General features: G+C 35.6%; 1 long non-coding RNA gene across 1 annotated transcript; it reads left to right on the top strand.

Moving 5' to 3' along the window:
* Positions 1 to 74,897: 74,897 nt before the first annotated feature.
* LOC144427332 (uncharacterized) lies at positions 74,898 to 76,591 on the top strand. Its single transcript, XR_013477891.1, has 2 exons — positions 74,898 to 75,202; positions 75,474 to 76,591. It is a non-coding gene; the product is annotated as an uncharacterized LOC144427332 (long non-coding RNA).
* Positions 76,592 to 144,179: the final 67,588 nt, after the last annotated feature.

Raw genomic sequence — 144,179 nt, forward strand, 5'->3', positions numbered from 1 at the left:
AAAACTTTCTTTATCGGCTTCCCGAAATTTACAAAATAGACTAATTAGAATGCTGAACTCACATCTTTTATTATACTTTTTCTCTCTGTTTATCTTGTTGATCTTCTTCGTCATAAGAGATTTGGTGTCTTTTTCAGACTCCACATTTGTCGGAAATGCGGGTAGGTGAGCTGTGCTTTCAGTGTATCGCTTGTTTTTAGATTCTAGAATAAAAAAAAAAGGTTATATTATGTTTGTTCCACTCATTACTTATCGATTTTCATCGGTAAGTATGTTGATAGGTATTTGTCTGTCTGTCTGTCTGTTAGATGCACGCGATATCTCACGAAAGCGGGATTAAATCTGCTCCAGATTTTGCATGTGCATTCATCATATCTCGGACCTGGAGCCTATTGATTTTGGGCGAATTGTGTCGTATAATTAGCGAGTTATTAATCAGAATTAATTATTGATGGGACACAAGGAGTCACTATGGAGTAAGAGCGCTGTTTCGGGAATCCCCTAACTTTCGATCGATAAGTCTTCGATCTCTGACCCATATTCTCGTTATGATGTCATAAAGAATAAATTCACAAGCAGGTGAAGATAGATAAAAAATAAAAAAAAGTTGAAACAGAGAGATAGCGATAGTAGGATTACTTGTTTGATAAATGACCGTATAATCAGAATTTTCACGCTTGCAAAATATCTGCAGCAAGACCAAATAGCTTATGATAATTTACCTCGAAAAACTTTTGTGTTCGCTTGCTTCAAGAGAGTTTGTATAAACAATATCACAAAAAGTATCTATTTGAAAAGAGGGTCATTAGGTGAGCTAGCAAATAGTTCAAGTCGATAATTCGTACGAAAGAAGTCTAAGCAAAGAAATTTGCTGAATATTTATTATAATGGGATGTATTAACAACGTTCTAGTACTTTATAACAAATGCAAAATATCAATATCAATTACAAATTGAGACAGCGTAAATTGACACAAGAAGGTATTCAAGAATATAATTTAAATAACAAGATAAGTTTGATGACCTTCTGTGTACTGTGTGCTAACCTTATAACGAATATTAAAAAAGCTTTTATAAGCCTATGGCCCATAATTCATGAATAATCTACATCTATTGACCGGAGTTAACTGATCAGTGTTTGAAAATATCCTAATTTTTAGTTCTTGAGTCTGTAGGACTTACCAAAACACAAAGAGCGTACAAAGTTCTTGTAGTAAATCAAGAAATGACTTGAATACCAATTTTTGAAACTCACCATAACTTCGAAATGTCAGGATTTGTGTTACAAAATTCTCAAATTATAGGCTGCCCTATACTTGATCTTATGACTGTTGAAGACATGGGGAAAAAAACAGAACCGCAGTTTCGTAATGTGTACTTAAAAATGATTGAATGGAAATATGTAGATGAAAAATGATATATAAATGATTAAGTTTATTGTTTCAGGAGATAACTCTCCCGATTCCTATTCAAGTATCATCTTGTTGATTGTTTATCAACAAATTACATCGATTCTAATTTTAATGCCATTGAGACAGAATCTCAAGGTACGAGATTATGGGAATAAATCATTTAGGTTTGGCACATAATTTATTTCTTGGGCTTGTTTTCTAAGGTCTACAACCACTGATTTGGGTTTGAGTTGATCAGCCATTACATTAGGCAGCAACAGTCACTGACTGACTCTGATGATTTGACTGCTCTCTTCGACATGGATTCTCTGAATCTGACTAACGCCACTCGTTCAATATTACTGTTATCACTTCTAGTGACGCATTTTTAATGGAATTGAATTTAAAAAAAATACCTTTGACTAATAATACTGGGATGTTGTTCGAGGTGCAATAGTCTATCACTGAGACCTTGCAAGGTTGCCTGGAATGATATTGATTTTAATGTAGAAACGCAATCCAATACGAAAGTTTACCATACATTTACTGTGAGTTGGCGAGAATAATTTCGTATTGGGTAGTGGAATGGCCCAGCTCAAATAGGATTTCTATGAATGGTTATAGCAGCTAGCCATTGTCAAATATTTTTTTGGGAATGTATCGAACTTTTATACAATATAATGCTATATTGAATTCTTATCTTAATACCATTGTTCTACGATGTTCATAGTATACTTATATTGGGTTAGTCGTGATCTGAAATAATAAATAATATGTTTTCTTATCATGTTGGAAAAAAAATATCTTATTAAATCTGTTCATTTTTTTTTCTATTTTGTTATATGCTTGGCACAATATTTGCTGTCTACAAACTCGAAGTACGTTGAGTAACGGATAGGTTTTGGGAGAGAAATATATTTTCAAGTTTGCGATAGAAGCCTCGACTACTGTTTTTGTTAGCGTTTAATGTAGGCTGGCCTCGTAGCCCTTGGTTCGAACAAAAACAACTTCCCAGGATTAAATTATCTCTGCACAGTAGCGCGATTGAGTGGAAACTACCATATAACCGTAATGCAATTGGAATCAATCAAAATAATTCAAATATGCACTAGTTTAAACGGAATAATAACTTCGTACATAAGTTCGTCACTAAGTCGTAACATAATATATAATAAAGGAAATCAATGGTGACAAGATTTGCAATAAATACGAATAAAAATTCCTGATTTCAAAATAGTCTCAAATAAAACATATCTAAGATATTGCACTTGAAGGATATATATGCTAACCTGCAGATATGAGTTTGTATTCAAGTATTGAGTGATTCTAAAACAAACGAAACATTCCTATCGTTGTGTGAAAGCAATAAATTTCTCCCTTATCAGCGTACAGGAAGTTACGGCCTAAATAATAAAGCTAAACTCACATTTTTTCTTGTAAGTTTGTTCTCTGTAGTGTATATCTTCTTGGACTTCTTCTCCTCCTTGTAGGAATCCAGGTTCTTGGACTTCACACTTGTGAGGTAATGCGTAGACGAGCGGTCGCTAGTTTGGATATCGCTTATTATCTTGAATAAAAATAAAATTTATTCGTTCCGACTTGTTCATTATGTCGTCATACAGAACCGATAGTGTAGCGAATTCAGGTGATTGAAAACGATAATAAATGAGAGGGAAGATTAGTCGATTTTACTAACCATTCAAATATATTTTTTCAAAGTCTAATATTCACAGCTTACTACCCTATATTGGGGCTGTCGCTGGAGGTGTATTGTAGCTAGATCTAGATATTTTGTTCACAATCTAGTAAAATTTGGAATCTAAAATCTAGATCTCACATGGCAAATTACGGCCCGCGCGCCATAGCAGCATACGACATACATTCTGTCAGCTGTCATATAACACCACTAACCAAAGAAGCGTTATTGGCAGGACAAAAAGTGAGTTACGAAGCATTCATCTTGTAAAGTCAAAAATTGGGAAAATACGTGAATAGATTATATAGTCAGGCTAAAACGGAGCCAAGCCTCATACTTAAAAAATGGTACAGCTTTCTTCGACTTCATATACGTATCCGAGAATCTAGCTAAACGGTGGCTCTTTCGTGTGTATCGCTAGGTATTTTGAATGGAATAAAACACAGATTATATGTTTTATTTCACTCCAATGCCAATATATTAGCAGTTGCAGTTTGATATATAAAATAAAAAAACCTAAACAGAGAGAAAGGGAATATAATTGTACTCGCAGATAGTATATTCTACCCTTACCAAAATGTCAGTACTTCTACGGAAAAATCGGAGTCTGCATTTGCATTTGGCGGATTGTCTTCGTGATCGAAGCCTGTGGAAACATACCGTGGACTGGGGAAGCACGATAGCAGTGCAGATCATATGCTGTTGGCTACCTCTAGATAAAACTATGGAGACTATTGGAAGTGGAAGTTAAGAGCGTATAAAACATGCTGAACAATTTTCCGTTGTCTCCCTAAACAGAGAATATTCAAAAATGCTTCTAAAATTTCACCGATTATTTTGTACGCATACAATGGCGTATAGGTCAGGGGCCATGATGAGATCGAGGAGTCCGATAATGCTGGAAAATCGCGCAAAGAAAGAGTCTGAGCTATGGCTGAAGAAGTTCAGGAACAGATTGGAATTTGCGACCAGTGTCAGGTTGCAATCGATCACGATCGACAAATCCTAGTCAATGCTGGGCGATTTGTCTTCGGACGGTGGATCATGATGGGAAGTCACTGGAACATTTCAACGAGCTTGTGCGCCTCAAGGAGAGTGGGGATGCATCTACAATTGCAGCTATTGCATCCATCGTCGAAACCACGGCGATTGCCATGGGCGCTGACTGAGCATCCGTGATGAGCGGAAATTATCGCGCACCTGCGGTGCAAATACAGCAGCGTTTCTCAAACTGTATGCCGGGGCACACTAGTGTGGCGCAAGATATTATCAGTTCTGCCGCGGATCTTTTCCCAATTTTAGAAAAAGAGCTATTGGTTATACACCAAGGCATGCATACAACGGGCAATCCTGTAAAACTTGAGTATTAGAATGGTAATATTACTGCATTTGCATACGATTGAATAAGGGCAATTGTCACGTTGTAATTGCACTGTTTTGTCATAATGTATTTGTAAACAAGCTGTCCAACTTCCACCATGTTGACGTGCGCAGTAATTTAGGCTAACAGAAAAACAAGTTTGGACGAGTTTTGGCTATCTGCTTATAACTCAATCATAACTCTATACAATCATATATCTCTATAACTCAATTCCATCATCGGTGCAAAATCCATCAAAAATTATCTTGTCATTTGCATCTCCATGGCTCTGTGCACAGTGACATGGGCACTCTGCTGTGACTTTAATTAAAAGCAAAAATAGACAGCGGCAGAACCTCGTTTCAATTGTTTCTCAAAACAGGCAGGAATTAACGGTCTTGCAAATAGAAAGGTGCCAAGACCAAGAAACACCTGAATGCCCCTCACGAAACACCAGTGTTCCGCGAAACATCGCTTGACAATGGCTGAGGTATGTTATCGATGAAGACGTTTGACGTATTACGCAGCCAACGTGGGCGTATCTGACGGAACAAAGTGGTATTTTGATAGTTTAGCAATCAATCTCGATAATTGCAAAATTGAAAGCGCGCGGATCAGACTATTTGGTTCAGTCAGGCTTAGTATTTGGTGTAAGTCAGCGTTTTGGTGTTCAGTATTGGTTGTAGTATTCTTGAGTGAGAGGAAAGTATACAATATGTATGTATAAAAGTTTTAACTTATTCTAAATTGCGAATAAAACACAATTCTCGACTCGACAGGTTGGGACTGTATAATAAGCAAATTAGCATAGTAGGCTAACACTGCAGATTTGCTACTTTAGTCATACAAGCTGAATTAAAGTTACTTTGGAGTATACTTCGCATGGCTGTATTGCGTGAAGAATCAGAACATAGGGTATGTATATACTTATATTATGTATGATTTCAACCTGTATATACTTTTATGCCAATATGTTATGTGCTGATTATGTTTATTGTTTTAGCAGATAACCTTCCCAATGAACAAGTTCTAAGGCGAATTCTATGTCACATCAAGCTGAGGCACAGACAAGAAGCCGGGTCATTTTGTTTGTGATTAACAATAATAAATCGTTTAGTTTATCATTCCTTGCATATTAGGCGGGTTGTCAAAAGTCTCCGATAAACCGATGAAACGGATGAAAAGCTTTCTTTATCAGCTTCCCGAAAGGTTCAAAGAAGACTAATTAGAAAGCTGAACTCACATATCTCATTATCCTTTTCCTCTCTGTTTATCTTGTTGATCTTCTCTATGATAGGAGTTTTATATCTTGTTCAGACCTCACATTCGTCGAAATAGGGTGGATGGAGCTGTCCTTTCAGTGTATCGCTTGTTTTCTAGATTCTGGAATGTTATATTATGTTATATTATGTTTTGTCTCACTCATTATGATGTCATAAAGCATATATTCACAAGAAGATGAAGAATTAAAAATAATCTAAGCAGAGAGATATCGATGGTACGATTACTCGCGTTATATATGTGCCTGTAGAATCGGAAATTTTCACGCTCGCAAAATATCTGCAGCAAGACCAAATAGCTAGTGATCATTTACCATGAAAATCTCAATGTTCGCCAGCTTGTGGCGAGTTTGTATAAAGAATATAACAAAAAGTATCTATTTGAAGAAGGGGCCATTAGGTGATCTAACAAGTTGTTCAAGTCGATCATCCTTACCACAGAAGTCTAATTGAAGACATTTGCTGAATATTTAAGATAATAGAATGCATTAAGGACATTCTAATACTTTATTGGAAATGCAAAACTCCACAGTTCAATATCAATTAAAAATTGAGACAACGTAAATTGACACAAAAAGATAATTCAAGAATATAATCTAATCTCTGTGAGGCATAGAAACTGATGCAATTAAAAAACAAATCATATTTATTTACCAAGACAAGTTTAACCTTCTGTGTACTGTGTGATTACCTTATAACAAATAATTAAAAAAACTTTTATCATAACTGTTTATCAACAAATTACACCGATTTTATTTTTATTCCAATGGGACAGAATCTCAAGGTACGAGATTATGGGATAAATGGAATTGAATTTAAAAAAATACCTTTGACTAATAATACTGGGATGTTGTTCGAGGTGCAATAGTCTATCACTGAGACCTTGCAAGGTTGCCTGGAATGATATTGATTTTAATGTAGAAACGCAATCCAATACGAAAGTTCACCATACATTTACTGTGAGTTGGCGAGAATAACTTCGTATTGGGTAGTGGAATGGCCCAGCTCAAATAGGATTTCTATGAATTGTCAAATGTTTTTTTAGAAATCTTTTGAACTTTTATATAATAAAATGCTATATTGAATTCTTATCTTAATAAAGTTGTTCTACGATGTTCATAATATACTTATATTGGGTTAGCGGTGATCTGAAATATTATTTATTGAGTTTTCTTATCATTTTTGGCAAACATTTTTTTTTTATCAAATCTATTCATTTATTTCTTTTTTGTTATAGGCTTGGCTCAATATTTGCTGTCTACAAACTCGAAGTACGTTGAGGAACGGATAGGTTTTGGTAGAGAAATTTATTTTCAAGTTTGCGATTGAAGCCTCGACTACTGTTTTTGTTAGAGTTTAATGTAGGCTGGCCTCGTAGCCCTTGGTTCGAACAAAAACAACTTCCCAGGATTAAATTATTTTCGCACAGTAACGCATTTGAGTGGATACTACCATATAACCGTAATGTGTTTGTAATGGTGACCGTACATTTGAACCCATGTACATTTGAACCCATGCGTATATCCACGGGTTCAATCTATATGCGGGTGCTAATACCCATGGGTTAGGGTTAGTATGGGTTTAACTATCCGTGAAACAAAAAAAATTCCATAGGTGCAATAGCATACAGGTGCAATTGTCATGGGTTCAAATGTACGTGGGTTCAAATGTAATGGAACCGTTTGGAATAAATCAAAATAATTCAAATATGCACTAGTTTAAACGAATTAATAACTTCGTACATAAGTTCGTCGCTAAGTCGTAACATGATATAAATATATGAGAAAGAAAATCAATGGTGACAATTTGCAATAAAATACGAATGAAAATTCCTGATTTCAAAATAGTCTGAAACAAAACATATCTAAGATATTGCACTTGAAAGATATATATACTAACCTACAGATAGGACCTTGTGATCAAGTATTGAGTGATTCTAAAACAAACGAAACTTTACTATCGTTGTGTGGAAGCATTAAATTTTTCCCTCATCAGCGTACATGAAGTTACGGTCTAAATAAAAAATCTAAACTCACATCTTTTCTTGTAAGTTTGTTCTCTACATAGTGTATATCTTGCTGGCCTCCTTCTCCTCCTTGTAGGAATTTAGGTTATTGGACTTCACACTTGTGACGTGATGCGGTAAACGAATGGTCGCTAGTTTGGATATTGCTTGTTATCTTGAATGAAAATAACAAAATTTATTCGTTCCGTTCTGTTCATTATGTCGCCATACAGAACCAATAGTATAGCAAATTCAGTTGATTGAAAACGATGATAAATGAGAGTGAAGATTAGTCGATTTTATTAACCATTCAAATATATTTTTTCAAAGTCAAATTTCATTATCAAAATTCCATCGCCGAAACCCCGGCGGTTGCCATAGGCACTGACGGATATATATATGCTTTAACGGAAATTAACGGTCATGCAAATAGGAAAGCGTTAACCCCACGAAATACACGAACGCATGGCGCGGAACATCAGTGTTACGCGAAATATCGGTTGATAATCACTGACATATGGTATTTGCGATGACGTTTGACGTTTTCACGCAGACAATGTGGGCGTATCTGGCGAATCTTGGAGAAGCGCAAGAAAGAAAGTATTCTTGTGAGACTCTCATGGTTGCATCTACCTGAACGGAAATTTACTGGTCTGGCAAATAGAAAGGCATCAAGACCAAGAAACACCTGAATGCCTATCACGGAACACCAGTGCTCTGCGGAACATCGATTAACAATCGCTGACATATATTATTTATGAAGATATTTGACGTGTTAGGCAGCCAATGTGGTCGTATCTGACGGAACAAAGTGGTATGTCCATAGTTTTGCAATCAATCTCGATAATTGCTAAATTGGAAGCGCGCTGATCAGACGACTTGGTTCAGTCTGGCTTAGTATTTGTTGTAAATCAGTGTTTTTGTGTCCCATGATCGTAGTATTCGTGAGTTAGCAGAAAGAAATAACAGTATGTATTAAAAATAACAACATAAACGTTCTCAATTGCGAATGAAAAACAAGTTTTGGCTGCAGGTTGAGACTGTATAATAAGCAAATTAGCATAGTAGGCTAACACTGCAGGTTTGCTAATTTAGTCATACAAGCTGAATTAAAGTTACTTTGGAGTATACTTCGCTAATTGTAGTGCGTGAAGACTCAGAACATATACGGTATCTATATACTTTATACATTGTATGATTTTAATCTGTATATGATTATATGCCAATATGTTGCTTATTATGTTTATTGTTTTAGCAGATAACTCTCCAGATTCAATTTGATGTATCATCTTGTTGTCGTATTTTCAAAAAATTGCAATGGTTCTATGTTGAATTGTATTGGGACATCCAAGCTGAGACACAGACAAGAACCCGGGCCATTTTGCTTGTAATTAATAATAATAAATCGTTCAGTTTAGTAGCCCTTGCATATTGAACGCGTTGTCAAATGTCTCCGATAAATCGATAAAAAACTTTCTTTATCGGCTTCCCGAGTTACAAAATAGACTAATTAGAATGCTGAACTCACATCTTTTATTATACTTTTTCTCTCTGTTTATCTTGTTGATCTTCTTCGTCATAAGAAATTTGGTGTCTTTTTCAGACTCCACATTTGTCGGAAATGCGGGTAGGTGAGCTGTGCTTTCAGTGTATCACTTGTTTTTAGATTCTAGAATAAAAAAAAAGGTTATATTATGTTTGTTCCACTCATTACTTATCGATTTTAATCGGTAAGTATGTTGATAGGTATTTGTCTGTCTGTCTGTCTGTCTGTCTGTTAGATGCACGCGATATCTCACGAAAGCGAGATTAAATCTGCTCCAGATTTTGCATGTGCATTCATCATAGCTCGGACCAGAAGCCTATTGATTTCGGGCGAATTATGTCGTATAATTAGCGAGTTATTAATCAGAATTAATTAGTGATGGGACACAAGGTGTCACTATGGAGTAAGAGCGCTGTTTTGGGGGATTCCCTAACTTCCGATCGATAAGTCTTCGGTCTCTGACCGATATTCTCGTTATGATGTCATAAAGAATAAATTCACAAGCAGGTGAAGATAGGTAAAAAATGAAAAAAATTGAAACAGAGAGATAGCGATAGTAGGATTACTCGTTTGATAAATGACCGTATAATCAGAATTTTCACGCTCGCAAAATATCTGCAGCAAGACCAAATAGCTTATGATAATTTACCTCGAAAAACTTTTGTGTTCGCTTGCTTCAAAAGAGTTTGTATAAACAATATCCAGAAAGTATCTATTTAAAGAGAGGGTCATTAGGTGAGCTAGCAAATAGTTCAAGTCGATATTTCGTACGAAAGAAGTCTAAGCAAAGAAATTTGCTGAATATTTATTATAATGGGATGTATTAACAACGTTCTAGTACTTTATAACAAATGCAAAATATCAATATCAATTATATATTGAGACAGCGTAAATTGACACAAGAATATAATTTAAATAAGGTATTCAAGAATATAATTTAAATATTTAAATAACAAGATAAGTTTGATGACCTTCTCTGTACTGTGTGCTAACCTTATAACGAATATTAAAAAAGCTTTTATAAGCCTATGGCCCATAATTTATGAATAATCTACATCAATTGACCGGAGTTAACTGATTAGTGTTTGAAAATATCCTAATTTTTAGTTCTTGAGTCTGTAGGACTTTGATAAATGACCGTATAATCAGAATTTTCACGCTTGCAAAATATCTGCAGCAAGACCAAATAGCTTATGATAATTTACCTCGAAAAACTTTTGTGTTCGCTTGCTTCAAAAGAGTTTGTATAAACAATATCCAGAAAGTATCTATTTAAAGAGAGGGTCATTAGGTGAGCTAGCAAATAGTTCAAGTCGATATTTCGTACGAAAGAAGTCTAAGCAAAGAAATTTGCTGAATATTTATTATAATGGGATGTATTAACAACGTTCTAGTACTTTATAACAAATGCAAAATATCAATATCAATTGAGACAGCGTAAATTGACACAAGAATATAATTTAAATAAGGTATTCAAGAATATAATTTAAATATTTAAATAACAAGATAAGTTTGATGACCTTCTCTGTACTGTGTGCTAACCTTATAACGAACATTAAAAAAGCTTTTATAAGCCTATGGCCCATAATTTATGAATAATCTACATCAATTGACCGGAGTTAACTGATCAGTGTTTGAAAATATCCTAATTTTTAGTTCTTGAGTCTGTAGGACTTACCAAAACAAGAAGAGCGTACAAAGTTCTTGTAGTAAATCGAGAAGTGACTTGAATACCAATTTTTGAAACTCACCATAACTTCGAAATGACATGATTTGTGTTACAAAACTCTCAAATTATAGGCTGCCCTATACTTGATCCTATGACTATCGAAGACATTGTGAAAATCAGAATCGAAGTTCCGTAATGTGTACTTAAAAATGATTGAACGGAAATATATAAATGAAAATTGATATATAAATGATTAAGTTTATTGTTTCAGGAGATAACCCTCTCGATTCCTATTCAAGTATCATCGTGTTGACTGTTTATCAAGAAATTATACCGATTCTAATTTTAATGCTATTGGGACAGAAACTCATGGTACAAAATTCTGGGAATAAATCGTTTTGATTTGGGACATGACTTATTTCGTGGACGTGTTTTCAAAGGTCTACAACCACTGATTTGCGATTGAGTTGATCAGCCATTACATTAGGCAACAACAGTCACTGACTCTGATGATTTGACTGCTCTCTTCGACATGGATTCTATGAATCTGACTAACGCCCCTCGTTCCATAATACTGTTATTCCTTTTAGTGAAATTGAATAAAAATAAATACGTTTGACTAATAGTGGGATGTTGTTCCAGGTGCAATAGTCTATCACTAAGACCTTGCAAGGTTGCTTGGAATGACTTTGATTTTAATCTAGAAACGCAATCCAATATGAAACTTTATCATACATTTGCTGTAAATTGGTGAGAATAATTTCGTATTGGATAGTGGAATGGCCCAGCTCAATAGGATTTCTATGAATGGTTATAGCAGTTAGCCATTGTGAAATATTTTTTTGGTAATGTATCGAACTTTTATATAATATAATGCTATATTGAATTCTTATCTTAATACAATTGTTCTACGATGTTCATAGTATACTTATATTGGGTTAGTCGTGATCTGAAATAATAAATAATATGTTTTCTTATCATTTTTGGAGAAAAAAAAATCTTATTAAAAATCCGTTCATTTTTTTTCTGTTTTGTTATAAGCTTAGCACATTATTTGCTGTCTACAAACTCGAAGTACGTTGAGAAACGGATAGGTTTTGGGAGAGAAATATATTTTCAAGTTTGCGATAGAAGCCTCGACTACTGTTTTTGTTAGCGTTCAATGTAGGCTGGCCTCGTAGCCTTTGGTTCGAACGAAAACAACTTCCCAGGATTAAATTATCTCTGCACAGTAATGCGATTGAGTGGATAGTACCATATAACCGTAAGGTGTTTGGAATAAATCAAAATAATTCAAATATGCATTAGTTTAAACGAATTAATAATTTCGTCGCTAAGTCGTAACATAATATAATTATATGATAAAGGAAATCAATGGTGACATCTTGCAATAAAATACGAATAAAAATTCCTGATTTCAAAATAGTCTCAAATAAAACATATCTAAGATATTGCACTTGAAGGATATATATGCTAACCTGCAGATATGAGTTTGTATTCAAGTATTGAGCGATTCTAAAACAAACGAAACATTACTATCGTTGTGTGAAAGCAATAAATTTCTCCCTTATCAGCGTACAGGAAGTTACGGCCTAAATAAAAAAGCTAAACTCACATCTTTTATTGTAAGTTTGTTCTCTGTAGTGTATATCTTCTTGGACTTCTTCTCCTCCTTGTAGGGATCCATGTTTTTGGACTTCACACTTGTGAGGTAATGCGTAGACGAGCGGTCGCTAGTTTGGATTAGAGATGTACCGATGTATCGGTATCGGGTATCGGTAATATCGGCCATTTTTTCGGTATCGGCTATGTATCGGTATCGGTTAGATTAAGGCCGATATTTCCGATATATTTATCTTTTTGATATGGCCCAGAATGTTTTAAAAGATTAGTTGGAATACTACTTTTTAATTTATTTTTTGTCTGGATAGATCGTGAGCTATGAGCCATACATGTCCCCACCTCCGCGAGAGCATAGGATTGTTTTTAGCTATTTATCAGCCAAACTAGCCCAACTAATTTGGCTATTTTCGTTGTCAAATTTTTATATTGACACTTTTAATATTACATAGTAATAACGAAGAAATATATCAACACAGCATATAACAAAGCCAACTGGGAGCCCATTTTTAAATCATACAGTGGAATTGGGGTTCTTATTAACGGCACATAGACTTTTGGCACGGGTATAAATTCTGACTGTTTGTCGTACGAGTACGAGTGTCATTTAGTCTGTCGACATTGATAAACTAAATTCCGACACAATAATTCCTCTACGCAGGTATTATTTTTAATTTTGTTTAACTACACAATTTCTTTATAGATATATAGACATGACCGCCTAGTCCTAGACTGTCTCAAAATATATGATAGCAATTGTAAAATATTATAAAATAGTGAAGTAAAAAAACATCCTCGACGGTTATAAGTAGGCCTTCTTTTTGTCGGTGCTGATTGATATTCTTTCAGGTTGGCTTTGACTTATTGCGTCGACGATTACGATTAGCCACGAAATAAAATATTTGTAAAATGCTTGAACGTAGGACGGCGGCGCAAGAATGTGTGGGTGCTATTCGTTATTCTTTTAAACACGAATAACGATATTCGAAGGTCGCGATATTAACATTAAATTCAAATTGGACATCCCGGCTTATGAGTTTTCTAATTGAACACCGAGAATATTAGCGTTACTGTATAATTTATCTTAATCAATTAAAGCAAACACCAAACATTAGTTTCATATTATGTGATATATCTTTTTTTCGATCTGAAATGATGTGTACTGAGAACAACGCTCAAAGACCATTGTTTTAACCCGTCTGCCGTACACAACACCCTTAATTAAGTAATAATTACATAGTATCGGTATCGGAATATCGGCCTTTCTGTAGTATCGGCGTATCGGTATCGGCGTTTTTAGCTGGTATCGGATCGGTATCGGTATCGGCGACAAAAGTGGTATCGGTACATCTCTAGTTTGGATATCGCTGTTTATCTTGAATGAAACTAAAATTTATTCGTTCCGACTTCTTCATTATGTCGTCATACAGAACCGATAGTGTAGCGAATTCAGGTGATTGAAAACGATAATAAATGAGAGGGAAGTTAGTCGATTTTACTAACCATTCAAATATATTTTTTCAAAGTCTAATATTCACAACTTACTACCCTACATTGGGGCTGTCGCTGGAGGTGTATTGTAGCTAGATCTAGATATTTTGTTCACAATCTAGTAAAATTTGGAATCTAAAATCTAGATCTCACATGGCAAATTACGGCCCGCGCGCCATAGCAACATACGACATACATTCTGTCAGCTGTCATACAACACCACTAACCAAAGAAGCGTTATTGGCAGGACAAAAAGTGAGTTACGAAGCATTCATCTTGTAAAGTCAAAAATTGGGAAAATACGTGAATAGATTATATAGTCAGGCTAAAACGGAGCCAAGCCTCATACTTAAAAATAGTACAGCTTTCTTCGACTTCATATACGTATCCGAGAATCTAGCTAAACGGTGGCTCTTTCGTGTGTATCGCTAGGTATTTGGAATGGAATAAAACACAGATAATATGTTTTATTTCACTCCAATGCCAATATATTAGCAGTTGCATATATAAAATTTAAAAAAACTAAACAGAGAGAAAGGGAATATAATTGTACTCGCAGATAGTATATTCTACCCTTACAAAAATGTCAGTACTTCTACGGAAAAACCGGAGTCTGCATTTGCATTTGGCGGATTGTCTTCGTGATCGAAGCCTGTGGAAACTAACCGTGGACTGGAGAAGCACGATAGCAGTGCAGATCATATGCTTGCTGTTGGCTACCTCTAGATAAAACTATGGAGACTATAGGAAGTGGAAGTTAAAGGCGTATAAAAGATGCTGAACAATTTTCCGTTGTCTCCCTAAACAGAGAATATTCAAAAATGCTTCTAAAATTTCACCGATTATTTTGTACGCATACAATGGCGTATAGGTCAGGGGCCATGATGAGATCGAAGAGTCCGATAATGCTGAAAAATCGCGCAAGGCTGAAGAAGTTCAGGAACAGATTGGAATTTGCGTCCAGTGTCAGGTTGCAATTGATCACGATCGACAAATCCTAGTCAATGCTGGGCGATTTGTCTTCGGACGGTGGATCATGATGGGAAGTCGCTGGAACATTTCAACGAGCTCGTGCGCCTCAAGGAGGGTGGGGATGCATCTACAATTGCAGCTATTGCATCCATCGTCGAAACCACGGCGATTGCCATAGGCGCTGACTGAGCATCCGTGATGAGCGGAAATTATCGCGCACCTGCGGTGCAAATACAGCAGCGTTTCTCAAACTGTATGCCGGGGCACACTAGTGTGGCGCAAGATATTAACAGTTCTGCCGCGGATCTTTTTCAAATTTTAGAAAAAGAGCTATTGGTTATACACCAAGGCATGCATACAACGGGCAATCCTGTAAAACTTGAGTATTAGACTGGTAATATTACTGCATTTGCATACGATTGAATAAGGGCAATTGTCACGTCGTAATTGCACTGTTTTGTCATAATGTATTTGTAAACAAGCTGTCCAACTTCCACCATGTTGACGTGCGCAATAAGTTAGGCTAACAGAAAATCAAGTTTGGACGAGTTTTGGCTATCTGCTTATAACTCAATCATAACTACATACAATCATATATCTCTATTCTCTATAACTCAATTCCATCATCGGTGCAAAATCCATCAAAAATTATCTTGTCATTTGCATCTCCATGGCTCTGTGCACAGTGACATGGGCACTCTGCTGTGACTTTAATTAAAAGCAAAAATAGACAGCGGCAGAACCTCGTTTCAATTGTTTCTCAAAACAGGCGGGAATTAACGGTCTTGCAAATAGAAAAGTGCCAGGACCAAGAAACACCTGAATGCCCCTTACGAAACACCAGTGTTCCGCGGAACATCGCTTGACAATGGCTGAGGTATGTTATCGATGAAGACGTTTGACGTATTACGCAGCCAATGTGGGCGTATCTGACGGAACAAAGTGGTATTTTGATAGTTTAGCAATCAATCTCGATAATTGCAAAATTGAAAGCGCGCGGATCAGACTATTTGGTTCAGTCTGGCTTAGTATTTGGTGGAAGTCGGTGTTTTGGTGTTCAGTATTGGTTGTAGTATTCTTGAGTGAGAGTAAAGTATACAATATATATGTATGTATAAAAGTTATAACTTATTCTCAATTGCGAATAAAACACAATTCTCGACTGCAGGTTGGGACTGTATAATAAGCAAATTAGCATAGTGGGCTAACACTGCAGATTTGCTACTTTAGTCATACAAGCTGAATTAAAGTTACTTTGGAGTATACTTCGCATGGCTGTATTGCGTGAAGAATCAGAACATACGGTATGCATATACTTATATTATGTATGATTTCAATCTGTATATACTTTTATGTCAATATGTTATGTGCTGATTATGTTTATTGTTTTAGCAGATAACCTTCCCAATGAACCAGTTCTAAGGCGAATTCTATGTCACATCAAGCTGAGGCACAGACAAGAAGCCGGGTCTTTTTGTTTGTGATTAACAATAATAAATCGTTTAGTTTATTATTCCTTGCATATTAGGCGGGTTGTCAAAAGTCTCCGATAAACCGATGAAACGGATGAAAAGCTTTCTTTATCAGCTTCCCGAAAGGTTCAAAGAAGACTTATTAGAAAGCTGAACTCAGATATTTTATTATCCTTTTCCTCTCTGTTTATCTTGTTGATCTTCTCTATCATAAGAGTTTTATATCTTGTTTAGACTCCACATTCGTCGAAATAGGGTAGATGGAGCTGTCCTTTCAGTGTATCGCTTGTTTTCTAGATTCTGGAATAGAAAGAACACATGTTATATTATGTTTTGTCTCACTCATTATGATGTCATAAAGCATATATTCACAAGAAGATGAGGAATTAAAAATAATCTAAGCAGAGAGATATCGATGGTACGATTACTCGCGTTATATATGTGCCTGCAGAATCGGAAATTTTCACGCTCGCAAAATATCTGCAGCAAGACCAAATAGCTAGTGATAATTTACCACGAAAATCTCAATGTTCGCCAGCTTGTGGCGAGTTTGTATAAAGAATATAACAAAAAGTATCTATTTGAAGAAGGGGCCATTAGGTGATCTAACAAGTTGTTCAAGTCCATCATCCTTACCACAGAAGTCTAATTGAAGACATTTGCTGAATATTTAAGATAATAGAATGCATTAAGGACATTCTAATACTTTATTGGAAATGCAAAACTCCACAGTTCAATATCAATTAAAAATTGAGACAACGTAAATTGACACAAAAAGATAATTCAAGAATATAATATAATCTCTGTGAGGCATAGAAACTGATGCAATATGAAAGCAAGTCATATTTATTTACCAAGATAAATTTAACCTTCTGTGTACTGTGTGATACCCTTATTGAAAGTCACCATAACTTCGAAATGACATGATTTGTGTTACAAAATTATTAAATTATAGGTTGCCCTATACTTGATCCTATGACTGTTGAAGACATTGGGAAAAAACAGAACCGCAGTTTCGTGATGTGTACTTAAATATGATTGAATGGAAATATGTAAATGAAAAATGATATATAAATGATTAAGTTTATAGTTTCAGGAGATAACTCTCCCGATTCCTATTCAAGTATCATCTTGTTGACTGTTTATCAACAAATTACACCGATTCTAATTTTAATGCCATTGGGACAGAATCTCAAGGTACGAGATTATGGGAATAAATCGTTTAGGTTTGGCACATAATTTATTTCTTGGGCTTGTTTTCTAAGGTCTACAACCACTGATTTGGGTTTGAGTTGATCAGTCATTACATTAGGCAGCAACAGTCACTGACTGACTCTGATGATTTGACTGCTCTCTTCGACATGGATTCTCTGAATCTGACTAACGCCACTCGTTCAATAATACTGTTATCCCTGCTTAGTGACGCATTTTTAATGGAATTGAATTTAAAAAAATACCTTTGACTAATAATACTGGGATGTTGTTCGAGGTGCAATAGTCTATCACTGAGACCTTGCAAGGTTGCCTGGAATGATATTGATTTTAATGTAGAAACGCAATCCAATACGAAAGTTTACTGTACATTTACTGTGAGTTGGCGAGAATAACTTCGTATTGGGTAGTGGAATGGCCCAGCTTAAATAGGATTTCTATGAATTGTCAAATGTTTTTTTAGAAATCTTTTGAACTTTTATATAATAAAATGCTATATTGAATCCTTATCTTAATAAAGTTCTACGATGTTCATAATATACTTATATTGGGTTAGCGGTGATCTGAAATATTATTTATTGAGTTTTCTTATCATTTTTGGCAAACATTTTTTTTTTTATCAAATCTATTCATTATTTTCTATTTTGTTATAGGCTTGACGTTTTCACGCAGACAATGTGGGCGTATCAAGCGAATCTTGGAGAAGCGCAAGAAGGAAAGTATTCTTGTGAGACTCTCATGGTTGCATCTACCTGAACGGAAATTTACTGGTCTGGCAAATAGAAAGGCATTAAGACCAAGAAACACCTGAATGCCCATCACGGAACACCAGTGCTCCGCGGAACATCGCTTAACAATCGCTGACATATATTATTTATGAAGATATTTGACGTGTTAGGCAGCCAATGTGGTCGTATCTGACGGAACAAAGTGGTATGTCCATAGTTTTGCAATCAATCTCGATAATTGCTAAATTGGAAGCGCGTTGATCAGACGACTTGGTTCAGTCTGGCATAGTATTTGTTGTAAATCAGTGTTTTTGTGTCCAATGATCGTAGTATTCGTGAGTTAGCAGAAAGAAATAACAGTATGTATTAAAAATATAACTTGAGGTCAACATAAACGTTCTCAATTGCGAATGAAAAACAAGTTTTGGCTGCAGGTTGAGACTGTATAATAAGCAAATTAGCATAGTAGGCTAACACTGCAGGTTTGCTAATTTAGTCATACAAGCTGAATTAAAGTTACTTTGGAGTATACTTCGCTAATTGTAGTGCGTAAAGACTCAGAACATATACGGTATATATATACTTTATATATTGCATAATTTTAATCTGTATATGATTTTATGCCAATATGTTGCTTATTATGTTTATTGTTTTAGCAGATAACTCGCCAGATTCAATTTGGTGTATCATCTTGTTGTCCTATTTTCAAAAAATTGCAACGGTTCTATGTTGAATTGTAATGGGATAACCTTATAACAAATATTCAAAAAAAACTTTTATAAGCCTATGGCCCATAATTCAAGAATAATCCACATCAATTGGCGGGAGTCAACTGATCAGTGTTTGAAAATATCCAAATTTTTAGTTCTTGAGTCTGTAGGACTTACTTCTAGGATCTAGATAGGATTCTAATTTTAATGCCATTGGGACAGAATCTCAAGGTACGAGATTATGGGAATAAATCGTTTAGGTTTGGCACATAATTTATTTCTTGGGCTTGTTTTCTAAGGTCTACAACCACTGATTTGGGTTTGAGTTGATCAGCCATTACATTAGGCAGCAACAGTCACTGACTGACTCTGATGATTTGACTGCTCTCTTCGACATGGATTCTCTGAATCTGACTAACGCCACTCGTTCAATAATACTGTTATCCCTGCTTAGTGACGCATTTTTAATGGAATTGAATTTAAAAAAATACCTTTGACTAATAATACTGGGATGTTGTTCGAGGTGCAATAGTCTATCACTGAGACCTTGCAAGGTTGCCTGGAATGATATTGATTTTAATGTAGAAACGCAATCCAATACGAAAGTTTACCATACATTTATCGTGAGTTGGCGAGAATAACTTCGTATTGGGTAGTGGAATGGCCCAGCTAAATAGGATTTCTATGAATTGTCAAATGTTTTTTTAGAAATCTTTTGAACTTTTATATAATAAAATGCTATATTGAATCCTTATCTTAATAAAGTTGTTCTACGATGTTCATAATATACTTATATTGGGTTAGCGGTGATCTGAAATATTATTTATTTAGTTTTCTTATCATTTTTGGCAAACATTTTTTTTTTATCAAATCTATTCATTATTTTCTATTTTGTTATAGGCTTGACGTTTTCACGCAGACAATGTGGGCGTATCTAGCGAATCTTGGAGAAGCGCAAGAAGGAAAGTATTCTTGTGAGACTCTCATGGTTGCATCTACCTGAACGGAAAGTTACTGGTCTGGCAAATAGAAAGGCATCAAGACCAAGAAACACATGAATGCCCATCACGGAACACCAGTGCTCCGCGGAACATCGCTTAACAATCGCTGACATATATTATTTATGAAGATATTTGACGTGTTAGGCAGCCAATGTGGTCGTATCTGACGGAACAAAGTGGTATGTCCATAGTTTTGCAATCAATCTCGATAATTGCTAAATTGGAAGCGCGCTGATCAGACGACTTGGTTCAGTCTGGCTTAGTATTTGTTGTAAATCAGTGTTTTTGTGTCCAATGATCGTAGTATTCGTGAGTTAGCAGAAAGAAATAACAGTATGTATTAAAAATCTAACTTGAGGTCAACATAAACGTTCTTAATTGCGAATGAAAAACAAGTTTTGGCTGCAGGTTGAGACTGTATAATAAGCAAATTAGCACAGTAGGCTAACACTGCAGGTTTGCTAATTCAGTCATACAAGCTGAATTAAAGTTACTTTGGAGTATACTTCGCTAATTGTAGTGCGTGAAGACTCAGAACATATACGGTATCTATATACTTTATACATTGTATGATTCTAATCTGTATATGATTTTATGCCAATATGTTGCTTATTATGTTTATTGTTTTAGCAGATAACTCTCCAGATTCAATTTGGTGTATCATCTTGTTGTCCTATTTTCAAAAAATTGCAACGGTTCTATGTTGAATTGTATTGGGACATCCGAGCTGAGACACAGACAAGAAGCCGGGCCATTTTGCTTGTAATTAATAATAAAAAAATGTTTAGTTTAGTAGCCCTTGCATATTGAACGCGTTGTCAAATGTCTCCGATAAACCGATAAAAAACTTTCTTTATCGGCTTCCCGAAAGTTACTAAATAGACTAATTAGAATGCTGAACTCACATCTTTTATTATACTTTTTCTCTCTGTTTATCTTGTTGATCTTCTTCATCATAAGAGATTTGGTGTCTTTTTCAGACTCCACATTTGTCGGAAATGCGGGTAGGTGAGCTGTGCTTTCAGTGTATCACTTGTTTTTAGATTCTAGAATAAAAAAAAGGTTATATTTGGTTTGTTCCACTTATTACTTATCGATTTTAATCGGTAAGTATGTTGATAGGTATTTGTCTGTCTGTTAGATGCACGCGATATCTCACGAAAGCGAGAATAAATCTGCTCCAGATTTTGCATGTGCATTCATCATATCTCGGACCAGAAGCCTATTGATTTTGGGCGAATTATGTCGTATAATTAGCGAGTTATTAATCAGAATTAATTAGTGATGGGACACAAGGTGTCACTATGGAGTAAGAGCGCTGCTTTGGGGGATCCCCTAACTTTCGATCGATAACTCTTCGGTCTCTGACCGATATTCTCGTTATGATGTCATAAAGAATAAATTCACAAACAGGTGAAGATAGATTAAAAATTTAAAAAAAATTGAAACAGAGAGATAGCGATAGTAGGATTACTCGTTTGATAAATGACCGCATAATCAGAATTTTCACGCTCGCAAAATATCTGCAGCAAGACCAAATAGCTTATGATAATTTACCTCGAAAAACTTTTGTGTTCGCTTTCTTCAAGAGAAGCTAGCAAATAGTTCAAGTCGATAATTCGTACGAAAGAAGTCTAAGCAAAGAAATTTGCTGAATATTTATTATAATGGGATGTATTAACAACGTTCTAGTACTTTATAACAAATGCAAAATATCAATTATAAATTGAGACAGCGTAAATTGACACAAGAAGGTATTCAAGAATATAATTTAAATATTTAAATAACAAGATAAGTTTGATGACCTTCTGTGTACTGTGTGCTAACTTTATAACGAATATTAAAAAAGCTTTTATAAGCCTATAGCCCATAATTCATGAATAATCTACATCAATTGGCGGGAGTTAACTGATCAGTGTTTGAAAATATCCTAATTTTTAGTTCTTGAGTCTGTAGGACTTACCAAAACACGAAGAGCGTACAAAGTTCTTGTAGTAAATCGAGAAGTGACTTGAATACCAATTTTTGAAACTCACCATAACTTCGAAATGACATGATTTGTGTTACAAAATTCTCAAATTATAGGCTGCCCTATACTTGATCCTATGACTATCGAAGATATTGTGAAAATCAGAACCGAAGTTCCGTAATGTGTACTTAAAAATGATTGAACGGAAATATATAAATGAAAAAGGATATATAAATGATTAAGTTTATTGTTTCAGGAGATAACCCTCTCGATTCCTATTCAAGTATCAACGTGTTGACTGTTTATCAAGAAATTATACCGATTCTAATTTTAATGCTATTGGGACAGAAACTCGTGGTACGAAATTCTGGGAATAAATCGTTTTGATTTGGGACATGACTTATTTCGTGGACGTGTTTTCAAAGGTCTACAACCACTGATTTGCGATTGAGTTGATCAGCCATTACATTAGGCAACAACAGTCACTGACTCTGATGATTTGACTGCTTTCTTCGACATGGATTCTATGAATCTGACTAACGCCACTCGTTCCCTAATACTGTTAATCATTTTAGTGAAATTGAATGAAAACAAAATACGTTGGACTAATAGTGTGATGTTGTTCCAGGTGCAATAGTCTATCACTAAGACCTGGAATAATTTTGATTTTAATCCAGAAACGTAATCCAATATGAAACTTTATCATACATTTGCTGTGAGTTGGTGAGAATAATTTCGTATTGGGTAGTGGAATGGCCCAGCTCAAATAGGATTTCTATGAATGGCTATAGCATTTAGCCATTGTCAAATATTTTTTTGGTAATGTATCTAACTTTTATATAATATAATGCTATATTGAATTCTTATCTTAATACAATTGTTCTACGATGTTCATAGTATACTCGTACTTATATTGGGTTAGTCGTGATCTGAAATAATAAAGAATATGTTTTCTTATCATTTTTGGAAAAAAAAATCTTATTAAATCTGTTCATTTTTTTTTCTATTTTCTTATAAGCTTGGCACATTATTTGCTGTCTACAAATTCGAAGTACGTTGAGTAACGGATAGGTTTTGGGAGAGAAATATATTTTCAAGTTTGCGATAGAAGCCTCGACTACTGTTTTTGTTAGAGTTTAATGTAGGCTGGCCTCGTACCCTTTGGTTCGAACAAAAACAACTTCCCAGGATTAAATTATTTTCGCACAGTAACGCGATTGAGTGGATACTACCATGTAACCGTAATGTGTTTGGAATCAATCAAAATAATTCAAATATGCACTCGTTTAAACGAAATAATACCTCCGTACATAAGTTCGTCGCTAAGTCGTAACATAATATATAATAAAGGAAATCAATGGTGACAAGATTTGCAATAAATACGAATAAAAATTCCTGATTTCAAAATAGTCTGAAATAAAACATATCTAAGATATTGCACTTGAAGGATATATATGCTAACCTGCAGATATGAGTTTGTATTCAAGTATTGAGTGATTCTAAAACAAACGAAACATTACTATCGTTGTGTGAAAGCAATAAATTTCTCCCTTATCAGCGTACAGGGAGTTACGGCCTAAATAAAAAAGCTAAACTCACATCTTTTATTGTAAGTTTGTTCTCTGTAGTGTAATATCTTCTTGGATATTCGGCGACGAGCGGTCGCTAGTTTGGATATCGCTGTTTATCTTGAATGAAATTAAAATTTATTCGTTCCGACTTGTTCATTATGTCGTCATACAGAACCGATAGTGTAGCGAATTCAGGTGATTGAAAACGATAATAAATGAGAGGGAAGATTAGTCGATTTTACCAACCATTCAAATATATTTTTTCAAAGTCTAATATTCACAGCTTACTATCCTACATTGGGGCTGTCGCTGGAGGTGTATTGTAGCTAGATCTAGATATTTTGTTCACAATCTAGTAAAATTTGGAATCTAAAATCTAGATCTCACATGGCAAATTACGGCCAGCGCGCCATAGCAACATACGACATACATTCTGTCAGCTGTCATACAACACCACTAACCAAAGAAGCGTTATTGGCAGGACAAAAAGTGAGTTACGAAGCATTCATCTTGTAAAGTCAAAAATTGGGAAAATACGTGAATAGATTATATAGTCAGGCTAAAACGGAGCCAAGTACTTAAAAATGGTACAGCTTTCTTCGACTTCATATACGTATCCGAGAATCTAGCTAAACGGTGGCTCTTTCGTGTGTATCGCTAGGTATTTGGAATGGAATAAAACACAGATTATATATTTTATTTCACTCCAATGCCGTTATATTAGCAGTTGCAGTTTGATATATAAAATATAAAAAAAAAAACAGAGAGAAAGGGAATATAATTGTACTCGCAGATAGTATATTCTACCCTTACCAAAATTTCAGTACTTCTACGGGAAAATCGGAGTCTGCATTTGCATTTGGCGGATTGTTTTCGTGATCGAAGCCTGTGGAAACTAACCGTGGACTGGGGAAGCACGATAGCAGTGCAGATCATATGCTGTTGGCCACCTCTAGATAAAACTATGGAGACTATAGGAAGTGGAAGTTAAAGGCGTATAAAACATGCTGAACAATTTTCCGTTGTCTCCCTAAACAGAGAATATTCAAAAATGCTTCTAAAATTTCACCGATTATTTTGTACGCATACAATGGCGTATAGGTCAGGGGTCATGATGAGATCGAAGAGTCCGATAATGCCGAAAAATCGCGCAAGGAAAGAGTCTGAGCTATGGCTGAAGAAGTTCAGGAACAGATTGGAATTTGCGTCCAGTGTCAGGTTGCAATCGATCACGATCGACAAATCCTAGTCAATGTTGGGCGATTTGTCTTCGGACGGTGGATCATGATGGGAAGTCGCTGGAACATTTCAACGAGCTCGTGCGCCTCAAGGAGAGTGGGGATGCATCTACAATTGCAGCTATTGCATCCATCGTCGAAACCACGGCGATTGCCATAGGCGCTGACTGAGCATCCGTGATGAGCGGAAATTATCGCGCACCTGCGGTGCAAATACAGCAGCGTTTCTCAAACTGTATGCCGGGGCACACTAGTGTGGCGCAAGATATTATCAGTTCTGCCGCGGATCTTTTTAAAATTTTAGAAAAAGAGCTATTGGTTATACACCAAAGCATGCATACAACGGGCAATCCTGTAAAACTTGAGTATTAGACTGGTAATATTACTGCATTTGCATATGATTGAATAAGGGCGATTGTCACGTCTTAATTGCACTGTTATGTCATAATGTATTTGTAAACAAGCTGTCCAACTTCCACCATGTTGACGTGCGCAATAATTTAGGCTAACAGAAAAACAAGTTTGGACGAGTTTTGGCTATCTGCTTATAACTCAATCATAACTCTATACAATCATATATCTCTATAACTCAATTCCATCATCGGTGCAAAATCCATCAAAAAATTATCTTGTCATTTGCATCTCCATGGCTCTGTGCACAGTGACATGGGCACTCTGCTGTGACTTTAATTAAAAGCGAAAATAGACAGCGGCAGAACCTCGTTTCAATTGTTTCTCAAAACAGGCAGGAATTAACGGTCTGGCAAATAGAAAGGTGCCAGGACCAAGAAACACCTGAATGCCCCTCGCAAAACACCAGTGTTCCGCGGAACATCGCTTGATAATGGCTGAGGTATGTTATCGATGAAGACGTTTGACGTATTACGCAGCCAATGTGGGCGTATCTGACGGAACAAAGTGGTATTTTGATAGTTTAGCAATCAATCTCGATAATTGCAAAATTGAAAGCGCGCGGATCAGACTATTTGGTTTAGTCTGGCTTAGTATTCGGTGTAAGTCAGTGTTTTGGTGTTCAGTATTGGTTGTAGTATTCTTGAGTGAGAGTAAAGTATACAATATGTATGTATAAAAGTTATAACTTATTCTCAATTGCGAATAAAACACAATTCTCGACTGCAGGTTGGGATTGGGACTGTATAATAAGCAAATTAGCATAGTAGGCTAACACTGCAGATTTGCTACTTGAGTCATACAAGCTGAATTAGAGTTACTTTGAAGTATACTTCGCATGGCTGTATTGCGTGAAGATTCAGAACATACGGTATGTATATACTTATATTATGTATGATTACAATCTGTATATACTTTTATGTCAATATGTTATGTGCTGAATGCTGATTATGTTTATTGTTTTAGCAGATAACCTTCCCAATGAACCAGTTCTAGAGCGAATTCTATGTCACATCAAGCTGAGGCACAAACAAGAAGCCGGGTCATTTTGTTTGTGATTAACAATAATAAATCGTTTAGTTTATTATTCCTTGCATATTAGGCGGGTTGTCAAAAGTCTCCGATGAAACGGATGAAAAGCTTTCTTTATCAGCTTCCCGAAAGGTTCAAAGAAGACTAATTAGAAAGCTGAACTCACATATTTTATTATCTTTTTCCTCTCTGTTTATATTGTTGATCTTCTCTATCATAAGAGTTTTATATCTTGTTCAGACTCCACATTCGTCGAAAAATAGGGTAGATGGAGCTGTCCTTTCAGTGTATCGCTTGTTTTCTAGATTCTGGAATAAAAAGAACACATGTTATATTATGTTTTGTCTCACTCATTATGATGTCATAAAGCATATATTCACAAGAAGATGAAGAATTAAAAATAATCTAAGCAGAGAGATATCGATGGTACGATTACTCGCGTTATATATGTGCCTGTAGAATCGGAAATTTTCACGCTCGCAAAATATCTGCAGCAAGACCAAATAGCTAGTGACAAATTACCACGAAAATCTCAATGTTCGCCAGCTTGTGGCGAGTTTGTATAAAGAATATAACAAAGAGTATCTATTTGAAGAAGGTGCCATTAGGTGATCTAACAAGTTGTTCAAGTCGATCATCCTTACCACAGAAGTCTAATTGAAGACATTTGCTGAATATTTAAGATAATAGGATGCATTTTAATACTTTATTGGAAATGCAAAGCTCCACAGTTCGATATCAATTAAAAATTGAAACAACGTAAATTGACACAAAAAGATAATTCAAGAATATAATCTAATCTCTGTGAGGCATAGAAACTGATGCAATTAAAAACCAAATCATATTTATTTACCAAGATAAGTTTAACAAAATAATAAGATATAATGAGATATAATAAAATGCTATATTGAATTCTTATCTTAATAAAGTTGTTCTACGATGTTCATAATATACTTATACTGGGTTAGCGGTGATCTGAAATAATATTTATTGAGTTTTCTTATCATTTTTGCAAACATTTTTTTTTTTATCAAATCTATTCATTATTTTCTATTTTGTTATAGGCTTGGCACATTATTTGCTGTCTACAAACTCGAAGTACGTTGAGGAACGGATAGGTTTTGGGAGAGAAATATATTTTCAAGTTTGCGATAGAAGCCTCGACTACTGTTTTTGTTAGAGTTTAATGTAGACTGGCCACGTAGCCTTTGGTTCGAACAAAAACAACTTCCCAGGATTAAATTATTTTCGCACAGTAACGCGATTGAGTATATACTATCATATAACCGTAATGTGTTTGGAATAAATCACAATAATTCAAATATGCACTAGTTTAAACGAATTAATAACTTCGTACATAAGTTCGTCGCTAAGTCGTAACATAATATAAATATATGATAAAGAAAATCAATGGTGACAATTTGCAATAAAATACGAATGAAAATTCCTGATTTCAAAATAGTCTGAAACAAAATATATCTAAGATATTGCACTTGAAAGATATATATACTAACCTACAGATATGACCTTGTGATCGAGTATTGAGTGATTCTAAAACAAACGAAACTTTACTATCGTTGTGTGGAAGCATTAAATTTCTCCCTCATCAGCGTACAGGAAGTTACGGTCTAAATAAAAAAGCTAAACTCACATCTTTTCTTGTAAGTTTGTTCTCTGCATAGTGTATATCTTGCTGGCCTCCTTCTCCTCCTTGTAGGAATTTAGGTTATTGGACTTCACACTTGTGACGTGATGCGGTAAACGAGCGGTCGCTAGTTTGGATATTGCTTGTTATCTTGAATGAAAATAACAAAATTTATTCGTTCTGTTTTGTTCATTATGTCGCCATACAGAACCAATAGTATAGCAAATTGATTGAAAACGATGATAAATGAGAGGGAAGATTAGTCGATTTTACTAACCATTCAAATATATTTTTTCAAAGTCAAATTTCATTGTCAAAATTCATCGCCGAAACCCCGGCGGTTGCCATAGGCGCTGACGGAGCACCGGTAATGAACGGATATTAACGCGGACCCGCAATGCAAATACAGGGAAAGCATCCTCTCGTGTTGCACGCAACTTTGTGATGCCCACGGATTTATTTTAGTTATGGTACATTACATCAAAACGGTCACTGCCGGTCAGTACGTAATCGCTAAGACGATTCAAAAAATTTTTTAGTGGAAACCACGGAGATATCTTTTATATATTGCGCAAAACGAAAGTACCCTGGTGGGCCTCTCATGACTACATATATGCTTTAACGGCAATTAACGGTCATGTAAATAGGAAAGCGTTAACCCCACGAAATATACGAACGCATTGCGCGGAACATCAGTGTTACTCGAAATATCGGTTGATAATCACTGACATAATATGTTATTTGCGATGACGTTTGACGTTTTCACGCAGACAATGTGGGCGTATCTAGCAAATCTTGGAGAAGCGCAAGAAGGAAAGTATTCTTGTGAGACTCTCATGGTTGCATCTACCTGAACGAAAATTTACTGGTCTGGCAAATAGAAAGGCATCAAGACCAAGAAACACCTGAATGCCTATCACGGAACACCAGTGCTCCGCGGAACATCGCTTAACAATCGCTGACATATATTATTTATGAAGATATTTGACGTGTTAGGCAGCCAATGTGGTCGTATCTGACGGAACAAAGTGGTATGTCCATAGTTTTGCAATCAATCTCGATAATTGCTAAATTGGAAGCGCGCTGATCAGACGACTTGGTTCAGTCTGGCTTAGTATTTGTTGTAAATCAGTGTTTTTGTGTTCAATGATTGTAGTATTCGTGAGTTAGCAGAAAGAAATAACAGTATGTATTAAAAATCTAACTTGAGGTCAACATAAACGTTCTCAATTGCGAATGAAAAACAAGTTTTGGCTGCAGGTTGAGACTGTATAATAAGCAAATTAGCATAGTAGGCTAACACTGCAGGTTTGCCAATTTAGTCATACAAGCTGAATTAAAGTTACTTTGGAATATACTTCGCTGGAGACTCAGAACATATGCGGTATCTATATACTGTATATATTGTATGATTTCAATCTGTAAATGATTTTATGCCAATATGTTGCTTATTATGTTTATTGTTTTAGCAGATAACTCTCCAGATTCAATTTGATGTATCATCTTGTTGTCGTATTTTCAAAAAATTGCAACGGTCCTATGTTGAATTGTATTGGGACATCCGAGTTGAGACACAGACAAGAAGCCGGGCCATTTTGCTTGTAATTAATAATAATAAATCGTTTAGTTTAGTAGCCCTTGCATATTGAACGCGTTGTCAAATGTCTCCGATAAACCGATAAAAAACTTTCTTTATCGGCTTCCCGAAATTTACAAAATAGACTAATTAGAATGCTGAACTCACATCTTTTATTATACTTTTTCTCTCTGTTTATCTTGTTGATCTTCTTCATCATAAGAGATTTGGTGTCTTTTTCAGACTCCACATTTGTCGGAAATGCGGGTAGGTGAGCTGTGCTTTCAGTGTATCGCTTGTTTTTAGATTCTAGAATAAATAAAAAAAGGTTATATTATGTTTGTTCCACTCATTACTTATCGATTTTCATCGGTAAGTATGTTGATAGGTATTTGTCTGTCTGTCAGTCTGTCTGTCTGTCTGTTAGATGCACGCGATATCTCACGAAAGCGGGATTAAATCCGCTCCAGATTTTGCATGTGCATTCATCATATCTCGGACCTGGAGCCTATTGATTTTGGGCGAATTGTGTCGTATAATTAGCGAGTTATTAATCAGAATTAATTATTGATGGGACACAAGGAGTCACTATGGAGTAAGAGCGCTGTTTCGGGGGATCCCCTAACTTTCGATCGATAAATCTTCGATCTCTGACCCATATTCTCGTTATGATGTCATAAAGAATAAATTCACAAGCAGGTGAAGATAGATAAAAAATAAAAAAAGTTGAAACAGAGAGATAGCGATAGTAGGATTACTTGTTTGATAAATGACCGTATAATCAGAATTTTCACGCTTGCAAAATATCTGCAGCAAGACCAAATAGCTTATGATAATTTACCTCGAAAAACTTTTGTGTTCGCTTGCTTCAAGAGAGTTTGTATAAACAATATCACAAAAAGGATCTATTTGAAGAGAGAGTCATTAGGTGAGCTAGCAAATAGTTCAAGTCGATAATTCGTACGAAAGAAGTCTAAGCAAAGAAATTTGCTGAATATTTATTATCATGGGATGTATTAACAACGTTCTAGTAATTTATAACAAATGCAAAATATCAATATCAATTACAAATTGAGACAGCGTAAATTGACACAAGAAGGTATTCAAGAATATAATTTAAATATTTAAATAACAAGATAAGTTTGATGACCTTTTGTGTACTGTGTGCTAACCTTATAACGAATATTAAAAAAGCTTTTATAAGCCTATGGCCCATAATTCATGAATAATCTACATCAATTGACCGGAGTTAACTGATCAGTGTTTGAAAATATCCTAATTTTTAGTTCTTGAGTCTGTAGGACTTACCAAAACACAAAGAGCGTACAAAGTTCTTGTAGTAAATCAAGAAATGACTTGAATACCAATTTTTGAAACTCACCATAACTTCGAAATGTCAGGATTTGTGTTACAAAATTCTCAAATTATAGGCTGCCCTATACTTGATCTTATGACTGTTGAAGACATGGGGAAAAAAACAGAACCGCAGTTTCGTAATGTGTACTTAAAAATGATTGAATGGAAATATGTAAATGAAAAATGATATATAAATGATTAAGTTTATTGTTTCAGGAGATAACTCTCCCGATTCCTATTCAAGTATCATCTTGTTGATTGTTTATCAACAAATTACACCGATTCTAATTTTAATGCCATTGAGACAGAATCTCAAGGTACGAGATTATGGGAATAAATCATTTAGGTTTGGCACATAATTTATTTCTTGGGCTTGTTTTCTAAGGTCTACAACCACTGATTTGGGTTTGAGTTGATCAGCCATTACATTAGGCAGCAACAGTCACTGACTGACTCTGATGATTTGACTGCTCTCTTCGACATGGATTCTCTGAATCTGACTAACGCCACTCGTTCAATAATACTGTTATCCCTTCTAGTGACGCATTTTTAATGGAATTGAATTTAAAAAAAATACCTTTGACTAATAATACTGGGATGTTGTTCGAGGTGCAATAGTCTATCACTGAGACCTTGCAAGGTTGCCTGGAATGATATTGATTTTAATGTAGAAACGCAATCCAATACGAAAGTTTACCATACATTTACTGTGAGTTGGCGAGAATAATTTCGTATTGGGTAGTGGAATGGCCCAGCTCAAATAGGATTTCTATGAATGGTTATAGCAGCCAGCCATTGTCAAATATTTTTTTGGGAATGTATCGAACTTTTATATAATATAATGCTATATTGAATTCTTATCTTAATACCATTGTTCTACGATGTTCATAGTATACTTATATTGGGTTAGTCGTGATCTGAAATAATAAATAATATGTTTTCTTATCATGTTGGAAAAAAAATATCTTATTAAATCTGTTCATTTTTTTTTCTATTTTGTTATTTGCTTGGCACAATATTTGCTGTCTACAAACTCGAAGTACGTTGAGTAACGGATAGGTTTTGGGAGAGAAATATATTTTCAAGTTTGCGATAGAAGCCTCGACTACTGTTTTTGTTAGCGTTTAATGTAGGCTGGCCTCGTAGCCTTTGGTTCGAACAAAAACAACTTCCCAGGATTAAATTATCTCTGCACAGTAGCGCGATTGAGTGGATACTACCATATAACCGTAATGCAATTGGAATCAATCAAAATAATTCAAATATGCACTAGTTTAAACGGAATAATAACTTCGTACATAAGTTCGTCACTAAGTCGTAACATAATATATAATAAAGGAAATCAATGGTGACAAGATTTGCAATAAATACGAATAAAAATTCCTGATTTCAAAATAGTCTCAAATAAAACATATCTAAGATATTGCACTTGAAGGATATATATGCTAACCTGCAGATATGAGTTTGTATTCAAGTATTGAGTGATTCTAAAACAAACGAAACATTCCTATTGTTGTGTGAAAGCAATAAATTTCTCCCTTATCAGCGTACAGGAAGTTACGGTCTAAATAAAAAAGCTAAACTCACATTTTTTCTTGTAAGTTTGTTCTCTGTAGTGTATATCTTCTTGGACTTCTTCTCCTCCTTGTAGGAATCCAGGTTCTTGGTCTTCACACTTGTGAGGTAATGCGTAGACGAGCGGTCGCTAGTTTGGATATCGCTGTTTATCTTGAATGAAAATAAAATTTATTCGTTCCGACTTGTTCATTATGTCGTCATACAGAACCGATAGTGTAGCGAATTCAGGTGATTGAAAACGATAATAAATGAGAGGGAAGTTAGTCGATTTTACTAACCATTCAAATATATTTTTTCAAAGTCTAATATTCACAGCTTACTACCCTACATTGGGGCTGTCGCTGGAGGTGTATTGTAGCTAGATCTAGATATTTTGTTCACAATCTAGTAAAATTTGGAATCTAAAATCTAGAACTCACATGGCAAATTACGGCCCGCGCGCCATAGCAGCATACGACATACATTCTGTCAGCTGTCATATAACACCACTAACCAAAGAAGCGTTATTGGCAGGACAAAAAGTGAGTTACGAAGCATTCATCTTGTAAAGTCAAAAATTGGGAAAATACGTGAATAGATTATATAGTCAGGCTAAAACGGAGCCAAGCCTCATACTTAAAAAATGGTACAGCTTTCTTCGACTTCATATACGTATCCGAGAATCTAGCTAAACGGTGGCTCTTTCGTGTGTATCGCTAGGTATTTTGAATGGAATAAAACACAGATTATATGTTTTATTTCACTCCAATGCCAATATATTAGCAGTTGCAGTTTGATATATAAAATAAAAAAACCTAAACAGAGAGAAAGGGAATATAATTGTACTCGCAGATAGTATATTCTACCCTTACCAAAATGTCAGTACTTCTACGGAAAAATCGGAGTCTGCATTTGCATTTGGCGGATTGTCTTCGTGATCGAAGCCTGTGGAAACTAACCGTGGACTGGGGAAGCACGATAGCAGTGCAGATCATATGCTGTTGGCTACCTCTAGATAAAACTATGGAGACTATTGGAAGTGGAAGTTAATAGCGTAGAAAACATGCTGAACAATTTTCCGTTGTCTCCCTAAACAGAGAATATTCAAAAATGTTTCTAAAATTTCACCGATTATTTTGTACGCATACAATGGCGTATAGGTCAGGGGCCATGATGAGATCGAAGAGTCCGATAATGCTGAAAAATCGCGCAAGGAAAGAGTCTGAGCTATGGCTGAAGAAGTTCAGGAACAGATTGGCATTTGCGACCAATGTCAGGTTGCAATCGATCACGATCGACAAATCCTAGTCAATGCTGGGCGATTTGTCTTCGGACGGTGGATCATGATGGGAAGTCGCTGGAACATTTCAACGAGCTTGTGCGCCTCAAGGAGAGTGGGGATGCATCTACAATTGCAGCTATTGCATCCATCGTCGAAACCACGGCGATTGCCATAGGCGCTGACTGAGCATCCGTGATGAGCGGAAATTATCGCGCACCTGCGGTGCAAATACAGCAGCGTTTCTCAAACTGTATGCCGGGGCACACTAGTGTGGCGCAAGATATTATCAGTTCTGCCGCGGATCTTTTCCCAATTTTAGAAAAAGAGCTATTGGTTATACACCAAAGCATGCATACAACGGGCAATCCTGTAAAACTTGAGTATTAGACTGGTAATATTACTGCATTTGCATACGATTGAATAAGGGCGATTGTCACGTTGTAATTGCACTGTTTTGTCATAATGTATTTGTAAACAAGCTGTCCAACTTCCACCATGTTGACGTGCGCAATAATTTAGGCTAACAGAAAAACAAGTTTGGACGAGTTTTGGCTATCTGCTTATAACTCAATCATAACTCTATACAATCATATATCTCTATAACTCAATTCCATCATCGGTGCAAAATCCATCAAAAATTATCTTGTCATTTGCATCTCCATGGCTCTGTGCACAGTGACATGGACACTCTGCTGTGACTTTAATTAAAAGCAAAAATAGACAGCGGCAGAACCTCGTTTCAATTGTTTCTCAAAACAGGCAGGAATTAACGGTCTTGCAAATAGAAAGGTGCCAAGACCAAGAAACACCTGAATGCCCCTCACGAAACACCAGTGTTCCGCGGAACATCGCTTGACAATGGCTGAGGTATGTTATCGATGAAGACGTTTGACGTATTACGCAGCCAACGTGGGCGTATCTGACGGAACAAAGTGGTATTTTGATAGTTTAGCAATCAATCTCGATAATTGCAAAATTGAAAGCGCGCGGATCAGACTATTTGGTTCAGTCTGGCTTAGTATTTGGTGTAAGTCAGTGTTTTGGTGTTCAGTATTGGTTGTAGTATTCTTGAGTGAGAGGAAAGTATACAATATGTATGTATAAAAGTTATAACTTATTCTAAATTGCGAATAAAACACAATTCTCGACTCGACTCTCGACAGGTTGGGACTGTATAATAAGCAAATTAGCATAGTAGGCTAACACTGCAGATTTGCTACTTTAGTCATACAAGCTGAATTAAAGTTACTTTGGAGTATACTTCGCATGGCTGTATTGCGTGAAGAATCAGAACATAGGGTATGTATATACTTATATTATGTATGATTTCAACCTGTATATACTTCTATGCCAATATGTTATGTGCTGATTATGTTTATTGTTTTAGCAGATAACCTTCCCAATGAACAAGTTCTAAGGCGAATTCTATGTCACATCAAGCTGAGGCACAGACAAGAAGCCGGGTCATTTTGTTTGTGATTAACAATAATAAATCGTTTAGTTTATCATTCCTTGCATATTAGGCGGGTTGTCAAAAGTCTCCGATAAACCGATGAAACGGATGAAAAGCTTTCTTTATCAGCTTCCCGAAAGGTTCAAAGGAGACTAATTAGAAAGCTGAACTCACATATCTTATTATCCTTTTCCTCTCTGTTTATCTTGTTGATCTTCTCTATGATAAGAGTTTTATATCTTGTTCAGACCTCACATTCGTCGAAATAGGGTGGATGGAGCTGTCCTTTCAGTGTATTGCTTGTTTTCTAGATTCTGGAATGTTATATTATGTTATATTTTGTTTTGTCTCACTCATTATGATGTCATAAAGCATATATTCACAAGAAGATGAAGAATTAAAAATAATCTAAGCAGAGAGATATCGATGGTACGATTACTCGCGTTATATATGTGCCTGTAGAATCGGAAATTTTCACGCTCGCAAAATATCTGCAGCAAGACCAAATAGTGATAATTTACCACGAAAATCTCAATGTTCGCCAGCTTGTGGCGAGTTTGTATAAAGAATATAACAAAAAGTATCTATTTGAAGAAGGGGCCATTAGGTGATATAACAGGTTGTTCAAGTCGATCAACCTTACCACAGAAGTCTAATTGAAGACATTTGCTGAATATTTAAGATAATAGAATGCATTAAGGACATTCTAATACTTTATTGGAAATGCAAAACTCCACAGTTCAATATCAATTAAAAATTGAGACAACGTAAATTGACACAAAAAGATAATTTAAGAATATAATCTAATCTCTGTGAGGATAGAAACTGATGCAATTAAAAAACAAATCATATTTATTTACCAAGATAAGTTTAACCTTCTGTGTACTGCGTGATAACCTTATAACAAATAATTAAAAAAACTTTTATCAAAACTGTTTATCAACAAATTACACCGATTCTAATTTTAATGCCATTGGGACAGAATCTCAAGGTACGAGATTATGGGATTAATGGAATTGAATTTAAAAAAATACCTTTGACTAATAATACTGGGATGTTGTTCGAGGTGCAATAGTCTATCACTGAGACCTTGCAAGGTTGCCTGAAATGATATTGATTTTAATGTAGAAACGCAATCCAATACGAAAGTTTACCATACATTTACTGTGAGTTGGCGAGAATAACTTCGTATTGGGTAGTGGAATGGCCCAGCTCAAATAGGATTTCTATGAATTGTCAAATGTTTTTTTAGAAATCTTTTGAACTTTTATATAATAAAATGCTATATTGAATTCTTATCTTAATAAAGTTGTTCTACGATGTTCATAATATACTTATATTGGGTTAGCGGTGATCTGAAATATTATTTATTGAGTTTTGTTATCATTTTTGGCAAACATTTTTTTTTATCAAATCTATTCATTTATTTCTATTTTGTTATAGGCTTGGCACAATATTTGCTGTCTACAAACTCGAAGTACGTTGAGGAACGGATAGGTTTTGGTAGAGAAATATATTTTCAAGTTTGCGATAGAAGCCTCGACTACTGTTTTTGTTAGAGTTTAATGTAGGCTGGCCTCGTAGCCTTTGGTTCGAACAAAAACAACTTCCCAGGATTAAATTATTTTCGCACAGTAACGCGATTGAGTATATACTACTATATAACCGTAATGTGTTTGGAATAAATCAAAATAATTCAAATATGCACTAGTTTAAACGAATTAATAACTTCGTACATAAGTTCGTCGCTAAGTCGTAACATAATATGAATATATGATAAAGGAAATCAATGGTGACAATTTGCAATAAAATACGAATGAAAATTCCTGATTTCAAAATAGTCTGAAACAAAACATATCTAAGATATTGCACTTGAAAGATATATATACTAACCTACAGATATGACCTTGTGATCAAGTATTGAGTGATTCTAAAACAAACGAAACTTTACTATCGTTGTGCGGAAGCATTAAATTTCTCCCTCATCAGCGTACAGGAAGTTACGGTCTAAATAAAAAAGCTAAACTCACATCTTTTCTTGTAAGTTTGTTCTCTGCATAGTGTATATTTTGCTGGCCTCCTTCTCCTCCTTGTAGGAATTTAGGTTATTGGACTTCACACATGTGACGTGATGCGGTAAACGAGCGGTTGCTAGTTTGAATATTGCTTGTTATCTTGAATGAAAATAACAAAATTTATTCGTTCTGTTTCGTTCATTTATGTCGCCATACAGAACCAATAGTATAGCAAATTCAGTTGATTGAAAACGATGATAAATGAAAGGGAAGATTAGTCGATTTTACTAACCATTCAAATATATTTTTTCAAAGTCAAATTTCATTATCAAAATTCCATCGCCGAAACCCCGGCGGTTGCCATAGGCGCTGACGGAGCACCGGTAATGAACGGATATTAACGCGGACCCGCAATGCAAATACAGGGAAAGCATCCTCTCGTGTTGCACGCAACTTTGTGATGCCCACGGACTTATTTTAGTTATGGTACATTACATCAAAACGGTCACTGCCGGCCAGTACGTAATCGCTAAGACGCTTCAAACAAATTTTTAGTGGAAACAACGGAGATATCTTTTATATATTGCGCAAAACGAAAGTACCATGGTGGGCCTCTCATGACTACATATATGCTTTAACGGAAATTAACGGTCATGCAAATAGGAAAGCGTTAACCCCACGAAATACACGAACGCATGGTGCGGAACATCAGTGTTACGCGAAATATCGGTTGATAATCACTGACATATGTTATTTGCGATGACGTTTGGCGTTTTCACGCAGACAATGTGGGCGTATCTAGCGAATCTTGGAGAAGCGCAAGAAAGAAAGTATTCTTGTGAGACTCTCATGGTTGCATCTACCTGAACGGAAATTTACTGGTCTGGCAAATAGAAAGGCATCAAGGCCAAGAAACACCTGAATGCCTATCACGGAACACCAGTGCTCCGCGGAACATCGCTTAACAATCGCTGACATATATTATTTATGAAGATATTTGACGTGTTAAGCAGCCAATGTGGTCGTATCTGACGGAACAAAGTGGTATGTCCATAGTTTTGCAATCAATCTCGATAATTGCTAAATTGGAAGCGCGCTGATCAGACGACTTGGTTCAGTCTGGCTTAGTATTTGTTGTAAATCAGTGTTTTTGTGTCCAATGATCGTAGTATTCGTGAGTTAGCAGAAAGAAATAACAGTATGTATTAAAAATACCAACATGAACGTTTTCAATTGCGAATGAAAAACAAGTTTTGGCTGCAGGTTGAGACTGTATAATAAGCAAATTAGCATAGTAGGCTAACACTGCAGGTTTGCTAATTTAGTCATACAAGCTGAATTAAAGTTACTTTGGAGTATACTAATTGTAGTGCGTGAAGACTCAGAACATATACGGTATCTATATACTGTATATATTGTATGATTTTAATCTGTAAATGATTTTATGCCAATATGTTGCTTATTATGTTTATTGTTTTAGCAGATTACTCTCCAGATTCAATTTGGTGTATCATCTTGTTGTCGTATTTTCAAAAAATTGCAACGGTTCTATGTTGAATTGTATTGGGACATCCGAGCTGAGACACAGACAAGAAGCCGGGCCATTTTGCTTGTAATTAATAATAATAAATCGTTTAGTTTAGTAGCCCTTGCATATTGAACGCGTTGTCAAATGTCTCCGATAAACCGATAAAAAACTTTCTTTATCGGCTTCCCGAAAGATACAAAATAGACTAATTAGAATGCTGAACTCACATCTTTTATTATACTTTTTCTCTCTGTTTATCTTGTTGATCTTCTTCGTCATAAGAGATTTGGTGTCTTTTTCAGACTCCACATTTGTCGGAAATGCGTGTAGGTGAGCTGTGCTTTCAGTGTATCGCTTGTTTTTAGATTCTAGAATATAAAAAAAGGTTATATTATGTTTGTTCCACTCATTACTTATCGATTTTAATCGGTAAGTATGTTGATAGGTATTTGTCTGTCTGTCTGTCGGTTAGATGCACGCGATATCTCACGAAAGCGAGATTAAATCTGCTCCAGATTTTGCATGTGCATTCATCATAGCTCGGACCAGAAGCCTATTTATTTTGGGCGAATTATGTCGTATAATTAGCGAGTTATTAATCAGAATTAATTAGTGATGGGACACAAGGAGTCACTATGGAGTAAGAGCGCTGTTTTGGGGATCCTCTAACTTTCGATCGATAAGTCTTCGATCTCTGACCGATATTCTCGTTATGATGTCATAAAGAATAAATTCACAAGCAGGTGAAGATAGATAAAAAATAAAAAAAATTGAAACAGAGAGATAGCGATAGTAGGATTACTCGTTTGATAAGTGACCGTATAATCAGAATTTTCACGCTCGCAAAATATCTGCAGCAAGACCAAATAGCTTATGATAATTTACCTCGAAAAACTTTTGTGTTCGCTTGCTTCAAGAGAGTTTGTATAAACAATATCACAAAAAGGATCTATTTGAAGAGAGAGTCATTAGGTGAGCTAGCAAATAGTTCAAGTCGATAATTCATACGAAAGAAGTCTAAGCAAAGAAATTTGCTGAATATTTATTATAATGGGATGTATTAACAACGTTCTAGTACTATATAACAAATGCAAAATATCAATATCAATTATAAATTGAGACAGCGTAAATTGACACAAGAAGGTATTCAAGAATATAATTTAAATAACAAGATAAGTTTGATGACCTTCCGTGTACTGTGTGCTAACCTTATGACGAATATTAAAAAAGCTTTTATAAGCCTATGGCCCATAATTCATGAATAATCTACATCAATTGACCGGAGTTAACTGATCAGTGTTTGAAAATATCCTAATTTTTAGTTCTTGAGTCTGTAGGAGTTACCAAAACACGAAGCGCGTACAAAGTTCTTGTAGTAAATCGAGAAGTGACTTGAATACCAATTTTTGAAACTCACCATAACTTCGAAATGACATGATTTGTGTTACAAAATTCTCAAATTATAGGCTGCCCTATACTTGATCCTATGACTATCGAAGACATTGTGAAAATCAGAACCGAAGTTCCGTAATGTGTACTTAAAAATGATTGAACGGAAATATATAAATGAAAAATGATATATAAATGATTAAGTTTATTGTTTCAGAAGATAACCCTCTCGATTCCTATTCAAGTATCATCGTGTTGACTGTTTACCAAGAAATTATACCGATTCTAATGTTAATGCTATTGGGACAGAAACTCGTGGTACGAAATTCTGGGAATAAATCGTTTTGATTTGGGACATGACTTATTTCGTGGACGTGTTTTCAAAGGTCTACAACCACTGATTTGCGATTGAGTTGATCAGCCATTACATTAGGCAACAACAGTCACTGACTCTGATGATTTGACTGCTATCTTCCACATGGATTCTATGAATCTGACTAACGCCACTCGTTCCATGATACTGTTAATCCTTTTAGTGAAATTGAATGAAAAAAAAATACGTTTGACTAATAGTGGGATGTTGTTCCAGGTGCAATAGTCTATCACTAAGACCTAGCAAGGTTGCTTGGAATGATTTTGATTTTAATCTAGAAACGCAATCCAATATGAAACTTTATCATACATTTGCTGTGAGTGGGTGAGAATAATTTCGTATTGGTAGAGGAATGGCCCAGCTCAAATAGAATTTCTATGAAATCTTTTGAACTTTTATATAATAAAATGCTATATTGAATTCTTATCTTAATAAAGTTGTTATACGATGTTCATAATATACTTATATTGGGTTAGCGGTGATCTGAAATAATAAATAATATGTTTTCTTATCATTTTTGGAAAAAAAACGTATTAAATCTGTTCATTTTATTTTTCTAATTTGTTATAAGCTTGACACAATATTTGCTGTCTACAAACTCGAAGTACGTTGAGTAACGCATAGGTTTTGGGAGAGTAATATATTTTCAAGTTTGCGATAGAAGCCTCGACTACTGTTTTTGTTAGCGTTTAAGTAGGCTGGCCTCGTAGCCTTTGGTTCGAACAAAAACAACTTCCCAGGATTAAATTATCTCTGCACAGTAGCGCGATTGAGTGGATACTACCATATAACCGTAATGTGTTTGGAATCAATCAAAATAATTCAAATATGCACTAGTTTAAACGGAATAATAACTTCGTACATAAGTTCGTCACTAAGTCGTAACATAATATATAATAAAGGAAATCAATGGTGACAAGATTTGCAATAAATACGAATAAAAATTCCTGATTTCAAAATAGTCTGAAATAAAACATATCCAAGATATTGCACTTGAAGGATATATATGCTAACCTGCAGATATGAGTTTGTATTCAAGTATTGAGTGATTCTAAAACAAACGAAACATTACTATCGTTGTGTGAAAGCAATAAATTTCTCCCTTATCAGCGTACAGGAAGTTACGGCCTAAATAAAAAAGCTCAACTCACATCTTTTATTGTAAGTTTGTTCTCTGTAGTGTAATATCTTCTTGGATATTCAGCGACGAGCGGTCGCTAGTTTGGATATCGCTGTTTATCTTGAATGAAAATAAAATTTATTCGTTCCGACTTGTTCATTATGTCGTCATACAGAACCGATAGTGTAGCGAATTCAGGTGATTGAAAACGATAATATATGAGAGGGAGGATTAGTCGATTTTACTAACCATTCAAATATATTTTTTCAAAGTCTAATATTCACAGCTTACTACCCTACATTGGGGCTGTCGCTGGAGGTGTATTATAGCTAGATCTAGATATTTTGTTCACAATCTAGTAAAATTTGGAATCTAAAATCTAGATCTCACATGGCAAATTACGGCCCGCGCGTCATAGCAACATACGACATACATTCTGTCAGTTGTCATACAACACCACTAACCAAAGAAGCATTATTGGCAGGACAAAAAGTGAGTTACGAAGCATTCATCTTGTAAAGTCAAAAATTGGGAAAATACGTAAATAGGTTATATAGTCAGGCTAAAACGGAGCCAAGCCTCATACTTAAAAAATGGTACAGCTTTCTTCGACTTCATATACGTATCCGAGAATCTAGCTAAACGGTGGCTCTTTCGTGTGTATCGCTAGATATTTGGAATGGAATAAAACACAGATTATATGTTTTATTTCACTCCAATGCCAATATATTAGCAGTTGCAGTTGGATATATAAAATTTAAAAAACTAAACAGAGAGAAAGGGAATATAATTGTACTCGCAGATAGTATATTCTACCCTTACCAAAATGTCAGTACTTCTACGGAAAAATCGGAGTCTGCATTTGCATTTGGCGGATTGTCTTCGTGATCGAAGCCTGTGGAAACTAACCGTGGACTGGAGAAGCACGATAGCAGTGCAGATCATATGCTGTTGGCTACCTCTAGATTAAACTATGGAGACTATTGGAAGTGGAAGTTAAAGGCGTGTAAAACATGCTGAACAATTTTCCGTTGTCTCCCTAAACAGAGAATATTCAAAAATGCTTCTAAAATTTCACCGATTATTTTGTACGCATACAATGGCATATAGGTCAGGGGTCATGATGAGATCGAAGAGTCCGATAATGCTGAAAAATCGCGCAAGGAAAGAGTCTGAGCTATGGCTGAAGAAGTTCAGGAACAGATTGGAATTTGCGTCCAGTGTCAGGTTGCAATCGATCACGATCGACAAATCCTAGTCAATGCTGGGCGATTTGTCTTCGGACGGTGGATCATGATGGGAAGTCGCTGGAAAATTTCAACGAGCTCGTGCGACTCAAGGAGAGTGGGGATGCATCTACAATTGCAGCTATTGCATCCATCGTCGAAACCACGGCGATTGCCATAGGCGCTGACTGAGCATCCGTGATGAGCGGAAATTATCGCGCACCTGCGGTGCAAATACAGCAGCGTTTCTCAAACTGTATGCCGGGGCACACTGGTGTGGCGCAAGATATTTTCAGTTCTGCCGCGGATCTTTTTCAAATTTTAGAAAAAGAGCTATTGGTTATACACCAAGGCATGCATACAACGGGCAATCCTGTAAAACTTGAGCATTAGACTGGTAATATTACTGCATTTGCATGTGATTGAATAAGGGCGATTGTCACGTCGTAATTGCACTGTTATGTCATAATGTATTTGTAAACAAGCTGTCCAACTTCCACCATGTTGACGTGCGCAATAATTTAGGCCAACAGAAAAACAAGTTTGGACGAGTTTTGGCTATCTGCTTATAACTCAATCATAACTCTATACAATCATATATCTCTATAACTCAATTCCATCATAGGTGCAAAATCCATCAAAAATTATCTTGTCATTTGCATCTCCATGGCTCTGTGCACAGTGACATGGGCACTCTGCTGTGACTTTAATTAAAAGCAAAAATAGACAGCGGCAGAACCTCGTTTCAATTGTTTCTCAAAACAGGCAGGAATTAACGGTCTTGCAAATAGAAAGGTGCCAGGACCAAGAAACACCTGAATGCCCCTCACGAAACACCAGTGTTCCGCGGAACATCGCTTGACAATGACTGAGGTATGTTATCGATGAAGACGTTTGACGTATTACGCAGCCAATGTGGGCGTATCTGACGGAACAAAGTGGTATTTTGATAGTTTATCAATCAATCTCGATGATTGCAAAATTGAAAGCGCGCGGATCAGACTATTTGGTTCAGTCTGGCTTAGTATTTGGTGTAAGTCAGTGTTTTGGTGTTCAGTACTGGTTGTAGTATTCTTGAGTGAGAGGAAAGTATACAATATGTATGTATAAAAGTTATAACTTATTCTCAATTGCGAATAAAACACAATTCTCGACTGCAGGTTGGGACTGTATAATAAGCAAATTAGCATAGTAGGCTAACACTGCAGATTTGCTACTTTAGTCATACAAGCTGAATTAAAGTTACCTTGGAGTATACTTCGCATGGCTGTATTGCGTGAAGGATCAGAACATACGGTATGTATATACTTATATTATGTATGATTTCAACCTGTATATACTTTTATGTCAATATGTTATGTGCTGATTATGTTTATTGTTTTAGCAGATAACCTTCCCAATGAACCAGTTCTAAGGCGAATTCTATGTCACATCAAGCTGAGGCACAGACAAGAAGCCGGGTCTTTTTGTTTGTGATTAACAATAATAAATCGTTTAGTTTATTATTCCTTGCATATTAGGCGGGTTGTCAAAAGTCTCCGATAAACCGATGAAACGGATGAAAAGCTTCCTTTATCAGCTTCCCGAAAGGTTCAAAGAAGACTAATTAGAAAGCTGAACTCAGATATTTTATTATCCTTTTCCTCTCTGTTTATCTTGTTGATCTTCTCTATCATAGGAGTTTTATATCTTGTTCAGACTCCACATTCGTCGAAATAGGGTGGATGGAGCTGTCCTTTCAGTGTATCGCTTGTTTTCTAGATTCTGGAATAAAAAGAACACATGTTATATCATGTTTGGTCTCACTCATTATGATGTCATAAAGCATATATTCACAAGAAGATGAAGAATTAAAAATAATGTAAGCAGAGAGATATCGATGGTACGATTACTCGCGTTGTATATGTGCCTGTAGAATCGGAAATTTTCACGCTCGCAACATATCTGCAGCAAGACCAAATAGCTAGTGATAATTTACCACGAAAATCTCAATGTTCGCCAGCTTGTGGCGAGTTTGTATAAAGAATTTAACAAAAAGTATCTATTTGAAGAAGGGGCCATTAGGTGATCTAACAAGTTGTTCAAGTCGATCATCCTTACCACAGAAGTCTAATTGAAGATATTTGCTGAATATTTAAGATAATAGAATGCATTATGGACATTCTAATACTTTATTGGAAATGCAAAACTCCACAGTTCAATATCAACGTAAATTGACACAAAAAGATAATTCAAGAATATAATCTAATCTCTGTGAGACATAGAAACTGATAAAATTAAAAAGCAAATCATATTTATTTACCAAGATAAGTTTAACCTTCTGTGTACTGTGTGATTACCTTAAAACAAATATTTAAAAAAACTTTTATAAGCCTATGGCCCATAATTCTTGAATAATCTACATCAATTGGCGGGAGTCAACTGATCAGTGTTTGAAAATATCCTAATTTTTAGTTCTTGAGTCTGTAGGACTTACCAAAACACGAAGATCGTACAGAGTTCTTGTAGTAAATCGAGAAGTGACTCGAATACCAATTATTGAAACTCCCCATAACTTCGAAATGACATGATTTGTGTTACGAACTTATTAAATTATAGGTTGCCCTATACATGATCCTATGACTGTTGAAGACATTGGGAAAAAACAGAACCGCAGTTTCGTAATGGGTACTTAAAAATGATTGAATGGAAATATGTAAATGAAAAATGATATAAAGGATTAAGTTTATTGTTTCAGGAGATAACTCTCCCGATTCCTATTCAAGTATCATCTTGTTGACTGTTTATCAACAAATTACACCGATTCTAATTTTAATGCCATTGAGACAGAATCTCAAGGTACGAGATTATGGGAATAAATCATTTAGGTTTGGCACATAATTTATTTCTTGGGCTTGTTTTCTAAGGTCTACAACCACTGATTTGGGTTTGAGTTGATCAGCCATTACATTAGGCAGCAACAGTCACTGACTGACTCTGATGATTTGACTGCTCTCTTCGACATGGATTCTCTGGATCTGACTAACGCCACTCGTTCAATAATACTGTTATCCCTTCTAGTGACGCATTTTTAATGGAATTAAATTTAAAAAAAAATACCTTTGACTAATAATACTGGGATGTTGTTCGAGGTGCAATAGTCTATCACTGAGACCTTGCAAGGTTGCCTGGAATGATATTGATTTTAATGTAGAAACGCAATCCAATACGAAAGTTTACCATACATTTACTGTGAGTTGGCGAGAATAATTTCGTATTGGGTAGTGGAATGGCCCAGCTCAAATAGGATTTCTATGAATGGTTATAGCAGCTAGCCATTGTCAAATATTTTTTTGGGAATGTATCGAACTTTTATATAATATAATGCTATATTGAATTCTTATCTTAATACCATTGTTCTACGATGTTCATAGTATACTTATATTGGGTTAGTCGTGATCTGAAATAATAAATAATATGTTTTCTTATCATGTTGGAAAAAAAATATCTTTTTAAATCTGTTCATTTTTTTTTCTATTTTGTTATATGCTTGGCACAATATTTGCTGTCTACAAACTCGAAGTACGTTGAGTAACGGATAGGTTTTGGGAGAGAAATATATTTTCAAGTTTGCGATAGAAGCCTCGACTACTGTTTTTGTTAGCGTTTAATGTAGGCTGGCCTCGTAGCCTTTGGTTCGAACAAAAACAACTTCCCAGGATTAAATTATCTCTGCACAGTAGCGCGATTGAGTGGATACTACCATATAACCGTAATGTAATTGGAATCAATCAAAATAATTCAAATATGCACTAGTTTAAACGGAATAATAACTTCGTACATAAGTTCGTCACTAAGTCGTAACATAATATATAATAAAGGAAATCAATGGTGACAAGATTTGCAATAAATACGAATAAAAATTCCTGATTTCAAAATAGTCTCAAATAAAACATATCTAAGATATTGCACTTGAAGGATATATATGCTAACCTGCAGATATGAGTTTGTATTCAAGTATTGAGTGATTCTAAAACAAACGAAACATTCCTATCGTTGTGTGAAAGCAATAAATTTCTCCCTTATCAGCGTACAGGAAGTTACGGCCTAAATAAAAAAGCTAAACTCACATTTTTTCTTGTAAGTTTGTTCTCTGTAGTGTATATCTTCTTGGACTTCTTCTCCTCCTTGTAGGAATCCAGGTTCTTGGACTTCACACTTGTGAGGTAATGCGTAGACGAGCGGTCGCTAGTTTGGATATCGCTTATTATCTTGAATAAAAATAAAATTTATTCGTTCCGACTTGTTCATTATGTCGGCATACAGAACCGATAGTGTAGCGAATTCAGGTGATTGAAAACGATAATAAATGAGAGGGAAGATTAGTCGATTTTACTAACCATTCAAATATATTTTTTCAAAGTCTAATATTCACAGCTTACTACCCTATATTGGGGCTGTCGCTGGAGGTGTATTGTAGCTAGATCTAGATATTTTGTTCACAATCTAGTAAAATTTGGAATCTAAAATCTAGATCTCACATGGCAAATTACGGCCCGCGCGCCATAGCAGCATACGACATACATTCTGTCAGCTGTCATATAACACCACTAACCAAAGAAGCGTTATTGGCAGGACAAAAAGTGAGTTACGAAGCATTCATCTTGTAAAGTCAAAAATTGGGAAAATACGTGAATAGATTATATAGTCAGGCTAAAACGGAGCCAAGCCTCATACTTAAAAAATGGTACAGCTTTCTTCGACTTCATATACGTATCCGAGAATCTAGCTAAACAGTGGCTCTTTCGTGTGTATCGCTAGGTATTTTGAATGGAATAAAACACAGATTATATGTTTTATTTCACTCCAATGCCAATATATTAGCAGTTGCAGTTTGATATATAAAATAAAAAAACCTAAACAGAGAGAAGGGGATATAATTGTACTCGCAGATAGTATATTCTACCCTTACCAAAATGTCAGTACTTCTACGGAAAAATCGGAGTCTGCATTTGCATTTGGCGGATTGTCTTCGTGATCGAAGCCTGTGGAAACATACCGTGGACTGGGGAAGCACGATAGCAGTGCAGATCATATGCTGTTGGCTACCTCTAGATAAAACTATGGAGACTATTGGAAGTGGAAGTTAAGAGCGTATAAAACATGCTGAACAATTTTCCGTTGTCTCCCTAAACAGAGAATATTCAAAAATGCTTTCAAAATTTCACCGATTATTTTGTACGCATACAATGGCGTATAGGTCAGGGGCCATGATGAGATCGAGGAGTCCGATAATGCTGAAAAATCGCGCAAGGAAAGAGTCTGAGCTATGGCTGAAGAAGTTCAGGAACAGATTGGAATTTGCGACCAGTGCCAGGTTGCAATCGATCACGATCGACAAATCCTAGTCAATGCTGGGCGATTTGTCTTCGGACGGTGGATCATGATGGGAAGTCGCTGGAAAATTTCAACGAGCTTGTGCGCCTCAAGGAGAGTGGGGATGCATCTACAATTGCAGCTATTGCATCCATCGTCGAAACCACGGCGATTGCCATAGGCGCTGACTGAGCATCCGTGATGAGCGGAAATTATCGCGCACCTGCGGTGCAAATACAGCAGCGTTTCTCAAACTGTATGCCGGGGCACACTAGTGTGGCGCATGATATTATCAGTTCTGCCGCGGATCTTTTTCAAATTTTAAAAAAAGAGCTATTGGTTATACACCAAGGCATGCATACAACGGGCAATCCTGTAAAACTTGAGTATTAGAATGGTAATATTACTGCATTTGCATACGATTGAATAAGGGCAATTGTCACGTTGTAATTGTCACTGTTTTGTCATAATGTATTTGTAAACAAGCTGTCCAACTTCCACCATGTTGACGTGCGCAGTAATTTAGGCTAACAGAAAAACAAGTTTGGACGAGTTTTGGCTATCTGCTTATAACTCAATCATAACTCTATACAATCATATATCTCTATAACTCAATTCCATCATCGGTGCAAAATCCATCAAAAATTATCTTGTCATTTGCATCTCCATGGCTCTGTGCACAGTGACATGGGCACTCTGCTGTGACTTTAATTAAAAGCAAAAATAGACAGCGGCAGAACCTCGTTTCAATTGTTTCTCAAAACAGGCAGGAATTAACGTTCTTGCAAATAGAAAGGTGCCAAGACCAAGAAACACCTGAATGCCCCTCACGAAACACCAGTGTTCCGCGGAACAAGGCTTGACAATGGCTGAGGTATGTTATCGATGAAGACGTTTGACGTATTACGCAGCCAACGTGGGCGTATCTGACGGAACAAAGTGGTATTTTGATAGTTTAGCAATCAATCTCGATAATTGCAAAATTGAAAGCGCGCGGATCAGACTATTTGGTTCAGTCTGGCTTAGTATTTGGTGTAAGTCAGTGTTTTGGTGTTCAGTATTGGTTGTAGTATTCTTGAGTGAGAAGAAAGCATACAATATGTATGTATAAAAGTTTTAACTTATTCTAAATTGCGAATAAAACACAATTCTCGACTCGACTCTCGACAGGTTGGGACTGTATAATAAGCAAATTAGCATAGTAGGCTAACACTGCAGATTTGCTACTTTAGTCATACAAGCTGAATTAAAGTTACTTTGGAGTATACTTCGCATGGCTGTATTGCGTGAAGAATCAGAACATAGGGTATGTATATACTTATATTATGTATGATTTCAACCTGTATATACTTTTATGCCAATATGTTATGTGCTGATTATGTTTATTGTTTTAGCAGATAACCTTCCCAATGAACAAGTTCTAAGGCGAATTATATGTCACATCAAGCTGAGGCACAGACAAGAAGCCGGGTCATTTTGTTTGTGATTAACAATAATAAATCGTTTAGTTTATCATTCCTTGCATATTAGGCGGGTTGTCAAAAGTCTCCGATAAACCAATGAAACGGATGAAAAGCTTTCTTTATCAGCTTCCCGAAAAGTTCAAAGAAGACTAATTAGAAAGCTGAACTCACATATCTTATTATCCTTTTCCTCTCTGTTTATCTTGTTGATCTTCTCTATGATAAGAGTTTTATATCTTGTTCAGACCTCACATTCGTCGAAATAGGGTGGATGGAGCTGTCCTTTCAGTGTATCGCTTGTTTTCTAGATTCTGGAATGTTATAATATGCTTTGTCTCACTCATTATGATGTCATAAAGCATATATTCACAAGAAGATGAAGAATTAAAAATAATCTAAGCAGAGAGATATCGATGGTACGATTACTCGCGTTATATATGTGCCTGTAGAATCGGAAATTTTCACGCTCGCAAAATATCTGCAGCAAGACCAAATAGCTAGTGATAATTTACCACGAAAATCTCAATGTTCGCCAGCTTGTGGCGAGTTTGTATAAAGAATATAACAAAAAGTATCTATTTGAAGAAGGGGCCATTAGGTGATCTAACAAGTTGTTCAAGTCGATCATCCTTACCACAGAAGTCTAATTGAAGACATTTGCTGAATATTTAAGATAATAGAATGCATTAAGGACATTCTAATACTTTATTGGAAATGCAAAACTCCACAGTTCAATATCAATTAAAAATTGAGACAACGTAAATTGACACAAAAAGATAATTCAAGAATATAATCTAATCTCTGTGAGGCATAGAAACTGATGCAATTAAAAAACAAATCATATTTATTTACCAAGATAAGTTTAACCTTCTGTGTACTGTGTGATTACCTTATAACAAATAATTAAAAAAACTTTTATCAAAACTGTTTATCAACAAATTACACCGATTCTATTTTTATTCCAATGGGACAGAATCTCAAGGTACGAGATTATGGGATTAATGGAATTGAATTTAAAAAAATACCTTTGACTAATAATACTGGGATGTTGTTCGAGGTGCAATATTCTATCACTGAGACCTTGCAAGGTTGCCTGGAAGGATATTGATTTTAATGTAGAAACGCAATCCAATACGAAAGTTTACCATACATTTACTGTGAGTTGGAATGGTTATAGCAGTTAGCCATTGTGAAATATTTTTTTGGTAATGTATCGAACTTTTATATAATATAATGCTATATTGAATTCTTATCTTAATACAATTGTTCTACGATGTTCATAGTATACTTATATTGGGTTAGTCGTGATCTGAAATAATAAATGATATGTTTTCTTCTCATTTTTGGAGAAAAAAAAATCTTATTAAAAATCCGTTCATTTTTTTTCTGTTTTGTTATAAGCTTAGCACATTATTTGCTGTCTACAAACTCGAAGTACGTTGAGAAACGGATAGGTTTTGGGAGAGAAATATATTTTCAAGTTTGCGATAGAAGCCTCGACTACTGTTTTTGTTAGCGTTCAATGTAGGCTGGCCTCGTAGCCTTTGGTTCGAACGAAAATAACTTCCCAGGATTAAATTATCTCTGCACAGTAATGCGATTGAGTGGATAGTACCATATAACCGGAAGGTGTTTGGAATAAATCAAAATAATTCAAATATGCACTAGTTTAAACGAATTAATAATTTCGTCGCTAAGTCGTAACATAATATAATTATATGATAAAGGAAATCAATGGTGACAATTTGCAATAAAATACGAATAAAAATTCCTGATTTCGAAATAGTCTGAAATAAAACATATCTAAGATATTGCACTTGAAGGATATATATGCTAACCTGCAGATATGAGTTTGTATTCAAGTATTGAGCGATTCTAAAACAAACGAAACATTACTATCGTTGTGTGAAAGCAATAAATTTCTCCCTTATCAGCGTACAGGAAGTTACGGCCTAAATAAAAAAGCTAAACTCACATCTTTTATTGTAAGTTTGTTCTCTGTAGTGTATATCTTCTTGGACTTCTTCTCCTCCTTGTAGGGATCCATGTTTTTGGACTTCACACTTGTGAGGTAATGCGTAGACGAGCGGTCGCTAGTTTGGATTAGAGATGTACCGATGTATCGGGTATCGGTAATATCGGCCATTTTTTCGGTATCGGCTATGTATCGGTATCGGTTAGATTAAGGCCGATATTTCCGATATATTTATCTTTTTGATATGGCCGAGAATGTTTTAAAAGATTAGTTGGAATACTACTTTTTAATTTATTTTTTGTCTGGATAGATCGAGAGCTATGAGCCATACATGTCCCCACCTCCGCGAGCGCATAGGATTGTTTTTAGCTATTTATCAGCCAAACTAGCCCAACTAATTTGGCTATTTTCGTTGTCAAATTTTTATATTGACATTTTTAATATTACATAGTAATAACGAAGAAATATATCAACACAGCATATAACAAAACCAACTGGGAGCCCATTTTTAAATCATACAGTGGAATTGGGGTTCTTATTAACGGCACATAGACTTTTGGCACGGGTATAAATTCTGACTGTTTGTCGTACGAGTACGAGTGTCATTTAGTCTGTCGACATTGATAAACTAATTTCCGACACAATAATTCCTCTACGCAGGTATTATTTTTAATTTTGTTTAACTACACAATTTCTTTATAGATATATAGACATGACCGCCTAGTCCTAGACTGTCTCAAAATATATGATAGCAATTGTAAAATATTATAAACTAGTGAAGTAAAAAAACATCCTCGACGGTTATAAGTAGGCCTTCTTTTTGTCGGTGCTGATTGATATTCTTTCAGGTTGGCTTTGACTTATTGCGTCGACGATTACGATTAGCCACGAAATAAAATATTTGTAAAATGCTTGAACGTAGGACGGCGGCGCAAGAATGTGTGGGTGCTATTCGTTATTCATTTAAACACGAATAACGATATTCGAAGGTCGCGATATTAACATTAAATTCAAATTGGACATCCCGGCTTATGAGTTTTCTAATTGAACACCGAGAATATTAGCGTTACTGTATAATTTATCTTAATCAATTAAAGCAAACACCAAACATTAGTTTCATATTATGTGATATATCTTTTTTTTCGATCTGAAAAGATGTGTACTGAGAACAACGCTCAAAGACCATTGTTTTAACCCGTCTGCCGTACACAACACCCTTAATTAAGTAATAATTACATAGTATCGGTATCGGAATATCGATAATATCGGCCTTTCTGTAGTATCGGCGTATCGGTATCGGCGTTTTTAGCTGGTATCGGATCGGTATCGGCGACAAAAGTGGTATCGGTACATCTCTAGTTTGGATATCGCTGTTTATCTTGAATGAAACTAAAATTTATTCGTTCCGACTTCTTCATTATGTCGTCATACAGAACCGATAGTGTAGCGAATTCAGGTGATTGAAAACGATAATAAATGAGAGGGAAGTTAGTCGATTTTACTAACCATTCAAATATATTTTTTCAAAGTCTAATATTCACAACTTACTACCCTACATTGGGGCTGTCGCTGGAGGTGTATTGTAGCTAGATCTAGATATTTTGTTCACAATCTAGTAAAATTTGGAATCTAAAATCTAGATCTCACATGGCAAATTACGGCCCGCGCGCCATAGCAACATACGACATACATTCTGTCAGCTGTCATACAACACCACTAACCAAAGAAGCGTTATTGGCAGGACAAAAAGTGAGTTACGAAGCATTCATCTTGTAAAGTCAAAAATTGGGAAAATACGTGAATAGATTATATAGTCAGGCTAAAACGGAGCCAAGCCTCATACTTAAAAATGGTACAGCTTTCTTCGACTTCATATACGTATCCGAGAATCTAGCTAAACGGTGGCTCTTTCGTGTGTATCGATAGTTATTTGGAATGGAATAAAACACAGATTATATGTTTTATTTCACTCCAATGCCAATATATTAGCAGTTGCATATATAAAATTAAAAAAAACTAAACAGAGAGAAAGGGAATATAATTGTACTCGCAGATAGTTTATTCTACCCTTACAAAAATGTCAGTACTTCTACGGAAAAACCGGAGTCTGCATTTGCATTTGGCGGATTGTCTTCGTGATCGAAGCCTGTGGAAACTAACCGTGGACTGGAGAAGCACGATAGCAGTGCAGATCATATGCTTGCTGTTGGCTACCTCTAGATAAAACTATGGAGACTATAGGAAGTGGAAGTTAAAGGCGTATAAAAGATGCTGAACAATTTTCCGTTGTCTCCCTAAACAGAGAATATTCAAAAATGCTTCTAAAATTTCACCGATTATTTTGTACGCATACAATGGCGTATAGGTCAGGGGCCATGATGAGATCGAAGGATCCGATAATGCTGAAAAATCGCGCAAGGCTGAAGAAGTTCAGGAACAGATTGGAATTTGCGTCCAGTGTCAGGTTGCAATTGATCACGATCGACAAATCCTAGTCAATGCTGGGCGATTTGTCTTCGGACGGTGGATCATGATGGGAAGTCGCTGGAACATTTCAACGAGCTCGTGCGCCTCAAGGAGGGTGGGGATGCATCTACAATTGCAGCTATTGCATCCATCGTCGAAACCACGGCGATTGCCATAGGCGCTGACTGAGCATCCGTGATGAGCGGAAATTATCGCGCACCTGCGGTGCAAATACAGCAGCGTTTCTCAAACTGTATGCCGGGGCACACTAGTATGGCGCAAGATATTAACAGTTCTGCCGCGGATCTTTTTCAAATTTTAGAAAAAGAGCTATTGGTTATACACCAAGGCATGCATACAACGGGCAATCCTGTAAAACTTGAGTATTAGACTGGTAATATTACTGCATTTGCATACGATTGAATAAGGGCAATTGTCACGTCGTAATTGCACTGTTTTGTCATAATGTATTTGTAAACAAGCTGTCCAACTTCCACCATGTTGACGTGCGCAATAAGTTAGGCTAACAGAAAATCAAGTTTGGACGAGTTTTGGCTATCTGCTTATAACTCAATCATAACTACATACAATCATATATCTCTATTCTCTATAACTCAATTCCATCATCGGTGCAAAATCCATCAAAAATTATCTTGTCATTTGCATCTCCATGGCTCTGTGCACAGTGACATGGGCACTCTGCTGTGACTTTAATTAAAAGCAAAAATAGACAGCGGCAGAACCTCGTTTCAATTGTTTCTCAAAACAGGCGGGAATTAACGGTCTTGCAAATAGAAAGGTGCCAGGACCAAGAAACACCTGAATGCCCCTTACGAAACACCAGTGTTCCGCGGAACATCGCTTGACAATGGCTGAGGTATGTTATCGATGAAGACGTTTGACGTATTACGCAGCCAATGTGGGCGTATCTGACGGAACAAAGTGGTATTTTGATAGTTTAGCAATCAATCTCGATAATTGCAAAATTGAAAGCGCGCGGATCAGACTATTTGGTTCAGTCTGGCTTAGTATTTGGTGGAAGTCGGTGTTTTGGTGTTCATTATTGGTTGTAGTATTCTTGAGTGAGAGTAAAGTATACAATATGTATGTATAAAAGTTATAACTTATTCTCAATTGCGAATAAAACACAATTCTCGACTGCAGGTTGGGACTGTATAATAAGCAAATTAGCATAGTAGGCTAACACTGCAGATTTGCTACTTTAGTCATACAAGCTGAATTAAAGTTACTTTGGAGTATACTTCGCATGGCTGTATTGCGTGAAGAATCAGAACATACGGTATGCATATACTTATATTATGTATGATTTCAATCTGTATATACTTTTATGTCAATATGTTATGTGCTGATTATGTTTATTGTTTTAGCAGATAACCTTCCCAATGAACCAGTTCTAAGGCGAATTCTATGTCACATCAAGCTGAGGCACAGACAAGAAGCCGGGTCTTTTTGTTTGTGATTAACAATAATAAATCGTTTAGTTTATTATTCCTTGCATATTAGGCGGGTTGTCAAAAGTCTCCGATAAACCGATGAAACGGATGAAAAGCTTTCTTTATCAGCTTCCCGAAAGGTTCAAAGAAGACTTATTAGAAAGCTGAACTCAGATATTTTATTATCCTTTTCCTCTCTGTTTATCTTGTTGATCTTCTCTATCATAAGAGTTTTATATCTTGTTCAGACTCCACATTCGTCGAAATAGGGTAGATGGAGCTGTCCTTTCAGTGTATCGCTTGTTTTCTAGATTCTGGAATAAAAAGAACACATGTTATATTATGTTTTGTCTCACTCATTATGATGTCATAAAGCATATATTCACAAGAAGATGAAGAATTAAAAATAATCTAAGCAGAGAGATATCGATGGTACGATTACTCGCGTTATATATGTGCCTGCAGAATCGGAAATTTTCACGCTCGCAAAATATCTGCAGCAAGACCAAATAGCTAGTGATAATTTACCACGAAAATCTCAATGTTCGCCAGCTTGTGGCGAGTTTGTATAAAGAATATAACAAAAAGTATCTATTTGAAGAAGGGGCCATTAGGTGATCTAACAAGTTGTTCAAGTCGATCATCCTTACCACAGAAGTCTAATTGAAGACATTTGCTGAATATTTAAGATAATAGAATGCATTAAGGACATTCTAATACTTTATTGGAAATGCAAAACTCCACAGTTCAATATCAATTAAAAATTGAGACAACGTAAATTGACACAAAAAGATAATTCAAGAATATAATATAATCTCTGATAGGCATAGAAACTGATGCAATATGAAAGCAAATCATATTTATTTACCAAGATAAATTTAACCTTCTGTGTACTGTGTGATACCCTTATTGAAAGTCACCATAACTTCGAAATGACATGATTTGTGTTACAAACTTATTAAATTATAGGTTGCCCTATACTTGATCCTATGACTGTTGAAGACATTGGGAAAAAACAGAACCGCAGTTTCGTGATGTGTACTTAAATATGATTGAATGGAAATATGTAAATGAAAAATGATATATAAATGATTAAGTTTATAGTTTCAGGAGATAACTCTCCCGATTCCTATTCAAGTATCATCTTGTTGACTGTTTATCAACAAATTACACCGATTCTAATTTTAATGCCATTGGGACAGAATCTCAAGGTACAAGATTATGGGAATAAATCATTTAGGTTTCGCACATAATTTATTTCTTGGGCTTGTTTTCTAAGGTCTACAACCACTGATTCGGGTTTGAGTTGATCAGCCATTACATTAGGCAGCAACAGTCACTGAGTGATTCTGATGATTTGACTGCTCTCTTCGACATGGATTCTCTGAATCTGACTAACGCCACTCGTTCAATAATACTGTTATCCCTGCTTAGTGACGCATTTTTAATGGAATTGAATTTAAAAAAATACCTTTGACTAATAATACTGGGATGTTGTTCGAGGTGCAATAGTCTATCACTGAGACCTTGCAAGGTTGCCTGGAATGATATTGATTTTAATGTAGAAACGCAATCCAATACGAAAGTTTACCGTACATTTACTGTGAGTTGGCGAGAATAACTTCGTATTGGGTAGTGGAATGGCCCAGCTCAAATAGGATTTCTATGAATTGTCAAATGTTTTTTTAGAAATCTTTTGAACTTTTATATAATAAAATGCTATATTGAATCCTTATCTTAATAAAGTTGTTCTACGATGTTCATATTATACTTATATTATTGGGTTAGCGGTGATCTGAAATATTATTTATTGAGTTTTCTTATCATTTTTGGCAAACATTTTTTTTTTTATCAAATCTATTCATTATTTTCTATTTTGTTATAGGCTTGACGTTTTCACGCAGACAATGTGGGCGTATCAAGCGAATCTTGGAGAAGCGCAAGAAGGAAAGTATTCTTGTGAGACTCTCATGGTTGCATCTACCTGAACGGAAATTTACTGGTCTGGCAAATAGAAAGTCATCAAGACCAAGAAACACATGAATGCCCATCACGGAACACCAGTGCTCCGCGGAACATCGCTTAACAATCGCTGACATATATTATTTATGAGGTATTTGACGTGTTAGGCAGCCAATGTGGTCGTATCTGACGGAACAAAGTGGTATGTCCATAGTTTTGCAATCAATCTCGATAATTGATAAATTGGAAGCGCGCTGATCAGACGACTTGGTTCAGTCTGGCTTAGTATTTGTTGTAAATCAGTGTCTTTGTGTCCAATGATTGTAGTATTCGTGAGTTAGCAGAAAGAAATAACAGTATGTATTAAAAATATAACTTGAGGTCAACATAAACGTTCTCAATTGCGAATGAAAAACAAGTTTTGGCTGCAGGTTGAGACTGTATAATAAGCAAATTAGCATAGTAGGCTAACACTGCAGGTTTGCTAATTTAGTCATACAAGCTGAATTAAAGTTACTTTGGAATATACTTCGCTGAAGACTCAGAACATATACAGTATCTATAAACTGTATATATATATATTGTATGATTTCAATCTGTAAATAATTTTATGCCAATATGTTGCTTATTATGTTTATTGTTTTAGCAGATAACTCTCCAGATTCAATTTGGTGGATCATCTTGTTGTCGTATTTTCAAAAAATTGCAACGGTTTCTTTGTTGAATTGTATTGGGACATCCGAGCTGAGACACAGACAAGAAGCCGGGCCATTTTGCTTGTAATTAATAATAATAAATCGTTTAGTTTAGTAGCACTTGCATATTGAACGCGTTGTCAAATGTCTCCGATAAACCGATAAAAAACTTTCTTTATTTATGCTGTCTACAAACTCGAAGTACGTTGAGGAACGGATAGGTTTTGGGAGAGAAATATATTTTCAAGTTTGCGATAGAAGCCTCGACTACTGTTTTTGTTAGAGTTTAATGTAGGCTGGCCTCGTAGCCTTTGGTTCGAACAAAAACAACTACCCAGGATTAAATTATTTTCGCACAGTAACGCGATCGATTATATACTATCATATAACCGTAATGTGTTTGGAATAGATCAAAATAATTCAAATATGCACTAGTTTAAACGAATTAATAACTTCGTACATAAGTTCGTCGCTAAGTCGTAACATAATATAAATATATGATAAAGGAAATCAATGGTGACAATTTGCAATAAAATACGAATTTTTTATTTTTTTGTTTTATTTTTATTTTTTATTTTTTATTTTTTTATTTTTTTTTTTTTTTTTATTGTTTTAGCAGATAACTCTCCAGATTCAATTTTGTGTATCATCTTGTTGTCGTATTTTCAAAAAATTGCAACGGTTTCTTTGTTGAATTGTATTGGGACATCCGAGCTGAGACACAGACAAGAAGCCGGGCCATTTTGCTTGTAATTAATAATAAAAAAATGTTTAGTTTAGTAGCCCTTGCATATTGAACGCGTTGTCAAATGTCTCCGATAAACCGATAAAAAACTTTCTTTATCGGCTTCCCGAAAGTTACTAAATAGACTAATTAGAATGCTGAACTCACATCTTTTATTATACTTTTTCTCTCTGTTCATCTTGTTGATCTTCTTCGTCATAAGAGATTTGGTGTCTTTTTCGGACTCCACATTTGTCGGAAATGCGGGTAGGTGAGCTGTGCTTTCAGTGTATCGCTTGTTTTTAGATTCTAGAATAAAAAAAAAGGTTATATTATGTTTGTTCCACTCATTACTTATCGATTTTAATCGGTAAGTATGTTGATAGGTATTTGTCTGTCTGTCTGTCTGTCTGTCTGTTAGATGCACGCGATATCTCACGAAAGCGAGATTAAATCTGCTCCAGATTTTGCATGTGCATTCATCATATCTCGAACCAGAAGCCTATTGATTTTGGGCGAATTATGTCGTATAATTAGCGAGTTATTAATCAGAATTAATTAGTGATGGGACACAAGGTGTCACTATGGAGTGAGAGCGCTGTTTTGGGGGATCCCCTAACTTTCGATCAATAAGTCTTCGATCTCTGACCGATATTCTCGTTGTGATGTCATAAAGAATAAATTCACAAGCAGGTGAAAATAGATAAAAAATAAAAAAAATTGAAACAGAGAGATAGCGATAGTAGGATTACTTGTTTGATAAATGACCGTATAATCAGAATTTTCACGCTCGCAAAATATCTGCAGCAAGACCAAATAGCTTATGATAATTTACCTCGAAAAACTTTTGTGTTCGCTTGCTTCAAGAGAGTTTGTATAAACAATATCACAAAAAGTATCTATTTGAAGAGAGGGTCATTAGGTGAGCTAGCAAATAGTTCAAGTCGATATTTCGTACGAAAGAAGTCTAAGCAAAGAAATTTGCTGAATATTTATTATAATGGGATGTATTAACAACGTTCTAGTACTTTATAACAAATGCAAAATATCAATATCAATTATAAATTGAGACAGCGTAAATTGACACAAGAAGGTATTCAACAATATAATTTAAATATTTAAATAACAAGATAAGTTTGATGACCTTCTGTGTACTGTGTGCTAACCTTATGACGAATATTAAAAAAGCTTTTATGAGCCTATGGCCCATAATTCATGAATAATCTACATCAATTGACCGGAGTTAACTGATCAGTGTTTGAAAATATCCTAATTTTTAGTTCTTGAGTCTGTAGGACTTACCAAAACACGAAGAGCGTACAAAGTTCTTGTAGTAAATCGAGAAGTGACTTGAATACCAATTTTTGAAACTCACCATAACTTCGAAATGACATGATTTGTGTTACAAAATTCTCAAATTATAGGCTGCCCTATACTTGATCCTATGACTATCGAAGACATTGTGAAAATCAGAACCGAAGTTCCGTAATGTGTACTTAAAAATGATTGAACGGAAATATATAAATGAAAAATGATATATAAATGATTAAGTTTATTGTTTCAGGAGATAATCCTCTCGATTCCTATTCAAGTATCATCGTGCTGACTGTTTATCAAGAAATTATACCGATTCTAATTTCATGCTATTGGGACAGAAACTCATGGTACGAAATTCTGGGAATAAATCGTTTTGATTTGGGACATGACTTATTTCGCGGACGTGTTTTCAAAGGTCTACAACCACTGATTTGCGATTGAGTTGATCAGCCATTACATTAGGCAGCAACAGTCACTGACTGACTCTGATGATTTGACTGCTCTCTTCGACATGGATTCTATGAATCTGACTAACGCCACTCGTTCCATAATACTGTTAATCCTTTTAGTGAAATTGAATAATAAAAAAATACGTTTGACTAATAGTGGGATGTTGTTCCAGGTGCAATAGTCTATCACTAAGACCTAGCAAGGTTGCTTGGAATGATTTTGATTTTAATCTAGAAACGCAATCCAATATGAAACTTTATCATACATTTGCTGTGAGTGGGTGAGAATAATTTCGTATTGGGTAGTGGAATGGCCCAGCTCAATAGGATTTGTATGAATGGTTATAGCAGTTAGCCATTGTCAAATATTTTTTTGGTAATGTATCGAACTTTTATATGATATAATGCTATATTGAATTCTTATCTTAATACAATTGTTCTACGATGTTCATAGTATACTTATATTGGGTTAGTCGTGATCTGAAATAATAAATAAATGTTTTCTTATCATTTTTGGAAAAAAAAATCTTATTAAATCTGTTCATTTTTTTTCTATTTTGTTATATGCTTGGCACATTATTTGCTGTGTACAAACTCGAAGTACGTTGAGTAACGAATAGGTTTTGGGAGAGAAATATATTTTCAAGTTTGCGATAGAAGCCTCGACTACTGTTTTTGTTAGCATTTAATGTAGGCTGGCCTCGTAGCCTTTGGTTCGAACAAAAACAACTTCCCAGGATTAAATTATATCTGCACAGTAACGCGATTGAGTGGATACTACCATATAACCGTAATGTGTCTGGAATCCATCCAGATAATTCACATATGCACTAGTTTAAACGGAATAATAATTTTGTACATAAGTTCGTCGCTAAGTCGTAACATAATATATAATAAAGGAAATCAATGGCGACAAGATTTGCAATAAATACGAATAAAAATTCCTGATTTCAAATAGTCTGAAACAAAACATATCTAAGATATTGCACTTGAAGGATATATATGCTAACCTGCAGATATGAGTTTATATTCAAGTATTGAGTAATTCTAAAACAAACGAAACATAACTCTCGTTGTGTGAAAGCAATAAATTTCTCCCTTATCAGCGTACAGGAAGTTACGGCCTAAATAAAAAAGCTAAACTCACATCTTTTATTGTAAGTTTGTTCTCTGTAGTGTAATATCTTCTTGGATATTCAGCGACGAGCGGTCGCTAGGTTGGATATCGCTGTTTAACCTGAATGAAAATAAAATTTATTCGTTCCGACTTGTTCATTATGTCGTCATACAGAACCGATAGTGTAGCGAATTCAGGTGATTGAAAACGATAATAAATGAGAGGGAAGTTTAGTCGATTTTACTAACCATTCAAATATATTTTTTCAAAGTCTAATATTCACAGCTTACTACCCTACATTGGGGCTGTCGCTGGAGGTGTATTATAGCTAGATCTAGATATTTTGTTTACAATCTAGTAAAATTTGGAATCTAAAATCTAGATCTCACATGGCAAATTACGGCCCGCGCGCCATAGCAACATACGACATACATTCTGTCAGCTGTCATACAACACCACTAACCAAAGAAGCATTATTGGCAGGACAAAAAGTGAGTTACGAAGCATTCATCTTGTAAAGTCAAAAATTGGGAAAATACGTGAATAGATTATATAGTCAGGCTAAAACGGAGCCAAGCCTCATAGTTAAAAAATGGTACAGCTTTCTTCGACTTCATATACGTATCCGAGAATCTAGCTAAACGGTGGCTCTTTCGTGTGTATCGCTAGGTATTTGGAATAGAATAAAACACAGATTATATGTTTTATTTCTTTCCAAAGCCAATATATTAGCAGTTGCAGTTGGATATATAAAATTTAAAAAAACTAAACAGGGAAAAAGGGAATATAATTGTACTCGCAGAAAGTATATTCTACCCTTACCAAAATGTCAGTACTTCTACGGAAAAATGGGAGTCTGCATTTGCATTTGGCGGATAGTCTTCGTGATCGAAGCCTGTGGAAACTAACCGTGGACTGTAGAAGCACGATAGCAGTGCAGATCATATGCTGTTGGCTACCTCTAGATAAAACTATGGAGACTATAGGAGGTGGAAGTTAAAGGCGTATAAAACATGCTGAACAATTTTCCGTTGTCTCCCTAAACAGAGAATATTCAAAAATGCTTCTAAAATTTCACCGATTATTTTGTACGCATACAATGGCGTATAGGTCAGGGGCCATGATGAGATCGAAGAGTTCGATAATGCTAAAAAATCGCGCAAGGAAAGAGTCTGAGCTATGGCTGAAGAGGTTCAGGAACAGATTGGAATTTGCGTCCAGTGTCAGATTGCAATCGATCACGATCGACAAATCCTAGTCAATGCTGGGCGATTTGTCTTCGGACGGTGGATCGTGAAGGGAAGTCGCTGGAACATTTCAACGAGCTCGTGCGCCTCAAGGAGAGTGGGGATGCATCTACAATTGCAGCTATTGCATCCATCGTCGAAACCACGGCGATTGCCATAGGCGCTGACTGAGCATCCGTGATGAGCGGAAATTATCGCGCACCTGCGGTGCAAATACAGCAGCGTTTCTCAAACTGTATGCCGGGGCACACTAGTGTGGCGCAAGATATTATCAGTTCTGCCGCGGATCTTTTCCCAATTTTAGAAAAAGAGCTATTGGTTATACACCAAGGCATGCATACAACGGGCAATCCTGTAAAACTTGAGTATTAGACTGGTAATATTACTGCATTTGCATACGATTGAATAAGGGCGATTGTCACGTCGTAATTGCACTGTTTTGTCATAATGTATTTGTAAACAAGCTGTCCAACTTCCACCATGTTGACGTGCGCAGTAATTTAGGCTAACAGCAAAACAAGTTTGGACGAGTTTTGGCTATCTGCTTATAACTCAATCATAACTCTATACAATCATATATCTCTATAACTCAATTCCATCATCGGTGCAAAATCCATCAAAAATTATCTTGTCATTTGCATCTCCATGGCTCTGGTCACAGTGACATGGGCACTCTGCTGTGACTTTAATTAAAAGCAAAAATAGACAGCGGCAGAACCTCGTTTCAATTGTTTCTCAAAACAGGCAGGAATTAACGGTCTTGCAAATAGAAAGGTGCCAAGACCAAGAAACACCTGAATGCCCCTCACGAAACACCAGTGTTCCGCGGAACATCGCTTGACAATGACTGAGGTATGTTATCGATGAAGACGTTTGACGTATTACGCAGCCAATATGGGCGTATCTGACGGAACAAAGTGGTATTTTGATAGGGTGACCATAAGTCCTCCTTTTGGAGGATTTGTCCTACTTTTTCGTTAAAAAATTTATGTCCTCCGAGGACGCTCTGAAACGTCAAAATGTCCTCCTTTTTCAAGGGATTAAATATTTAAAATTCTGTTATGATATAATCTACCGTTTTCTATGTGTTAAGAAAATTTTAAACCAAGTAGAGACTTGTAATTATCATTAGACATACGATAAGCAATAAATTGCGTTGTGATAGCATATCATACGGGGTTACTCTACTAGGAGTCTAGATTAAATGCATACGCTAATTGTTATACATACTCGTTTATGACGTAAAAAGTGGATTGTTCTGCAATTATGTTTTACGTCATTTCACCTTATATTTTGCAATAGTAAAATTTTGATTTCGGCAATGAATTACATCAGTAACTTCAGTAAATTTTGCAAAACAGAAAAGCCTTTTTTACCCAGGAACCAAAGCAAGAGTATCCATGATTTAGAAAAGGTCGAACTGATAGCGAAATGGAGTGCATTACTTGCGGCTACGCTACGGTACTTGCTACTGGCGAATGAAGACAAGCTCAGCTTACAGTTGCACGTTGAACATTTGCAGTCGTTTCTTGCTGTGTTTAATGAACAAATAAAGGATAGTGATGATTCATGGGCTTTCATTATTAAAATCAAAGCTTGTCTTAATGCTGTTAAATTTACGATTGAAGAAAGAAACAAATATTCATACAATCCCAAATCTGAATTGCGTAGGCCTCAAGCCATTTTTACGATATAGATTGCAAAAAATTACGCGGCAGTGTTGACAAAGATTAAAGGAAAAGCCAAATACTCATGATCTAAGGACAAATAAATTGATTCTTCTGTAGATGTTTTTTCATTTTCGTCACTTCTATATTTAATTCTGGAGTATTTAGTAGATGTATAATCTTAGGCACAGGTGAAATAAGGTTCTACTAATGTTAAGGTATCGATGGTTCTACTAAACGATGTGTCCTCCTTTTAGGATTTAGAAATATGGTCACCCTAATTTTGATAGTTCAGCAATCAATCTCGATAATTGCAAAATTGAAAGCGCGCGGATCAGACTATTTGGTTCAGTCTGGCTTAGTATTTGGTGTAAGTCAGTGTTTTGGTGTTCAGTATTGGTTGTAGTATTCTTGAGTGAGAGGAAAGTATACAATATGTATGTATAAAAGTTATAACTTATTCTCAATTGCGAATAAAACACAATTCTCGACTGCAGGTTGGGATTTGTTGTAAATCAGTGTTTTTGTGTCCAATGATTGTAGTATTCGTGAGTTAGCAGAAAGAAATAACAGTATATATGTATTAAAAATATAACTTGAGGTCAACATAAACGATCTCAATTGCGAATAAAAAACAAGTTTTGGCTGCAGGTTGAGACTGTATAATAAGCAAATTAGCATACTAGGCTAACACTGCAGGTTTGCTAATTTAGTCATACAAGCTGAATTAAAATTACTTTGGAGTATACTTCGCTAATTGTAGTGCGTGAAGACTCAGAACATATACGGTATCTATATACTTTATATATTGTATGATTTTAATCTGTATATGATTTTATGCCAATATGTTGCTTATTATTTTTATTGTTTTAGCAGATAACTCTCTAGATTCAATTTGGTGTATCATCTTGTTGTCGTATTTTCAAAAAATTGCAATGGTTCTATGTTGAATTGTATTGGGGCATCCAAGCTGAGATACAGACAAGAAGCCGGGCCATTTTGCTTGTAATTAATAATAATAAATCGTTTAGTTTAGTAGCCCTTGCATATTGAACGCGTTGTCAAATGTCTCCGATAAACCGATAAAAAACTTTCTTTATCGGCTTCCCGAAAGTTACAAAATAGACTAATTAGAATGCTGAACTCACATCTTTTATTATACTTTTTTTCTCTGTTTATCTTGTTGATCTTCTTCATCATAAGAGATTTGGTGTCTTTTTCAGACTCCACATTTGTCGGAAATGCGGGTAGGTGAGCTGTGCTTTCAGTGTATCGCTTGTTTTTAGATTCTAGAATAAAAAAAAATAAAGGTTGTATTATGTCTGTTCCACTCGTTACTTATCTATTTTAATCTAAAAATAGGTATTTGTCTGTCTGTCTGTTAGATGCACGCGATATCTCACGAGAGCGAGAATAAATCTGCTCCAGATTTTGCATGTGCATTCATCATATCTCGGACCAGAAGCCTATTGATTTGGGGCGAATAGACCTTAGTCATTTGAAACCCATTCTACGCGCAAAAATAAAAGTGATGTAAAATTTTTTTTTTAACATCAGCTCTTATGGGAAATGTGATCACCAGAGCAGAAATTTGCATTTTTTGGGATTTTCTAGATATGTTTCATCGTATACGTGTGTAGTTTTAAGGATAGACTATATTTTACATTATTTTTGATATTTTTATCATGATAAACATGGTCAAGATATTTGATAATCGTTCATTAAAATTTTAATGATCGCGGTGTTTCCGATGACGTCATTCTCACTAGACCATGAGATTCTGCCAACTCGCCGTGCTCTGTGGGATATGCGCTGCAAATGGGGCGCTAATGTCGCTTTGGGTACGGTACCGGTACTGGAAGCGTTTAACATTGACAATCTATAACCCATACCATTTCTATCACGTTTGTTTACTGGTTTATACCTGTACCGCTAGCAATCATTTACTGAATGCATGCTGGCGTGTTATTTAAACTACCGGTGCCGTACCAAGGTTGCAAGAGGTGAAAACTAAATTATTTAGTAAATACTGAAATAGGCCTACGAACAAAAATGTTGGCCAGCCTCCCAATAGGCAGGATAAGTTGTACGGTACCGGTATACAAAAAAGATGAATATCTCCAACCTATAATGGTACAATACCGGTCTCCTAACTAGGTTAAAAAACATGACTGAATACGATAGAGAGATTTATTTCATCAACCAGAATACAAGCATTGAATCAATAAAAATTATATACAAAACACACAGTTATTCGGTCTAGACTGGGGAGCAATACGACCATCACAGTCAGCTCGCCCCAGCTCGCTATTAGGCCGCGAGCCGAGGACATTTATCTTTCAGTTTCGTAGCGCACATCAGGTAACTACCTGAAAATGATTTTAAAATGTTCCTTAGAAATTTAGTAACAAATATTGCCTTGTTCCCACTTCCAAAAGTTGCACGTTTTACAGAAAAGACGCTTTTACTACAATAAATATGTGTTACCATCTGTCCTATTTTCTCTGCTCTTCCGGTATCATGGGCCAATGAACGCAGACTTCTGCACGACGTAACAGTCAAGTTAGTCAGCTGTAGGTGGATCCCCAGTGGTCGGATGAATATCAGATGTACTACAACTGCTCGCTTTTGCGTTGAGTAGCCTTTCCTGGCTTTCCATAGTTTTTTTCAGTTACCGGTAATATTAGTTCAGTTATTCTAAGGAGGTGTTGAAAAGTATGGGCAAGATATTAAACACTTGTATATCCTTACCATAAATAGCAATATTAGTTGAGCACTAGCTCATAAGACGTTGTTAAATAGGTACGGAGCGGTAACACCAAAGTTACCCTAGCAGACATCTCTCAGCAGACATCTCTCTCGTTTTTGAACGCGCCGATCACCGTTGCCAGAACTCAGATTTCAATTGAGCGATGCGAGAGTTTACGAAAAAGGCATCGATGCAAAATCAGCTGATGCTTTATGTGTTGCCAGATTAACCATAAAAACTGTGAATAATTGCCGAAAAATCACAGTTCTTCCCCAAATATAAGTGTCTCACAAATATATCCGCTTAGTATAAGAAATATAAGTATAAGTGCTTATAATGGGAAGTAAACACAACGAGTTTGACAAAGATTGGATAGGTGGAAGAGTTACTTATTATCGTTTAAACCTGTCCCAGTCGTCAATTTTTGATAAAATTGGTAAAAAGACCTACTTTGCCCCAAAAAGATGTGTCTTACAATCATGACCCTTTCCATTTATACATAAACAGTAGTAGTACATTTAATAAAGTGTTTATACAACGAGTTTCAAAAAGTTTGTATGGGGGGAAGATATTTTTATTCTCGTTTAAACATGACCCGCTTGACAATTTATGATAGAAATGGCAAAAAGACCTCTTTTGCTCCAAAAAATGAGTGTCTTGCAATTACGGGCCCCACATTTACAAAAGACCAGTAGTAGTACATATAATAAAGTGTTAATACAGCGAGTTTGAAAAAGTTTGTATGGGGGGAAAATATTTTTATAATGGCTTAAACATGGCCCGATAATCACTTTTTGATAGAAATGGCAAAATGACCTATTTTGCCCCAAAAAATGAGTGTCTTGCAGTTATGGGCCCCTCATTTACACAAGACCAGTAGTAGTACATATAATAAAGTGTTAATACAGCGAGTTTGAAAAAGTTTGTATGGGGGGATAATATTTTTATAATCGTATAAACATGGCCCGATAGTAAATTTTTGATAAAAAAAATGGCAAAAAGACCTACTTTGCCCCAAAAAATGAGTGTCTTGCAGTTATGGGCCCCACATTTACAAAACACCAGTAGTAGTACATATATTAAAGTGTTAATACAGCGAGTTTGAAAAAGTTTGTATGGGGGGAAGATATTTTTATTATCGCATAAATATGGTCCGATAGTCAATTTATAAGAAAAATGGCAAAAAGACCTCTTTTGTCCCAAAAAATGAGTGCCTTGCAGTTATAGGCCCCACATTTACAAAACACCAGTAGTAGTACATATAATAAAGTGTTAATACAGCGAGTTTGAAAAAGTTTGTATGGGGGGAAGATATTTTTATAATCGCTTAAACATGGCCCGATAGTCAATTTTTGATAGAAATGGCAAAAAGACCTAGTTTCCCCATAAAATGAGTGTCTTGCAATTACGGGCCCCTCATTTACACAAGACCAGTAGTAGTACATATAATAAAGTGCTAATACAGCGAGTTTGAAAAAGTTTGTATGGGGGGATAATATTTTTATAATGGCCCAAACATGGCCCGATAGTCAATTTTTGATAGAAATGGCAAAAAGACCTCTTTTGCCCCCAAAAATGAGTGTCTTGCAGTTATGGGCCCCTCATTTACACAAGACCAGTAGTAGTACATATAATAAAGTGCTAATACAGCGAGTTTGAAAAAGTTTGTATGGGGGGAAGATATTTTTATAATCGCTTAAACATGGCCCGATAGTCAATTTTTGATAAAAAATGGCAAAAAGACCTAGTTTCCCCATAAAATGAGTGTCTTGCAATTACGGGCCCCTCATTTACACAAGACCAGTAGTAGTACATATAATAAAGTGCTAATACAGCGAGTTTGAAAAAGTTTGTATGGGGGGATAATATTTTTATAATGGCCCAAACATGGCCCGATAATCAATTTTTGATAGAAATGGCAAAAAGACCTACTTTGCCCCAAAAAATGAGTGTCTTGCAATTACGGGCCTTTCATTTACACAAGACCAGTAGTAGTACATATAATAAAGTGGTAATACAGCGAGTTTGAAAAAGTTTGTATGGGGGGAAGATATTTTTATAGTCGCTTAAACATGGCCCGATAGTCAATTTTTGATAGAAATGGCAAAAAGACCTATTTTGCCCCAGAAAATGAGTGTCTTGCAGTTATGGGCCCCTCATTTACACAAGACCAGTAGTAGTACATATAATAAAGTGCTAATACAGCGAGTTTGAAAAAGTTTGTATGAGGGGAAGATATTTTTATAATCGCTTAAACATGGCCCGATAGTCAATTTTTGATAAAAAATGGCAAAAAGACCTAGTTTCCCCATAAAATGAGTGTCTTGCAATTACGGGCCCCTCATTTACACAAGACCAGTAGTAGTACATATAATAAAGTGCTAATATAGCGAGTTTGAAAAAGTTTGTATGGGGGGAAGATATTTTTATAATCGCTTAAACATGGCCCGATAGTCAATTTTTGATAGAAATGGCAAAAAGACCTATTTTGCCCCAAAAAATGAGTGTCTTGTATTACGGGCCCCACATTTACAAAACACCAGTAGTAGTACATATAATAAAGTGTTAATACAGCGAGTTTGAAAAAGTTTGTATGGGGGGAAGATATTTTTATAATCGTATAAACATGGCCCGATAGTCAATTTTTGATAAAAAATGGCAAAAAGACCTACTTTGCCCCAAAAAATGAGTGTCTTGCAATTACGGGCCCCTAATTTACACAAGACCAGTAGTAGTACATATAATAAAGTGTTAATACAGCGAGTTTGAAAAAGTTTGTATGGGGGGAAGATACTTTAATTATCGTTTAAACATGGCCCGCTAGTCAATTAATGATAGAAATATACTGCTATCAGATACAAATATACGCAAAAATTGTTCGGATGGCCGCACGGAATGTATCAGCATGACGGCTTTGGACCACCCTGGTCTACCTCATTGAAAAACTCCCGACTTCGCTGACCACTGGATCGTTGAAATGCGATCGCGGAATTGTTCATTAGTCCAATACTTGAAAAGGGGCAAAAAGCGATAGAAAAAGGGTTTGAATCTCGGGATCCCAACCCCATTTGTAATAGCTAAAAAAAACTCAAGAAAGTTCCTCCATTAGATACAAATATACGCTAAAATTGTTGTGTGAGCCGCACAGAATGTATCAGCATGACAGAGTTTGGACCACTCTGGTGTATCTTATTAAAAAACTCCCGACTTCACTGACCACTTGATCGCCGCGTCACATAGTGTAAATAGTTCATTGGTCCAATTGTTGAAGGGCAAAATTTTTTTTTAAAACAAATATGCAGCAACAAGGAGAATACTAGAAAGAAAAAACAACATACATTGATATTTTCGACCATCCTGAAGTACCGGCATTCAGCGACACCATGTCGGATGACAATTTGCCCGATTTATACTCTCATTTTAAAAACGAAAAAGACAGTGAAATTTACGAAAAAGAACGTAAACAATTTGGCGATTCACCAAAACAATCTAAGCGTAAAAATTTGATTTTAAAAAGTAACACACCGACTGACTGCAGCAGGTCATCTAAATTATCTAACGCAATAACCACTGAAGAAGATTTAAAAGAGGTTAGTCGAAATTTAAATATATTTTCCAATTCGAACAAAACTGATCAACCTCCAAGTCCAGTGCAAGCGTCTGTCGTGATGGAATGCGGAAATCCGCAAAATAAAGCTAAATTTCGAATGGATAAAAAAATTTGGAGTAATCTTTTTAAATGCATTATTGGGAGGCGAATAAAAAATCCGAACTGGGTCGATGTCATTAGAAGTGCTATTAAAAAAAGTGACCCATACTGTTCGTATGCATTTAGATGGCATACTGTAAATTCGGGAGACTTTTCTGAACGCGTTTTCGCTTGCAGTGGACATTGTGGCTTCTCGGGCTGCAGTCGTAAAATATCTGTAATATCCTATAGAGAGGACCCTCGCATGTTTCATGTTAGGTATACGGGAAATAGGTATCACGTTGGTATTAAATCAATCCAACTTTAGGGTAAACGGCGGGAGGAATTGAAAGAAAAATTGGTTCATTCTCTTCCTCGCAATATGTATTTAAAAAAAATTGGTGCCCACTCCTCCGATGTTTTTCATTCTGGTAATAGGGACGATGCTCCGTCACAGGCGGTGTTAAAAAAGGCGCGATATGAGGCTAGATTGGTAAATGTCCCAGATTTCGATAATCAATGGAATTCGCTTGACTGTTTGAGAAAATTTCAGGCCAGAAAATGCAACAATAAATTAATTCGTGGAACCTTGCAGCAAATTTCACAAGTTCCTCCAGGTATTATGTTGTGGTCGGAACAGTCTGTAAGAATATTCATCCAAAATGCTCAAAATGACATAATTTATATTGACGCTACTGGTGGGGTACTGCCTTCTGGTGCCCAAAGCCCATATTACATTTACGAAATAGTTACTCGCCATCCCCAAAAGGGCAAATCCCCATTTGCTGTTGCAACGTTTGTTACGAATCGGCACAACATTGCAAATATTTCGAACTTTTTGTCACAATTCCGTTCTGATGTTTCCAAATTGACCAAACGATTTCCCGCAAAAGTTTTTATATGTGATGGTAGACTGGACTGAGACTAATCCTTTTACCGAATTACTATATCTGTTTTTTTTTACTATATCCAAATATTTTTCAGATCCATCGGCTTCATGGACACACAAATGATCAGTCTATTTTACCTTTTGCAATATATGCCAAAGTTAAGGGTTTTCTCTCTCGATCGTCGCCAGTTTTGAGATGAAAACCATCACGATAGTTGGCACCTTGACGTGGTGTGGTGGCTTACTACTAAGACCAACTAATTATCCAATGCAATAAGTGTGTCTACTACCCAAAGTGTAAATGGGGGACCCTGATTATAAGACATTTTTTTTAAGGGCGAACTATGTCATTTTGCCATTTCTATCGTAAATTGACTAGCGGGCCATGTTTAAGCGATTATAAAAATATTTTCCCCCCCCATACAAATTTTTCAAACTAGCTGTATTAACACTTTATTATATGTACTACTGCTGGTCTTGTGTAAATGAGGGGCTCGTAATTGTAAGATACTCATTTTTTGAGACAAATTAGTTTTTTTTACCATTTCTATCATTAATTGACTAGCGGGCCATGTTTAACCGATTATAAAAATATCTTCCCCCCATACAAACTTCTTCAAACTCGCTGTATAAACACATTGTTATATGTACTACTGCTGGTCCTGTGTAAATGTGGGGCCCATAACTGAAAGACACTCATTCTTTAGGGCTAAATAGGTCTTTTTGCCATTTCTATCAAAAATTGATTTTCGGGCCATGTTTGGGCCATTATAAAAATATTTTCCCCCTATACAAACTTTTTCAAACTCGCTGTGTTAACACTTTATTATATGTACTACTACTGGTCTTGTGTAAATGAGGGGCCCGTAATTGCAAGACACTCATTTTTTGGCGAAAACTAGGTCTTTTTGCCATTTTTTATCAAAAATTGACTACCGGAACATGTTTGGGCGATTATAAAAATATCTTCCCCCCATACAAACTTTTTCAAACTTGCTGTATTAACACTTTATTATATGTACTACTACTGGTGTTTTGTAAATGTGGGGCCCATAACTGCAAGACACTCATTTTTTGGGGCAAAAGAGGTCTTTTTGCCATTTTTCTCATAAATTGACTATCGGGCCATGTTTATGCGATAATAAAAATATCTTCCCCCCATACAAACTTTTTCAAACTTGCTGTATTAACACTTTATTATATGTACTACTACTGGTGTTTTGTAAATGTGGGGCCCATAACTGCAAGACACTCATTTTTTGGGGCAAAAGAGGTCTTTTTGCCATTTTTCTCATAAATTGACTATCGGGCCATGTTTATGCGATAATAAAAATTTCTTCCCCCCATACAAACTTTTTCAAACTCGCTGTATTAACACTTTATTATATGTACTACTACTGGTGTTTTGTAAATGTGGGGCCCATAACTGCAAGACACTCATTTTTTGGGGCAAAAGAGGTATTTTTGCCATTTTTCTCATAAATTGACTATCGGGCCATGTTTATGCGATAATAAAAATATCTTCCCCCCATACAAACTTTTTCAAACTCGCTGTATTAACACTTTATTATATATATGTACTACTACTGGTGTTTTGTAAATGTGGGGCCCATAACTGCAAGACACTCATTTTTGGGGGCAAAAGAGGTCTTTTTGCCATTTTCCTCATAAATTGACTAGCGGGCCATGTTTAAGCGATTATAAAAATATTTCCCCCCCCCCCCATACAAATTTTTCAAACTAGCTGTATTAACACTTTATTATATGTACTACTGCTGGTCTTGTGTAAATGAGGGGCTCGTAATTGTAAGATACTCATTTTTTGAGACAAATTAGTTTTTTTTACCATTTCTATCATTAATTGACTAGCGGGCCATGTTTAACCGATTATAAAAATATCTTCCCCCCATTCAAACTTTTTCAAACTTGCTGTATTAACACTTTATTATATGTACTACTACTGGTGTTTTGTAAATGTGGGGCCAATAACTGCAAGACACTCATTTTTTGGGGCAAAAGAGGTCTTTTTGCCATTTTTCTCATAAATTGACTATCGGGCCATGTTTAAGCGATAATAAAAATATCTTCCCCCCATACAAACTTTTTCAAACTCGCAGTATTAACACTTTATTATATGTACTACTACTGGTCTTTTGTAAATGTGGGGACCGTAATTACAAGACACTCTTTTTTTGGAGCAAAGAGGTCTTTTTGCCATTTCTATCATAAATTGACAAGCGGGTCATGTTTAAACGAGAATAGAAATATCTTCCCCCCATACAAACTTTTTGAAACTCGTTGTATAAACACTTTATTAAATGTACTACTGTTGTTTATGTATAAATGGAGAGTTATGATTGTAAGACACATCTTTTTGGAGGCAAAGTAGGTCTTTTTACCAATTTTATTAAAAATTGACGACTGGGACAGGTTTAAACGATAGTAAGTATCTCTTCCACCTATCCAATATTTGTCAAACTCGTTGTGTTTACTTCCCATTATAAACACTTATACTTGTCTTTCTTATACTAAGCGGATATATTTGTGAGACACTTATATTTTGGGGAGAACTGTGATTTTTTGGCAATTATTCACAGTTTTTATGATTAATCTGGCAACGCATAAAGCATCAGCTGATTTTGCATCGATGCCTTTTTCGTAAACTCTCGCATCGCTCAATTGAAATCTGAGTTCTGGCAACAGTGATCGGGGCGTTCAAAAACGAGAGAGATGTCTGCTGAGAGATGTCTGCTAGGGTAACTTTGGTAGCGGTAACTCCAAGGAAGGCTAGACCTAGAATAATATGTCACAAACAACGATATTTTCTGGCTTGCATGAAATGTTTATGATTAATTTAATGACTCTTCTTGACTATTCAGCAGACTTATACTACTATATAGGCCACAGCATATTTGGAAATATAAATGAATGGCTGTTTCTGTAATGCACGATTGTGTGAAAGAGAAGAAATTATTCAATTTCACTAATGTCGGTTGGTCTAAATCTAAATTCATAGAGTCGACAAGAACCTGGGAAGCAATGATAAGTTATGCCGGAGTGGAAAGAAAGGTAGCATTGGAAACGATTGAGAGGTGAGAAATCAAGTTGTAGACAAACAGTCCATACTATAGTCCATACTCATACTGTCATAGGACATTTCAGACTGTGATATATCAAAATTTAGTGTAGATATAGTCTAGTAATGGTATGCAAACACTGCTGGACTGTAGTACATGCAATGAGCATATATACGCTCATTTAGTACATCAGATAAAATGCATTATGTATTCAAGGTATTAGTTAGTGTTTAGGGGTATTTTTAAACTCATGCTGCTCCAATTATTATTTTCTTCCTCATTTTAGATACTGCTGTACTACAAAAGAAAACGGCAATGTTCCACCAATCCGACCTAACGCAGGCTCTGATCCCTGCTGCTATCAGTGCTATAAAATGGATTAAACAAGAAGTCTTGAAGCTTAAAGGTATATGAGAATCATAATAGTTGCAAACAGCTTAGATGGGCTATTCATATTGAAATACTTTAGCACTTTTCTGCAATTGGAACTGCCCATCAAATTCATGTTGGAGACTTCATTGATATTTTCAATTCATTTTTTTCCCTCGACTATGAAGATCTTTTGAGGTTAACGAGGCATTAATAAATAAAGCTGAGGAATTTGAAGAGGATATGAAGAATGTAAATGATACCAGGGCACGTCTATTGAACACTGGCAAACATAAGGATTATACTCTTCACCCAACAATGATTCACTGAAGAAGCATGTGGGCCTCAAATAATCTTGAGTTGGCAAACTGCAAGTGTAAGAAAAATAGTCAAAATAATTCATGAAAGTGTGCCAAAATCAACTTAAATTGCACAGATTTTTGTTTTTGTATTGACTGCAAAAATCACAGTACACTTATAGAGGAAAAGTCGATTTTTGAGATAGTGGATTTCGAAAACAATTCAGAAGAAAGTGAATTAGATATTACATTTGATTTAATAAGTATCATTTATTTGTTGTTTTTTCGGACATTTGTTAGTGTCGTAGTCCTGTTTCTAGAAATATTATTGCCTTTGTTCAAATACATAACCACATAAACTAAAAAAAGATTAATTGTAAATTGTAATATTTCTGTTCACTATTTTATGTACATATTGTACATTCATTTAATTTTCTTGACTTTTGCTGTAAATTTCTAAGTGAGAAATAACTGATTTATTTGTGTTTTCGTGCTCGACTTCATTGCTTAAAAATAAATACGTTTGATAGCCTCTATAAAATGGATGTAGCTTTTTATGCTGTTCTTGTTGTAAACTGCTTGTGGTTATTACATAAAATTTATTCGCAAATGTGAATCAGCGTTGTTGGTGTCGCTGCTTTCGAGCTCACTCCCAACTCCTGTCACACAATTAAAGTATTTTTTGTTGTTGGTTACATGTTTGCCATATTTTTCGTAATCTACCTAATAAATTATGATTGACTGAGGAAGTCCGATTTTGGTCAGGCAAAACATTACAGGAATACATTTGTGTTAGTGTGCTGTAGGGCTCTCGAATTGCATAGTTCTTATGTATGTGTTGTGAACTTATGGTTATTGAATTTCTGGGAACCTCTTATATTCAATTTCGCACCAGGATTGTGGAACAAGCTGTAATGCGTTCATTATGTTCGTTTACACACAAAACTGAAGAATTTATTTAGTTACGGTACCAGATGTGCGCTACGAAACTCATTTTCTGGGCGTTTTCATGGCTTCGTCTCACGGCCCATATCCGTGGTAAGGATCTACAAGTGTTTAATAACTTACTTATACATTTTTCAACAACGTCTTAGCATAACTTAACTAATAATAACTAAACAGGGCTATGGAAAGCCTGCCCAACTCAGCGAAAGGTCGAGCAGTAATAACTAATATTCATCCGCTCGCTAACAGCTGGTTTAATTCAATTGTTACGTCATGCAGAAGTCATTGTTCCATGCCGAAAATGTAGAGAATATAGGACAGATCGTAGCACATATTTCTTGTAGTAAAAGCGTCTTTTCCGTAAAACGTGCAACTTTTGGAAGTGGGAACAAGGCAATATTTGTTACTATATTTTTAAGGAACATTTTAAAATCATTTTCAGGTAGTCACCTGATGTGCGCTACGAAACTCACTTTCTAGGCGTTTTTCAGGGCCTCGGCTCGCGGCCTATATCAAGATTAACAGTTAATTAAGATGTTTGAATAATTTAACAAAAACTCTTTGGAGGAAGGGTTGACTAAGTTACGGAATATTTTTGGATTCGGTTAAACATGTAGTCCATTATTAAACCACTGTTTTTTTTGTAGATTTTCACTTAGTGGACACTTAGCAAGTACGACAGTTAATTTATAAAAAAAATTATAATTTAATAACAAATCAGTAGAAGTCAGCTCGGGTATTCAAACATGTGATGATTGAAGTGAGAAAAAAATTTGAAGTCACGTTTAGGCTATAACATTAAACAACAATGGAAAAGGTACATTGGAATCAGTCAAGCTTCAAATGCTAATGGCATTAATGAAAAGAATTTGCGAAATGAAGACTGAAGTTTCCATCTGAGACATTGGAAGACGCTAAAACCTTATAGACTTGATAGTGGGAAAGCCTTTTCACAATGCAGTAATAATGGGACATTTTTTTTTTTTTTTCATTTAAAAAGTGAAATAAAAAGCACTTCGCAAAATAGCATTTCGTGCTGAACAATGGAAAATCTGTCACTAAAATGTTGTGAAAAAAAAAACACTTCACACTATTCAATGAATATATTATATTTATAATATCATTATACAAGCTTTAAGTTGAACTATATGTTTAATTAAATATATATCTATCTTTGCTAATAAATGCTGAAAACCATTTATTTCAATCTGCTGAGTGATTAGGGCCAGAAATTTCCTGTAGGGACCATCACCAGGGCTGAATTTACCAATAGGCTAGGCAGGCTGAAACCTAGAGCCTCGAAATTCGGTTTCGAAGTTTGTATTTCTTTTGAAAACTTGACATATTTAAACCCTACGAAACGTATATATATCTATCAAGCTTTTCAGAGTGGAAAATTCTGTACACAACTGGTTTCAACCACAGCATCATAATAAGGGAAATTATTATTATGCGCATTCTGCTGGAAGTTTCTATGTTAAAGTGTGGCTGTAGCGGTTGTTTGATCAAAGAAATTGAAAGCAAAACTGCCTCAAGTAAATTATCATTCTTTCAATTAAAAATTCACACCCATGAATGAGGAGAATGAAAAATTTAATGCACTCATATTTTTAAATTTTAAGCAATGACATGTAGTGTTGTTTAGAGAGAAAGTCTGAGATCAAAAATATGAAGAGGCCTCTCATGGTCTAAATCAGGGGTAACCAAACTTTTTTGACCGCGGGCCGGGTATGACTCAAACTGTGTTGAAACGGGCCGGGTGAATATTTTTGTCAATGCAATACAATAAATTCACAAAAGTTGGGAAATCAATTCAACAATATATCTTCTACATTTCCGAAGACTTGATTTAAATTTTATTTATATCGCAGAATATAGATCAGGAACATCCTAGGAAAACAAATATGAAAGATTTCAATATCTAAACAACTATCTTGAGTTTAGCTGTTATCAAAACGTTTCTGTCGTGAATTTGGAATTTTCAAAATCCGCTTTTTCGCGCCAAAAAATGTACGCATCACGTCTGCTAAGTACCATTATGCAGTGTTAGAAAACCGCTCATAAAAACGACTACGGACTGCTTGCTGTAGCTTAGAATTCCATGAAATTTTGACATAATTTAGATAAAATAAACAACTATTATCTGGTATTTGATTTTTTTCATTAGCGCATAAATTTCCCAACATTCGACGCTTTTAAAAATTACGCTCCAGTTATACGTAGTGCAAATTAATGATATTGTCTATGGACACCAATAAAATTTATATGTACGTGTGTATTTCTTTCCTAATTTGATACTTACCAATTTTTATGAAGTTTGCACAATCAGAACATCGTTAAATATTACCCACAATGAACCACTGTCAAACTATCATGCACAACTCCAGCGTTTATTTGTGACGATGTTTCGGCGGTGTCAATGACTGTTGCCAGAATAAAATCCTGAAATAGTCTCAATATTCCATAGATGTGACGCACGTCGAAATATTAGTGATTGATATGTGTTCTTTTTTCATATTTAATACAATTCTTATCAAAAAGTAATACAATCCTTATGGAAAAAATTGGCCTGTCGGGGTGGTACTAAATTTCCGATATCTCCGTTATTTCTTGACCGTTTTTTATAAACTTGGTATTGTTTTCTATTTTCACTCAGATCTATCCACTAACGCAGTTTTTATTTATATCGGAGTTAGTGTGACTTGTGAAATTGGAGCAGTACGCGAGGGATTTCAGTACTGTTAGCGCAAAATGCACATTCGACGTTTATTTTAGCACAAGAAACGTAAAGAGTTCCGTCGAAAGCACGCGCTACGAGTGTACAAGTGCATTTTTCTCAGAAAACGTTGCGTACCGGTAGAGAATTTTAGCCTATTATGTCACAGCTATTCCTAGACTAATTTTTCCTTACTACTATTAAAACTAAAACTGCTAAGGACGCAAATGATGATTGACTTATTTGATTCATACTTAAATTTCCGAAACACAACCAAAAACTAACGAATAGCATTTAAAGTTGCAAAAACGAAATATTGTTTACAACCACGACTGAAAATCTATCAGGGTGAAAAAAGTGTCTGAGCGAAAGCGACGGATGAAGTGACGCCGCAGGGCCGGATCCGGCCCGCGGGCCGTAGTTTGGTGACCCCTGGTCTAAATCCAGCCCTGGTCATCACCAATTTTGGGATAGGTACATGGTGTCAACAAGACACAACATATGAACTCAGTTAGGCCATTGAATTTTGAAAACTGTACCAGAAATGTACATAGTTGCATGGAATTCATGAAATATATAACATCCAATAAAAACCAAAATAGGTCTTTCGTTTAACGCCAGTTGTGGTCCCGGTACCGGTATTCCAGTATTCTGTTATCACAAGCAGTTTCCACAGAGCACGGCGCGTTGGCAGAATCTCATGGTCTAGTGAGAATGACATCATCGGAAACGCCGCGATCATTAAAATTTTAATGAACGATTATCAAATATCTTGACCATGTTTATCATGATAAAAATATCAAAAATAAGGTAAAAAATATTCTATCCTCAAAACTACACACGTATACGATGAAACATATCTAGAAAATCCCAAAAAAGGCAAATTTCTGCTCTAGTGATCACATTTCCCATAAGATCTAATGTTAAAAAATTTTTTTTTACATCACTTTTATTTTTGCGCGTAGGATGGGTTTTAAATGACTAAGGTCTAATATGTCGTATAATTAGCGAGTTATTAATCAGAATTAATTAGTGATGGGACACAAAGTGTCACTAGGGAGTAAGAGCGCTGTTTTGGGGATCCCCTAAATTTCGATCGATAAGTCTTCGGTCTCTGACCGATATTCTCGTTATGATGTCATAAAGAATAAATTCACAAGCAGGTGAAGATAGATAAAAAATAAAAAAAAATTAAACAGAGAGATAGCGATAGTAGGATTACTCGTTTGATAAATGACCGTATAATCAGAATTTTCACGCTCGCAAAATATCTGCAGCAAGACCTTATCTTATGATAATTTACCTCGAAAAACTTTTGTGTTGGCTTGCTTCAAGAGAGTTTGTATGAACAATATCACAAAAAGTATCTATTTGAAGAGAGGGTCATTAGGTGAGCTAGCAAATAGTTCAAGTTGATAATTCGTACGAGTCTAAGCAAAGAAATTTGATGAATATTTATTATAATGGGATGTATTAACAACGTTCTAGTACTTTATAACAAATGCAAAATATCAATATCAATTATAAATTGAGACAGCGTAAATTGACACAAGAAGGTATTAAAGAATATAATTTAAATAATTTAAATATTTAAATAACAAGATGAGTTTGATGACCTTCTGTGTACTGTGTGCTAACCTTACGACGAATATTAAAAAAAGCTTTTTTTAAGCTTATGGCCCATAATTCATGAATAATCTACATCAATTGACCGGAGTTAACTGATCAGTGTTTGAAAATATCCTAATTTTTAGTTCTTGAGTCTGTAAGACTTGCCAAAACACGAAGAGCGTACAAAGTTCTTGTAGTAAATCGAGAAGTGACTTGAATAACAATTATTGAAACTCAGCATAACTTCGAAATGACATGATTTGTGTTACAAAATTCTCAAATTATAGGCCCTTTACTTGATCCTATGACTATCGAAGACATTGTGAAAATCAGAACCGAAGTTCCGTAATGTGTACTTAAAATGATTGAACGGAAATATATAAAGGAAAAATGATATATAAATGATTAAGTTTATTGTTTCAGGAGATAACCCTCTCGATTCCTATTCAAGTATCATCGTGTTGACTGTTTATCAAGAAATTATACCGATTCTAATTTTAATGCTATTGGGACAGAAACTCATGGTACAAAATTCTGGGAATAAATCGTTTTGATTTGGGACATGACTTATTTCGTGGACGTGTTTTCAAAGGTCTACAACCACTGATTTGCGATTGAGTTGATCAGCCATTACATTAGGCAACAACAGTCAACAAAAAAAATACGTTTGACTAATAGTGGGATGTTGTTCCAGGTGCAATAGTCTATCACTAAAACCTTGCAAGGTTCCTTGGAATGATTTTGATTTTAATCTAGAAACGCAATCCAATATGAAACTTTATCATACATTTACTGTGAGTTGGCGAGAATAACTTCGTATTGGGTAGTGGAATGTCCCAGCTCAATAGGATTTCTATGAATGGTTATAGCAGTTAGCCATTGTCAAATTTTTTTTTGGTAATGTATCGAACTTTTATATATTATAATGCTATATTGAATTTTTATCTTAATACAATTGTTCTACGATGTTCATATTATACTTATATTGGGTTAGTCGTGATCTGAAATAATAAATAATATGTTTTCTTATCATTTTTGGAAAAAAAAATCTTATTAAAAATCTGTTCATTTTTTTTTCTATTTTATTATAAGCTTGGCACATTATTTGCTTTCTACAAACTCGAAGTACGTTGAGAAACGGATAGGTTTTGGGAGAGAAATATATTTTCAAGTTTGCGATAGAAGCCTCGACTACTGTTTTTGTTAAATTGTAATGTAGGCTGGCCTCGTAGCCTTTGGTTCGAACGAAAACAACTTCCCAGGATTAAATTACCTCTGCACAGTAACGCGATTGAGTGGATACTACCATATAACCGTAAGGTGTTTGGAATGAATCAAAATAATTCAAATATGCACTAGTTTAAACGAATTAATAACTTCGTACATAAGTTCGTCGCTAAGTCGTAACATAATATAAATATATGATAAAGGAAATCAATGGTGACAATTTGCAATACAATACGAATAAAAATTCCTGATTTCAAAATAGTCTGAAATAAAACATAAATAAGATATTGCACTTAAAAGATATATATGCTAACCTGCAGATATGAGTTTGTATTCAAGTATTGAGCGATTCTAAAACAAACGAAACATTACTATCGTTGTGTGAAATCAATAAATTTCTCCCCTATCAGCGTACAGGAAGTTACGGCCTAAATAAAAAAGCTAAACTCACATCTTTTATTGTAAGTTTGTTCACTGTAGTGTATATCTTCTTGGACTTCTTCTCCTCCTTGTAGGAATCCAGGTTCTTGGACTTCACACTTGTGAGGTAATGCGTAGACGAGCGGTCGCTAGTTTGGATATCGCTGTTCATCTTGAATGAAAATAAAATTTATTCGTTCCGACTTGTTCATTATGTCGTCATACAGAACCGATAGTGTAGCGAATTCAGGTGGTTGAAAACGATAATAAATGAGAGGGAAGTTTAGTCGATTTTACTAACCATTCAAATATATTTTTTCAAAGTCCAATATTCACAGCTTACTACCCTACATTGGGGCTGTCGCTGGAGGTGTATTGTAGCTAGATCTAGATATTTTGTTCACAATCTAGTAAAATTTGGAATCTAAAATCTAGATCTCACATGGCAAATTACGACCCGCGCGCCATAGCAACATACGACATACATTCTGTCAGCTGTCATACAACACCACTAACCAAAGAAGCATTATTGGCAGGACAAAAAGTGAGTTACGAAGCATTCATCTTGTAAAGTCAAAAATTGGGGAAATATGTGAATAGATTATATAGTCAGGCTAAAACGGAGCCAAGCCTTATACTTAAAAAATGGTACAGCTTTCTTCGACTTCATATACGTATCCGAGAATCAAGCTAAACGGTGGCACTTTCGTGTGTATCGCTAGGTATTTTGAATGGAATAAAACACAGATTATATGTTTTATTTCACTCCAATGCCAATATATTAGCAGTTGCAGTTGGATATATAAAATAAAAAAAAACTAAACAGAGAGAAAGGGATTATAATTGTACTCGCAGATAGTATATTCTACCCTTACCAAAATGTCAGTACTTCTACGGAAAAATCGGAGTCTGCATTTGCATTTGGCGGATTGTCTTCGTGATCGAAGCCTGTGGAAACTAACCGTGGACTGGAGAAGCACGATAGCAGTGCAGATCATATGCTGTTGGCTACCTCAAGATAAAACTATGGAGACTATAGGAAGTGGAAGTTAAGGGCGTATAAAACATGCTGAACAATTTTCCGTTGTCTCCCTAAACAGAGAATATTCAAAAATGCTTCTAAAATTCCACCGATTATTTTGTACGCATACAATGGCGTATAGGTCAGGGGCCATGATGAGATCGAAGAGTCCGATAATGCTGAAAAATCGCGCAAGGAAAGAGTCTGAGCTATGGCTGAAGAAGTTCAGGAACAGATTGGAATTTGCGTCCAGTGTCAGGTTGCAATCGATCACGATCGACAAATCCTAGTCAATGCTGGGCGATTTGTCTTCGGACGGTGGATCATGATGGGAAGTCCCTGGAACATTTCAACGAGCTCGTGCGCCTCAAGGAGAGTGGGGATGCATCTACAATTGCAGCTATTGCATCCATTGTCGAAACCACGGCGATTGCCATAGGCGCTGACTGAGCATCCGTGATGAGCGGAATTTATCGCGCACCTGCGGTGCAAATACAGCAGCGTTTCTCAAACTGTATGCCGGGGCACACTAGTGGGGCGCAAGATATTATCAGTTCTGCCGCGGATCTTTTTCAAATTTTAGAAAAAGAGCTATTGGTTATACACCAAGGCATGCATACAACGGGCAATCCTGTAAAACTTGAGTATTAGACTGGTAATATTACTGCATTTGCATATGATTGAATAAGGGCGATTGCCACGTCGTAATTGCACTGTTATGTCATAATGTATTTGTAAACAAGCTGTCCAACTTCCACCATGTTGACGTGCGCAATAATTTAGGCTAACAGAAAAACAAGTTTGGACGAGTTTTGGCTATCTGCTTATAACTCAATCATAACTCTATACAATCATATATCTCTATAACTCAATTCCATCATCGGTAGGAAACCCATCAAAAATTATCTTGTCATTTGCACCTCCATGGCTCTGTGCACAGTGACATGGGCACTCTGCTGTGACTTTAATTAAAAGCAAAAATATACAGCGGCAGAACCTCGTTTCAATTGTTTCTCAAAACAGGCAGGAATTAACGGTCTTGCAAATAGAAAGGTGCCAAGACCAAGGAACACCTGAATGCCCCTCACGAAACACCAGTGTTCCGCGGAACATCGCTTGACAATGACTGAGGTATGTCATCGATGAAGACCTTTGACGTATTACGCAGCCAATGTGGGCGTATCTGACGGAACTGACTAACGCCACTCGTTCAATAATACTGTTATCCCTGCATAGTGACGCATTTTTAATGGAATTGAATTTAAAAAAATACCTTTGACTAATAATACTGGGATGTTGTTCGAGGTGCAATAGTCTATCACTGAGACCTTGCAAGGTTGCCTGGAATGATATTGATTTTAATGTAGAAACGCAATCCAATACGAAAGTTTACCATACATTTACTGTGAGTTGGCGAGAATAACTTCGTATTGGGTAGTGGAATGGCCCAGCTCAAATAGGATTTCTATGAATTGTCAAATGTTTTTTTAGAAATCTTTTAAACTTTATATAATAAAATGATATATTGAATTCTTATCTTAATAAAGTTGTTATACGATGTTCATAATATACTTATATTGGGTTAGCGGTGATCTGAAATATTATTTATTGAGTTTTCTTATCATTTTTGGCAAATATTTTTTTTTATCAAATCTATTCATTATTTTCTATTTTGTTATAGGCTTGGCACATTATTTGCTGTCTACAAACTCGAAGTACGTTCAGGAACGGATAGGTTTTGGGAGAAAAATATACTTTCAAGTTTGCGATAGAAGCCTCGACATTCACGCAGCCAATGTGGGCGTATCTGGCGGAACAAAGTGGTATTTTGATAGTTTAGCAATCAATCTCGATAATTGCAAAATTGAAAGCGCGCGGATCAGACTATTTGGTTCAGTCTGGCTTAGTATTTGGTGTAAGTCAGTGTTTTGGTGTTCAGTATTGGTTGTAGTATTCTTGAGTGAGAGGAAAGTATACAATATGTATGTATAAAAGTTATAACTTATTCTAAATTGCGAATAAAACACAATTCTCGACTGCGGGTTGTGACTGTATAATAAGCAAATTAGCATAGTAGGCTAACACTGCAGATTTGCTACTTTAGTCATACAAGCTGAATTAAAGTTACTTTGGAGTATACTTCGCATGGCTGTATTGCGTGAAGATTCAGAACATACGGTATGTATATACTTATATTATGTATGATTTCAACCTGTATATACTTTCATGACAATATGTTAAGTGCTGATTATGTTTATTGTTTTAGCAGATAACCTTCCCAATGAACCAGTTCTAAGGCGAATTCTATGTCACATCAAGCTGAGGCACAGACAAGAAGCCGGGTCTTTTTGTTTGTGATTAACAATAATAAATCGTTTAGTTTATTATTCCTTGCATATTAGGCGGGTTTTCAAAAGTCTCCGATAAACCGATGAAACGGATGAAAAGCTTTCTTTATCAGCTTCCCGAAAGGTTCAAAGAAGACTAATTAGAAAGCTTAACTCACATATTTTATTATCCTTTTCCTCTCTGTTTATCTTGTTGATCTTCTCTATCATAAGAGTTTTATATCTTGTTCAGACTCCACATTCGTCGAAATAGGGTGGATAGAGCTGTCCTTTCAGTGTATCGCTTGTTTTCTAGATTCTGGAATAAAAAGAACACATGTTATATTATGTTTTGTCTCACTCAATATGATGTCATAAAGCATATATTCACAAGAAGATGAAGAATTAAAAATAATCTAAGCAGAGAGATATCGATGGTACGATTACTCGCGCTATATATGTGCCTGTAGAATCGGAAATTTTCACGCTCGCAAAATATCTGCAGCAAGACCAAATAGCTAGTGATAATTTACCACGAAAATCTCAATGTTCGCCAGCTTGTGGCAAGTTGGTATAAGGAATATAACAAAAAGTATCTATTTGAAGAAGGGGCCATTAGGTGATCTAACAAGTTGTTCAAGTCGATCATCCTTAGCACAGAAGTCTAATTGAAGACATTTGCTGAATATTTGAGATAATAGAATGCATTGGACATTCTAATACTTTATTGGGAATGCGAAACTCAACAGTTCAATATCAATTAAAAATTGAAACAACGTAAATTGACACAAAAAGATAATTCAAGAATTTAATCTAATCTCTGTGAGGCATAGAAACTGATGCAATTAAAAAGCAAATCATATTTATTTACCAAGATAAGTTTAACCGTCTGTGTACTGTGTGATAACCTTAAAACAAATATTTAAAAAAAATTTTATAAGCCTATGGCCCATAATTCATGAATAATCTACATCAATTGGCGGGAGTCAACTGATCAGTGTTTGAAAATATCCTAATTTTTAGTTCTTGAGTCTGTATAACTTACCAAAAAACGAAGATCGTTCTTGTAGTAAATCGAGAAGTGACTCGAATAACAATTATTGAAACTCATCATAACTTCGAAATGACATGATTTGTGTTACAAACTTATTAAATTATAGGTTGCCCTATACTTGATCCTATGACTGTTGAAGACAGTGGGAAAAAACAGAACCGCAGTTTCGTAATGTGTACTTAAAAATGATTGAATGGAAATATGTAAATGAAAAATGATATATAAATGATTAAGTTTATTGTTTCAGGAGATAACTCTCCCGATTCCTATTCAAGTATCATCTTGTTGACTGTTTATCAACAAATTACACCGATTCTAATTTTAATGCCATTGGGACAGAATCTCAAGGTACGAGATTATGGGAATAAATCATTTAGGTTTGGCACATAATTTATTTCTTGGGCTTGTTTTCTAAGGTCTACAACCACTGATTTGGGTTTGAGTTGATCAGCCATTACATTAGGCAGCAACAGTCACTGACTGACTCTGATGATTTGACTGCTCTCTTCGACATGGATTCTCTGAATCTGACTAACGCCACTCGTTCAATAATACTGTTATCCCTGCTTAGTGACGCATTTTTAATGGAATTGAATTTTAAAAAATACCTTTGACTAATATTACTGGGATGTTGTTCGAGGTGCAATAGTCTATCTCTGAGACCTTGCAAGGTTGCCTGGAATGATATTGATTTTAATGTAGAAACGCAATCCAATACGAAAGTTTACCATACATTTACTGTGAGTTGGCGAGAATAACTTCGTATTGGGTAGTGGAATGGCCCAGCTCAAATAGGATTTCTATGAAATGTCAAATGTTTTTTTAGAAATCTTTTGAACTTTTATATAATAAAAAGCTATATTGAATTCTTATCTTAATAAAGTTGTTCTACGATGTTCATAATATACTTATATTGGGTTAGCGGTGATCTGAAATATTATTTATTGAGTTTTCTTATCATTTTTGGCAAACATTTTTTTTTATCAAATCTGTTCATTATTTTCTATTTTGTTATAGGCTTGGCACATTATTTGCTGTCTACAAACTCGAAGTACGTTGAGGAACGGATAGGTTTTCGGAGAGAAATATATTTTCAAGTTTGCGATAGAAGCCTCGACTACTGTTTTTGTTAGAGTTTAATGTAGGCTGGCCTCGTAGCCTTTGGTTCGAACAAAAACAACTTCCCAGGATTAAATTATTTTCGCACAGTAACGCCATTGAGTATATACTACTATATAACCGTAATGTGTTTGGAATAAATCAAAATAATTCAAATATGCACTAGTTTAAACTAGGCTTGCACGTAATTTACGGATTTACGGAATTACGTAATTATTTGGAGTTACGGAAGGGAAGTTACGAATTACGTAAAGTCGTAATTATTGCATTGAAACGAGCTTTCTTCAAAGCAGTCAATTTCGTCGATTGCGAAAAATGAAAGCTCAACAAATAGAAGAAGTTAGAGTTCCGGTATTCGCATCCGTTTTTCTCCCTCTTCTCTCTCTTGTTACGTAGGTGAAGGAAGGCATGACGCGTTGCTATTTACTAACCTATTATCAACTTATCTGGCATGGCCAATGTAAATTATTAACGTAGTTAAGGGGGAAGAACTGAGTAGGGCCGTTTGACGCCAACACACCTGGTTTTAACTTCTCCCGCAACTTAACCTTAGATAAGGGATAGAATTGCGTTGAGACCGATTGACGCCAACACACCTGGTTTCAACTTCTCTCGCATCTTATCTAGAATGGCCATGGCCAATGTACATAATAACCGTAGATGGGGGGAAGAATTGTGTTACGACCGATGGACGCTAACACGACCGGTTTCAACTTCTTCGGGTGAAATGACTAATGAACGCAGGAGATCAATCTATCAAACATGGTCTATCAAACATTTGCATTCATTTTACTTTTATTTATTATTTACTTGTTCCAGTTTTCCGTTACTTATGGTATATATGTTCCGTTTCTATTTTATAGTCACGCGTTTAAATAGTGGGAATTCCCCACCAAGTGTGGATTAGCAATGCTTAACCATTCTTTATTGTTAATATCAACACTTGATATATGAACATGGAATATCATACTGTTTTTGGCTGTTTTATTTCAGACTTGGGGTATAAGCAGGAAAATATCCATAACCTTTCAACACGACGATCTTGTGAAATTTAACGAAGAGCTTTCGCGACGAATTGGAACCAATTAAGCGAAAAGAGCGATTGATCACTCGCGCCAATACCTCGCCGTGATAATTAATGTCGCGCTTATCAAATAGCAATATGACGACAAAAGAGAGATTGCGTAATGAACCAACGCAACTTCGTCTTCTCGGCATCGGTAAAGCGGTTGTTGAGACGGCAGAGAAACAACAAAACGATGGATTCCTCGCGGACCGCTAAAAAATTTAACTGCTATCAAATATGAGCCAGTGTGTTTATTCTGTGCGAGATCCATTTTCTATTACAAAATCTTGATGTTCTGTTAACGGTTTTATCGTTATATATCAGTCCGGACTTGGCCTTGCTCATGATGTTTTTCACAATTCCTCTCAATATTTCGGCCATATATGATTAACTGTCTTACCAAATGCGGCAACTTAATTTGATTTATCGTCGACTTGAATACCACCGGCACTCGACCAAATTTATGTCAATCTTGGCCGATAGGATCGCCGACTTGAGTTAATAAATGTCGTGAGTGTAAAATAAATGTCACAAAATGCACTGTTTTGCGATATAACTTTGTATTTTCGGAGAAGGCATATCATATAAGTTCGGTATTTCAATTATACGCAAATAAATAATATTTGATCCAAATTTATCGCAAATAATGTTATAAACATTCAGTCCGCGAAATGATTAAATGTAAAATGAAGCATGGTAATCGGAATATCGTCAATAAGTCGACATCAATAATTATTATTATGAAATGCTAACAAGGCAGTAATGTCGGATAATGCAGAAGACGCTGCAAAAACAAGTCTTCGTCGCGAGGAAATCGCAAGTATAATCAAACGAGAGAATACGCTCGTCGTTGGTTAAAAATTAGAAACCCGTAATTTTTATTCAGTACTAAGGTGGTTTTAAAAAACTATCGTTTTCATAAATATCCGTATACCAGTGTCGGTAATGATAAAATAAAATTGATCGCATAAAAATGGGACGGTTAATTTGCGAAGGTGATAAAGGAAAACCAAAGCTAACACAAAAGATAAAAATCAGAATAAAATTAATTTGAATTCACTCCTTGATATTTGTATTCAACATCTGCCGCCGGCGTGTAGTACTGCCAAAAATATGAAAACCCAACTTCAATGTCCCATTCGGAAAAGAAGTGGATTCAATTGGTTGTTATGATAGGTTTAAATGCGTGGAAAAATATCGCAATTACGGGGTCATTACGTAATTGATTTTGCCGTAATTACGGAATTGATTTTTGTCAATTACGTGCAAGCCTAGTTTAAACGAATTAATAACTTCGTACATAAGTTCGTCGCTAAGTCGTAACATAATATAAATATATGATAAAAGAAATCAATGGTGACAATTTGCAATAAAATACGAATGAAAATTCCTGATTTCAAAATAGTCTGAAACAAAACATATCTAAGATATTGCACTTGAAAGATATATATACTAACCTACAGATATGACCTTGTGATCAAGTATTGAGTGATTCTAAAACAAACGAAACTTTACTATCGTTGTGTGGAAGCATTAAATTTCTCCCTCATCAGCGTACAGGAAGTTACGGTCTAAATAAAAAAGCTAAACTCACATCTTTTCTTGTAAGTTTGTTCTCTGCATAGTGTATATTTTGCTGGCCTCCTTCTCCTCCTTGTAGGAATTTAGGTTATTGGACTTCACACATGTGACGTGATGCGGTAAACGAGCGGTTGCTAGTTTGAATATTGCTTGTTATCTTGAATGAAAATAACAAAATTTATTCGTTCTGTTTCGTTCATTATGTCGCCATACAGAACCAATAGTATAGCAAATTCAGTTGATTGAAAACGATGATAAATGAAAGGGAAGATTAGTCGATTTTACTAACCATTCAAATATATTTTTTCAAAGTCAAATTTCATTGTCAAAATTCCATCGCCGAAACCCCGGCGGTTGCCATAGGCGCTGACGGAGCACCGGTAATGAACGGATATTAACGCGGACCCGCAATGCAAATACAGGGAAAGCATCCTCTCGTGTTGCACGCAACTTTGTGATGCCCACGGACTTATTTTAGTTATGGTACATTACATCAAAACGGTCACTGCCGGCCAGTACGTAATCGCTAAGACGCTTCAAACAAATTTTTAGTGGAAACAACGGAGATATCTTTTATATATTGCGCAAAACGAAAGTACCCTGGTGGGCCTCTCATGACTACATATATGCTTTAACGGCAATTAACGGTCATGCAAATAGGAAAGCGTTAACCCCACGAAATACACGAACGCATGGTGCGGAACATCAGTGTTACGCGAAATATCGGTTGATAATCACTGACATATGTTATTTGCGATGACGTTTGGCGTTTTCACGCAGACAATGTGGGCGTATCTAGCGAATCTTGGAGAAGCGCAAGAAAGAAAGTATTCTTGTGAGACTCTCATGGTTGCATCTACCTGAACGGAAATTTACTGGTCTGGCAAATAGAAAGGCATCAAGACCAAGAAACACCTGAATGCCTATCACGGAACACCAGTGCTCCGCGGAACATCGCTTAACAATCGCTGACATATATTATTTATGAAGATATTTGACGTGTTAGGCAGCCAATGTGGTCGTATCTGACGGAACAAAGTGGTATGTCCATAGTTTTGCAATCAATCTCGATAATTGCTAAATTGGAAGCGCGCTGATCAGACGACTTGGTTCAGTCTGGCTTAGTATTTGTTGTAAATCAGTGTTTTTGTGTCCAATGATTGTAGTATTCGTGAGTTAGCAGAAAGAAATAACAGTATGTATTAAAAATATAACTTGAGGTCAACATAAACGTTCTCAATTGAGAATGAAAAACAAGTTTTGGCTGCAGGTTGAGACTGTATAATAAGCAAATTAGCATAGTAGGCTAACACTGCAGGTTTGCTAATTTAGTCATACAAGCTGAATTAAAGTTACTTTGGAGTATACTAATTGTAGTGCGTGAAGACTCAGAACATATACGGTATCTATATACTGTATATATTGTATGATTTTAATCTGTAAATGATTTTATGCCAATATGTTGCTTATTATGTTTATTGTTTTAGCAGATTACTCTCCAGATTCAATTTGGTGTATCATCTTGTTGTCGTATTTTCAAAAAATTTCAACGGTTCTATGTTGAATTGTATTGGGACATCCGAGCTGAGACACAGACAAGAATCCGGGCCATTTTGCTTGTAATTAATAATAATAAATCGTTTAGTTTAGTAGCCCTTGCATATTGAACGCGTTGTCAAATGTCTCCGATAAACCGATAAAAAACTTTCTTTATCGGCTTCCCGAAAGTTACAAAATAGACTAATTAGAATGCTGAACTCACATCTTTTATTATACTTTTTCTCTCTGTTTATCTTGTTGATCTTCTTCGTCATAAGAGATTTGGTGTCTTTTTCAGACTCCACATTTGTCGGAAATGCGTGTAGGTGAGCTGTGCTTTCAGTGTATCGCTTGTTTTTAGATTCTAGAATAAAAAAAAAGGTTATATTATGTTTGTTCCACTCATTACTTATCGATTTTAATCGGTAAGTATGTTGATAGGTATTTGTCTGTCTGTTAGATGCACGCGATATCTCACGAAAGCGAGATTAAATCTGCTCCAGATTTTGCATGTGCATTCATCATATCTCGGACCAGAAGCCTTTTTATTTTGGGCGAATTATGTCGTATAATTAGCGAGTTATTAATCAGAATTAATTAGTGATGGGACACAAGGAGTCACTATGGAGTAAGAGCGCTGTTTTGGGGATCCTCTAACTTTCGATCGATAAGTCTTCGATCTCTGACCGATATTCTCGTTATGATGTCATAAAGAATAAATTCACAAGCAGGTGAAGATAGATAAAAAATAAAAAAAATTGAAACAGAGAGATAGCGATAGTAGGATTACTCGTTTGATAAGTGACCGTATAATCAGAATTTTCACGCTCGCAAAATATCTGCAGCAAGACCAAATAGCTTATGATAATTTACCTCGAAAAACTTTTGTGTTCGCTTGCTTCAAGAGAGTTTGTATAAACAATATCACAAAAAGTATCTATTTGAAGAGAGAGTCATTAGGTGAGCTAGCAAATAGTTCAAGTCGATAATTCATACGAAAGAAGTCTAAGCAAAGAAATTTGCTGAATATTTATTATAATGGGATGTATTAACAACGTTCTAGTACTATATAACAAATGCAAAATATCAATATCAATTATAAATTGAGACAGCGTAAATTGACACAAGAAGGTATTCAAGAATATAATTTAAATAACAAGATAAGTTTGATGACCTTCCGTGTACTGTGTGCTAACCTTATGACGAATATTAAAAAAGCTTTTATAAGCCTATGGCCCATAATTCATGAATAATCTACATCAATTGACCGGAGTTAACTGATCAGTGTTTGAAAATATCCTAATTTTTAGTTCTTGAGTCTGTAGGAGTTACCAAAACACGAAGCGCGTACAAAGTTCTTGTAGTAAATCGAGAAGTGACTTGAATATCAATTTTTGAAACTCACCATAACTTCGAAATGACATGATTTGTGATACAAAATTCTCAAATTATAGGCTGCCCTATACTTGATCCTATGACTATCGAAGACATTGTGAAAATCAGAACCGAAGTTCCGTAATGTGTACTTAAAAATGAATGATGGAAATATATAAATGAAAAATGATATATAAATGATTAAGTTTATTGTTTCAGGAGATAACCCTCTCGATTCCTATTCAAGTATCATCGTGTTGACTGTTTACCAAGAAATTATACCGATTCTAATGTTAATGCTATTGGGACAGAAACTCGTGGTACGAAATTCTGGGAATAAATCGTTTTGATTTGGGACATGACTTATTTCGTGGACGTGTTTTCAAAGGTCTACAACCACTGATTTGCGATTGAGTTGATCAGCCATTACATTAGGCAACAACAGTCACTGACTCTGATGATTTGACTGCTATCTTCCACATGGATTCTATGAATCTGACTAACGCCACTCGTTCCATAATACTGTTAATCCTTTTAGTGAAATTGAATGAAAAAAAAAATACGTTTGACTAATAGTGGGATGTTGTTCCAGGTGCAATAGTCTATCACTAAGACCTAGCAAGGTTGCTTGGAATGATTTTGATTTTAATCTAGAAACGCAATCCAATATGAAACTTTATCATACATTTGCTGTGAGTGGGTGAGAATAATTTCGTATTGGTAGAGGAATGGCTCAGCTCAAATAGAATTTCTATGAAATCTTTTGAACTTTTATATAATAAAATGCTATATTGAATTCTTATCTTAATAAAGTTGTTATACGATGTTCATAATATACTTATATTGGGTTAGCGGTGATCTGAAATAATAAATAATATGTTTTCTTATCATTTTTGGGAAAAAAAACGTATTAAATCTGTTCATTTTATTTTTCTAATTTGTTATAAGCTTGACACAATATTTGCTGTCTACAAACTCGAAGTACGTTGAGTAACGCATAGGTTTTGGGAGAGAAATATATTTTCAAGTTTGCGATAGAAGCCTCGACTACTGTTTTTGTTAGCGTTTAAGTAGGCTGGCCTCGTAGCCTTTGGTTCGAACAAAAACAACTTCCCAGGATTAAATTATCTCTGCACAGTAGCGCGATTGAGTGGATACTACCATATAACCGTAATGTGTTTGGAATCAATCAAAATAATTCAAATATGCACTAGTTTAAACGGAATAATAACTTTGTACATAAGTTCGTCACTAAGTCGTAACATAATATATAATAAAGGAAATCAATGGTGACAAGATTTGCAATAAATACGAATAAAAATTCCTGATTTCAAAATAGTCTGAAATAAAACATATCTAAGATATTGCACTTGAAGGATATATATGCTAACCTGCAGATATGAGTTTGTATTCAAGTATTGAGCGATTCTAAAACAAACGAAACATTACTATCGTTGTGTGAAAGCAATAAATTTCTCCCTTATCAGCGCACAGAAAGTTACGGCCTAAATAAAAAAGCTAAACTCACATCTTTTATTGTAAGTTTGTTCTCTGTAGTGTAACATCTTCTTGGATATTCAGCGACGAGCGGTCGCTAGTTTGGATATCGCTGTTTATCTTGAATGAAAATAAAATTTATTCGTTCCGACTTGTTCATTATGTCGTCATACAGAACCGATAGTGTAGCGAATTCAGGTGATCGAAAACGATAATAAATGAGAGGGAAGATTAGTCGATTTTACTAATCATTCAAATATATTTTTTCAAAGTCCAATATTCACAGCTTACTACCCTACATTGGGGCTGTCGCTGGAGGTGTATTATAGCTAGATCTAGATATTTTGTTCACAATCTAGTAAAATTTGGAATCTAAAATCTAGATCTCACATGGCAAATTACGGCCCGCGCGCCATAGCAACATACGACATACATTCTGTCAGCTGTCATACAACACCACTAACCAAAGAAGCATTATTGGCAGGACAAAAAGTGAGTTTCGAAGCATTCATCTTGTAAAGTCAAAAATTGGGAAAATACGTGAATAGATTATATAGTCAGGCAAAAACGGAGCCAAGCCTCATACTTAAAAAATGGTTCAGCTTTCTTCGACTTCATATACGTATCCGAGAATCTAGCTAAACGGTGGCTCTTTCGTGTGTATCGCTAGGTATTTGGAATGGAATAAAACACAGATTATATGTTTTATTTCACTCCAATGCCAATATATTAGCAGTTGCAGTTGGATATATAAAATAAAATAAAACTAAACAGAGAGAAAGGGAATATAATTGTACTCGCAGATAGTATATTCTACCCTTACCAAAATTTCAGTACTTCTACGGAAAAATCGGAGTCTGCATTTGCATTTGGCGGATTGTCTTCGTGATCGAAGCCTGTGGAAACTAACCGTGGACTGAAGAAGCAGATCATATGCTGTTGGCTACCTCTAGATAAAACTATGGAGACTATAGGAAGTGAAAGTTAAAGGCGTATAAAACATGCTAAACAATTTTCCGTTGTCGCCCTAAGCAGAGAATATTCAAAAATGCTTCTAAAATTTCACCGATTATTTTGTACGCATACAATGGCGTATAGGTCAGGGGCCATGATGAGATCGAAGAGTCCGATAATGCTGAAAAATCGCGCAAGGAAAGAGTCTGAGCTATGGCTGAAGAAGTTCAGGAACAGATTGGAATTTGCGTCCAGTGTCAGATTGCAATCGATCACGATCGACAAATCCTAGTCAATGCTGGGCGATTTGTCTTCGGACGGTGGATCGTGATGGGAAGTCGCTGGAACATTTCAACTTTTCATTTCATTTGCGCCTCAAGGAGAGTGGGGATGCATCTACAATTGCAGCTATTGCATCCATCGTCGAAACCACGGCGATTGCCATAGGCGCTGACTGAGCATCCGTGATGAGCGGAAATTATCGCGCACCTGCGGTGCAAATACAGCAGCGTTTGTCAAACTGTATGCCGGGGCACACTAGTGTGGCGCAAGATATTATCAGTTCTGCCGCGGATCTTTTTCAAATTTTAGAAAAAGAGCTATTGGTTATACACCAAGGCATGCATACAACGGGCAATCCTGTAAAACTTGAGTATTAGACTGGTAATATTACTGCATTTGCATATGATTGAATAAGGGCGATTGTCACGTCGTAATTGCACTGTTATGTCATAATGTATTTGTAAACAAGCCGTCCAACTTCCACCATGTTGACGTGCGCAATAATTTAGGCTAACAGAAAAACAAGTTTGGACGAGTTTTGGCTATCTGCTTATAACTCAATCATAACTCTATACAATCATATATCTCTATAACTCAATTCCATCATCGGTGCAAAATCCATCAAAAATTATCTTGTCATTTGCATCTCCATGGCTCTGTGCACAGTGACATGGGCACTCTGCTGTGACTTTAATTAAAAGCAAAAATAGACAGCGGCAGAACCTCGTTTCAATTGTTTCTCAAAACAGGCAGGAATTAACGGTCTTGCAAATAGAAAGGTGCCAAGACCAAGAAACACCTGAATGCCCCTCACGAAACACCAGTGTTCCGCGGAACATCGCTTGACAATGGCTGAGGTATGTTATCGATGAAGACGTTTGACGTATTACGCAGCCAATGTGGGCGTATCTGACGGAACAAAGTGGTATTTTGATAGTTTAGCAATTAATCTCGATAATTGCAAAATTGAAAGCGCGCGGATCAGACTATTTGGTTCAGTCTGGCTTAGTATTTGGTGTAAGTCAGTGTTTTGGTGTTCAGTATTGGTTGTAGTATTCTTGAGTGAGAGGAAAGTATACAATATGTATGTATAAAAGTTATAACTTATTCTCAATTGCGAATAAAACACAATTCTCGACTACAGGTTGGGACTGTATAATAAGCAAATTAGCATAGTAGGCTAACACTGCAGATTTGCTACTTTAGTCATACAAGCTGAATTAAAGTTACTTTGGAGTATACTTCGCATGGCTGTATTGCGTGAAGAATCAGAAAATAGGGTATGTATATACTTATATTATGTAGGATTTCAACCGGTATATACTTTTATGCCAATATGTTATGTGCTGATTATGTTTATTGTTTTAGCAGATAACCTTCCCAACGAACAAGTTCTAAGGCGAATTCTATGTCACATCAAGCTGAGGCACAGACAAGAAGCCGGGTCATTTTGTTTGTGATTATTAATAATAAATCGTTTAGTTTATTATTCCTTGACTATTAGGCGGGTTGTCAAAAGTGTCCGATAAACCGATGAAACGGATGAAAAGCTTTCTTTATCAGCTTCCCGAAAGGTTCAAAGAAGACTAATTAGAAAGCTGAACTCACATATTTTATTATCCTTTTCCTCTCTGTTTATCTTGTGATCTTCTCTATCATAAGAGTTTTATATCTTGTTCAGACTCCACATTCGTCGAAATAGGGTGGATGGAGCTGTCCTTTCAGTGTATCGCTTGTTTTCTAGATTCTGGAATAAAAAGAACACATGTTATATCATGTTTGGTCTCACTCATTATGATGTCATAAAGCATATATTCACAAGAAGATGAAGAATTAAAAATAATGTAAGCAGAGAGATATCGATGGTACGATTACTCGCGTTGTATATGTGCCTGTAGAATCGGAAATTTTCACGCTCGCAAATATCTGCAGCAAGACCAAATAGCTAGTGATAATTTACCACGAAAATCTCAATGTTCGCCAGCTTGTGGCGAGTTTGTATAAAGAATATAACAAAAAGTATCTATTTGAAGAAGGGGCCATTAGGTGATCTAACAAGTTGTTCAAGTCGATCATCCTTACCACAGAAGTCTAATTGAAGATATTTGCTGAATATTTAAGATAATAGAATGCATTAAGGACATTCTAATACTTTATTGGAAATGCAAAACTCCACAGTTCAATATCAATTGAAAATTGAGACAACGTAAATTGACACAAAAAGATAATTCAAGAATATAATCTAATCTCTGTGAGGCATAGAAACTGATGGAATTAAAAAGCAAATCATATTTATTTACCAAGATAAATTTAACCTTCTGTGTACTGTGTGATTACCTTAAAACAAATATTTAAAAAAACTTTTATAAGCCTATGGCCCATAATTCATGAATAATCTACATCAATTGGCGGGAGTCAACTGATCAGTGTTTGAAAATATCCTAATTTTTAGTTCTTGAGTCTGTAGGACTTACCAAAACACGAAGATCGTACAGAGTTCTTGTAGTAAATCGAGAAGTGACTCGAATACCAATTATTGAAACTCCCCATAACTTCGAAATGACATGATTTGTGTTACGAACTTATTAAATTATAGGTTGCCCTATACTTGATCCTATGACTGTTGAAGACATTGGGAAAAAACAGAACCGCAGTTTCGTAATGGGTACTTAAAAATGATTGAATGAAAATATGTAAATGAAAAATGATATAAAGGATTAAGTTTATTGTTTCAGGAGATAACTCTCCCGATTCCTATTCAAGTATCATCTTGTTGACTGTTTATCAACAAATTACACCGATTCTAATTTTAATGCCATTGGGACAGAATCTCAAGGTACGAGATTATGGGAATAAATCATTTAGGTTTGGCACATAATTTATTTCTTGGGCTCGTTTTCTAAGGTCTACAACCACTGATTTGGGTTTGAGTTGATCAGCCATTACATTAGGCAGCAACAGTCACTGACTGACTCTGATGATTTGACTGCTCTCTTCGACATGGATTCTCTGAATCTGACTAACGCCACTCGTTCAATAATGCTGTTATCCCTGCTTAGTGACGCATTTTTGATGGAATTGAATTTAAAAAAATACCTTTGACTAATAATACTGGGATGTTGTTCGAGGTGCAATAGTCTGTCACTGAGACCTTGCAAGGTTGCCTGGAAGGATATTGATTTTAATGTAGAAACGCAATCCAATACGAAAGTTTACCATACATTTACTGTGAGTTGGCGAGAATAACTTCGTATTGGGTAGTGGAATGGCCCAGCTCAAATAGGATTTCTATGAATTGTCAAATGTTTTTTTAGAAATCTTTTGAACTTTTATATAATAAAATGCTATATTGAATTTTTATCTTAATGAAGTTGTTCTTCGATGTTCATAATATACTTATATTGGGTTAGCGGTGATCTGAAATATTATTTATTGAGTTTTCTTATCATTTCTGGCAAACATTTTTTTTTTATCAAATCTATTCATTATTTTCTATTTTGTTATAGGCTTGGCACATTATTTGCTGTCTACAAACTCGAAGTACGTTGAGGAACGGATAGGTTTTGGGAGAGAAATATATTTTCAAGTTTGCGATAGAAGCCTCGACTACTGTTTTTGTTAAATTGTAATGTAGGCTGCATGGCCTCGTAGCCTTTGGTTCGAACAAAAACAACTTCCCAGGATTAAATTATTTTCGCACAGTAACGCGATTGAGTATATACTACCATATAACCGTAATGTGTTTGGAATAAATCAAAATAATTCAAATATGCATTAGTTTAAACGAATTAATAACTTCGTCGCTAAGTCGTAACATAATATAAATATATGATAAAGGAAATCAATGGTGACAATTTGCAATAAAATACGAATAAAAATTCCTGATTTCAAAATAGTCTGAAATAAAACATATCTAAGATATTGCACTTGAAGGATATATATGCTAACCTGCAGATATGAGTTTGTATTCAAGTATTGAGCGATTCTAAAACAAACGAAACATTACTATCGTTGTGTGAAAGCAATAAATTTCTCCCTTATCAGCGTACAGGAAGTTACGGCCTAAATAAAAAAGCTAAACTCACATCTTTTATTGTAAGTTTGTTCTCTGTAGTGTAATATCTTCTTGGATATTCGGCGACGAGCGGTCGCTAGTTTGGATATCGCTTATTATCTTGAATGAAAATAAAATTTATTCGTTCCGACTTGTTCATTATGTCGTCATACAGAACCGATAGTGTAGCGAATTCAGGTGATTGAAAACGATAATAAATGAGAGGGAAGTTTAGTCGATTTTACTAACCATTCAAATATATTTTTTCAAAGTCTAATATTCACAGCTTACTACCCTACATTGGGGCTGTCGCTGGAGGTGTATTATAGCTAGAATTAGATATTTTGTTCACAATCTAGTAAAATTTGGAATCTAAAATCTAGATCTCACATGGCAAATTACGGCCCGCGCGCCATAGCAGCATACGACATACATTCTGTCAGCTGTCATATAACACCACTAACCAAAGAAGCGTTATTGGCAGGACAAAAAGTGAGTTACGAAGCATTCATCTTGTAAAGTCAAAAATTGGGAAAATACGTGAATAGATTATATAGTCAGGCTAAAACGGAGCCAAGCCTCATACTTAAAAAATGGTACAGCTTTCTTCGACTTCATATACGTATCCGAGAATCTAGCTAAACGGTGGCTCTTTCGTGTGTATCGCTAGGTATTTTGAATGGAATAAAACACAGATTATATGTTTTATTTCACTCCAATGCCAATATATTAGCAGTTGCAGTTTGATATATAAAATAAAAAAACCTAAACAGAGAGAAAGGGAATATAATTGTACTCGCAGATAGTATATTCTACCCTTACCAAAATGTCAGTACTTCTACGGAAAAATCGGAGTCTGCATTTGCATTTGGCGGATTGTCTTCGTGATCGAAGCCTGTGGAAACTAACCGTGGATTGGGGAAGCACGATAGCAGTGCAGATCATATGCTGTTGGCTACCTCTAGATAAAACTATGGAGACTATTGGAAGTGGAAGTTAAGAGCGTATAAAACATGCTGAACAATTTTCCGTTGTCTCCCTAAACAGAGAATATTCAAAAATGCTTCTAAAATTTCACCGATTATTTTGTACGCATACAATGGCGTATAGGTCAGGGGCCATGATGAGATCGAAGAGTCCGATAATGCTGAAAAATCGCGCAAGGAAAGAGTCTGAGCTATGGCTGAAGAAGTTCAGGAACAGATTGGAATTTGCGACCAGTGTCAGGTTGCAATCGATCACGATCGACAAATCCTAGTCAATGCTGGGCGATTTGTCTTCGGACGGTGGATCATGATGGGAAGTCGCTGGAACATTTCAACGAGCTCGTGCGCCTCAAGGAGAGTGGGGATGCATCTACAATTGCAGCTATTGCATCCATCGTCGAAACCACGGCGATTGCCATAGGCGCTGACTGAGCATCCGTGATGAGCGGAAATTATCGCGCACCTGCGGTGCAAATACAGCAGCGTTTCTCAAACTGTATGCCGGGGCACACTAGTGTGGCGCAAGATATTATCAGTTCTGCCGCGGATCTTTTCCCAATTTTAGAAAAAGAGCTATTGGTTATACACCAAGGCATGCATACAACGGGCAATCCTGTAAAACTTGAGTATTAGACTGGTAATATTACTGCATTTGCATATGATTGAATAAGGACGATTGTCACGTCGTAATTGCACTGTTATGTCATAATGTATTTGTAAACAAGCTGTCCAACTTCCACCATGTTGACGTGCGCAGTAATTTAGGCTAACAGAAAAACAAGTTTGGACGAGTTTTGGCTATCTGCTTATAACTCAATCATAACTCTATACAATCATATATCTCTATAACTCAATTCCATCATCGGTGCAAAATCCATCAAAAATTATCTTGTCATTTGCATCTCCATGGTTCTGTGCACAGTGACATGGGCACTCTGCTGTGACTTTAATTAAAAGCAAAAATAGACAGCGGCAGAACCTCGTTTCAATTGTTTCTCAAAACAGGCAGGAATTAACGGTCTTGCAAATAGAAAGGTGCCAAGACCAAGAAACACCTGAATGCCCCTCACGAAACACCAGTGTTCCGCGGAACATCGCTTGACAATGGCCGAGGTATGTTATCGATGAAGACGTTTGACGTATTACGCTGCCAACGTGGGCGTATCTGACGGAACAAAGTGGTATTTTGATAGTTTAGCAATCAATCTCGATAATTGCAAAATTGAAAGCGCGCGGATCAGACTATTTGGTTCAGTCTGGCTTAGTATTTGGTGTAAGTCAGTGTTTTGGTGTTCAGTATTGGTTGTAGTATTCTTGAGTGAGAGGAAAGTATACAATATGTATGTATAAAAATTATAACTTATTCTAAATTGCGAATAAAACACAATTCTCGACTCGACTCTCGACAGGTTGGGACTGTATAATAAGCAAATTAGCATAGTAGGCTAACACTGCAGATTTGCTACTTTAGTCATACAAGCTGAATTAAAGTTACTTTGGAGTATACTTCGCATGGCTGTATTGCGTGAAGAATCAGAACATAGGGTATGTATATACTTATATTATGTATGATTTCAACCTGTATATACTTTTATGCCAATATGTTATGTGCTGATTATGTTTATTGTTTTAGCAGATAACCTTCCCAATGAACAAGTTCTAAAGCGAATTCTATGTCACATCAAGCTGAGGCACAGACAAGAAGCCGGGTCATTTTGTTTGTGATTAACAATAATAAATCGTTTAGTTTATTATTCCTTGCATATTAGGCGGGTTGTCAAAAGTCTCCGATAAACCGATGAAACGGATGAAAAGCTTTCTTTATCAGCTTCCCGAAAGGTTCAAAGAAGACTAATTAGAAAGCTGAACTCACATATCTTATTATCCTTTTCCTCTCTGTTTATCTTGTTGATCTTCTCTATGATAATAGTTTTATATCTTGTTCAGACCTCACATTCGTCGAAATAGGGTGGGTGGAGCTGTCCTTTCAGTGTATCGCTTGTTTTCTAGATTCTGGAATGTTATATTATGTTATTTTATGTTTTGTCTCACTCATTATGATGTCATAAAGCATATATTCACAAGAAGATGAAGAATTAAAAATAATCTAAGCAGAGAGATATCGATGGTACGATTACTCGCGTTATATATGTGCCTGTAGAATCGGAAATTTTCACGCTCGCAAAATATCTGCAGCAAGACCAAATAGCTAGTGATAATTTACCACGAAAATCTCAATGTTCGCCAGCTTGTGGCGAGTTTGTATAAAGAATATAACAAAAAGTATCTATTTGAAGAAGGGGCCATTAGGTGATCTAACAAGTTGTTCAAGTCGATCATCCTTACCACAGAAGTCTAATTGAAGACATTTGCTGAATATTTAAGATAATAGAATGCATTAAGGACATTCTAATACTTTATTGGAAATGCAAAACTCCACAGTTCAATATCAATTAAAAATTGAGACAACGTAAATTGACACAAAAAGATAATTCAAGAATATAATCTAATCTCTGTGAGGCATAGAAACTGATGCAATTAAAAAACAAATCATATTTATTTACCAAGATAAGTTTAACCTTCGGTGTACTGTGTGATAACCTTATAACAAATAATTAAAAAAACTTTTATCAAAACTGTTTATCAACAAATTACACCGATTCTAATTTTAATGCCATTGGGACAGAATCTCAAGGTACGAGATTATGGGATTAATGGAATTGAATTTAAAAAAATACCTTTGACTAATAATACTGGGATGTTGTTCGAGGTGCAATAGTCTATCACTGAGACCTTGCAAGGTTGCCTGGAATGATATTGATTTTAATGTAGAAACGCAATCCAATACGAAAGTTTACCATACATTTACTGTGAGTTGGCGAGAATAACTTCGTATTGGGTAGTGGAATGGCCCAACTCAAATAGGATTTCTATGAATTGTCAAATGTTTTTTTAGAAATCTTTTGAACTTTTATATAATAAAATGCTATATTGAATTCTTATCTTAATAAAGTTGTTCTACGATGTTCATAATATACTTATATTGGGTTAGCGGTGATCTGAAATATTATTTATTGAGTTTTCTTATCATTTTTGGCAAACATTTTTTTTTTATCAAATCTATTCATTTATTTCTATTTTGTTATAGGCTTGGCAAAATATTTGCTGTCTACAAACTCGAAGTACGTTGAGGAACGGATAGGTTTTGGTAGAGAAATATATTTTCAAGTTTGCGATAGGAGCCTCGACTACTGTTTTTGTTAGAGTTTAATGTAGGCTGGCCTCGTAGCCTTTGGTTCGAACAAAAACAACTTCCCAGGATTAAATTATTTTCGCACAGTAACGCATTTGAGTGGATACTACCATATAACCGTAATGTGTTTGTAATGGTGACCGTACATTTGAACCCATGTACATTTGAACCCATGCGTATATCCACGGGTTCAATCTATATGCGGGTGCTAATACCCATGGGTTAGGGTTAGTATGGGTTTAACTATCCGTGAAACAAAAAAAAATCCATAGGTGCAATAGCATACAGGTGCAATTGTCATGGGTTCAAATGAACGTGGGTTCAAATGTAATGGAACCGTTTGGAATAAATCAAAATAATTCAAATATGCACTAGTTTAAACGAATTAATAACTTCGTACATAAGTTCGTCGCTAAGTCGTAACATGATATAAATATATGAGAAAGAAAATCAATGGTGACAATTTGCAATAAAATACGAATGAAAATTCCTGATTTCAAAATAGTCTGAAACAAAACATATCTAAGATATTGCATTTGAAAGATATATATACTAACCTACAGATAGGACCTTGTGATCAAGTATTGAGTGATTCTAAAACAAACGAAACTTTACTATCGTTGTGTGGAAGCATTAAATTTTTCCCTCATCAGCGTACATGAAGTTACGGTCTAAATAAAAAATCTAAACTCACATCTTTTCTTGTAAGTTTGTTCTCTACATAGTGTATATCTTGCTGGCCTCCTTCTCCTCCTTGTAGGAATTTAGGTTATTGGACTTCACACTTGTGACGTGATGCGGTAAACGAGTGGTCGCTAGTTTGGATATTGCTTGTTATCTTGAATGAAAATAACAAAATTTATTCGTTCCGTTCTGTTCATTATGTCGCCATACAGAACCAATAGTATAGCAAATTCAGTTGATTGAAAACGATGATAAATGAGAGTGAAGATTAGTCGATTTTATTAACCATTCAAATATATTTTTTCAAAGTCAAATTTCATTATCAAAATTCCATCGCCGAAACCCCGGCGGTTGCCATAGGCGCTGACGGAGCACCGGTAATGAACGGATATTAACGCGGACCCGCAATGCAAATACAGGGAAAGCATCCTCTCGTGTTGCACGCAACTTTGTGATGCCCACGGACTTATTTTTAGTTATGGTACATTACATCAAAACGGTCACTGCCGGCCAGTACGTAATCGCTAAGACGCTTCAAACAAATTTTTAGTGGAAACCACGGAGATATCTTTTATATATTGCGCAAAACGAAAGTACCCTGGTGGGCCTCTCATGACTACATATATATATGCTTTAACGGAAATTAACGGTCATGCAAATAGGAAAGCGTTAACCCCACGAAATACACGAACGCATGGCGCGGAACATCAGTGTTACGCGAAATATCGGTTGATAATCACTGACATATGTTATTTGCGATGACGTTTGACGTTTTCACGCAGACAATGTGGGCGTATCTGGCGAATCTTGGAGAAGCGCAAGAAAGAAAGTATTCTTGTGAGACTCTCATGGTTGCATCTACCTGAACGGAAATTTACTGGTCTGGCAAATAGAAAGGCATCAAGACCAAGAAACACCTGAATGCCTATCACGGAACACCAGTGCTCCGCGGAACATCGCTTAACAATCGCTGACATATATTATTTATGAAGATATTTGACGTGTTAGGCAGCCAATGTGGTCGTATCTGACGGAACAAAGTGGTATGTCCATAGTTTTGCAATCAATCTCGATAATTGCTAAATTGGAAGCGCGCTGATCAGACGACTTGGTTCAGTCTGGCTTAGTATTTGTTTTAAATCAGTGTTTTTGTGTCCAATGATCGTAGTATTCGTGAGTTAGCAGAAAGAAATAACAGTATGTATTAAAAATAACAACATAAACGTTCTCAATTGCGAATGAAAAACAAGTTTTGGCTGCAGGTTGAGACTGTATAATAAGCAAATTAGCATAGTAGGCTAACACTGCAGGTTTGCTAATTTAGTCATACAAGCTGAATTAAAGTTACTTTGGAGTATACTTCGCTAATTGTAGTGCGTGAAGACTCAGAACATATACGGTATCTATATACTTTATACATTGTATGATTTTAATCTGTATATGATTATATGCCAATATGTTGCTTATTATGTTTATTGTTTAGCAGATAACTCTCCAGATTCAATTTGGTGTATCATCTTGTTGTCGTATTTTCAAAAAATTGCAATGGTTCTATGTTGAATTGTATTGGGACATCCAAGCTGAGACACAGACAAGAAGCCGGGCCATTTTGCTTGTAATTAATAATAATAAATCGTTTAGTTTAGTAGCCCTTGCATATTGAACGCGTTGTCAAATGTCTCCGATAAATCGATAAAAAACTTTCTTTATCGGCTTCCCGAAAGTTACAAAATAGACTAATTAGAATGCTGAACTCACATCTTTTATTATACTTTTTCTCTCTGTTTATCTTGTTGATCTTCTTCGTCATAATAAATTTGGTGTCTTTTTCAGACTCCACATTTGTCGGAAATGCGGGTAGGTGAGCTGTGCTTTCAGTGTATCACTTGTTTTTAGATTCTAGAATAAAAAAAAAGGTTATATTATGTTTGTTCCACTCATTACTTATCGATTTTAATCGGTAAGTATGTTGATAGGTATTTGTCTGTCTGTCTGTCTGTTAGATGCACGCGATATCTCACGAAAGCGAGATTAAATCTGCTCCAGATTTTGCATGTGCATTCATCATATCTCGGACCAGAAGCCTATTGATTTTGGGCGAATTATGTCGTATAATTAGCGAGTTATTTATCAGAATTAATTAGTGATGGGACACAAGGTGTCACTATGGAGTAAGAGCGCTGTTTTGGGGGATTCCCTAACTTTCGATCGATAAGTCTTCTCGTTATGATGTCATAAAGAATAAATTCACAAGCAGGTGAAGATAGGTAAAAAATGAAAAAAATTGAAACAGAGAGATAGCGATAGTAGGATTACTCGTTTGATAAATGACCGTATAATCAGAATTTTCACGCTCGCAAAATATCTGCAGCAAGACCAAATAGCTTATGATAATTTACCTCGAAAAACTTTTGTGTTCGCTTGCTTCAAAAGAGTTTGTATAAACAATATCCAGAAAGTATCTATTTGAAGAGAGAGTCATTAGGTGAGCTAGCAAATAGTTCAAGTCGATATTTCGTACGAAAGAAGTCTAAGCAAAGAAATTTGCTGAATATTTATTATAATGGGATGTATTAACAACGTTCTAGTACTTTATAACAAATGCAAAATATCAATATCAATTATAAATTGAGACAGCGTAAATTGACACAAGAATATAATTTAAATAAGGTATTCAAGAATATAATTTAAATATTTAAATAACAAGATAAGTTTGATGACCTTCTCTGTACTGTGTGCTAACCTTATAACGAATATTAAAAAGGCTTTTATAAGCCTATGGCCCATAATTTATGAATAATCTACATCAATTGACCGGAGTTAACTGATCAGTGTTTGAAAATATCCTAATTTTTAGTTCTTGAGTCTGTAGGACTTACCAAAACAAGAAGAGCGTACAAAGTTCTTGTAGTAAATCGAGAAGTGACTTGAATACCAATTTTTGAAACTCACCATAACTTCGAAATGACATGATTTGTGTTACAAAACTCTCAAATTATAGGCTGCCCTATACTTGATCCTATGACTATCGAAGACATTGTGAAAATCAGAATCGAAGTTCCGTAATGTGTACTTAAAAATGATTGAACGCAAATATATAAATGAAAATTGATATATAAATGATTAAGTTTATTGTTTCAGGAGATAACCCTCTCGATTCCTATTCAAGTATCATCGTGTTGACTGTTTATCAAGAAATTATACCGATTCTAATTTTAATGCTATTGGGACAGAAACTCATGGTACGAAATTCTGGGAATAAATCGTTTTGATTTGGGACATGACTTATTTCGTGGACGTGTTTTCAAAGGTCTACAACCACTGATTTGCGATTGAGTTGATCAGCCATTACATTAGGCAACAACAGTCACTGACTCTGATGATTTGACTGCTTTCTTCGACATGGATTCTATGAATCTGACTAACGCCCCTCGTTCCATAATACTGTTATTCCTTTTAGTGAAATTGAATAAAAATAAATACGTTTGACTAATAGTGGGATGTTGTTCCAGGTGCAATAGTCTATCACTAAGACCTTGCAAGGTTGCTTGGAATGACTTTGATTTTAATCTAGAAACGCAATCCAATATGAAACTTTATCATACATTTGCTGTAAATTGGTGAGAATAATTTCGTATTGGGTAGTGGAATGGCCCAGCTCAATAGGATTTCTATGAATGGTTATAGCAGTTAGCCATTGTGAAATATTTTTTTGGTAATGTATCGAACTTTTATATAATATACTGCTATAATGAATTCTTATCTTAATACAATTGTTCTACGATGTTCATAGTATACTTATATTGGGTTAGTCGTGATCTGAAATAATAAATGATATGTTTTCTTATCATTTTTGGAGAAAAAAAAATCTTATTAAAAATCCGTTCATTTTTTTTCTGTTTTGTTATAAGCTTAGCACATTATTTGCTGTCTACAAACTCGAAGTACGTTGAGAAACGGATAGGTTTTGGGAGAGAAATATATTTTCAAGTTTGCGATAGAAGTCTCGACTACTGTTTTTGTTAGCGTTCAATGTAGGCTGGCCTCGTAGCCTTTGGTTCGAACGAAAACAACTTCCCAGGATTAAATTATCTCTGCACAGTAATGCGATTGAGTGGATAGTACCATATAACCGGAAGGTGTTTGGAATAAATCAAAATAATTCAAATATGCACTAGTTTAAACGAATTAATAATTTCGTCGCTAAGTCGTAACATAATATAATTATATGATAAAGGAAATCAATGGTGACAATTTGCAATAAAATACGAATAAAAATTCCTGATTTCAAAATAGTCTGAAATAAAACATATCTAAGATATTGCACTTGAAGGATATATATGCTAACCTGCAGATATGAGTTTGTATTCAAGTATTGAGCGATTCTAAAACAAACGAAACATTACTATCGTTGTGTGAAAGCAATAAATTTCTCCCTTATCAGCGTACAGGAAGTTACGGCCTAAATAAAAAAGCTAAACTCACATCTTTTATTGTAAGTTTGTTCCCTGTAGTGTATATCTTCTTGGACTTCTTCTCCTCCTTGTAGGAATCCATGTTTTTGGACTTCACACTTGTGAGGTAATGCGTAGACGAGCGGTCGCTAGTTTGGATATCGCTGTTTATCTTGAATGAAACTAAAATTTATTCGTTCCGACTTATTCATTATGTCGTCATACAGAACCGATAGTGTAGCGAATTCAGGTGATTGAAAACGATAATAAATGAGAGGGAAGTTAGTCGATTTTACTAACCATTCAAATATATTTTTTCAAAGTCTAATATTCACAGCTTACTACCCTACATTGGGGCTGTCGCTGGAGGTGTATTGTAGCTAGATCTAGATATTTTGTTCACAATCTAGTAAAATTTGGAATCTAAAATCTAGATCTCACATGGCAAATTACGGCCCGCGCGCCATAGCAACATACGACATACATTCTGTCAGCTGTCATACAACACCACTAACCAAAGAAGCATTAATGGCAGGACAAAAAGTGAGTTACGAAGCATTCATCTTGTAAAGTCAAAAATTGGGAAAATACGTGAATAGATTATATAGTCAGGCTAAAACGGAGCCAAGCCTCATACTTAAAAATGGTACAGCTTTCTTCGACTTCATATACGTATCCGAGAATCTAGCTAAACGGTGGCTCTTTCGTGTGTATCGCCAGGTATTTGGAATGGAATAAAACACAGATTATATGTTTTATTTCACTCCAATGCGAATATATTAGCAGTTGCATATATAAAATTTAAAAAAACTAAACAGAGAGAAAGGGAATATAATTGTACTCGCAGATAGTATATTCTACCCTTACAAAAATGTCAGTACTTCTACGGAAAAACCGGAGTCTGCATTTGCATTTGGCGGATTGTCTTCGTGATCGAAGCCTGTGGAAACTAACCGTGGACTGGAGAAGCACGATAGCAGTGCAGATCATATGCTTGCTGTTGGCTACCTCTAGATAAAACTATGGAGACTATAGGGAGTGGAAGTTAAAGGCGTATAAAAGATGCTGAACAATTTTCCGTTGTCTCCCTAAACAGAGAATATTCAAAAATGCTTCTAAAATTTCACCGATTATTTTGTACGCATACAATGGCGTATAGGTCAGGGGCCATGATGAGATCGAAGAGTCCGATAATGCTGAAAAATCGCGCAAGGCTGAAGAAGTTCAGGAACAGATTGGAATTTGCGTCCAGTGTCAGGTTGCAATTGATCACGATCGACAAATCCTAGTCAATGCTGGGCGATTTGTCTTCGGACGGTGGATCATGATGGGAAGTCGCTGGAACATTTCAACGAGCTCGTGCGCCTCAAGGAGGGTGGGGATGCATCTACAATTGCAGCTATTGCATCCATCGTCGAAACCACGGCGATTGCCATAGGCGCTGACTGAGCATCCGTGATGAGCGGAATTTATCGCGCACCTGCGGTGCAAATACAGCAGCGTTTCTCAAACTGTATGCCGGGGCACACTAGTGTGGCGCAAGATATTAACAGTTCTGCCGCGGATCTTTTTCAAATTTTAGAAAAAGAGCTATTGGTTATACACCAAGGCATGCATACAACGGGCAATCTTGTAAAACTTGAGTATTAGACTGGTAATATTACTGCATTTGCATACGATTGAATAAGGGCGATTGTCACGTCGTAATTGCACTGTTTTGTCATAATGTATTTGTAAACAAGCTGTCCAACTTCCACCATGTTGACGTGCGCAATAAGTTAGGCTAACAGAAAATCAAGTTTGGACGAGTTTTGGCTATCTGCTTATAACTCAATCATAACTACATACAATCATATATCTCTATTCTCTATAACTCAATTCCATCATCGGTGCAGGATCCATCAAAAATTATCTTGTCATTTGCATCTCCATGGCTCTGTGCACAGTGACATGGGCACTCTGCTGTGAGTGTGACTTTAATTAAAAGCAAAAATAGACAGCGGCAGAACCTCGTTTCAATTGTTTCTCAAAACAGGCAGGAATTAACGGTCTTGCAAATAGAAAAGTGCCAGGACCAAGAAACACCTGAATGCCCCTTACGAAACACCAGTGTTCCGCGGAACATCGCTTGACAATGGCCGAGGTATGTTATCGATGAAGACGTTTGACGTATTACGCTGCCAACGTGGGCGTATCTGACGGAACAAAGTGGTATTTTGATAGTTTAGCAATCAATCTCGATAATTGCAAAATTGAAAGCGCGCGGATCAGACTATTTGGTTCAGTCTGGCTTAGTATTTGGTGTAAGTCAGTGTTTTGGTGTTCAGTATTGGTTGTAGTATTCTTGAGTGAGAGGAAAGTATACAATATGTATGTATAAAAATCATAACTTATTCTAAATTGCGAATAAAACACAATTCTCGACTCGACTCTCGACAGGTTGGGACTGTATAATAAGCAAATTAGCATAGTAGGCTAACACTGCAGATTTGCTACTTTAGTCATACAAGCTGAATTAAAGTTACTTTGGAGTATACTTCGCATGGCTGTATTGCGTGAAGAATCAGAACATAGGGTATGTATATACTTATATTATGTATGATTTCAACCTGTGTATACTTTTATGCCAATATGTTATGTGCTGATTATGTTTATTGTTTTAGCAGATAACCTTCCCAATGAACAAGTTCTAAAGCGAATTCTATGTCACATCAAGCTGAGGCACAGACAAGAAGTCGGGTCATTTTGTTTGTGATTAACAATAATAAATCGTTTAGTTTATCATTCCTTGCATATTAGGCGGGTTGTCAAAAGTCTCCGATAAACCGATGAAACGGATGAAAAGCTTTCTTTATCAGCTTCCCGAAAGGTTCAAAGAAGACTAATTAGAAAGCTGAACTCACATATCTTATTATCCTTTTCCTCTCTGTTTATCTTGTTGATCTTCTCTATGATAAGAGTTTTATATCTTGTTCAGACCTCACATTCGTCGAAATAGGGTGGATGGAGCTGTCCTTTCAGTGTATCGCTTGTTTTCTAGATTCTGGAATGTTATATTATGTTTTGTCTCACTCATTATGATGTCATAAAGCATATATTCACAAGAAGATGAAGAATTAAAAATAATCTAAGCAGAGAGATATCGATGGTACGATTACTCGCGTTATATATGTGCCTGTAGAATCGGAAATTTTCACGCTCGCAAAATATCTGCAGCAAGACCAAATAGCTAGTGATAATTTACCACGAAAATCTCAATGTTCGCCAGCTTGTGGCGAGTTTGTATAAAGAATATAACAAAAAGTATCTATTTGAAGAAGGGGCCATTAGGTGATCTAACAAGTTGTTCAAGTCGATCATCCTTACCACAGAAGTCTAATTGAAGACATTTGCTGAATATTTAAGATAATAGAATGCATTAAGGACATTATAATACTTTATTGGAAATGCAAAACTCCACAGTTCAATATCAATTAAAAATTGAGACAACGTAAATTGACACAAAAAGATAATTCAAGAATATAATCTAATCTCTGTGAGGCATAGAAACTGATGCAATTAAAAAACAAATCATATTTATTTACCAAGATAAGTTTAACCTTCTGTGTACTGTGTGATAACCTTATAACAAATAATTAAAAAAACTTTTATCAAAACTGTTTATCAACAAATTACACCGATTCTAATTTTAATGCCATTGGGACAGAATCTCAAGGTACGAGATTATGGGATTAATGGAATTGAATTTAAAAAAATACCTTTGACTAATAATACTGGGATGTTGTTCGAGGTGCAATAGTCTATCACTGAGACCTTGCAAGGTTGCCTGGAATGATATTGATTTTAATGTAGAAACGCAATCCAATACGAAAGTTTACCATACATTTACTGTGAGTTGGCGAGAATAACTTCGTATTGGGTAGTGGAATGGCCCAGCTAAATAGGATTTCTATGAATTGTCAAATGTTTTTTTAGAAATCTTTTGAACTTTTATATAATAAAATGCTATATTGAATCCTTATCTCAATAAAGTTGTTCTACGATGTTCATAATATACTTATATTGGGTTAGCGGTGATCTGAAATATTATTTATTGAGTTTTCTTATCATTTTTGGCAAACATTTTTTTTTTATCAAATCTATTCATTATTTATTATTTTGTTATAGGCTTGACGTTTTCACGCAGACAATGTGGGCGTATCTAGCGAATCTTGGAGAAGCGCAAGAAGGAAAGTATTCTTGTGAGACTCTCATGGTTGCATCTACCTGAACGGAAAGTTACTGGTCTGGCAAATAGAAAGGCATCAAGACCAAGAAACACATGAATGCCCATCACGGAACACCAGTGCTCCGCGGAACATCGCTTAACAATCGCTGACATATATTATTTATGAAGATATTTGACGTGTTAGGCAGCCAATGTGGTCGTATCTGACGGAACAAAGTGGTATGTCCATAGTTTTGCAATCAATCTCGATAATTGCTAAATTGGAAGCGCGCTGATCAGACGACTTGGTTCAGTCTGGCATAGTATTTGTTGTAAATCAGTGTTTTTGTGTCCAATGATCGTAGTATTCGTGAGTTAGCAGAAAGAAATAACAGTATGTATTAAAAATATAACTTGAGGTCAACATAAACGTTCTTAATTGCGAATGAAAAACAAGTTTTGGCTGCAGGTTGAGACTGTATAATAAGCAAATTAGCATAGTAGGCTAACACTGCAGGTTTGCTAATTCAGTCATACAAGCTGAATTAAAGTTACTTTGGAGTATACTTCGCTAATTGTAGTGCGTGAAGACTCAGAACATATACGGTATCTATATACTTTATACATTGTATGATTCTAATCTGTATATGATTTTATGCCAATATGTTGCTTATTATGTTTATTGTTTTAGCAGATAACTCTCCAGATTCAATTTGGTGTATCATCTTGTTGTCCTATTTTCAAAAAATTGCAACGGTTCTATGTTGAATTGTATTGGGACATCCGAGCTGAGATACAGACAAGAAGCCGGGCCATTTTGCTTGTAATTAATAATAAAAAAATGTTTAGTTTAGTAGCCCTTGCATATTGAACGCGTTGTCAAATGTCTCCGATAAACCGATAAAAAACTTTCTTTATCGGCTTCCCGAAAGTTACTAAATAGACTAATTAGAATGCTGAACTCACATCTTTTATTATACTTTTTCTCTCTGTTTATCTTGTTGATCTTCTTCATCATAAGAGATTTGGTGTCTTTTTCAGACTCCACATTTGTCGGAAATGCGGGTAGGTGAGCTGTGCTTTCAGTGTATCGCTTGTTTTTAGATTCTAGAATAAAAAAAAGGTTATATTATGTTTGTTCCACTTATTACTTATCGATTAATCGGTAAGTATGTTGATAGGTATTTGTCTGTCTGTTAGATGCACGCGATATCTCAAGAAAGCGAGAATAAATCTGCTCCAGATTTTGCATGTGCATTCATCATATCTCGGACCAGAAGCCTATTGATTTTGGGCGAATTATGTCGTATAATTAGCGAGTTATTAATCAGAATTAATTAGTGATGGGACACAAGGTGTCACTATGGAGTAAGAGCGCTGCTTTGGGGGATCCCCTAACTTTCGATCGATAACTCTTCGGTCTCTGACCGATATTCTCGTTATGATGTCATAAAGAATAAATTCACAAACAGGTGAAGATAGATAAAAAATTAAAAAAAATTGAAACAGAGAGATAGCGATAGTAGGATTACTCGTTTGATAAATGACCGCATAATCAGAATTTTCACGCTCGCAAAATATCTGCAGCAGGACCAAATAGCTTATGATAATTTACCTCGAAAAACTTTTGTGTTCGCTTGCTTCAAGAGAGTTTGTATAAACAATATCACAAAAAGTATCTATTTGAAGAGAGAGTCATTAGGTGAGCTAGCAAATAGTTCAAGTCGATAATTCATACGAAAGAAGTCTAAGCAAAGAAATTTGCTGAATATTTATTATAATGGGATGTATTAACAACGTTCTAGTACTTTATAACAAATGCAAAATATCAATTATAAATTGAGACAGCGTAAATTGACACAAGAAGGTATTCAAGAATATAATTTAAATATTTAAATAACAAGATAAGTTTGATGACCTTCTGTGTACTGTGTGCTAACTTTATAACGAATATTAAAAAAGCTTTTATAAGCCTATAGCCCATAATTCATGAATAATCTACATCAATTGGCGGGAGTTAACTGATCAGTGTTTGAAAATATCCTAATTTTTAGTTCTTGAGTTGTAGGACTTACCAAAACACGAAGAGCGTACAAAGTTCTTGTAGTAAATCGAGAAGTGACTTGAATACCAATTTTTGAAACTCACCATAACTTCGAAATGACATGATTTGTGTTACAAAATTCTCAAATTATAGGCTGCCCTATACTTGATCCTATGACTATCGAAGATATTGTGAAAATCAGAACCGAAGTTCCGTAATGTGTACTTAAAAATGATTGAACGGAAATATATAAATGAAAAATGATATATAAATGATTAAGTTTATTGTTTCAGGAGATAACCCTCTCGATTCCTATTCAAGTATCATCGTGTTGACTGTTTATCAAGAAATTATACCGATTCTAATTTTAATGCTATTGGAACAGAAACTCGTGGTACGAAATTCTGGGAATAAATCGTTTTGATTTGGGACATGACTTATTTCGTGGACGTGTTTTCAAAGGTCTACAACCACTGATTTGCGATTGAGTTGATCAGCCATTACATTAGGCAACAACAGTCACTGACTCTGATGATTTGACTGCTTTCTTCGACATGGATTCTATGAATCTGACTAACGCCACTCGTTCCCCAATACTGTTAATCATTTTAGTGAAATTGAATGAAAACAAAATACGTTGGACTAATAGTGTGATGTTGTTCCAGGTGCAATAGTCTATCACTAAGACCTGGAATAATTTTGATTTTTATCCAGAAACGTAATCCAATATGAAACTTTATCATACATTTGCTGTGAGTTGGTGAGAATACTTTCGTATTGGGTAGTGGAATGGCCCAGCTCAAATAGGATTTCTATGAATGGCTATAGCATTTAGCCATTGTCAAATATTTTTTTTGTAATGTATCTAACTTTTATATAATATAATGCTATATTGAATTCTTATCTTAATACAATTGTTCTACGATGTTCATAGTATACTTATATTGGGTTAGTCGTGATCTGAAATAATAAAGAATATGTTTTCTTATCATTTTTGGGAAAAAAAATCTTATTAAATCTGTTCATTTTTTTTTCTATTTTCTAATAAGCTTGGCACATTATTTGCTGTCTACAAACTCGAAGTACGTTGAGTAACGGATAGGTTTTGGGAGAGAAATATATTTTCAAGTTTGCGATAGAAGCCTCGACTACTGTTTTTGTTAGCGTTTATTGTAGGCTGGCCTCGTAGCCTTTGGTTCGAACAAAAACAACTTCCCAGGATTAAATTATTTTCGCACAGTAACGCGATTGAGTGGATACTACCATGTAACCGTAATGTGTTTGGAATCAATCAAAATAATTCAAATATGCACTCGTTTAAACGAAATAATAACTCCGTACATAAGTTCGTCGCTAAGTCGTAACATAATATATAATAAAGGAAATCAATGGTGACAAGATTTGCAATAAATACGAATAAAAATTCCTGATTTCAAAATAGTCTGAAATAAAACATATCTAAGATATTGCACTTGAAGGATATATATGCTAACCTGCAGATAGGAGTTTGTATTCAAGTATTGAGTGATTCTAAAACAAACGAAACATTACTATCGTTGTGTGAAAGCAATAAATTTCTCCCTTATCAGCGTACAGGGAGTTACGGCCTAAATAAAAAAGCTAAACTCACATCTTTTATTGTAAGTTTGTTCTCTGTAGTGTAATATCTTCTTGGATATTCGGCGACGAGCGGTCGCTAGTTTGGATATCGCTGTTTATCTTGAATGAAAATAAAATTTATTCGTTCCGACTTGTTCATTATGTCGTCATACAGAACCGATAGTGTAGCGAATTCAGGTGATTGAAAACGATAATGAATGAGAGGGAGGATTAGTCGATTTTACTAACCATTCAAATATATTTTTTCAAAGTCTAATATTCACAGCTTACTACCCTACATTGGGGCTGTCGCTGGAGGTGTATTGTAGCTAGATCTAGATATTTTGTTCACAATCTAGTAAAATTTGGAATCTAAAATCTAGATCTCACATGGCAAATTACGGCCCGCGCGCCATAGCAACATACGACATACATTCTGTCAGCTGTCATACAACACCACTAATCAAAGAAGCATTAATGGCAGGACAAAAAGTGAGTTACGAAGCATTCATCTTGTAAAGTCAAAAATTGGGAAAATATAGTCAGGCTAAAACGGAGCCAAGCCTCATACTTAAAAAATGGTACAGCTTTCTTCGACTTCATATACGTATCCGAGAATCTAGCTAAACGGTGGCTCTTTCATGTGTATCGCTAGGTATTTGGAATGGAATAAAACACAGATTATATGTTTTATTTCACTCCAATGCCGTTATATTAGCAGTTGCAGTTTGATATATAAAATATAAAAAAAACTAAACAGAGAGAAAGGGAATATAATTGTACTCGCAGATAGTATATTCTACCCTTACCAAAATTTCAGTACTTCTACGGGAAAATCGGAGTCTGCATTTGCATTTGGCGGATTGTTTTCGTGATCGAAGCCTGTGGAAACTAACCGTGGACTGGGGAAGCACGATAGCAGTGCAGATCATATGCTGTTGGCTACCTCTAGATAAAACTATGGAGACTATAGGAAGTGGAAGTTAAAGGCGTATAAAACATGCTGAACAATTTTCCGTTGTCTCCCTAAACAGAGAATATTCAAAAATGCTAAAATTTCACCGATTATTTTGTACGCATACAATGGCGTATAGGTCAGGGGTCATGATGAGATCGAAGAGTCCGATAATGCCGAAAAATCGCGCAAGGAAAGAGTCTGAGCTATGGCTGAAGAAGTTCAGGAACAGATTGGAATTTGCGTCCAGTGTCAGGTTGCAATCGATCACGATCGACAAATCCTAGTCAATGCTGGGCGATTTGTCTTCGGACGGTGGATCATGATGGGAAGTCGCTGGAACATTTCAACGAGCTCGTGCGCCTCAAGGAGGGTGGGGATGCATCTACAATTGCAGCTATTGCATCCATCGTCGAAACCACGGCGATTGCCATAGGCGCTGACTGAGCATCCGTGATGAGCGGAAATTATCGCGCACCTGCGGTGCAAATACAGCAGCGTTTCTCAAACTGTATGCCGGGGCACACTAGTGTGGCGCAAGATATTATCAGTTCTGCCGCGGATCTTTTTCAAATTTTAGAAAAAGAGCTATTGGTTATACACCAAAGCATGCATACAACGGGCAATCCTGTAAAACTTGAGTATTAGACTGGTAATATTACTGCATTTGCATATGATTGAATAAGGGCGATTGTCACGTCGTAATTGCACTGTTATGTCATAATGTATTTGTAAACAAGCTGTCCAACTTCCACCATGTTGACGTGCGCAATAATTTAGGCTAACAGAAAAACAAGTTTGGACGAGTTTTGGCTATCTGCTTATAACTCAATCATAACTCTATACAATCATATATCTCTATAACTCAATTCCATCATCGGTGCAAAATCCATCAAAAATTATCTTGTCATTTGCATCTCCATGGCTCTGTGCACAGTGACATGGGCACTCTGCTGTGACTTTAATTAAAAGCGAAAATAGACAGCGGCAGAACCTCGTTTCAATTGTTTCTCAAAACAGGCAGGAATTAACGGTCTTGCAAATAGAAAGGTGCCAGGACCAAGAAACACCTGAATGCCCCTCGCGAAACACCAGTGTTCCGCGGAACATCGCTTGATAATGGCTGAGGTATGTTATCGATGAAGACGTTTGACGTATTACGCAGCCAATGTGGGCGTATCTGACGGAACAAAGTGGTATTTTGATAGTTTAGCAATCAATCTTGATAATTGCAAAATTGAAAGCGCGCGGATCAGACTATTTGGTTCAGTCTGGCTTAGTATTCGGTGTAAGTCAGTGTTTTGGTGTTCATTATTGGTTGTAGTATTCTTGAGTGAGAGGAAAGTATACAATATGTATGTATAATGTTATAACTTATTCTAAATTGCGATTAAAACACAATTCTCGACTGCAGGTTGGGACTGTATAATAAGCAAATTAGCATAGTAGGCTAACACTGCAGATTTGCTACTTTAGTCATACAAGCTGAATTAAAGTTACTTTGAAGTATACTTCGCATGGCTGTATTGCGTGAAGATTCAGAACATACGGTATGTATATACTTATATTATGTATGATTACAATCTGTATATACTTTTATGTCAATATGTTATGTGCTGATTATGTTTATTGTTTTTGCAGATAACCTTCCCAATGAACCAGTTCTAAGGCGAATTCTATGTCACATCAAGCTGAGGCACAAACAAGAAGCCGGGTCATTTTGTTTGTGATTAACAATAATAAATCGTTTAGTTTATTAATCCTTGCATATTAGGCGGGTTGTCAAAAGTCTCCGATGAAACGGATGAAAAGCTTTCTTTATCAGCTTTCCGAAAGGTTCAAAGAAGACTAATTAGAAAGCTGAACTCACATATTTTATTATCCTTTTCCTCTCTGTTTATATTGTTGATCTTCTCCATCATAAGAGTTTTATATCTTGTTCAGACTCCACATTCGTCGAAAAATAGGGTAGATGGAGCTGTCCTTTCAGTGTATCGCTTGTTTTCTAGATTCTGGAATAAAAAGAACACATGTTATATTATGTTTTGTCTCACTCATTATGATGTCATAAAGCATATATTCACAAGAAGATGAAGAATTAAAAATAATCTAAGCAGAGAGATATCGATGGTACGATTACTCGCGTTATATATGTGCCTGTAGAATCGGAAATTTTCACGCTCGCAAAATATCTGCAGCAAGACCAAATAGCTAGTGATAATTTACCACGAAAATCTCAATGTTCGCCAGCTTGTGGCGAGTTTGTATAAAGAATATAACAAAAAGTATCTATTTGAAGAAGGGGCCATTAGGTGATCTAACAAGTTGTTCAAGTCGATCATCCTTACCACAGAAGTCTAATTGAGGAAATTTGCTGAATATTTAAGATAATAGGATGCATTAAAGACATTTTAATACTTTATTGGAAATGCAAAACTCCACAGTTCGATATCAATTAAAAATTGAAACAACGTAAATTGACACAAAAAGATAATTCAAGAATATAATCTAATCTCTGTGAGGCATAGAAACTGATGCAATTAAAAACCAAATCATATTTATTTACCAAGATAAGTCAAGAATATAATCTAATCTCTGTGAGGCATAGAAACTGATGCAATTAAAAACCAAATCATATTTATTTACCAAGATAAGTTTAACAAAATAATAAGATATAATGAGATATAATAAAATGCTATATTGAATTCTTATCTTAATAAAGTTGTTCTACGATGTTCATAATATACTTATACTGGGTTAGCGGTGATCTGAAATATTATTTATTGAGTTTTCTTATCATTTTTGGCAAACATTTTTTTTTTATCAAATCTATTCATTATTTTCTATTTTGTTATAGGCTTGGCACATTATTTGCTGTCTACAAACTCGAAGTACGTTGAGGAACGGATAGGTTTTGGGAGAGAAATATATTTTCAAGTTTGCGATAGAAGCCTCGACTACTGTTTTTGTTAGAGTTTAATGTAGGCTGGCCGCGTAGCCTTTGGTTCGAACAAAAACAACTTCCCAGGATTAAATTATTTTCGCACAGTAACGCGATTGAGTATATACTATCATATAACCGTAATGTGTTTGGAATAAATCACAATAATTCAAATATGCACTAGTTTAAACGAATTAATAACTTCGTACATAAGTTCGTCGCTAAGTCGTAACATAATATAAATATATGATAAAGAAAATCAATGGTGACAATTTGCAATAAAATACGAATGAAAATTCCTGATTTCAAAATAGTCTGAAACAAAATATATCTAAGATATTGCACTTGAAAGATATATATACTAACCTACAGATATGACCTTGTGATCGAGTATTGAGTGATTCTAAAACAAACGAAATTTTACTATCGTTGTGTGGAAGCATTAAATTTCTCCCTCATCAGCGTACAGGAAGTTACGGTCTAAATAAAAAAGCTAAACTCACATCTTTTCTTGTAAGTTTGTTCTCTGCATAGTGTATATCTTGCAGGCCTCCTTCTCCTCCTTGTAGGAATTTAGGTTATTGGACTTCACACTTGTGACGTGATGCGGTAAACGAGCGTTGGCTAGTTTGGATATTGCTTGTTATCTTGAATGAAAATAACAAAATTTATTCGTTCTGTTTTGTTCATTATGTCGCCATACAGAACCAATAGTATAGCAAATTGATTGAAAACGATGATAAATGAGAGGGAAGATTAGTCGATTTTACTAACCATTCAAATATATTTTTTCAAAGTCAAATTTCATTGTCAAAATTCCATCGCCGAAACCCCGGCGGTTGCCATAGGCGCTGACGGAGCACCGGTAATGAACGGATATTAACGCGGACCCGCACTGCAAATACAGGGAAAGCATCCTCTCGTGTTGCACGCAACTTTGTGATGCCCACGGACTTATTTTAGTTATGGTACATTACATCAAAACGGTCACTGCCGGCCAGTACGTAATCGCTAAGACGATTCAAAAAATTTTTTAGTGGAAACCACGGAGATATCTTTTATATATTGCGCAAAACGAAAGTACCCTGGTGGGCCTCTCATGACTACATATATGCTTTAACGGCAATTAACGGTCATGTAAATAGGAAAGCGTTAACCCCACGAAATATACGAACGCATTGCGCGGAACATCAGTGTTACGCGAAATATCGGTTGATAATCACTGACATAATATGTTATTTGCGATGACGTTTGACGTTTTCACGCAGACAATGTGGGCGTATCTAGCAAATCTTGGAGAAGCGCAAGAAGGAAAGTATTCTTGTGAGACTCTCATGGTTGCATCTACCTGAACGGAAATTTACTGGTCTGGCAAATAGAAAGGCATCAAGACCAAGAAACACCTGAATGCCTATCACGGAACACCAGTGCTCCGCGGAACATCGCTTAACAATCGCTGACATATATTATTGATGAAGATATTTGACGTGTTAGGCAGCCAATGTGGTCGTATCTGACGGAACAAAGTGGTATGTCCATAGTTTTGCAATCAATCTCGATAATTGCTAAATTGGAAGCGCGCTGATCAGACGACTTGGTTCAGTCTGGCTTAGTATTTGTTGTAAATCAGTGTTTTTGTGTTCAATGATTGTAGTATTCGTGAGTTAGCAGAAAGAAATAACAGTATGTATTAAAAATCTAACTTGAGGTCAACATAAACGTTCTCAATTGCGAATGAAAAACAAGTTTTGGCTGCAGGTTGAGACTGTATAATAAGCAAATTAGCATAGTAGGCTAACACTGCAGGTTTGCCAATTTAGTCATACAAGCTGAATTAAAGTTACTTTGGAATATACTTCGCTGAAGACTCAGAACATATGCGGTATCTATATACTGTATATATTGTATGATTTCAATCTGTAAATGATTTTATGCCAATATGTTGCTTATTATGTTTATTGTTTTAGCAGATAACTCTCCAGATTCAATTTGATGTATCATCTTGTTGTCGTATTTTCAAAAAATTGCAACGGTCCTATGTTGAATTGTATTGGGACATCCGAGCTGAGACACAGACAAGAAGCCGGGCCATTTTGCTTGTAATTAATAATAATAAATCGTTTAGTTTAGTAGCCCTTGCATATTGAACGCGTTGTCAAATGTCTCCGATAAACCGATAAACTTTCTTTATCGGCTTCCCGAAATTTACAAATTAGACTAATTAGAATGCTGAACTCACATATTTTATTATACTTTTTCTCTCTGTTTATCTTGTTGATCTTCTTCGTCATATGAGATTTGGTGTCTTTTTCAGACTCCACATTTGTCGGAAATGCGGGTAGGTGAGCTGTACTTTCAGTGTATCGCTTGTTTTTAGATTCTAGAATAAAAAAAAAAGGTTATATTATGTTTGTTCCACTCATTACTTATCGATTTTCATCGGTAAGTATGTTGATAGGAATTTGTCTGTCTGTCTGTTAGATGCACGCGATATCTCACGAAAGCGGGATTAAATCTGCTCCAGATTTTGCATGTGCATTCATCATATCTCGGACCTGGAGCCTATTGATTTTGGGCGAATTGTGTCGTATAATTAGCGAGTTATTAATCAGAATTAATTATTGATGGGACACAAGGAGTCACTATGAAGTAAGAGCGCTGTTTCGGGGGATCTCCTAACTTTCGATCGATAAGTCTTCGATCTCTGACCCATATTCTCGTTATGATGTCATAAAGAATAAATTCACAAGCAGGTGAAGATAGATAAAAAATAAAAAAAGTTGAAACAGAGAGATAGCGATAGTAGGATTACTTGTTTGATAAATGACCGTATAATCAGAATTTTCACGCTTGCAAAATATCTGCAGCAAGACCAAATAGCTTATGATAATTTACCTCGAAAAACTTTTGTGTTCGCTTGCTTCAAGAGAGTTTGTATAAACAATATCACAAAAAGTATCTATTTGAAGAGAGGGTCATTAGGTGAGCTAGCAAATAGTTCAAGTCGATATTTCGTACGAAAGAAGTCTAAGCAAAGAAATTTGCTGAATATTTATTATAATGGGATGTATTAACAACGTTCTAGTACTTTATAACAAATGCAAAATATCAATATCAATTACAAATTGAGACAGCGTAAATTGACACAAGAAGGTATTCAAGAATATAATTTAAATATTTAAATAACAAGATAAGTTTGATGACCTTCTGTGTACTGTGTGCTAACCTTATAACGAATATTAAAAAAGCTTTTATAAGCCTATGGCCCATAATTCATGAATAATCTACATCAATTGACCGGAGTTAGCTGATCAGTGTTTGAAAATATCCTAATTTTTAGTTCTTGAGTTTGTAGGACTTACCAAAACACAAAGAGCGTACAAAGTTCTTGTAGTAAATCGAGAAATGACTTGAATACCAATTTTTGAAACTCACCATAACTTCGAAATGTCAGGATTTGTGTTACAAAATTCTCAAATTATAGGCTGCCCTATACTTGATCTTATGACTGTTGAAGACATGGGGAAAAAAACAGAACCGCAGTTTCGTAATGTGTACTTAAAAATGATTGAATGGAAATATGTAAATGAAAAATGATATATGAATGATTAAGTTTATTGTTTCAGGAGATAACTCTCCCGATTCCTATTCAAGTATCATCTTGTTGATTGTTTATCAACAAATTACACCGATTCTAATTTTAATGCCATTGAGACAGAATCTCAAGGTACGAGATTATGGGAATAAATCATTTAGGTTTGGCACATAATTTATTTCTTGGGCTTGTTTTCTAAGGTCTACAACCACTGATTTGGGTTTGAGTTGATCAGCCATTACATTAGGCAGCAACAGTCACTGACTGACTCTGATGATTTGACTGCTCTCTTCGACATGGATTCTCTGAATCTAACTAACGCCACTCGTTCAATAATACTGTTATCCCTGCTTAGTGACGCATTTTTAATGGAATTGAATTTAAAAAAAATACCTTTGACTAATAATACTGGGATGTTGTTCGAGGTGCAATAGTCTATCCCTGAGACCTTGCAAGGTTGCCTGGAATGATATTGATTTTAATGTAGAAACGCAATCCAATACGAAAGTTTACCATACATTTACTGTGAGTTGGCGAGAATAATTTCGTATTGGGTAGTGGAATGGCCCAGCTCAAATAGGATTTCTATGAATGGTTATAGCAGCTAGCCATTGTCAAATATTTTTTTGGGAATGTATCGAACTTTTATATAATATAATGCTATATTGAATTCTTATCTTAATACCATTGTTCTACGATGTTCATAGTATACTTATATTGGGTTAGTCGTGATCTGAAATAATAAATAATATGTTTTCTTATCATGTTGGAAAAAAAATATCTTATTAAATCTGTTCATTTTTTTTTCTATTTTGTTATATGCTTGGCACAATATTTGTTGTCTACAAACTCGAAGTACGTTGAGTAACGGATAGGTTTTGGGAGAGAAATATATTTTCAAGTTTGCGATAGTAGCCTCGACTACTGTTTTTGTTAGCGTTTAATGTAGGCTGGCCTCGTAGCCTTTGGTTCGAACAAAAACAACTTCCCAGGATTAAATTATCTCTGCACAGTAGCGCGATTGAGTGGATACTACCATATAACCGTAATGTAATTGGAATCAATCAAAATAATTCAAATATGCACTAGTTTAAACGGAATAATAACTTCGTACATAAGTTCGTCACTAAGTCGTATCATAATATATAATAAAGGAAATCAATGGTGACAAGATTTGCAATAAATACGAATAAAAATTCCTGATTTCAAAATAGTCTCAAATAAAACATATCTAAGATATTGCACTTGAAGGATATATATGCTAACCTGCAGATATGAGTTTGTATTCAAGTATTGAGTGATTCTAAAACAAACGAAACATTCCTATCGTTGTGTGAAAGCAATAAATTTCTCCCTTATCAGCGTACAGGAAGTTACGGCCTAAATAAAAAAGCTAAACTCACATTTTTTCTTGTAAGTTTGTTCTCTGTAGTGTATATCTTCTTGGACTTCTTCTCCTCCTTGTAGGAATCCAGGTTCTTGGACTTCACACTTGTGGGGTAATGCGTAGACGAGCGGTCGCTAGTTTGGATATCGCTTATTATCTTGAATGAAAATAAAATTTATTCGTTCCGACTTGTTCATTATGTCGTCATACAGAACCGATAGTGTAGCGAATTCAGGTGATTGAAAACGATAATAAATGAGAGGGAAGTTAGTCGATTTTACTAACCATTCAAATATATTTTTTCAAAGTCTAATATTCACAGCTTACTACCCTACATTGGGGCTGTCGCTGGAGGTGTATTGTAGCTAGATCTAGATATTTTGTTCACAATCTAGTAAAATTTGGAATCCAAAATCTAGATCTCACATGGCAAATTACGGCCCGCGCGCCATAGCAGCATACGACATACATTCTGTCAGCTGTCATATAACACCACTAACCAAAGAAGCGTTATTGGCAGGACAAAAAGTGAGTTACGAAGCATTCATCTTGTAAAGTCGAAAATTGGGAAAATACGTGAATAGATTATATAGTCAGGCTAAAACGGAGCCAAGCCTCATACTTAAAAATGGTACAGCTTTCTTCGACTTCATATACGTATCCGAGAATCTAGCTAAACGGTGGCTCTTTCGTGTGTATCGCTAGGTATTTTGAATGGAATAAAACACAGATTATATGTTTTATTTCACTCCAATGCCAATATATTAGCAGTTGCAATTTGATATATAAAATAAAAAAACCTAAACAGAGAGAAAGGGTTTATTGTACTGCAGATAGTATATTCTACCCTTACCAAAATGTCAGTACTTCTACGGAAAAATCGGAGTCTGCATTTGCATTTGGCGGATTGTCTTCGTGATCGAAGCCTGTGGAAACTAACCGTGGATTGGGGAAGCACGATAGCAGTGCAGATCATATGCTGTTGGCTACCTCTAGATAAAACTATGGAGAGTATTGGAAGTGGAAGTTAAGAGCGTATAAAACATGCTGAACAATTTTCCGTTGTCTCCCTAAACAGAGAATATTCAAAAATGCTTCTAAAATTTCACCGATTATTTTGTACGCATACAATGGCGTATAGGTCAGGGGCCATGATGAGATCGAAGAGTCCGATAATGCTGAAAAATCGCGCAAGGAAAGAGTCTGAGCTATGGCTGAAGAAGTTCAGGAACAGATTGGAATTTGCGACCAGTGTCAGGTTGCAATCGATCACGATCGACAAATCCTAGTCAATGCTGGGCGATTTGTCTTCGGACGGTGGATCGTGATGGGAAGTCGCTGGAACATTTCAACGAGCTTGTGCGCCTCAAGGAGAGTGGGGATGCATCTACAATTGCAGCTATTGCATTCATCGTCGAAACCACGGCGATTGCCATAGGCGCTGACTGAGCATCCGTGATGAGCGGAAATTATCGCGCACCTGCGGTGCAAATACAGCAGCGTTTCTCAAACTGAATGCCGGGGCACACTAGTGTGGCGCAAGATATTATCAGTTCTGCCGCGGATCTTTTCCCAATTTTAGAAAAAGAGCTATTGGTTATACACCAAGGCATGCATACAACGGGCAATCCTGTAAAACTTGAGTATTAGAATGGTAATATTACTGCATTTGCATACGATTGAATAAGGGCAATTGTCACGTTGTAATTGCACTGTTTTGTCATAATGTATTTGTAAACAAGCTGTCCAACTTCCACCATGTTGACGTGCGCAGTAATTTAGGCTAACAGAAAAACAAGTTTGGACGAGTTTTGGCTATCTGCTTATAACTCAATCATAACTCTATACAATCATATATCTCTATAACTCAATTCCATCATCGGTGCAAAATCCATCAAAAATTATCTTGTCATTTGCATCTCCATGGCTCTGTGCACAGTGACATGGGCACTCTGCTGTGACTTTAATTAAAAGCAAAAATAGACAGCGGCAGAACCTCGTTTCAATTGTTTCTCAAAACAGGCAGGAATTAACGGTCTTGCAAATAGAAAGGTGCCAGGACCAAGAAACACCTGAATGCCCCTCACGAAACACCAGTGTTCCGCGGAACATCGCTTGACAATGGCCGAGGTATGTTATCGATGAAGACGTTTGACGTATTACGCAGCCAACGTGGGCGTATCTGACGGAACAAAGTGGTATTTTGATAGTTTAGCAATCAATCTCGATAATTGCAAAATTGAAAGCGCGCGGATCAGACTATTTGGTTCAGTCTGGCTTAGTATTTGGTGTAAGTCAGTGTTTCGGTGTTCAGTACTGGTTGTAGTATTCTTGAGTGAGAGGAAAGTATACAATATGTATGTATAAAAGTTATAACTTATTCTAAATTGCGAATAAAACACAATTCTCGATTCGACTCTCGACAGGTTGGGACTGTATAATAAGCAAATTAGCATAGTAGGCTAACACTGCAGATTTGCTACTTTAGTCATACAAGCTGAATTAAAGTTACTTTGGAGTATACTTCGCATGGCTGTATTGCGTGAAGAATCAGAACATAGGGTATGTATATACTTATATTATGTATGATTTCAACCTGTATATACTTTTATGCCAATATGTTATGTGCTGATTATGTTTATTGTTTTAGCAGATAACCTTCCCAATGAACAAGTTCTAAGGCGAATTCTATGTCACATCAAGCTGAGGCACAGACAAGAAGTCGGGTCATTTTGTTTGTGATTAACAATAATAAATCGTTTAGTTTATCATTCCTTGCATATTAGGCGGGTTGTCAAAAGTCTCCGATAAACCGATGAAACGGATGAAAAGCTTTCTTTATCAGCTTCCCGAAAGGTTCAAAGAAGACTAATTAGAAAGCTGAACTCCCATATCTTATTATCCTTTTCCTCTCTGTTTATCTTGTTGATCTTCTCTATGATAAGAGTTTTATATCTTGTTCAGACCACACATTCGTCGAAATAGGGTGGATGGAGCTGTCCTTTCAGTGTATCGCTTGTTTTCTAGATTCTGGAATGTTATATTATGTATTGTCTCACTCATTATGATGTCATAAAGCATATATTCACAAGAAGATGAAGAATTAAAAATAATCTAAGCAGAGAGATATCGATGGTACGATTACTCGCGTTATATATGTGCCTGTAGAATCGGAAATTTTCACGCTCGCAAAATATCTGCAGCAAGACCAAATAGCTAGTGATAATTTACCACGAAAATCTCAATGTTCGCCAGCTTGTGGCGAGTTTGAATAAAGAATGTAACAAAAAGTATCTATTTGAAGAAGGGGCCATTAGGTGATCTAACAAGTTGTTCAAGTCGATCATCCTTACCACAGAAGTCTAATTGAAGACATTTGCTGAATATTTAAGATAATAGAATGCATTAAGGACATTCTAATACTTTATTGGAAATGCAAAACTCCACAGTTTAATATCAATTAAAAATTGAGACAACGTAAATTGACACAAAAAGATAATTCAAGAATATAATCTAATCTCTGTGAGGCATAGAAACTGATGCAATTAAAAAACAAATCATATTTATTTACCAAGATAAGTTTAACCTTCGGTGTACTGTGTGATAACCTTATAACAAATAATTAAAAAAACTTTTATCAAACCTGTTTATCAACAAATTACACCGATTCAAATTTTAATGCCATTGGGACAGAATCTCAAGGTACGAGATTATGGGATTAATGGAATTGAATTTAAAAAAATACCTTTGACTAATAATACTGGGATGTTGTTCGAGGTGCAATAGTCTATCACTGAGACCTTGCAAGGTTGCCTGGAATGATATTGATTTTAATGTAGAAACGCAATCCAATACGAAAGTTTACCATACATTTACTGTGAGTTGGCGAGAATAACTTCGTATTGGGTAGTGGAATGGCCCAGCTCAAATAGGATTTCTATGAATTGTCGAATGTTTTTTTAGAAATCTTTTGAACTTTTATATAATAAAATGCTATATTGAATTCTTATCTTAATAAAGTTGTTCTACGATGTTCATAATATACTTATATTGGGTTAGCGGTGATCTGAAATATTATTTATTGAGTTTTCTTATCATTTTTGGCAAACATTTTTTTTTTATCAAATCTATTCATTTATTTCTATTTTGTTATAGGCTTGGCACAATATTTGCTGTCTACAAACTCGAAGTACGTTGAGGAACGGATAGGTTTTGGTAGAGAAATATATTTTCAAGTTTGCGATAGAAGCCTCGACTACTGTTTATGTTAGAGTTTAATGTAGGCTGGCCTCGTAGCCCTTGGTTCGAACAAAAACAACTTCCCAGGATTAAATTATTTTCGCACAGTAACGCATTTGAGTGGATACTACCATATAACCGTAATGTGTTTGTAATGGTGACCGTACATTTGAACCCATGTACATTTGAACCCATGCGTATATCCACGGGTTCAATCTATATGCGGGTGCTAATACCCATGGGTTAGGGTTAGTATGGGTTTAACTATCCGTGAAACAAAAAAAATTCCATAGGTGCAATAGCATACAGGTGCAATTGTCATGGGTTCAAATGTACGTGGGTTCAAATGTAATGGAACCGTTTGGAATAAATCAAAATAATTCAAATATGCACTAGTTTAAACGAATTAATAACTTCGTACATAAGTTCGTCGCTAAGTCGTAACATGATAAAAATATATGAGAAAGAAAATCAATGGTGACAATTTGCAATAAAATACGAATGAAAATTCCTGATTTCAAAATAGTCTGAAACAAAACATATTTAAGATATTGCACTTGAAAGATATATATACTAACCTACAGATAGGACCTTGTGATCAAGTATTGAGTGATTCTAAAACAAACGAAACTTTACTATCGTTGTGTGGAAGCATTAAATTTTTCCCTCATCAGCGTACATGAAGTTACGGTCTAAATAAAAAATCTAAACTCACATCTTTTCTTGTAAGTTTGTTCTCTACATAGTGTATATCTTGCTGGCCTCCTTCTCCTCCTTGTAGGAATTTAGGTTATTGGACTTCACACTTGTGACGTGATGCGGTAAACGAGTGGTCGCTAGTTTGGATATTGCTTGTTATCTTGAATGAAAATAACAAAATTTATTCGTTCCGTTCTGTTCATTATGTCGCCATACAGAACCAATAGTATAGCAAATTCAGTTGATTGAAAACGATGATAAATGAGAGTGAAAATTAGTCGATTTTATTAACCATTCAAATATATTTTTTCAAAGTCAAATTTCATTATCAAAATTCCATCGCCGAAACCCCGGCGGTTGCCATAGGCGCTGACGGAGCACCGGTAATGAACGGATATTAACGCGGACCCGCAATGCAAATACAGGGAAAGCATCCTCTCGTGTTGCACGCAACTTTGTGATGCCCACGGACTTATTTTAGTTATGGTACATTACATCAAAACGGTCACTGCCGGCCAGTACGTAATCGCTAAGACGCTTCAAACAAATTTTTAGTGGAAACCACGGAGATATCTTTTATATATTGCGCAAAACGAAAGTACCCTGGTGGGCCTCTCATGACTACATATATATATATGCTTTAACGGAAATTAACGGTCATGCAAATAGGAAAGCGTTAACCCCACGAAATACACGAACGCATGGCGCGGAACATCAGTGTTACGCGAAATATCGGTTGATAATCACTGACATATGTTATTTGCGATGACGTTTGACGTTTTCACGCAAACAATGTGGGCGTATCTGGCGAATCTTGAAGAAGCGCAAGAAAGAAAGCATTCTTGTGAGACTCTCATGGTTGCATCTACCTGAACGGAAATTTACTGGTCTGGCAAATAGAAAGGCATCAAGACCAAAAAACACCTGAATGCCTATCACGGAACACCAGTGCTCCGCGGAACGTCGCTTAACAATCGCTGACATATATTATTTATGAAGATATTTGACGTGTTAGGCAGCCAATGTGGTCGTATCTGACGGAACAAAGTGGTATGTCCATAGTTTTGCAATCAATCTCGATAATTGCTAAATTGGAAGCGCGCTGATCAGACGACTTGGTTCAGTCTGGCTTAGTATTTGTTTTAAATCAGTGTTTTTGTGTCCAATGATCGTAGTATTCGTGAGTTAGCAGAAAGAAATAACAGTATGTATTAAAAATAACAACATAAACGTTCTCAATTGCGAATGAAAAACAAGTTTTGGCTGCAGGTTGAGACTGTATAATAAGCAAATTAGCATAGTAGGCTAACACTGCAGGTTTGCTAATTTAGTCATACAAGCTGAATTAAAGTTACTTTGGAGTATACTTCGCTAATTGTAGTGCGTGAAGACTCAGAACATATACGGTATCTATATACTTTATACATTGTATGATTTTAATCTGTATATGATTATATGCCAAGATGTTGCTTATTATGTTTATTGTTTTAGCAGATAACTCTCCAGATTCAATTTGGTGTATCATCTTGTTGTCGTATTTTCAAAAAATTGCAATGGTTCTATGTTGAATTGTATTGGGACATCCAAGCTGAGACACAGACAAGAAGCCGGGCCATTTTGCTTGTAATTAATAATAATAAATCGTTTAGTTTAGTAGCCCTTGCATATTGAACGCGTTGTCGAATGTCTCCGATAAATCGATAAAAACTTTCTTTATCGGCTTCCTGAAAGTTACAAAATAGACTAATTAGAATGCTGAACTCACATCTTTTATTATACTTTTTCTCTCTGTTTATCTTGTTGATCTTCTTCGTCATAAGAAATTTGGTGTCTTTTTCAGACTCCACATTTGTCGGAAATGCGGGTAGGTGAGCTGTGCTTTCAGTGTATCACTTGTTTTTAGATTCTAGAATAAAAAAAAAGGTTATATTATGTTTGTTCCACTCATTACTTATCGATTTTAATCGGTAAGTATGTTGATAGGTATTTGTCTGTCTGTCTGTCTGTTAGATGCACGCGATATCTCACGAAAGCGAGATTAAATCTGCTCCAGATTTTGCATGTGCATTCATCATATCTCGGACCAGAAGCCTATTGATTTTGGGCGAATTATGTCTTATAATTAGCGAGTTATTAATCAGAATTAATTAGTGATGGGACACAAGGTGTCACTATGGAGTAAGAGCGCTGTTTTGGGGGATTCCCTAAATTTCGATCGATAAGTCTTCGGTCTCTGACCGATATTCTCGTTATGATGTCATAAAGAATAAATTCACAAGCAGGTGAAGATAGGTAAAAAATGAAAAAAATTGAAACAGAGAGATAGCGATAGTAGGATTACTCGTTTGATAAATGACCGTATAATCAGAATTTTCACGCTCGCAAAATATCTGCAGCAAGACCAAATAGCTTATGATAATTTACCTCGAAAAACTTTTGTGTTCGCTTGCTTCAAAAGAGTTTGTATAAACAATATCCAGAAAGTATCTATTTAAAGAGAGAGTCATTAGGTGAGCTAGCAAATAGTTCAAGTCGATATTTCGTACGAAAGAAGTCTAAGCAAAGAAATTTGCTGAATATTTATTATAATGGGATGTATTAACAACGTTCTAGTACTTTATAACAAATGCAAAATATCAATATCAATTATAAATTGAGACAGCGTAAATAGACACAAGAATATAATTTAAATAAGGTATTCAAAAATATAATTTATAACAAGATAGGTTTGATGACCTTCTCTGTACTGTGTGCTAACCTTATATCGAATATTAAAAAAGCTTTTATAAGCCTATGGCCCATAATTTATGAATAATCTACATCAATTGACCGGAGTTAACTGATCAGTGTTTGAAAATATCCTAATTTTTAGTTCTTGAGTCTGTAGGACTTACCAAAACAAGAAGAGCGTACAAAGTTCTTGTAGTAAATCGAGAAGTGACTTGAATACCAATTTTTGAAACTCACCATAACTTCGAAATGACATGATTTGTGTTACAAAACTCTCAAATTATAGGCTGCTCTATACTTGATCCTATGACTATCGAAGACATTGTGAAAATCAGAATCGAAGTTCCGTAATGTGTACTTAAAAATGATTGAACGGAAATATATAAATGAAAATTGATATATAAATGATTAAGTTTATTGTTTCAGGAGATAACCCTCTCGATTCCTATTCAAGTATCATCGTGTTGACTGTTTATCAAGAAATTATACCGATTCTAATTTTATTGCTATTGGGACAGAAACTCATGGTACAAAATTCTGGGAATAAATCGTTTTGATTTGGGACATGACTTATTTCGTGGACGTGTTTTCAAAGGTCTACAACCACTGATTTGCGATTGAGTTGATCAGCCATTACATTAGGCAACAACAGTCACTGACTCTGATGATTTGACTGCTCTCTTCGACGTGGATTCTATGAATCTGACTAACGCCACTCGTTCCATAATACTGTTATTCCTTTTAGTGAAATTGAATAAAAAAAAATACGTTTGACTAATAGTGGGATGTTGTTCCAGGTGCAATAGTCTATCACTAAGACCTTGCAAGGTTGCTTGGAATGACTTTGATTTTAATCTAGAAACGCAATCCAATATGAAACTTTATCATACATTTGTTGTAAATTGGTGAGAATAATTTCGTATTGGGTAGTGGAATGGCCCAGCTCAATAGGATTTCTATGAATGGTTATAGCAGTTAGCCATTGTGAAATATTTTTTTGGTAATGTATCGAACTTTTATATAATATAATGCTATATTGAATTCTTATCTTATTACAATTGTTCTACGATGTTCATAGTATACTTATATTGGGTTAGTCGTGATCTGAAATAATAAATAATATGTTTTCTTATCATTTTTAGAGAAAAAAAAATCTTATTAAAAATCCGTTCATTTTTTTTCTGTTTTGTTATAAGCTTAGCACATTATTTGCTGTCTACAAACTCGAAGTACGTTGAGAAACGGATAGGTTTTGGGAGAGAAATATATTTTCAAGTTTGCGATAGAAGTCTCGACTACTGTTTTTGTTAGCGTTCAATGTAGGCTGGCCTCGTAGCCTTTGGTTCGAACGAAAACAACTTCCCAGGATTAAATTATCTCTGCACAGTAATGCGATTGAGTGGATAGTACCATATAACCGTAAGGTGTTTGGAATAAATCAAAATAATTGAAATATGCACTAGTTTAAACGAATTAATAATTTCGTCGCTAAGTCGTAACATAATATAATTATATGATAAAGGAAATCAATGGTGACAATTTGCAATAAAATACGAATAAAAATTCCTGATTTCAAAATAGTCTCAAATAAAACATATCTAAGATATTGCACTTGAAGGATATATATGCTAACCTGCAGATGTGAGTTTGTATTCAAGTATTGAGCGATTCTAAAACAAACGAAACATTACTATCGTTGTGTGAAAGCAATAAATTTCTCCCTTATCAGCGTACAGGAAGTTACGGCCTAAATAAAAAAGCTAAACTCACATCTTTTATTGTAAGTTTGTTCTCTGTAGTGTATATCTTCTTGGACTTCTTCTCCTCCTTGTAGGAATCCATGTTTTTGGACTTCACACTTGTGAGGTAATGCGTAGACGAGCGGTCGCTAGTTTGGATATCGCTGTTTATCTTGAATGAAACTAAAATTTATTCGTTCCGACTTGTTCATTATGTCGTCATACAGAACCGATAGTGTAGCGAATTCAGGTGATTGAAAACGATAATAAATGAGAGGGAAGTTAGTCGATTTTACTAACCATTCAAATATATTTTTTCAAAGTCTAATATTCACAGCTCACTACCCTACATTGGGGCTGTCGCTGGAGGTGTATTGTAGCTAGATCTAGATATTTTGTTCACAATCTAGTAAAATTTGGAATCTAAAATCTAGATCTCACATGGCAAATTACGGCCCGCGCGCCATAGCAACATACGACATACATTCTGTCAGCTGTCATACAACACCACTAACCAAAGAAGCGTTATTGGCAGGACAAAAAGTGAGTTACGAAGCATTCATCTTGTAAAGTCAAAAATTGGGAAAATACGTGAATAGATTATATAGTCAGGCTAAAACGGAGCCAAGCCTCATACTTAAGAATGGTACAGCTTTCTTCGACTCCATATACGTATCCGAGAATCTAGCTAAACGGTGGCTCTTTCGTGTGTATCGCTAGGTATTTGGAATGGAATAAAACACAGATTATATGTTTTATTTCACTCCAATGCCAATATATTAGCAGTTGCATATATAAAATTTAAAAAAACTAAACAGAGAGAAAGGGAATATAATTGTACTCGCAGATAGTATATTCTACCCTTACAAAAATGTCAGTACTTCTACGGAAAAACCGGAATCTGCATTTGCATTTGGCGGATTGTCTTCGTGATCGAAGCCTGTGGAAACTAACCGTGGACTGGAGAAGCACGATAGCAGTGCAGATCATATGCTTGCTGTTGGCTACCTCTAGATAAAACTATGGAGACTATAGGAAGTGGAAGTTAAAGGCGTATAAAAGATGCTGAACAATTTTCCGTTGTCTCCCTAAACAGAGAATATTCAAAAATGCTTCTAAAATTTCACCGATTATTTTGTACGCATACAATGGCGTATAGGTCAGGGGCCATGATGAGATCGAAGAGTCCGATAATGCTGAAAAATCGCGCAAGGCTGAAGAAGTTCAGGAACAGATTGGAATTTGCGTCCAGTGTCAGGTTGCAATTGATCACGATCGACAAATCCTAGTCAATGCTGGGCAATTTGTCTTCGGACGGTGGATCATGATGGGAAGTCGCTGGAACATTTCAACGAGCTCGTGCGCCTCAAGGAGGGTGGGGATGCATCTACAATTGCAGCTATTGCATCCATCGTCGAAACCACGGCGATTGCCATAGGCGCTGACTGAGCATCCGTGATGAGCGGAAATTATCGCGCACCTGCGGTGCAAATACAGCAGCGTTTCTCAAACTGTATGCCGGGGCACACTAGTGTGGCGCAAGATATTAACAGTTCTGCCGCGGATCTTTTTCAAATTTTAGAAAAAGAGCTATTGGTTATACACCAAGGCATGCATACAACGGGCAATCCTGTAAAACTTGAGTATTAGACTGGTAATATTACTGCATTTGCATACGATTGAATAAGGGCGATTGTCACGTCGTAATTGCACTGTTTTGTCATAATGTATTTGTAAACAAGCTGTCCAACTTCCACCATGTTGACGTGCGCAATAAGTTAGGCTAACAGAAAATCAAGTTTGGACGAGTTTTGGCTATCTGCTCATAACTCAATCATAACTACATACAATCATATATCTCTATTCTCTATAACTCAATTCCATCATCGGTGCAAAATCCATCAAAAATTATCTTGTCATTTGCATCTCCATGGCTCTGTGCACAGTGACATGGGCACTCTGCTGTGACTTTAATTAAAAGCAAAAATAGACAGCGGCAGAACCTCGTTTCAATTGTTTCTCAAAACAGGCAGGAATTAACGGTCTTGCAAATAGAAAAGTGCCAGGACCAAGAAACACCTGAATGCCCCTTACGAAACACCAGTGTTCCGCGGAACATCGCTTGACAATGGCTGAGGTATGTTATCGATGAAGACGTTTGACGTATTACGCAGCCAATGTGGGCGTATCTGACGGAACAAAGTGGTATTTTGATAGTTTAGCAATCAATCTCGATAATTGCAAAATTGAAAGCGCGCGGATCAGACTATTTGGTTCAGTCTGGCTTAGTATTTGGTGGAAGTCGGTGTTTTGGTGTTCATTATTGGTTGTAGTATTCTTGAGTGAGAGTAAAGTATACAATATGTATGTATAAAAGTTATAACTTATTCTCAATTGCGAATAAAACACAATTCTCGACTGCAGGTTGGGACTGTATAATAAGCAAATTAGCATAGTGGGCTAACACTGCAGATTTGCTACTTTAGTCATACAAGCTGAATTAAAGTTACTTTGGAGTATACTTCGCATGGCTGTATTGCGTGAAGAATCAGAACATACGGTATGCATATACTTATATTATGTATGATTTCAATCTGTATATACTTTTATGTCAATATGTTATGTGCTGATTATGTTTATTGTTTTAGCAGATAACCTTCCCAATGAACCAGTTCTAAGGCGAATTCTATGTCACATCAAGCTGAGGCACAGACAAGAAGCCGGGTCTTTTTGTTTGTGATTACCAATAATAAATCGTTTAGTTTATTATTCCTTGCATATTAGGCGGGTTGTCAAAAGTCTCCGATAAACCGATGAAACGGATGAAAAGCTTTCTTTATCAGCTTCCCGAAAGGTTCAAAGAAGACTAATTAGAAAGCTGAACTCAGATATTTTATTATCCTTTTCCTCTCTGTTTATCTTGTTGATCTTCTCTATCATAAGAGTTTTATATCTTGTTCAGACTCCACATTCGTCGAAATAGGGTAGATGGAGCTGTCCTTTCAGTGTATCGCTTGTTTTCTAGATTCTGGAATAAAAAGAACACATGTTATATTATGTTTTGTCTCACTCATTATGATGTCATAAAGCATATATTCACAAGAAGATGAAGAATTAAAAATAATCTAAGCAGAGAGATATCGATGGTACGATTACTCGCGTTATATATGTGCCTGCAGAATCGGAAATTTTCACGCTCGCAAAATATCTGCAGCAAGACCAAATAGCTAGTGATAATTTATCACGAAAATCTCAATGTTCGCCAGCTTGTGGCGAGTTTGTATAAAGAATATAACAAAAAGTATCTATTTGAAGAAGGGGCCATTAGGTGATCTAACAAGTTGTTCAAGTCGATCATCCTTACCACAGAAGTCTAATTGAGAACATTTGCTGAATATTTAAGATAATAGAATGCATTAAGGACATTCTAATACTTTATTGGAAATGCAAAACTCCACAGTTCAATATCAATTAAAAATTGAGACAACGTAAATTGACACAAAAAGATAATTCAAGAATATAATATAATCTCTGTGAGGCATAGAAACTGATGCAATATGAAAGCAAATCATATTTATTTACCAAGATAAATTTAACCTTCTGTGTACTGTGTGATACCCTTATTGAAAGTCACCATAACTTCGAAATGACATGATTTGTGTTACAAACTTATTAAATTATAGGTTGCCCTATACTTGATCCCATGACTGTTGAAGACATTGGGAAAAAACAGAACCGCAGTTTCGTGATGTGTACTTAAATATGATTGAATGGAAATATGTAAATGAAAAATGATATATAAATGATTAAGTTTATAGTTTCAGGAGATAACTCTCCCGATTCCTATTCAAGTATCATCTTGTTGACTGTTTATCAACAAATTACACCGATTCTAATTTTAATGCCATTGGGACAGAATCTCAAGGTACGAGATTATGGGAATAAATCATTTAGGTTTGGCACATAATTTATTTCTTGGGCTTGTTTTCTAAGGTCTACAACCACTGATTTGGGTTTGAGTTGATCAGCCATTACATTAGGCAGCAACAGTCACTGAGTGATTCTGATGATTTGACTGCTCTCTTCGACATGGATTCTCTGAATCTGACTAACGCCACTCGTTCAATAATACTGTTATCCCTGCTTAGTGACGCATTTTTAATGGAATTGAATTTAAAAAAATACCTTTGACTAATAATACTGGGATGTTGTTCGAAGTGCAATAGTCTATTACTGAGACCTTGCAAGGTTGCCTGGAATGATATTGATTTAAATGTAGAAACGCAATCCAATACGAAAGTTTACCATACATTTACTGTGAGTTGGCGAGAATAACTTCGTATTGGGTAGTGGAATGGCCCAGTTCAAATAGGATTTCTATGAATTGTCAAATGTTTTTTTAGAAATCTTTTGAACTTTTATATAATAAAATGCTATATTGAATCCTTATCTTAATAAAGTTGTTCTACGATGTTCATAATATACTTATATTGGGTTAATATTTTATATTATTAAAAATATAACTTGAGGTCAACATAAACGTTCTCAATTGCGAATGAAAAACAAGTTTTGGCTGCAGGTTGAGACTGCATAATAAGCAAATTAGCATAGTAGGCTAACACTGCAGGTTTGCCAATTTAGTCATACAAACTGAATTAAAGTTACTTTGGAATATACTTCGCTGAAGACTCAGAACATATGCGGTATCTATATACTGTATATATTGTATGATTTCAATCTGTAAATGATTTTATGCCAATATGTTGCTTATTATGTTTATTGTTTTAGCAGATAACTCTCCAGATTCAATTTGATGTATCATCTTGTTGTCGTATTTTCAAAAAATTGCAACGGTCCTATGTTGAATTGTATTGGGACATCCGAGCTGAGACACAGACAAGAAGCCGGGCCATTTTGCTTGTAATTAATAATAATAAATCGTTTAGTTTAGTAGCCCTTGCATATTGAACGCGTTGTCAAATGTCTCCGATAAACCGATAAAAAACTTTCTTTATCGGCTTCCCGAAATTTACAAAATAGACTAATTAGAATGCTGAACTCACATCTTTTATTATACTTTTTCTCTCTGTTTATCTTGTTGATCTTCTTCGTCATAAGAGATTTGGTGTCTTTTTCAGACTCCACATTTGTCGGAAATGCGGGTAGGTGAGCTGTGCTTTCAGTGTATCGCTTGTTTTTAGATTCTAGAATAAAAAAAAAAGGTTATATTATGTTTGTTCCACTCATTACTTATCGATTTTCATCGGTAAGTATGTTGATAGGTATTTGTCTGTCTGTCTGTCTGTCTGTCTGTCTGTTAGATGCACGCGATATCTCACGAAAGCGGGATTAAATCTGCTCCAGATTTTGCATGTGCATTCATCATATCTCGGACCTGGAGCCTATTGATTTTGGGCGAATTGTGTCGTATAATTAGCGAGTTATTAATCAGAATTAATTATTGATGGGACACAAGGAGTCACTATGGAGTAAGAGCGCTGTTTCGGGGATCCCCTAACTTTCGATCGATAAGTCTTCGATCTCTGACCCACATTCTCGTTATGATGTCATAAAGAATAAATTCACAAGCAGGTGAAGATAGATAAAAAATAAAAAAAAAGTTAAAACAGAGAGATAGCGATAGTAGGATTACTTGTTTGATAAATGACCGTATAATCAGAATTTTCACGCTTGCAAAATATCTGCAGCAAGACCAAATAGCTTATGATAATTTACCTCGAAAAACTTTTGTGTTCGCTTGCTTCAAGAGAGTTTGTATAAACAATATCACAAAAAGTATCTATTTGAAGAGAGAGTCATTAGGTGAGCTAGCAAATAGTTCAAGTCGATAATTCGTACGAAAGAAGTCTAAGCAAAGAAATTTGCTGAATATTTATTATAATGGGATGTATTAACAACGTTCTAGTACTTTATAACAAATGCAAAATATCAATATCAAGTACAAATTGAGACAGCGTAAATTGACACAAGAAGGTATTCAAGAATATAATTTAAATATTTAAATAACAAGATAAGTTTGATGACCTTCTGTGTACTGTGTGCTAACCTTATAACGAATATTAAAAAAGCTTTTATAAGCCTATGGCCCATAATTCATGAATAATCTACATCTATTGACCGGAGTTAACTGATCAGTGTTTGAAAATATCCTAATTTTTAGTTCTTGAGTCTGTAGGACTTACCAAAACACAAAGAGCGTACAAAGTTCTTGTAGTAAATCAAGAAATGACTTGAATACCAATTTTTGAAACTCACCATAACTTCGAAATGTCAGGATTTGTGTTACAAAATTCTCAAATTATAGGCTGCCCCATACTTGATCTTATGACTGTTGAAGACATGGGGAAAAAAACGGAACCGCAGTTTCGTAATGTGTACTTAAAAATGTTTGAATGGAAATATGTAAATGAAAAATGATATATAAATGATTAAGTTTATTGTTTCAGGAGATAACTCTCCCGATTCCTATTCAAGTATCATCTTGTTGATTGTTTATCAACAAATTACACCGATTCTAATTTTAATGCCATTGAGACAGAATCTCAAGGTACGAGATTATGGGAATAAATCATTTAGGTTTGGCACATAATTTATTTCTTGGGCTTGTTTTCTAAGGTCTACAACCACTGATTTGGGTTTGAGTTGATCAGCCATTACATTAGGCAGCAACAGTCACTGACTGACTCTGATGATTTGACTGCTTTCTTCGACATGGATTCTCTGAATCTGACTAACGCCACTCGTTCAATAATACTGTTATCCCTTCTAGTGACGCATTTTTAATGGAATTGAATTTAAAAAAAATACCTTTGACTAATAATACTGGGATGTTGTTCGAGGTGCAATAGTCTATCACTGAGACCTTGCAAGGTTGCCTGGAATGATATTGATTTTAATGTAGAAACGCAATCCAATACGAAAGTTTACCATACATTTACTGTGAGTTGGCGAGAATAATTTCGTATTGGGTAGTGGAATGGCCCAGCTCAAATAGGATTTCTATGAATGGTTATAGCAGCTAGCCATTGTCAAATATTTTTTTGGGAATGTATCGAACTTTTATATAATATAATGCTATATTGAATTCTTATCTTAATACCATTGTTCTACGATGTTCATAGTATACTTATATTGGGTTAGTCGTGATCTGGAATAATAAATAATATGTTTTCTTATCATGTTGGAAAAAAAATATCTTTTTAAATCTGTTCATTTTTTTTTCTATTTTGTTATATGCACAATATGGCACAATATTTGCTGTCTACAAACTCGAAGTACGTTGAGTAACGGATAGGTTTTGGGAGAGAAATATATTTTCAAGTTTGCGATAGAAGCCTCGACTACTGTTTTTGTTAGCGTTTAATGTAGGCTGGCCTCGTAGCCTTTGGTTCGAACAAAAACAACTTCCCAGGATTAAATTATTTTCGCACAGTAACGCGATTGAGTATATACTATCATATAACCGTAATGTGTTTGGAATAAATCACAATAATTCAAATATGCACTAGTTTAAACGAATTAATAACTTCGTACATAAGTTCGTCGCTAAGTCGTAACATAATATAAATATATGAGAAAAAAAATCAATGGTGACAATTTGCAATAAAATACGAATGAAAATTCCTAATTTCAAATTAGTCTGAAACAAAATATATCTAAGATATTGCACTTGAAAGATATATATACTAACCTACAGATATGACCTTGTGATCAAGTATTGAGTGATTCTAAAACAAACGAAACTTCACTATCGTTGTGTGGAAGCATTAAATTTCTCCCTCATCAGCGTACAGGAAGTTACGGTCTAAATAAAAAAGTTAAACTCACATCTTTTCTTGTAAGTTTGTTCTCTGCATAGTGTATATCTTGCTGGCCTCCTTCTCCTCCTTGTAGGAATTTAGGTTATTGGACTTCACACTTGTGACGTGATGCGGTAAACGAGCGGTCGCTAGTTTGGATATTGCTTGTTATCTTGAATGAAAATAACAAAATTTATTCGTTCTG

The sequence above is a fragment of the Styela clava genome, chromosome 9 (genome assembly GCF_964204865.1).
Source record: "Styela clava chromosome 9, kaStyClav1.hap1.2, whole genome shotgun sequence".
NCBI lineage: Eukaryota > Metazoa > Chordata > Ascidiacea > Stolidobranchia > Styelidae > Styela > Styela clava.